This window comes from Hydra vulgaris, chromosome 03 (assembly GCF_038396675.1).
Source record: "Hydra vulgaris chromosome 03, alternate assembly HydraT2T_AEP".
Lineage (NCBI taxonomy): Eukaryota > Metazoa > Cnidaria > Hydrozoa > Anthoathecata > Hydridae > Hydra > Hydra vulgaris.
Window position 1 is genome coordinate 9014594 of NC_088922.1, and position 144179 is coordinate 9158772.

Here is a 144179-nt window from a genome sequence, read left to right on the forward strand (position 1 = left end):
GTTGGCGCATGTTGGTATGTACCAATTATCTGTTAAAGTCTTATGGCTTGCATGAAGTAAGCAAAAAGTGTTTTTTTTTTCCTGGAACGATTGTAATTAACAATTCATCTCCAAAACGAGTTTAGTTTTTAAATTTCTCAGTGTACGGGGCAATTCCAGAGGGAAGGAACTCACAGAACTTGTCATTTAATTCGAAAATTGAATGCTGGTATTTTTTGTTATCACATAGATAACCATATAACTTATTAAAAGCCAAATTTTGTTCTAATTTAAGTGGATGCCCAGGTTTTCTTTTATTAAATTTCTTTACTTTCGAAAACTGCAACTGACAGGTGGTTTAAGCACGGGTTGGTGGTGTAATAGATTTGGTTGCAACAGTAAGGCGATATCCTAGAACCTCACCCCATTCGTCATTTCGCATTTGAGCAAATTCCAGCATCAAATTTTTTATAGATGATACAATGGAAATTGTTTCTTTTTATGCGTTTTCTTGCTTTCGTCTTTTAAATTCGCAGATTTTCCTCAGAATAGACTATTTAATTTGAAATCAAACCTTTCTAACGTTGAGCAAAGTCTTGAAATATTTTCTAATGAAGCACTCTAAAATAGAAATGGTTATTTGTTGAATGCTCTTAGCATTTGTATAGTCTTTGCGGCAATGAATGTGAATACAGATTGACTTACATTCTTGTACTTTCTCTAACTTGCCATCATTTTGTAGTTTACTGTAGCTTATCAGGTTTCCCAAACCAACAAATAATAAATTCAAGGACAGTCGTTTTTTGTTTGTATATTTGTTTGTATATTTGTAAACTGCATACGAAAGCAAAATTAAAGTGACAAACTGAAAATCTAATATCACAATTATGTTTGTGAAAAAGTTTATGACTTACGCACCTCTTTGAAAATGTACTACTTCAGCATAAAAAAGAGATTTACCGCACAATAAGCATAACTCGTCTATTACGTCCATCAAGATAAAATTAATTATAAGCGTGCTGTGAACCGCGCATTCTAAGCCGCAAGGGAATTGACGTTAGTGTTTCTTTAGTGTCACAGGGAAACAAGTATAAATTCTTCACAATTGTAATTAATATGATTATTTATAAATTAACTCATTTCAGTTTTCAATCATCATTTTTCAATTCATCAGATAACAAACTCATTCATTAAACAGTTAATAATCGCTACAGTAAATTGATACATTAACTTTAATAAATATAACAAATATGACATAATAAAATAACAAATAATTTCTAATCTCGAATGGATTTGAGCTGGCACTCACAACATTGTAAGTGTATTAAAAAGCGCATGAATAAAGTGCATTAATTTTAATATCTTTTTGGCCGCCATCTTCTAGCTGTTTAGTTCAAAAATTAATATGTTGGAAATGAATATCTTGACCTCAAAAACATAATACTAGATGCAAAAATCATATTTCTAAATCATCTAAAAGCTGAGATATTACAAATATCATTTTGGATGCCATCTTGGACGTCATCTTGGATTCCAGGCAAAGCTCTAATGTCGTATATACGACCTATTCTAGTCATATATACAGCATTGGTAAAGAAACATTAGCAACTGTCAACTAAGCAGTAGGCAAAAAAAAAAAAAAGGTCGACAAAAGAAAAAACTTTTTTTTCTTTTGTCGACTGCTTAGTCGACATTTCGATCGACATTTTTATCTTAATCGACATTTGCCAATGTTTCTTTGCCAATGTCGTATATAGGAGCAGAATAGGTCGTATATATTTTGAATTTCTCTTTTGGTTCTAAAGCTAGTACTCTTGCAAACCAGCTTCAAAATACTTTGTACTCGCACCACGACTGCAATAAAAATTGCACCCTGTATATTTTATTATAAAAAAGGTTTAAATCAAGATAACATAAGAGTTTTAGCGGTAGACGGCAAAAAAGTGTGTAATTATAGAGGAAGTTTGTCAACCTAGGGCTAGATCTTTTATACCTAATACCTAAATTCAAGAACCCCAGACTTGTCTAAAAATAATGAAACTGATTTGATAGCATCTCCACACTAATTACTTTGTATTAATATAGGTGTAATTACTTAGATTATAAAATTCAGTCGTGTAGAAGGGTTTACAATTAGTTAAGTTAATTAAAAAAGTTACGTTAAGAACGGCTGGGGTGTTAAACTACCCCACCTAAAACTATAGGTTTTTAAACAAAATATGTTTAACTTTTTAAATTAAAATGCATGCTTTTAACAAAAAATATCAATTTTCTCAATTTTTTTTAATAAAAGTGATATTTGATACAACTTATTCAAATAAAAACAAAATATATCTTCTAAATAAGGCAGCTATTGGAAACAATTTTGCTACAAGCCTTGCAAACAGAATGGCAACATGATGCATATTGCAGACAGGTTTTTCTGTCATGAACACGAGAACACATATTGCATCTTTTTATGTGTTGCTCTTGAATTGAATGATTGACCTTGATTTAATAGGTAATTTTTTGTAAATACTTGGCTAAGATTATTATTTGAAACTATTTGTGGAACATTGTCATTTGCATCAAATTTTTTAATAAGACTTTTTAAAAATTCTTTTAAAAATTCTCTTCTTCTATGAGAAACCCCATTTTTATAATTCGGGTGAATTGACAAGAATAAAATCAAACTTTTGTATGCTGCAATATCCAAAGTATTACAAAACATTGTAAATGGCCATCGGTTACTCTTTCGGCGACTCGAGTAGCACCTGACAACCTGGTCTAACGTGTCAACTCCACCTTTATATTTGTTTTAATCTAGAATAATACGCGGTTTTTTATTATGGGTAATAACAATGTCACTACTGTGATGGAAGGTTGATAAACATTTTACTGCTTTGTTTTTCGTAGGTGCATAAGAAACTATTGTAAAGTCATTTTGAAAACCAAAGAAGCTAGAGCAAACTGGTCGATGTAAGGCTGGCAATAAGTTTTTTGGTATTTCTCCTTTATTTTTTTTAATGGTGCCAGTGTATGTCATTTTACGTCCTAGCAATGTACATGCAAAATGAATGTTTATAAAAAATTTATCAGCTGTTTGTAAAAAAATTATCAGTTGTTACGTGTCTACCACATCCATTTAAGTGATCAGTTAGTTCAAGAACAACTCGTATACGTTATCTAACATCACGTACTCCATTTACTCTACCAATATACGGTTACAAGTTTATGCAGTAAGAGGTTTCAGCATCACATAATATCCATATTTTCATATGGTGGTGCTATAAAGAGTTTAAAGGCAGTATCCACACTTTGGCCGCAAGTCTGAGCTGCAAACCTTGTTGGGCCAGTTGGTTATTAAATAATATTGTGTGCACGTGGCTGAGCAGCATTTACACATGGAAGTTTACTTCAAATTTCCTCACCATTCTTTGAAATCATGATTTTATCTAAAATGTAATTTTCCTGAACAACTTCTTCATCACTTTCATCAGAGATGATAGCCTCTGATTCATCGTCAGTTGTAATAATACCTTCTTCATCATCTGTAAGGTTTTTGTCAGCTGAGTCATCACTTGAAGATAATTCATTTAAAGCAAAAATAATATTATTAGCCTCGACTGCAGCATTTCTTCTAGGGCGACTCATTATATTAATATATCTATTGTAAAAAATAGTTTCAGTTTTTATCAATTAAAAATGTGAAAAATTTATAACAAATATTTCAGGCATTATTTTGTATCAATAATATAAATATTTTTGACATAAAAATATAATGTATGTGACATAAGCACACTACTGTTGTTAGAGTGATTGTATATAATAATGCATGTATGGTATAATTTACTCATAAAAAAGATAAGTTATACCCCATACCTATTAAAAAGTAAATAAAACACAAGCAAGTGTTAAACTAAACATGATTTAAATAAATATTTATTGATTCACTAACTAAAAAATGAGAAAACTTTCATGGGGTATAAAAATACCCCAACCGTGTTTAACGTAACTAAATTTTCAACTTACAATATTATGGTCAATTGATTAGTAAAACAAAAACATTTTACACTAACAACTTCCTTAAATGATAATAAAAGAAGTTCTGAAGTGGCAGTTCAAATAGACAAAATTTGTTGATGTGGCAGTTAAAAATAAACTCTCCTGGGGTAGTAAAATACCCCGCCGTCCTTTAAGGGTTAATGAGTGGTTTATAGTAAATAAAATTTCACTAAATACTGACAAAACGAAATATATTTTGTTTGCTAAACCATCTAAATCTGAGAACCTTTAGCTTAAACTACCAGAACTCAGAGGCGATTCCACGAATAAATTGAGGGGGGTGAATCCTTAGAAAGGAACGATTGGTTCCTTGAAAAAAAAAAAAAAGTCTTTAAAACTAAAATTTACGCGGCGGAATTGTGTTAAATACCTGATTAGCCGACTAAGTCCGTAAAAAAACCGACTATAACTTAAAAATCGCCTTCTTTGAGAGTGTGGAACACCCCCTACCCATCCCCCTTTAAAATCGCCTCTGTCAGAACTAACAATTAACAATATTAAAACAAAAATAGTTTTTTCATGAAAATACTTGGAATAATGTTCGATAAAAACTTAAATTGGAAAAGCCAAATAAAGTTAGTCGAGAATAAAGTTTCAACAACTCTGGGGATGATATACAAGACAAAACATCTATTGAATAAAAAATGTTTAAAAAATTTATACATAATCATATTAACTATTGTAATATTGCCTAGGCAAACAATCGTTCATCTATTCTGAAAAAAAATACATAAAAAACAAAACCAAGCAAGTTAATTAGTTTTGTGTGCAATTAGGTACAAAAGTGCCAAGCCATTAAGGAAATAAATGATCTAAACGTATACAAATTAAATATCCACCATAACTTGTTAGTTATGTTTAAACTTTCTTTTGTTTATTCGATGCTTGTGATTTTCATAAATACTTTTGTACTGGGCCGCTCCAAACATTGTAAATATGATTGTAATGACTTTTTGATATAGGAGAGACCAGGGCTAGTTGGCAGCAGGGCTAAGTTGACGAACTGCGTTTGTCTTCAGAGCTCTCATCAGAAAGTGACAAAAATTACTCAGAACCTTCTTAATTGATTATTTCATCATTCACTGTGGTATTTTTAGGGTTCGCGAATGCGCATGGGAAGTATTAAGATTTATATATTTTTTTTGGAAAAAAAACGTAACTTTTGGAACTTCGCTTCCTTTTTTTTTTACAAAGAAAATAGTAAGTCGTATGAAAAAAAAAATATTGTAAAGTTTCCAGTAACAATTGGTTTACTATTTCCAGTCAGGCTTTTTTTCAAAGTTGCCATTTTTCAGTATCTTTTGCTTTTAAAAAAAGGCTTTTCGGTTAAGTTTGCTAAATTTTCACGGGGTAAGTTGGCTCAAAGCATTTACTATGGAAAAAAAAATATATTTTTATAAAATAAATTTTTTTTTTTTAATTTTTAACAATTTTAAAAGAATTTATTCTTACAAAAAAATTAAAAAAAAATTTTTTTAGGGTTTTTTCACAGATAAAAAGTGGGCTACTGTTTTAGCTGTTATACGTACTAATATTTGGTACCAGCTAAAAGTAATATTTTATTTGAGGGCCAGGGAAGACCTCAAAAATTTTTTTTTGTAAATGAAAGTAACTTTTATAAGTTACCCAAATTCATACTCTTTGAGACTACACTTTAATATTTTCAAAAAAATGTGCTGTTAGGGCTACAGAGCCCTTAAAGTAAAAACCAAGCCAACTAGCCCCGGCCTCCCCTATAGCAAGTATTTAAGGCGGTTTTCTAAAATATTGGGGTCTAGAAACAGGTTGTAACGTTGTCGGAGCGACCCTTATTTTATCCATTATTATTTAAATGATAATTTAGTTCCAACTACATATTTCTTTGGTAAACATTTTTTTTTTTGATTTTTTATTTAACTTTTTGTTCTGGCTGCATAAAAGTTATACTATCAGAATTAAAATTAAATTTCCAACAAGATAGTGCTAAGATTATTTTTATATCAGTTTTGGTTTAAGCACTATTTTATCACAACGATAAAAAATGTATAAAAATATTATAAAATTATAAAAATATATATATATATATAGTTTTGACTCTCCGTTAAAGTTGTATTAGAAAAGAAAAAAATGGAGTTGAATCGGCATACAATTTTATCTATTCGAATAGAGGAGATAGTTCTGTATTTGAATCTATTTTATTTTTTTCACAGTCACATCCATTTCGTTTTTATTTGATCAGTGTGCGGAATGATATGATGTGCGGTTTGACCCGGTTTTACTCTTTCATTTTTTTTAAAAAAGAATTTTAATTTATATTTTTTTCTTGTTGTTTTTGTTTGTCTGTTTCAATTTTGTATAAAAAATATGAATAGATGAATTCAAATTTTCAAAATGTTTTGAATCTTCTTAAATTTTAAATCTCTTTTAAATATTTAAAAATATATAAATATATATTACGAAATTGTATTGAATATGTATATGTATATATATCGATTTGTAAATTTTTACATTTACGTTATTAATACATTATTTAAAATTCTGCACCAATCAAATATCTGCACCAATCAAATATCTGCACCAATCAAAATTCATCAATCTACCTCGTTATCAAACAACTTCTTTACGAACATAAAGCCCTAGGTGCAAGAAAACTATATACCCCTAAGTACAAGCTAAGTATATACCCTTAAGCCTCTTGAAAAGTGTCATCTACATTATTATACGCTTAAATACCAAATACTATAGTATTTAGTAGTTAAGTAAAAAGCAATATAATATACAAGAACGTATAGTAATGCATTTTCTTTAGGATTGTTAAACAATTTGAGATAATTAAGTAATTAGTAATAAAACTTTATAAAAATATAAAGTTTATTACTAATTACCGGAATGAGAAGCATAACTTAGAACTTTACAGTTTGAAGTGGCCTAGATTTAAGGAGGCTCTAAGTACACAAACTTCTCCATACTTGCAAATATTGAACTGTAGCTACCTAGTAAATACAGTAACGTCTAGAATAATAAAATGTTTAGCGATCGATTATTGAAAAAAATCGACGGTTGATTTTAATCATATTTAATATATGTTGATTAAACGTTTAGAGTCTAACATAACTCATTTTACTAAACTTTTAATAAACGTTTACAATATAAATTTATCAACTTATACGTTTATTAAACGTCTATTAAAAGATTACTATATTTTGTTCTAGGAAAAACTTCCCCCGGCAAAAATCCCCCGCAAAAATTTTTTTTTCAATTTTCACAGTAGGAACTTAGATGAGTTGAAGCCGAACAGGAATATCAACAATATTGCAATAGTTTTTTACAGCAAATAACTAATTTTTTTGGATTTAAAATTCACACGCCTCCGCAAGCCTTAAGTTGTTACAGAAAAGAGATCATATTTAAGATTGGCTGCTTGTTAACAAACTTAGAACATGTTCTAAGCGATTAAAAAGTGATGACTTTTTGTGAAGACATGAATATAAAGTTGAGTTGTCAGCAAATAGAGCTACTTTAGATTGTCTGACAAGTTTGAACCACTCTCCTAGCGTCATATGGTTGCATGTTATTCTTGTATGTCTTACTAAAATATTATCATGGTCAAATAAGCAATCATCTTTTGTTTAAATAAACAAAACTTATTTTTGCTTGGGTTATCATTCAGCTAAGTCGCGTCCTTTTACTATATCTTTCCTTCATGCTATAAAAATTTTTATTTATCTAGTTTTTTTCCTCCCACATTATTAAAACCTCAAAACTCTCATCCATTTTCATGTTTTCCTGACTCATACAACCTACAACTACTTAAGTCTTTAGGTAACCGTTTCCTTGCTTTTTACCCCTATCCTATGTTTCCTAGTAACTCATAACTAATCACTAAGATTGGTTGTTGGAAGTGAAACAATTTATATTTTACAACAACGTTTTAATGATACTTAAAGTTTCATATCATTTTCGGCACTCATTAGCCATATATTTAAATCAAAAAGAAAAAACTATTTAAAAATACAACTAATATTATTATTACTATTATCAAATGATAATAGTAATAATAATAAAAATAGTAATAATAATAACAATAATTATAACAATAACAATATTAATAATAATAACAAACAAATCTAACTAACAATGTATTTTTTTTTTTGTATTTACTAAAGTAAGCATGTTCCAAAGTATTTTCATCTATCTATATTCGCTTTGTTATTTATTTTTTTGATAATAAAAACAATTTGTTAATTTTAGATTCAGAGTGGAGTCGGAACTAAATTTGGAGATACATAAGTCTAATTTTGAGTTGCCCAACATCATAAGTAAGTTTTGAGCTGGATAACTGTTTAAGCAAAAAAACCATAAGTTTGTAATCAGCAAACAAGTAACTTTGTAAAAAACTGGTGCATTACCATTTTAGAACATTACCAAGCACAAGGTATTGTTGTCACAATGTCAAGTTTATTTAAAAAAAAAACTCAACAAATTCTTCATACTTCAAAATGCTATTTTTTAAGTTCATTTATTTGAAACAAATGTAATTGAAAATGCAAATCAAGATATTATTTTTGATGTTTCAAGGTGTTTTTTTATTGTTTTTGTTGTATATGTATTTTATCAAAACCAGACATAAAAATGTGGTTATTTCTATTAAGGATATAGCTGAGCTTCCTGTAAACAAACTAACTAACCCACCACATTCAGAAAGAAATTGTTCAAAAGAATACAATTGTGCTTCTTCAAATACGTGATAGTATGGGCCTAAAGGATAGTTAACATAAATCTCTCGTGCGTTATTTTGGAGCCAACTACACTTGGTTGTATAAGACATTATTATTTTGAAGATACTTTCTTCACAAGCCAATGCACACTCATTGTCGTAACTTTTTTCATACTCTGATTTTAAACATTTGGTCAATATATCTAAATCAAGCGCAGAAAAGTTTTTTGCGTACTTAACTCTAAAATTATTGTTTAAAAATTGCTCACAAAAATCATAGGTACCCCCACAAGCTTTAAGCGAGTTCATGCATTTCAATGATTCGACACATTTTAGCTTAGTGTAGCCGCCCGGAAATATCATATCTTTTAAAATCTGACTACAATTTGATGAAAAAGGATACTTTAGCCTTTTGTACTGAATGACTTCTATGTTTATTTCATCGCTTTCCAAAGCTTCAATATAATTTGGTTTAGTTTGAAAAAAAGGGTATTGCTCTTTTTCGTCATGAACATATACTTCAATATTAGATTTTGGATAAACTGTGTAAACGTGTATGCCATTTGAAGATGAAGATGACGTATCAAAAAAACTCAGATTCATTCTAATGCACTGGTAATATGTACTTTTTATATAATCTCTGAGCTGAATTCCTGTTTTAACTGATTTTCTTGATTCGTTTATAACAATAACTGACATTTTATCGTTCCACCATGCGTAAGAACTATTTTCTGTATAAAGCGTACTAATGTCAGTAGAGTTGTTTATACAATCATTGGTTAAGTTGCATATTCTTCGTTTATCAATTTTATTTGGACAAATTGTAAAAATTGGCATATTCAATTTCGAATACTCCTTAGAGAAAAATTTAATGTAAACTTCATTATTTCTATACTTTACGGCTAATTTCCAGGCTAGGACTGCTATAGCCGTTAAGCTTGATAACACTATAAATCCCCAAAAAATATTTTCATAAAAATTACCAGTTAGAGCTCTTGACAAGCCATGTACTGTAAACGATCCACGGTATTCATTGCTCTTATCGTAACGATCGTTGACTTTATCAGCTATTGACAAAGCATCTTTCTTATCTTTATTATCAACAAAATCAAGAATTTTTGCTCCCTTTTTTGCCTCCATTCTAGTTTCTAAAATTATAAAAAAAAGTTTCAATAATTTTAAATATAACCGTAACTGAATTTTGGAACAAAATGATGTCAGGTTTAATATCGATTAAATTGAAACAAATAAGTAGTAACTTTTAAATGTAAGAGGTGACTTTATTAAGTTTTACTTTTTAAGAGGTGACCTTATTCAGTTTTACCTCTTAGGATTTTCAATAAAGAATTTCAAAGTTACTACTTTGAAAATTCTAAGAGTTAACTCACTGAAATTTGAAAGGGAATTTGCAAAAACAAGTCTGTGACATTTTTTTTCGACCAATAAGTATACCTCATTAAAACGAATGACCAGAGAGAATGGTAAACACTACAGAAGTATTTCAAGCCAAAAATATTTTATTTTTTGAAAGTTCTTAACATTTTACTTTAACAGAAATATTTTATTTTTAAAAAGTTCTTAAAATTTCACTTTTTTTTATATTTGTAAATAAATACTGTGTTTAAACTTAGATTAATTTTTAAAGTTTTTCAGTATTTTTTTAAATAGTTTTTCAATCGTCAAATAGTTTATTAATTTATAAATTTAGTTAATAATTGTAATTGCATTTATGATGTCATAAATTTTGTTTAATGATTGCTAGGTGTCAGTTTTCAATTTATTTCATAAATAAAATATTTATTACTATTAACCGATTTAATTTATCCTCAAATTAAAATTTAAAAAGAGGTTTCTACTTTTACCATCTAATTATAATGAACTTAACAGCAGCTGTGACGCAGTGATTAGAGTTCTGGCTCAGAACCCAGAGATCCGAGGTCCGAGGCTGACGCATGTTGGGCTAGAGCCTAACAAGCAATATTGGTACAAAAGAAAGCGTGAAACTCTAGTTAAATGCTATGTCGCGGTACTTAACGATAAGAATGTAAGGACTTCTGGGTGCACTTAAAAAACTACAAAAAAAATTTAAAACCTTTGATTTGTAGAATAATTTGTAATAAAAATTAAAATGTAAATTTTAAAGTTTTTATCTGATTAGGTGGTTGGGGTAAGATAATTTAATTTGCAATTTTTGCTTTCAACTTTATTGAATTTTGAGAAACATCTACTTTACTTAAAATACTTAAAGCAAAACAACTACTTTACTTAAAGTATCGTGTCGTATCGTAACATATTAAAACACTAACCCTGAATCAAGTCTTTGAAACCAACTGAGAAGTTAGGATAAGTTCGTATCAGCAATTCAATATCAACACAATGGCGTTGTTAAAGCTCAGGAACAGCTTAGTGAACAATCTGATCATGCATCAATTTTATTAAAGTCAAAGTCACTTCAGATGGAAGATTTCTCATTTTAAGTCTAATAGTTTGGCGTGATCTTTTGTTTGAAATAAACTTAGTTTAGTGAACAATATTGTTCATAGAAAGCTCTCAAACATTTGTTTAGCTTCTGAGCAGCTAAAAAATAGTATTAAATTTGTTAAGACCTTTCGAAAAAAAGGATTAATTCATTCTATCTCTAAAGCAAAGAAAACAGCTGAGGAAGTTGGCATCGAACCACTGTTTAAGAAAAAGTGCCAATGAATAAAGGAAAGACTATTTCTTTATGAAAAAGAAGACGAATAAAACCCAAAAGAATCTTTCAAAAGTAATGTTTTTTTGCAATTGACACAATTAAATCATCTTTAAAAACAGAACTCCGAACTGGAGTCAAAGTGAGTATTTCTATTTAACCTGAAAAAACTACCCCCAAAGGAAAAAATTAAAGAGGGTTGTTAAATGTTACAAAAACACCTGACTGTGAAAAACATTTCAGATATAAATAGGGAAGAACTGTACAATAAACTTTTACACATCAGCGACGACCCTGTGCAGCATTTCATCTATTGGCAACAACCTTCAAGGAAATATTTTCTAATCGTAAAAAAAAATACGCGCGTTTACAAAATTTAAAAAAATCAATAGGTATTTTAATATAAAAACAATATACAAAATAATGTTTTATAAAGTTTTGTTTCCACGCATTTTTTAGTTTTTTTTGTTTAGAATTTGTATGGTAATGTATTTTTAATATCTTTACTAGCAGTTAAACTGCCGCTGTAGGCAGGTGAATTAAAAAAAATTAGTTGCACTTTAAAAAAACCTGTTTTATTCAACAGTTTGGGTAACAGATCAATCCGTCGTTATAGCATCAACGGAATTTCCTTAAAATAATTTCCGTTAAATTTACGAATTAAAATTCTAATGGATTGAACTCCATTGATATTACTCTATTAAATCTAAGCATTTATTACGTTAGTGCAACGAATAATGTTAAAATAATAACAATAAAATTAAGGAGAAATTAGGCAAGACAAAATTGTGATGCAACAATAATTCTTGTATTTGTATTCACAAAGGAATTACGAATTAAAGGAATTACGAATTACGAAAAGGAATTACGAATTAATTTGTATTCACAAAGGAATTCACAATAGGAATTATTTTATTATGACATTTTACATTAATACATATTGGCGCTTACCATTATAAAAGTAACAATAATTGACACCTTGTATATATATTACACAGCAAGCTGTTGTCAATTTCTTAAAGATTTGGAACCTAAATGACATACGGAATGCAAAACTAAAACAAAAACCTAATTTTACTGGTAATCCTAAAAAGAAAATTTTTATACTTAATTTTTATTATCAAAGTTCAATAGAACTTTTGTTATTTTATCAATTTCTGATATAATTTTCTGAGAATAGAACTTTAATAGATCAAGGAAATAAGTTTTACAACACTTTAATATTGTTTTGATGTTATTTTTCACACTCTTAATACTATTTATCGACACTGTTAATATTATTTAAGCTAGTTTATGATGCAAAAAAATTTTTTTTGAATAATATGTTTAATGCTTTATATAAAAATGTAAAAAAATTTAAATAATTTTAGAAAATAAAAAAAGAAGAACATAATTAAAAATTACATATTGTTACTGAATCTGATTGGATAAATTAATTTTTTATCCAAAAAATTTTTAAGATTATTCGAAAGTTTAAAAAATGCACTTTTTGCACCCACTGTTGAAGTGCACCCACTGTTGAAAAATAAAGTTAGCTCGTAACCGAGATCTCTCAAATGAAACATTCCTTCCATAAACAAAATCAATTAAATCTTACAACATTTTGTAAAATAAAAGAAAATGTACAGAAATAATTTTTTCAAACGTTTTACTTTATAAAAATTTCTAGCATAAGGAGACTTGAAGGAGACTTCTGATAGAACGAAATCTTTATTTCCGCCTAAAAAAAATAATTATATATTTTGAAACTATATTTTTAAGAAATAATGTTGCTATTGACTGCAAATTAAAAATTTTTTATATAGTGAATCGCGATACATTTTGGTTTTTTAAAATATGTTCGTATGTAGTGGAACCTTAAGACGATCTGCCGAATTAAAATTCAAATATGTTGAAAGTATAATATACACTCTTGGGCAGCATTGGTAATTTAATCAAACACTTTATTGCGAATTAGCTCACCTTTAAAAATTATTATTGTTAATACCTGTAGCCTATGGTTGGTGTTTTTACTTTTTTCACACTCAGTTGCCGACGCAGAATTAATTAATGTTTTAGTAATAACACTTTTTGGCATTGTAAAACTTTAAGTCTATGGGTATAGACTCATATCAAATGAAAATGTTTTGAAAAAAATTGAGGTAATTAGAGGCTGAAAACAAAAATATCCCAAAATAGTTTACTATTTTATAGTAAGACAAGAACGTATATTTAATATCTTTAACCATTGTGATTTGTATTACAATGTCTTTATATTACAATGATTATATTTATATGATTGTATTAAATTTAAATTTATCAACTGGTTTTAAATTTTATCTGATAATCTGTTTTTAAATTTAGTGTTTTAAATTTTATCTGATAATCTGTTTTTAAATTTAGTGTAAAAGATATGAATTTGTTTAGAACCCTTTCATTTTGGCTACCCAGCGGGCACAACAACGTTGATACAACGTTAAATGACGTTGCTTTTTTGGTCGGATTAACGTTGGATTAACGTTGGAAATGGAAAGGATGGACGACATCAGTTTTGCTAACGTTAGCTAACGTTGTAATTTGGACGAAGACCGATATGTTATAATGTTCCTCAATGTTTTTCCAACATTATTTAATGTTGTATTAACATCGAGCAACGTTGGTATAACAACATTCTAACATGGCTTTTTAGGTTGGTTTGGCATTGGGTTAATGTTGGAAATGGAAAGGATGGACGACGTCAGTTTTGCTAACGTTAGCTAACGTTGTCATTTAGAAGCTAAAACGAAATGTTATAATTTTTATCTTAACGTTTTTGGTCAAGATAATAATTATAACATTTTATCTTGACGTTTTGACATCGAACGACATAAGATTAACACCATTCAAAAGTTGCTTAACGTTATTCTAACGCTTGTTAAACGTTTGAATAGATCTACTTAGCTGAAGGTTAACATTCAATAAACAACAAGTTGACAACAAAATGAGAAGAAACTGTTAAAAAACGTCGATTTACAAAAACATTACAACGTGGTAGAGTAATTTCGTTCATTAAGAAATATTCCGAGGAAATTTTAACATAATAAATTTAAAAATAAAAAGTTAGTTATTCTCTTGTTGCTGCAGTTTTTTGGGACGACATTGGTTGTGCTTTAATTTTGTTTTCGCCCGCCATCTTCTACGTTCACCTTGTTTGGTGCGTATCTCAGAACTTTCTGTATTTCAAAATTAATCTCATTCAACGTGTTTTCTTTCCAAGACATTACCAAGGCTAAAAATGCATAGTTTGGTTAATATAAAATTTAATTATCTATAATATCTTTCATTATATTTATTATTAATTAAAATTAATACTTGTAATATTAATAACAAATAATTATATTAAAATTTATAATTTTAAACTTTGGCCATGTTGCAAGATAACAATAAAAATAGGATTTGTGCTTTGTGTCAAACACACAAAAACTTGAAGAAATACAAATAAATTAGAACTCTGTTAGAAAATAAAATTTATATACAGTGATTTATAAATTTTATTTTCTAAAATTTATTACAATGAAAGTATTTAAAATAGTATTTTAAATACTTGGCATTTAAAATACTCCCAGCACTGTATGTATATATATATACGTATGTATATATATATATATATATATATATATATATATATATATATATATATATATATATATATATATATATATGTAAAAAACACATACTCGTGTCTATACATATATATATATATATATACATATATATATATATATATACATATATATATATATATATATAAATATATAAATATAAATTATGTTAGTGTATTTTACAAATAGAGTGCTCAATGTTCTTAAAGAACAGAGCAATAATAAATTAGTAAAAAATACTTACCTAACTTTTTTCTTCAACTTGAAGTTTCACCATTGCTGAATCATCAGGAAGAGCTACTAAATCTCAAAAAAAATTCGATTTATAGAAAAAAATATTTTACAGGAAATTATAAATTATTATAAAAAAAATTTTAATTACTATATTTTTTCGGTTAACGGGAAGTTACAGAAAGTAATTATTAAATAAATTTCTTTGGAATGGGGATAGTTTGATTTGGTCATTTGTTTTTATAGGTATTTATTTTTGTGCCTACATTTAGAAATTAATTCAGATTTTTTATTTAATAAATTTTCCTGATTTAAATGAGTAATTATTTCAAATTTTTCTTGCAAACATAGCATACATTTTTTGGTAAAAAAAAGTAATATAATTTCTTTTTAAAATGTAAACATTTATTCGCGTGTTTTCGTATAATGTAATTAGTTTTACCAAAATGAATTAAAATTATATATGGATTTCCTGATTTGTCGCAAAATGCGATTCATGAGGAAACGCATGATGACAAAAAATATTTTAATTAACCAAATGTAACTGCGACGAAAAAAAGTCCGCTTCATCCAACGTTAACAAAACGTTATAATTCCGATTTTAAAAAAAATGTTAGTATAACCGAAGTTGTTATAACGTTGTAACTCGATGAAAAGAAACGTTAGTGTAACTAACGTTACCATAATGTTACGATTCCGATAAAAAATAACGTTAGTGAAAATAACGTTATTACAACGTTAAATATAGTTGGTCGATGTCGCCCAACATAATCTATCCTAAATCCAACGTTGGTTCGACGTTGGGTGCCCACTGGGTAAGGTGTAAAGTTCACAGTCATAACTTTCGAAAACTAATGACTATGAAATTAAAAACTTGTCGATGAATTTAATTTGTGGTCGCAAACTATTTGGTGTATTTTTAATCCCATGCTCTAATTAATGCAGTTATTTACATTAATAGGAGAAGTAAATGAGATAAAATGGTCTTAAATTAAAATAATTTCTTATTAGTCAACGATGAAATAGATGGAGTTATGAATAGTTAATAATTTATTTATTTATTCAAAATTATATTTTTTTAAGGTGAAATTTTTTAAGGTATTATAATTTTGTTTTAAGTATATCTAAATAAATAACTCATACTATGACTGGTAATACTTCGGGGGTAATATAATTTACAATGCCATAAATAAGTTTTATTTGTGACGCATCTGACCAAAACCAGTCGGATGTCGCGTTATGTTATATTGAGAAAACCATCAAAACATCTCAAAAATTCAATTTTTATCATTATTTATTTTTTTACATAATTGTTTACATTGTAAACAATTATGCAAAAAAATTTATCATTATCATTATTTATTTTTTTGCATAATTGTTTACATTGTAAAAAATTATGCAAAAAAATAAATAATGATAAAAATTGAATTTTTGAGATGTTTTGATGGTTTTCTCAATATAACATAACGCGACATCCGACTGGTTTTGGTTAGATGCGTCACATTTAAGCTATTTATAACATGGCTTTTTTAAATTAATTTCATAGATAAAATATATATAATAATCAACTTTTTAAATTTATTTTCAATGTTTGACAAACAAATTAGATTAAGTTAGAAATCAGGTTTTTCTGGTTTTACTACCTAATTATAACGATAATGAATTATGAATGATAATGAAAGGTTATTAATAATTTACTAGAACAATAAATAAATATTTTAAAAATGCTTGAAATGAATTGAATTTATTATGCCGTTTAGAACTAAGCTGATTAGTAAAAAAAAAAAAGCAAGTGCAGTAAATCAAAATACCAACAGAAAAGTATTGAGTTGGAGCCCGTCGTTATCTAATGAGATGGTCATGTCTCGTTGTTTTTACCTAAATTTTTACTTCTCAACCAAAGTAGTCCATTTAAGTAAAAATATCATAAATTCACATTAATTTCTTAAAAACTAAAACAAATACGCTAAAATAATCTGCACCGTATTTTTCAGTTCTTGGAAAATTTTTTGCATTTGTTAGTTAGAGGACGTCCAAATGTACATACGAAGTAAAAACACTAATTTCGGACCCTACCTTCCCTATCATACGTACATGTTTCTTTGAATGTTCTCCCTCCTTGTTTGCACGTACGTATGATTTATTACAAAGTTAACCCCACCACCGTTATTCATAATCGCATTAACTTTTTAAAACATTAAAAACAAAAAAATCTTTAGTCAATTCAACATTTTTCTGGTAAATAACGTAAGATTGATTTTTTAGCTCGTAAAATTAAATGCTTTAGTTTAAAATATAAGAAATCAAATTTTAGGAGGGATAGAGAACGAAAGAATTAAAACACCTACGTACTTGCTGCCAGGAGCTCCCCCCCTTCCCTCGATCGTGTACACATTCGTATGTTTTAAAGAAAATTCTTATATTTTTAACCACTTCCCTCATACCTGGGTACATAAGGCTTAGTTTTGTATACCGTAATTTTGCATTTTTTCAGTAAAATTTATGATTGACGGTGTCAAACGTCTTTGATAAGTCAATAAGATTCCCAATTTTTTTATTATTGTTTGATTTGTTGATCCTGTTAGCAAAATCAAAGATTGCATACTCTGTTGAGTGTCGCTTTAGGCTTTTATTTATAATTTTGTTAGAATTTAAGTAGTTTTATACTCTATTATAGACTAATCTTTCAAGAAGTTTTTAAAATACAGGAAGGAATAAGATTGACCTATAGTTGTTTAAAGAGCATGTATCTCCTGATTTGTGAATGGTACTCTTCCCTACCTAATTATTGGAGGGAAGGAGGATGGGTGGGGGAGGAGGTAAAATAATTTTTAATTGATATCAATAGTGATAGTTGTCCAATACCAGAAAATATACTTGAAGAAATATCTCAATTTTGAATTACTAGATCTCCAAGAAGATCAAAATCTTCAAATGCTGCACAAAACACTGGCTTTATTAGATTTTTGAAAAATGGTTCCTGAAGTTAAGTATCCTCGACTAAAAAGAATTTGTATAAAACTTATTTCAATTTTTGGTTCAACACATACATGTGAATCTTTATTTTCGACTATGAAATTTGTTAAAACAAAGTATCGTGCCAATCTATCTAATTAACATTTGTTACAGTTGCTTAGAATATCAACTACAAGCTTGAAACCAGATTTTTAAAAACTTACCATTAGTGTTGAAAATCTTAGTGCCTCATAAATTTATAGTAAATTATGCAAGTTATTATACAAGAAAAATTTTCTAATGGTCTTTAACAAAAAATAATTGATTTTATAAAAAGATTTCTCTTTGTTATGTCTGATTTTTTGCTGAATGATGAAAAGATATTTTTAAATTGAAAAAATAAAAGTAATTTGAACTTAATTGAAGTTCATTTAAATTTTTTTTTATTGAGTCGTCGTTTATTTATTTGATATTTTGCAGCTTTTAGTAACTTATGCTATTAAGTGGTTATAAGCAAGTTCAATTTGAATAAAAGCAAGTTTAATTCAAATACATTAAAATAATTTTTTTCTCAAAGAAACCTTTTTATCTTTAGATTTTTATATCGTGCTTACAATTATTTTTATAAGGAAATTTATGGTTGTTGTAATTGTGTTAATTCAAAAAAAAATTATGATTTAAAGATGCTTTCTCAATTTTTTCTACAAATCGTTTTCTAGTGTGAATAAAAAGGAATCAGATTTTATGTAGCCAAGTTTACATTTAAAGAATAGCTTTTTCTTTCTTTATTGTAAAAAAACTAAATACTAAATATAAATTGTGTACATACTAAGTTTATTTATAAAAGTACAATTTCCATTTAAAAAATCAAAATATTGATTTATAAAAAATCTAAATTTACATTCGCCAATTATTTTTTTTAAAGATGAAGTTGGCATAGCAACATATTTATTGCGGCTCTTCGATCACGTCATTATTTATATACGGCTCTCGCGTCTAAAGTTCTGGCCAGCGCTGTTCTACTTTTTTAATTTGTGGTTTTGTGGTTTAATTACTTCCTGCAATTAAATTAGTGCGTTTTGACATAATTTTGTCAGCTTTAAAACCACAAACAAGCGAAGAGCCATTTTTTTTTTTACCACAAACACGTTTTCTTAGCCCTAAAGTATAGGAATATACATATATATATATATATATATATATTTATGTATATATATATATATATATATATATATTATATATATATATATATATATATATATATATATATATATATATATATATATATATATATATATATATATATATATATATATATATATATATATATATATATATATATATATATATAGCTAAACCACTTCAACAGATTTTATAATACTTTTTAGATCTGTAATTTGAAATATGTTTTAATCTCGAGTATACTTTTAATTTTGTGTTTTATTTGTTTTAATTAGTAAGGCACACTGGTTGCCGTTTCTGTTATGTTTTTTGATGTGCAATTTGTGTCTCAAAAACCCTACAAATTTTGTGATTGTTAAAATACCCTCATTGCCTAACAATTGTCTTTCAAACGTTAAAATGACGCCCAGAACGTCTTTTGAACTATTTTCTAAATCAATTTTGTCTAACTGCACTCTGCACTTAAACGGAAAGTCTTACTTGAGTCTTTTCACGACGTCTTTAGAACGTCCTAAAATGATGTCATTGAGCGTATAATGTAGAATCAGTTTAGAACTCGTCCGAGACGTTCCGTCTTAACGTTCATTGTACGTTTTTTGTACGCCCCCATGTTTGCTTGGAAACTTTGAATTTTCAGTTTTTGAACCAACTTAAGGCAAAGAAAAAAAATTAAGGAAAAAAATCTGAAATCTCTTTATAAACAACTTACACGTTCAACTCAATCGATGAATTATACTTAGGCACAAACTTATACCGTAAAATATACCTATAGTTGACAACTTCCTTAAGTTTACAAAGTTAGCGTTAACTTATCGTTTGCAAATTTTTAAGGACTACTTAATTTAAACTTTATTTACTTAATTTTACTTTATTAACAATAATGCTTTTGTGTTGCATATTGTTAATATTGCATTTAGTTTTATATTGACTTAAAGTTAAACCATAATCAGTTAAACCATAACATAACTATAGTTATGTAAAACAAATGAATGTCGCTTTTTGTAAGTGACATCACTATAGTGATGTAACTATAGTTACGTCATTTACAAAAAGTGACATTAATTTGTTCTTCAAGGTAGAATTTTATTATTTTGTTTTTCTCAGTTTACCTTTGTTATTTGTTCTGATTGATTATTTTTCTGTTATTTCCTCTGTTAAATGTTCTCATCGGTTCTCCTCAATTATTTTGTTTTTCGCGGTTCCCCTCTGCATATTTATTTTTTTACAGCGAGCATATATGCTCGCTGTGGAAAAATAAATCTGCTAAGGGGAAATGAAGACGAAAGCACCGAACTTTTTAAATTTATTAGTTATAATGAAATTGCAATATCAAAGCGTAATTTATGAATTAACTGGTTCGGAAACTCAAAATTTCGTTAAACAAAAACATATTTAAGGTGAAACTGTAATCACGTAGCATTACCGTGTAGAACATAAAAATATTCAAATTGCTGCTGAAGGATTCTGATTATTTTTGTAGTCATGATTTTGTAATACTTTAAAAAAAGTTTGCCTTAAAAACTGTATTTAATAAGTTGTAAAAGATATGAGTACTTTTAAAAATAGAATCTATTTTTATTTTTAAGAGTTACTCGTTTACATAAAAGTGTTATGCTGGTTTATGTTAACAATATAAATCAAAAATAAGCGTCCTTTTCTTCAACTTTTCACTCTCTGATAGAGTAAAATTTGGTAATTTTGCTTATTTACTTGATTGTATAATTAGATTAACATAAACTAAATTTGTGAGCAGTTTACATTACCTTTTTGTTGATGTTGTGTTTAGTGAATCCTGGATCATTCCAATGTGATGTTTTTTTCTACACGTAAATGACAAATTTACAAATTGAAATACATTTCACTGACTCTTTGCTTGTTTTGCAATGCGCTAATGTTATTAGCTCTGTTTAGACTCGAAAGCCACATTTCTTATACTCTTTTTGAGTTTTACGCAGTGAGATTTAAATCATTCAGGCGGAAGGCCAAGGAAAATGGTTCAACCTGAAAAATGTTTTGATTTCAAATCAATGGTTTACAGCATTCCGGAAAAACAACAAATCCGCAGGGTTTTATTGTAAACTTTGTTTACAATTTTACTTTGAAAATTTAAAATGGTTATGGTGTCTTTGAATTTTAAAGCATTGACATTTGCTTATATTATATATTAAGTATAAATAGGCTTCAGTTATTGCAGGTAACATAAATTTAGACAGAATAAAGAATATTTTGTAATAGTCTAGTACTTTTAAGTAATTTTTAACCACTCAACCTTTATGAATTGTAACAGCAAGAAATTCAAAATCTTTCGTTTTTAGATTTAAGTAAACGAAAGTAAATGTTTTAGTTTTGAAATCCCCGCACTTTTATTATTAGTAGTTTCGTATAAACAGAAAAGTAATTAAGGGGGAGGGGAGCCAGGGGGCTTTCGCTCCAGGCGCCAAGTTTTGATATGGCATCAGCCGTCAGAATGGTTGAATCTTAGAATATCGTTAAATAGTTAATTTACACCATTATCACAAAAAATTTTATATTACTACCATGTCCAAATCATATATGGATTTATAGACCTACTAAATATCTCCAAGTTTTTTGCGGCAAAATTTGCAATTATTTGCTTTCTGCCACGGCCTACTTAATAACAGGCCTGAAAGACGCAAAAAAAAAAAAAAAAAAACTGTAGGCGGATGTTTGTAAAAACAAAAATGGAGAAAGTTTTTATGCTTTTTTTTAGTGTTTATATATATTTTTAGTGTTTATATATATATATATATATATATATATATATATATATATATATATATATATATATATATATATATATATATATATATATATATATATATATATATATATATATATATATATAAATGTATAAATATATATATATATATATATATATATATATATATATATATGTATATATATACATATATATATATATGTGTGTGAATGTGTATATATATATATGTATACATATATATATATATATATATATATATATATATATATATATATATATATATATATATATACATATATATATATATATGTATAAAAATATATATATATATATATATATATATATATGTATATATATATGTATATGTATATATATATATATGTATAAATATATATATATATATATATATATATATATATATATATATATATATATATATATATATATATATATATATATATATATATATATTAGCAGGCATGGGTATAAAGGCTCTTGATACACATGCAAGAGGAGCAAAGCACATATAGTGATTGCCTAAAGAGGGTTATGTTGTTTTGTTCAAAGAAAATTTGCAATCAGTACCACAGTAGCCTACTTCATCAAAGCAATGCATAATTTCAGATATGCTTCAGAAAGAATCATATTTGAAATTATACATTGCAAGTTTTGAAAGCAGAATTAGTTTGGTGTTTAAATATTGTTCAAAGCAAATACTCTTTTCGATTAAGTGAGAATAAGTTTAAACAATTTGCTTTGATGTTTCCAGATAGCAAAATTGCCAGCGACTTTTCATTTGATCGAGCAAAATCTGGCTATATTGTAACTCATGGTCTTGCCCCTTACTTTAAAAAAATTCTGATAAAAGATCTTAACCTGCTGGATAACTTTGTAAGTCTTTTCGATGAGTCTTACAAAGTTGTAAAGAAAGGTCAAATGGACTTACATGTGCATTATTGGAATGAAGAGAGGAATACTGTTTGTAGATATTATACTTCAAAGTTCATGGTAAAAGCTGCAGCCCCAGCAACTCAAGTAAGAGAAAGATTAAAATTGACAAGTTCAAAAAGGAAATATGTGATTTTCTTGTCTCAATGTGTACTCATATTATTACGAAAAGCCCTTCGTCTTCACTGGTTGCTCGCAGTCTGATGTGTATTTCCCCATCTTTTATGGTTGATTATCACAGAAAGTGTGATTTTTTTTTTGACAAACTGTTGATGAAGTTTGTTACTTTCAAAAAAATTAGAGCTTCTGTTGGTGATTTAGCTAAGAAAGAATATTCCAGGTTCTATAAAAGTGTGGTCGTTGATAACAAAGAAGTATTTTTTACTTTTGTTAAAGTAAAAAATACTTCTTGTTTGGACTACTTTTTGTGGAAATACACTGATTTAAAGATGTATGCAAATCTACAGCACATTTTCAAAATTGTCCTCATTTTATCGCACGGACAAGCTCAAGTTGAACGTGGTTTTAGCAGCAACAAAAGTCTGATCGATGACAATATGTCCCCAGACACTATAATCTCCTTATTTTCAATCCAAAATTACCTCATATTTCATGGGTTCATGGCTCATGAAGTTGAAATAACAAACAATTAATTAGATTACTGCAAACAAGCAAGAAAGAAGTATTTTGATGATCAATGTTCAAAAGCCCTGTCTGTAGAAAAAACAGTGAAAATGGAAGCAAAAAGAAAAGTTATGGAAGATATTGAAATTGTCAATACTTAAATTTGACAGACATTATCTGTAATTGAGAATTTAAAGAAGTCATCTGATAAAATTGGATTCCGAAAAAAGAATAGCCTTAGGTTTATGCCTTGAATATAAATGTTTTTTTAATTTATATCACTAAATGTAATGTCATTATTTAATGATTCCTTTTCTATTTAGATGACATTAAAGCTGGCATATCATAATCTAATGCATTAAAAAGAGCTGCTTGCAAAAAATAAGAGTTACTAGAGAAGCTATATGTTAAAAAAAAAAAAACTTGTTGAAAAAAAAATGAACTTATATGTTGACGACAATGATATATATATATATATATATATATATATATATATATATATATATATATATATATATATATATAAATATATATAAATATATATATATATATTTATATGTATATATATATGTACAGGGTGGATGCTCGAATTTTTCAGACTTTTTTGACAAAAAATAAAAATTACAATAAAAGTATTAGTTTCAAAGCTATATTTCTGAAATTTTAAACAGTAATGTACACATATAAGAGCTTTCATTTCACTCAATCCAGCTGTCTTTAGCTTCAATGATTTGGTCGATGCGCTTCCTGAACCTGAAGCAGGCGTGCTCCACCTCATCGGCCAACATGTTGGCAGTTGCAGTAGTAATTGCTCGCTTTAGAGATTCAACAGTGTTGTGACTTGATTTATTGGTCTCACGTTCCAAAGTGCCCCAGACATAATAGTCCAATGGATTGAGATCTGGTGGGCAAAAGTGCTTCGACCAGAACATAGGGAGATTCTCTTCAAGCCAACCCTGTACCATTGAAACACTTGTCCATCCAAGGTTTCACCACCTTAATCAGAAGGTCCAAGTAGACTTCTTTGTTGAAATTTTGGCCCTTCAGGAAGAAGTGTGGTGGCATGACATGGCCTTTGCTGAAAAAGACATAAAGACATGGACAGAGGCTGAAAATTTTGTCTGACCAATCACTGGAACATCTTCTGGGTCTTGAGCCAACCATCTGTCATTTCTTCTGTTCACTTTGGCATCCACAGTAAAAAATTTCTCATCGCTGAAAAAACGAAGTTTATGGCAGCGATGAGAAATTTTTTACTGTGGATGACAGCTTCATGTTTTGTTGATGCTAAAAGAACGGAACACTTAGCCACTCTCTTCTCCTCTATTGAAGCAGACAGCATCTGCCTGACTTTTAGGACATAGGACTTGTACCTAAGGTCATCACAGATCACTCTTCTCATTGTTTAATGAGACACATTCATATCTTTGCTCAGTTTTCTGATGGAGGTGTTGGGGTTTTTGTTGATCGACTTCTGTACTCTGCTGATGAAGGCTTTATTCGTGATTGGTTAGTGAGCAATCTTTTCTTTTCGTTCTGCAGATTCTGCACCATCATTAAACCTCTTTGCAATATCAAGAACTGTGCTTTTTGGGAAGCAAAACCATTTTATAATCTCTGGGACAGAGTGCCCGGCGCGGAGGGACTCAGCAACTGCAACTCTACGGTCATATTCCTTTGACACGATGTGCTAAATTTGCAATTTTTATTTTTTTTCCCGAGAGTACAATGTTTGTTTTGATTAATGTATGAATTTCGCAACATAGAATTTAAAAACAAAAAAAAGCCGGCAAATTTAAAATTGTTCGGATTTCGAGCATTCACCCTGTATATATATATATATATATATATATATATATATATATATATATATATATATATATATATATATATATATATATATACATATATCTCCTTAAATATTAGGAAAATATCTCCTTAAATCTCCTTAAATCCTTAATTTTAGCCCCATTTTTAATAGTGGGAACCCTGAAAGAACATAAAGTTAAACTTTTTCGATTACCAAACAAAAACCGTAATCCTCAAGAAAGAGAAAGATGGATTAGATCTATTCCAAGAGAAAACATTCCAAATAGTCCAAATACATTCATTTGTGAAAATCATTGGCCAGTTAATTATGAAACATGTCACATTCATGGTAAAATTCGTCCCTTAAATCCATCAACTATTTTCATCTGTGTATTTCAAAGTCAAGTTCCTACACCTCCACCAACAAAATGAACAACGACAAATCACTACCATCTACGCGTAAAATGAAACCTGATGAAATTTCAGCTCACTTGGATTTGTATGAAATTAGTTGTTTTGATGACCTTTGCCTAAAAGTAAGCAAAGAAGTTATTCCATTTCCAGTAACATTTTTTACAGTGGATGATGGTTTAATAGTCCAAAGTAAGGATTATATTGATGCCGCTGCTATTCCAAAGTTTCTTTTAAAAGTTAAAATGGATATGCGATTTGAAGGTTTTCATTTTGGATCTAGATGCTCTATTATACCACTGTGCAGTAATCGAATACATAAAATTACATCTTACTTACAAATTTTAGAAGCTTTAGATATTTACATTCTGTTGAAATGGATCATAAAAAAACATTATCCTACAACAAGTTGTAGGGCTTTTGAATATTTTTCAATTTTAATATCTCATTACATTCGTATTAGAGATGACTATGAAATGCCAAGTATTGTAACACTTGGTAAACTTATATCTAAGGTTTGTAAGCAATAGGATATTGATTTCCTCAACAAATATTTTATGCTATTAGAAGATCCTCGTCAAAAAAATGTAATTATTATAATCGATGAAGTTTATGTAAAACCACAACTAACGTATCAAGGGGGTAACTTATTTGGAAAAGCAGTAAATACTCCAGAACATTTTGCAACCACTTTTTTGAGTTTTATAATTTGCTCATTGTTTGGAGGAAATAAGTTTTTGTACAAAGCATTGCCAGTGTATTGTTTAAGTGCTGATATTCAATATGAACAAGTTGTTGATATATTAAATTTGATTCGTTCATGTAATGGCATTACTGTTGCAATTTTATGTGATAATAATAGAGTAAATCAATCATTCTTTAAAAAATTCAATTTGATTTCTCCATGGCGCACAACTGAAAACGTTTTTTTCCTCTATGATTATGTACATTTAATCAAATCTCTTAGAAACAATTGGTTAACTGAAAAAATGCAAGAGTTAAAGTATTCTGACTGCGGCCTTGAAAAAACTGCAAAGTGGGTTGACTTGAAGAAGCTGGTTGAGTTAAAAAATAATTCTATTGTGAAACTGTCAAGGCCTAATGAAGTTTCTATCCGACCAAAACCTATAGAACAACAGAATGTTGCTTTATGTCTTAAGATTTTTGTGTTGAAACATTAACTGCACTAAAAATTCATCCAGAAATGCAGGATTCAGGTGGAACTGTTGATTTTATAGAAAAAGTTGTAGACTTTTTCAAAATCCTAAATGTAAAAAGTCAGTTCGAAGATGTTAAAACTAAAGACTTAAAAAGGGCTGTCTTTGATAACCCTAACGATCAACGATTAGAATTTTTACTTGGTATAGCAAGTATGTTTGAAAAAAGGTTTCCTAAAAAACAAGGACAAAGAGTAAAACAACTTACCAAGGATACTGCTCTTGCTCTTGCATACACAAGTAGAGGACTGGTCGAGTTAACTAAGCATCTCCTCAGCACTTCACACGAATATGTATGTCTAGGAAATTTTTCGAGTGATCCCATTGAAAAAATGTTTAGTAAGCTACGTCAAGGTTCTGGTGGAACATATTTTATTAATGTTCAACAATTTTTACAAAAAGTAAACATTAAGAACACAAAACTTCTCCTTGATTTAAACACAGATTTAGATGGAATTCAAACAAGTTGTGAACATGCTTGTTTGAAATGTGGATTTTTGCTAAATGATGACAATGCCTTAAATGTGTTTCATAATCTTTCAAATATGAAGTTAGCCTTGTCTAAGTCTGTAAAAATGGCCTTAGTTTATATTGCAGGATACATCAGTAGAAATGATGTAGATGAATATGATACACAGTTCTATTACGAAGAATTTGGGGAATTTACTGTATTTTTTCATCACATCATGTTATCAGTTTGTAGGACAAGTTTTATAAACATAACAATGATGATAGCAGAATTTTATGGATTTGAAAACATAGATAAGCTTCATGGAAAAATACTATCTAAGATATTATTTAACAACTATAGCAAGCTTTACTTACTTCGATCGACAAAAGAACCAGCTTTAAAAGTACTTAAATTGTCACAAAAATGATCACAGCGGAGCAGAAATATAAATGTATCTAAAATATGTTTTGTGAAGTTGTTGGGTTTGTGAAATTTGAAAAGAAATCACTTATATTATTAAAGCAAAGTGTTTTTTTTTAATTAATCGATTAAGAAATGTTATCTTATTGTAAAAGGATTTTAAAATAAACAGCTCCCATTATTTGAAAACAAGCAACTTAGCAGCTAGTATAGCAAATTTTAAATTTTAACTCAACTTATTTGTTTACAAAATTGTTTAAATCGACATATTTGTTTACAAATTATCCGCCTACAGTTTTTGTTTTTTTTGCGCGTCTTTCAGGCCTGTTATTAAGTAGGACGTGCTTTCTGCTTACAAGTATGTGGGCGCATTTTTTTTTAAACGAGAATATCACAATTGGGAATTCATCTTTATAAAAGTTATAAATGTGTATTGCAAAAGAAAGTATCATTTAAAAGGCAATCAAAGTCCTATTGAAAATTATACATATAACTTTGCGCGAATTATTTATGAGAAAACGTTGATTTGGTAAAAAAAAAGTGATGTTGCTCAGTTTGGTCTTTTTTTAGAGGATACTATCTTTTTTAAAGGATCGTACCAGTTTTAAAATATATATGAGCAGCTCATAGGTATAACGGCAGATAATTTTATACAACAATTGGTTGTATAAATTTTTTTGCCATTACAATACAAAAAAACTAAATACTTTTCCATCGGTATTAATTCTACTTCTAATATTAGCCATGTAGATTAACTGTGTTCATTTTTCAGTATATTCAAAAGAATGGCTGTCAGGTAGAAAAATTTTAAAGGTTTTTACCCAACTCTGGCCATAAATCTGAAAAATAAGTTTAGAATTGCATTTATTAGATATAAACAATATTTGTGGTTACAACAATGCGTCTAACATGTTAAGTAGGTATACAGGACTTCAAGCTTGCATTAAAGAAGTTAATCCCTTAGCTACATTTATACGATGTTTGGTACACTCTTTAAATCTTTTTTGTGAATGCGCCGTAGGCTGTTGTGGAAATGCTTCCGAATTTTTTAGTTTGCTTTTAAAATATCTATAAATATTTCAGTGTTTCTACATTTAGATAGAAAATACCTGAGAACAATTTAATTAAAACAGGAAATGTATCACTTAAAAAACTATCAGATACCGGTGGTCTGCAAGATTTGATGAAAGTATTAGTTAAAACAAAAATTGGAATGAAATAATTAATGCACTTAATTTTTTTAAAGATGAAAAAACACAAAAGTCAATCACAAGATCAGAAGTTAATGGATCTTAAAACGGTTATAACGGCCACGTTATCGGGTGATATACTAGAAAGATTCAGAAAAACTAGTAAACAGTTGCAGTCAGTTAAGGTTGATTTAGAAACAGTTGTAAGTTTATACAAATCGTGAATTCGATATATATTAGATCCAAGTAGTATGTTTGATATATATGATAAGAGAGAGCAATCAATAAATCGGGACTCAAAACATATCGAAAAATACGCAAAAGAAAAAGAAAATTGACTGCAGATAAAAAAAAAGAAGGAGAAAAAAATTTTGAAATTCGAGAATCTTTAAGGATTAATACATATTATGCTATTATTGATAAACTAGATTCTGAACTAGAAAGAAAAAAATTGTGCTATGATAAAGCCAATAAAAAATTTAACTTTTTGATTCAAATAATAAAGCTATCACCATCAGAAGTTTACAAAAAAGCAGAAAAACTTCAAAAAATAATTAAAAAATAATCTTTCAACTTAATTTACTAACGAGTGTATACAATTCAGAAGTTATTAAATGAGTTTAACTGAAAACACAAGACCTAAAACTATTATAGATGTTTTTAAAATGATCAGAACTGATAAACTTCAAGAACTGTATAACAATCCTTAAGGCTATATATACTATAAGTAAATATAGCATTAAGGATATAACTGCGCAACGTCAAATTGTTCAGCCAAGAAATCATTTTCAGCATTAAAGAGGGCTAAGTCTTATTTGAGGTTAAAAATGACTTGTGATCGTCTTAATAGGTGAGTTTAACTTAGTATATATGTTTGTATTGTAAATATTTTTGTTTTTTTAATAATCACCCCATATCAAAGTATACAGTTATTTGTAAAAGAGGGCACTTAAAGGATTAGTGCCCCAGGGCGCCAAAAGTATAAATACGTCTCTGCGTATAGACTTATTTAATCAAAATATAATATCATTGTTATTTTGTAAATTTGTTTTCCCTTTTCTGTTATAGCAGAACAATACCCCAAATGTTGTTAGATATTTGGATTATGGATGATTAGAGGCTTGTAGTATAATTGGATTATGGATGGTTAAAGGTTTTCAGATGTAATGTTTCTGAAAATCAATGAATAACAAAGACTTTAAAAAAGTTTAGTAAAAACAAAATTCTTACATTCAAAAACAAAATGTTACAAAAATATTCATGGCTTAGCTACAGTTCTTTTGCTCGTAGTGGTTACTGTCGTACGTGTCTTTTGTTTTCCTGACGAAGTGACCCATGTTTTAAAAAAGCTAAGACGTTGATTGCACAACTATTCCAACAAATACATCATGCTAAAGGGGAAGATGGCCTCCTCAATTCACATAAATAGGCTTAATACCACATCAAAGCAATTGAAAAACAAGCCCATTTTAAGGCAGCAATAAAAAATCCAAATAGGAGTTTTTCTTGAAGAACATGCAAAAGAAAATGAAAAAGCATGCAAGCTTATTCTAACTTCATTGATAAAATGTCTGATCCTCTGCGGGAAAAAATAAATTACCTCTACGTGGTTATAGAGAACACGTTCTTTGCAGTTCAACGTTTTACGTTGTTCTTTGCAGGACAACGATTCTGGTGTTTTTAGGAAAATTGTAAAATTCATAAGTGAAACTGATGAAACTTTCAGAAATCACTTTCGTCTAGGAAAAAGTAATGCTTCCTACGAATCTTGTGGCATTCAAAATGAACTAACTGATTATACATTGGTAAACAGATAAAGCAGGAGGTTGCAAACAATTTAAGAGTTTAATATGCTAAAATGAAAATAAAAATATGGTTGTTCTAGAAAATTTTATCCAGCTTTAAGAAACTAACAACTCAAAAGTTACGTATCAATTTGCGTTGACCTACCAATTCTTATTACTAAAAAATTATCTTTCTTTTTCTTTAGGCTTGGCTCAAGAGCAATAGTTGATCTCTCTTCCTGTAGTTTTGCTTTCAAAGAAATTTTGATAACTATTCACACTATAATAAACTATAATATTAAATGTACCTTTCATTTATAGATATATATAAAGTATATATCTATAAATGAAAGCTACATTTAATATTCATTCCTTTCTTGAAGTAACTCAAGCAGCCAGTATTGTTGAGCCGACAGCATTTTGTGTAAGTTGGTCGAACTGAATTGGATTTGCAGTTGTGCCAACAGCAATTAGTTTCAGTTGGCCAAATTGTACTAGATTTGCAGTTGGGCTAACAGCATTTTGATTCAGTTGGCCGAACTGCATTATATTTGCTACTGGGCCAACTGCATACTGCGTTAGTTGGTACAACTGCGTGGTATTTTCAGTATGATTAACTACATTTTGCATCAGTTGGCGCAACTGTATTGGATTTACAATTAGGCCTACTACACTATGCATTAGTTGGCGAAACTGCGGTGAAAATTGAAGTTGGGCCAACTTTTTATTTTGCATTGGATTTGCAGTTGGTCGAACAGCATTTTGCGTTAGTTGGCGTAACTGTATTGAATTTCCATTTGGCTCACAGCTTTTGGTATTATTAGGTTTAACTGTGTTGTTTTGGCATATATATATATATATATATATATATATATATATATATATATATATATATATATATATGTATATATATATATATATATATATATATATATATATATATATATATATATATATATATTTAGAGAGAGAGAGAGAGTGAGAGAGAGAGAGAGAGAGAGAGAGAGAGAGAGAGAGAGAGAGAGTAATTACAATGAATTAAGTAATACTTGTCCAGAATGCATATATGTCTTAATCATCTTAAATTACTTTTGTATCTTAAACATATATAGTGTTTATGATATAAGATGATTAATGTCGAAAAACCCAAAGTTTCAAAACTACTAACGTAATGATTTTGATTTTTATTTTTATAATTACGGATTAATTATTTACTTTTTTTCATAACTTTCATTAGGTTAGTAGTTGTTAAACTGTCTAACTAGACATAAACACTAAATAATCTTTTAAAATTTATAATATTATTTACAAATTTATCCAACTTTAAAAAGTTTAGATTAATTTTTTCATGTGTTCTTTTATAAAGCTAAAGATTAACTATTGAATGACTTTTAATTCCAGAATAAAGAGAAATTGAGGGTAGATTAGGGTATTATGAGCACCTTAAACCAAAATATTAATATTTTCAAAAACTATAATGCTGGATCCAAAATTTTTGTGAATAAATATTTTTTAGGGTTTCACTACTTATGATCCAATTAGATATTTAGGCACCGAAATTTTTCTTAAAAACACGTTTAAAAAAAGTAGCCAAAGTGCTAGACCAGTTTCGCTACTTTACCTATTACCTAGACCACTAGGTAATTTGAGCAGATTAAATTAGCTCAAACAAATAACTTTAAGTAAAAAAGTACCAACCTAACAATGAGAACTAATTTGTGGAATATAAAGATTCGTTATTAACAAAATTTATCCTTAAAAGGTCAAACTTTCCACCACTTTTTATTGAAAAAATACTACTATGTTTTACGCATATATGCATGTATATATATATATATATATATATATATATATATATATATATATATATATATATATATATATATATATATATATATATATATATAAAATTAGTTCTTTATTTTTTCAATTTCCTTTTCACCTATTGGAAATTGAAACAGAGTTTACAGCAATAGCCCATTTTTAATATTTATCATGGGTTTTCAAAATATTCTTCGAAAAATATGACTAACGTAACATCTTTAATAGGTGACAACTGTGAAACAAATAAGGCCCTTGTAAATCTGTGCAATGTTCTATTAATAGGATGTGCCTCTTACAGGTTCAACTTGGCTATGGAAATGTTTTTACTCAAATATAAACATATCATCGATAAGACAACGCTTATGGGTAAATTCAAAAATTTAAAGCTAGCCGGAAAACTCCGTTTGTTGACTTCTCTTTGTGCTATTCAAAGAAACACAACACGATGGTCAAGTACTTCATAAATGATAAAACGATATTTTCGTCTTAAACCATTTTTCACCCAAGGGAACTTTGATAAAATGCCCAAGCTAATAGATTACATGTTGTCTGCCAGGGAAGAAAATGATCTTCAGTTGCTAAATAAGACTCTGCAAAAGTTTAACTCAGTAACCAATGCACTTCAAAAAGAATCTATTAAAATTTTAGAAGTAAGAGTTTTATTTAATGAAATAATTAGACACGGTGTTAATATGGGTACCAATTTATCGTCAAATTCTATTATTATTCATTCTAAAACATTTGAAAGTGCGCTAGTTAAAATATTGGACAACAGAAAGCACGAACTATTTTTAAATGAATAGGAAAGTGTAAATAATCTTCTAAAGCAATCTGAGATCACGCCAGTTAGTATTGATCATAATTTAGACTTTGCTTCTAAGCTGCTAAAGAAAAGAAAATTAGAAAAAATGTCTTCGGATTTAACATATGTGAATTGCAAGTTTCTGGTGCTAACGTCAAATACTGCGAAAAGGTTTTTTAGTGCGGCGATTACGCAATTGGCCAATTGAGGCATAATATACTTCCATCCAATCTTGAAATGCAAATGTTTTTGTGTGTTAACAAAGGATTTTGGGACAGAAAAATGCTCTCAGATATTATGATGAATAATGAAAATAACTCATTGTTTTAGTGACTTACTCTTCAAATAAATTTTGGTTTTCAATTTATTTTTTATGAGTTCTTATTAAAGACGTACTTTAAACTGGAATTATACATTACAATGTAATTTATAATTCCAGTTTAAAGTACGTTATTACTTTAAATATATATATATGTAATGATTACATATATATATTTAAAGTAATAACCCAACAATATTAATCTTTTAAGTATGATATTTAATAAAAAATGATAATTTTATGTTCTGTTTTCAACATTTTTAAACATTTTTAAAAACCAATAAGTTAATTGCAATTAATTGCAAAAATTGATTGAATTGTTTAAAAATTGTAGTTAATTGATTGCACTGAATGATAATAGCAACTAATTAATTGGTAGCATATTTTTAAACAATTAAATTGCAATTAAATATTCCCTGTCCTTGTATATATATATAATTTTTTATATATTATATAGAAAGCTTTTTAAATAATGTAAAGTGCTAAAATCTGCTAAAATGAAATTTTTTGGTATTGTAATATATAAGTCATGCAAATGCCACATAACAGTTAGATTGTGTTTAGTTTTTAACTGTTAGATCTGTTAATCTGTAGAGAAATCTGTTAAAGGCCTTCAATCTTAAGTTGACACAAAAAAAGATAAAAGTAAATTTTTTATTCTAATTTTAGTTTATTTTATTATTTAAGTTAATGGTTAACGAGATGTTATGCTATGTAATTGAGTTCATTCCATCTTTTATCAAAATAAAATTTTGTATGGAATAAAAAGAGTTGATAATCATTTAGATTGTTACCAATTTCATAAAATGAATCACTTGCTTCAGATTCAGATTATGCTAAATCTGAAAGTAAAAACAAAAGTTGTCTGTTTCCTTTTTAAACTCAAACCAGCAGTTTCCTACTCCTCTTCATCCTCAGTTGCAGTCCGGATAGATTTTTGAACATTTGAAATTTTTGTATTAATAACACAGGTCAATAAAAAAAATTTTTTTCTGGTGCCGAGCAAACAATTTCTTTTTTTGTAAAGCATTTCATTGATTTCAAATTTGTAAAGATTTTCGTCTTATTTTGATTTTAAATATGCAAATCATTTTTCACGATCACGTCAAATTGTAAAGATATTTGTGTTCAAATCTTTAGCATTTGGGGTAAAATCCCAAATATTGTCAACAAAAAAAAAAAAATTCAAAAGTAAGTCAACCTGGGTCTTAAAAGAAGCGTATTTTCATAAAGATTTTAGAAAACATAAATAATTTTCTCTAAAATTTATTAACAAAAATAATAGAGACTCTTAAAAAAATTTTAACACAATTTTCTCATAAATAAAGCAAAAAGTACGTATTTTTATCGCAAAAGAATATTATTTTAAAAATCTCTATGAAAATACGCTTCTTTTGAGACCCAGGTTGACATACTTTTGAATCATTTTTTTTTTTTTGACAATATTAGGGATTTTACCCCAAAGTGCTAAAGATTTGAACACAAATATCTTTACAACTTGACCTGATGGTAAAAAATGAGTTGCATATATGAAATCAAAAAGAGAAATGCTATACAAAAAACAAATTGTTTGCTCAGCAACAGAAAAAAATATTTTTTTGTTGACCTGTGTAATTATATTCTATTTCGTTTTGAATAATATTTGATATTATTAATATATTTATAATGCATTATATATATAAAGATTTATTATATTTTGCTTTGCACAAATTATAGAAAAATTCTATAATTTGTGCATAGAAATTTAAAATGGGTCTCAATCTATTAAATCTACTATCTGCTCTCCTTCATCATCATCTGTAGTTTAAGTAATTATTTAAAAGTTTATAATGTGTGTGCTTGTGTAAATGTGTAATTGTAAAAATTTACTGAATCAAATTATGCTATAGGGCATTGCAAGTGAACCAATTATCTCCTGATTTGGTTAATTGCGGTGTTGGAAGTGCGTTTAATTTATTTATGCATTAACAGATTATGTTTGTTGTAACTTAATATGACTTAAGATATAAAGGATATCTTTTGTTTCTATAAACTATTATTTCTATTAAAGTATTATTTTATGTATTTTGTTAAAAATTATGCATGTTTTATTTTCCTTTACATTCAGTGAATGATCGTCGTCAACTGATGTTATTAGAGAAGATCAAACAGGGTTGATCAAGCATTAGTTTATTTTCGCCTTACCAATGTTTGATTCAATTTAGATGTCGTTCGACGTAATCTGCCAACATGTGGTAGTGCAGATGCTGATTTTCGAGTGCTTTGCAAAAGATCGTCATAGAGGGAGGAGGAGAATAGAAGCAGCGTTGCAAAATGTTTATATATTATAATTCAAATAATAAATATCTTTTTATAGAAACCCAAAAATTTATTAGACCTTTATTAATTTAAAACGTAGCATTAAACCTATTATGATAACAACGTTGGCTTGATGAGTATCAAATCATCCCAGCCTTACACACTGTATTACGCCAACGTTGAAAAAACATCGGATGTATTACGCCAACGTTGTTCCAACATCGACCTTTATAGCGTTCTTGCTGAGACATGCCAACTCAATATTTTTTTTACAAACTAGTTAAAATGCACAATTGCATCGTTTACTAGATGAGGAGGCAGTTTAGCGCCTATATCCTTTTACCAACGTTTCGCCAATGTAAGACCAACTAAGTAAAATATCATTAAAACGCGTTGCTAACTGTACCCAACAAGCCGACTTCGTTATAAAAATGTCGGCCCAACGTTGAAACAACGTTTGAAGCGTTGGGCCAACATGTTTTCAACAAAGTGTTCTAGCTTGAAGCCAATTGGGTTGGCTAACGTTGCGCCTACAAAATAACTGTTAGAATGGGCCAACGTATTGCCAAAAACGTTAAGTAAAGCAATGTCAACATAATTTCTATGGACAACCGATTATATGCCAACACAACACTATCATAAACATTTTGGTAGGCTAACATCGCCCCTACAAACTTACACCAACGGTGCGCCAATGTAAGGTCAACGTAGTATAAAATGCATTATGCCTATATGTCGCCAACTGTAGCAATTTGTTTGGGCCCACGTTGCGCCAACAATTTAAAACCAAGAGTAGGCCGACGTTTTGCCGACAACGCTGAAAATATACGCCGCCAACGAAGGAACGATGGGGAGCCGACCTACGGCCAACCAAAGCACTTCGGTGGGCCAACATTCACAAATACGTTGGGCTAATGTTGGGCCTACTAAATTGTGCTGCTTCGGAAGTCTCTGCCAGTCCTGACGCATGTTTTTTAAATGGTGGTCATTTTTCCGTAAAACCATTTTGTCATGAGTTAAAAATAATTCTTTCTGTTATAAGAAATCTTTAAAAGATATCTTATAGACGCTGAGTGTAGATGAAAAAAATGTGTGCATGAGTCTGTTTTATGCATCTAATATGCATCTAAAATAGATGCATCACGCATTCTATGATCTAATGTTCTTGGTCAGTGATAGTACATAAACATTAGAACTAAGTACTTTTTATTATTTCTTTTGATATGTGTGATTTCGCCTGTTTTATAAAGAAAATAAAAATAAAAAAACCTGAAAAAAAAAACAACCTGATTTTAGATGCAATGGAGTTTATTGGTGTATTCCACAATGCATTTTATGATTCTCAAAAAAACAAGTCAGGCATTGGATTATTTAAAGTTCCTAAGAACACTGCTCGTCGAAATTTTTAAGTGGTCTAAAATTAATTCTCAGTTTAGAACAAAATGGGGTAATGAAATTTTATTATAAAGGATACAATTTCAGCATGTGAGTTTCATTTTTAAAATGAATATATTCAATTATCAACAAATATTGGCAGAAAAAATTAAAAATGGAAACATTCCTACCTATTTTTTTATTTAAAAGCAAATTGCAAAGTGTTAAAGTCCTACTAGAAAGGGAAAACATTTGAAAAAAATTTGAAAACGTTTTTAAAAACGAAGATATAAGTAATAATAAAATACAATTAATTGACTTAGAGGTTGACAGCAGTCTAAAAAGTAGTTGTTGTGTTGACCTACAACATATAATTGGTTTATTGTAAAAAGAAAAACAAGATTTAAAAACTAAAATGTGCTTTTTAGAATCTCAAAATAAGATAATAAAAAATCAATTAAATCAGTATAAAAGAAAATATATCATTAGTTTCGTATTAATTTAAAAGTATGACATTTAATTTATTATATATATAATTTGCGTATTACGATTTATGTAATTACCCAGTGGGCACGGGACATAAAAAAGACGTCTTTTGAATGTCTTTTTAACGTATCGAACGTCTTTTGAACGTTTTGGACGTCTTTTGAACGTTCCAAAAACGTATTTTTTTGGTCCGGTGCCCACCGGGTAGTCTTATGGGAGAAGAGAACAAAATTTAAGAGAACAAAATACTATTTAGATGACTGTCAAGTCATGACGCCTTAAGTCATGACGCGTCAAGTTATGACGCGTCAAGTCATGACGCGTCAAGTCATGACGCGTCAAGTCATGACGCGTCAAGTCATGACGCGTCAAGTCATGACGCGTCAAGTCATGACGCGTCAAGTCATGACGCGTCAAGTCATGACGCGTCAAGTCATGACGCGTCAAGTCATGACGCGCCAAGTCATGACGCGTCAAGTCATGACGCGTCAAGTCATAACGCGTCAAGTCATGACGCGTCAAGTCATTTCGCGTCATCTTATGACGCTATGAGTAAAATAAAACATTAGTTTAAAAAAGAAATAAAACTACCACAACGAAAAAAGTAAGAAATTTATTTGTACAAATGAAAAAAAGAGTTTAAGTTAATAAAACATGAAAGTTATTCAAAAATATTGGAACTCCTAAATCAGAAACAGCAACTGAATCAAAAAGCCTCGACGAAAAAGCTCTCCAGCTCTACACTTTCAACTAATGTAAATTTATACTTTCTGAATTTATAACTTCAAACTTCTCGTACTGCCAGCTTATATGGATGTTTCACAATAAGAAACTAAATAAGCGCATAAATCGAATCCACAAAACGCTTCAAGAATTATTTACAGATATTATGGTCTCCATTTCTTCATTTGAAACTCTCTTACGAAACAGCAGCACTTAAACTATACACCAAAAAAACCTGGATTGTTTAGTCACTGAGATTTTCAAAGTAAAATTACAAACTGTGCCTATATCTATGAATGAAGTTTTTAAGTTTCTCAAATCAAATCTGAGATATGAAAAGCTAAATTCCACCAATATTCGTACAACAAAATATGAATTGGAATCTCTATCTTACCTAGGACCTGAAATTTGGAAACTATTCTCAAATAATTTTAAAACATCTTCATTTTTGAAGGAATTTAAACTTAAAATAAAAAACTGATTTCTCAAGTAATGCCATGCAAATTATCCATGGTTTTTATTACAGATGTCGGATAAATTAATAAACTAAAGTAAAATGAAATTTTTATATTTTTGTTCAGCGCAACAGTTTACAAGATGCTCTTTAATTTTGTTTGTCTAGAAAACCGATTCCGTAGAAGCTTCTAGCTCAAATTAAATCAATTTCTGTTAAACCTATCTACTCTTAAGTATACAGACAAAAATTCTTCTCAATGAAACAATTACCAATTTTATCGCAAGAATCAAATCATTAGCATGCTCTGTGATTTTAATACAAAATGTGATTGTTCAACCTATAGATGTTTATTCAATTATTCAGAGAATATAATTAAATCATAATTAATAGCAGGAATCAACAACTTCACTCATCAAAGTGGAGTTCTGTTGGAAATTAACTCATTAACTACATTGCAACAGCTGACCGAACGCCTACTAATAATGGAATCCACCAAAAAGACATTGCTATATTTTCAACACACAAGCAAAAAAACAAAAAAAGCAGAACAGCTCAGCTAAAGTCAAACTATCAAAACACATCACACTATCGTTCTATTCTAAAGCCACACCAAAACAAAATATATTGCAGAGGTCACACCCAGATGGAAAAAGGTAATGGCCAGCCTACGATAAAATTTGTAGAAATTGAAAAAAGAAAATCATTTTCATTATGTAAGCGAAAGCATCAAGAAATCCCGCATAAAATAAGATGAACACAAAGAAATATTACTTATATCGTCGGTAGTAACTGACCAAGTATAATTAACCAAACAAATCATACCACAAGGAATATGACATACAAACAATTTTAATGTAAATAACCCTAAACCTTTGCCAATTTTATCAGTAAAACTTGAAATAGACATAATGGCTCATAAAAAACTAAAAACTTAAACCGCTAAATACCTAAAACAAATAAAATTGTCATATATTACAACATCAACTATTATGCGCTGTTGGCTTAGATATACTTGAGAAATTATAATTACATGGGCGATTTTCAATAAATCAAGACATAGAATTTGGTCACCGATGACAACCTTAATTTTCCTAATTCTATTAGAAATACAAAAACCATTCTTTTGAGAACTACTAGCTCTATAATAGAAAATTGCTTAGCAATTAAAAACTGGATAAAAAACTTTTATGCCAGTCGCGCATTTATTATATGCAGACATTAGCAACGACAATCAATAACGGGAAAGCCATTAAACATAACATTCAAAGATGTGGTTGCCCGAAGTGCAGTACACAAGCAAATACCAATACCACACCATTGGCGAAACGAAGTCAAAAAGAAACTCAATGACGACGTAGCATTCGGTTATACTGAACCAGTACTACAAGGAACCTCAACAGAATGGTGTTCCAGAATGGTGATTATACCAAAGAAAGACGGTTCACCTCGGAGAACTGTTGACTTACAATGTTTAAACAACACGACATTAAGAGAAACACGTAACACTAATTCTCCAAATAATATTGTTAGTCAAGTCCGAAAAAGTAAAAAGAAAACTATTATTGACACTTGAAATGGAATTCACAGTGTAACTCTCTCACAAACTGCCAAAAAGGGTACAACTTTTATTACAGAAGTTGAGTTTATCGATATTTAAGATCACCACAAGGATTCCATGCGTCAAACGACAGATACTTCAAACATTTTGACAGTATAACCCGAAATTTTCCACGATTTGTCAGATGCAATGACGATTATTTACTTTGAGATAATGATATTGAATCTTTATTTTGGCATACTATTTCTTACATTAAGCTATGCTCGGACAACGGAATAACCATGACAGGATTCAGACCTTCCAAAAAGTTGACGCTATACAAAGTTTTCCATCATTAAAAAAAAATTACCGGGTTTTGCTCATGGTTTGGCTTAATTACATAAGCCTCATACGCTTTTTCTCAGGCACAAATAATGCCTCCATTTCGCGTCTTGTTAAATAAAAAAGACAAACTTTATTGGTGACTAACTCTTGAAAATCTTTTTCAAGTACTCAAGCTTAGAGCAATCGAGTTAATAAAAAAAGGTGTTCAAGCATTCGATATTAATCGTCTAACTTGCTTATTTACTGTTGGAGCGAATCAAGTATCGGTTTTACACTGACACAAAAGCATTGATAATGCTTTGACATTATTAACCCACTATGTGGCCCATCTCATGGAAAAATTGTTTATGCTGGCAACCGGTTTACAAACAATTATGAAAGTTGATACGCTCCCGTTGAAGGGAAATCCTTAGCATTACTATATGGTTTAGAAAGTTGCAAAATATTTGTCATAGGATGTCCAAACCTAACTGTTGTAGTTGATCACAAATCATAAGTAAAAGTATTAAACGACCAAAACCTAGAGGTAAAATACCCTCGAATCCTTAAAATCCGCAACAACAAAAAAAAACACTAATGTATAATGTCAAAGTTATTTCGAATCCCGTAAAAAATAAATCTCGCATCTTATACAATGTCACGAACCAATAAAAATAATAGTTGCACCTTAGATAAAGCATGTGATATCAAAGGTGGCTTGTTTGAAACTATCTATTCTCTGTTTAATAATTTCAATAGCCCTATTAAAATGGACAGAATTATCAATTAACTCTACTTATCAAGATCTATTACAAATCATACGAACAGGATTTCCAGAAATAAACAAAGTATACCGATACATCTTTGAGAATTTTGTCGAAACGCTTTGACTTATACGCTATAAATAGTTTTGAATTTTTAAATGATTAAGTCTTAAAAAACAAGTTGAGATCGATTTTACTCAATTAATTACATAAAGGACATCAAGGTGTAGCTGCAATGAGAGAAAACGCGAAAGGAAGATTTTTTTGCCCAGGAATGAATACTCAAATACAAAACTACAGAGCTTAATGTTGTAGACGTAACAAGATTGCACCCTCAAACCATAAAGAGCTGCTTGCAGAACCATGAATTTTCAAAAATCAGTATTAAATCAATTCTCAGGTTGGACTGAAGTAGCTTCAACAAAAACAAACTCAAGAACATTTGTTATTTGTAACGCACTTAGAAATTAGATGTTTTAATGCTACTGCTTTCAATTATATTTTCTTTTGTATTTATTGCAAAAAAACACGTTGTTTAATGAAAATGTTGATGTTTGATGGTGCTTGATGGCCTCTATTTAATGGCCGTTGTTTGATGGTTTTTTTTTTTTTTTTTTTGTTATTTAGGTCCCCTAAGAAGACCTTACGGTCTTGTCACAGAGCACCGCGTAAGTGCATTTAACTGGGAAGTTCACACCTCCTTCCTTACTGTAACGTAATATTTTTGTTTGATGGTCGTTGTTTGATGGTTTTTGTTAGATGGTAGTGGTGATATTTGTTTGATTATCCTTGGGATTATAATAATTTTCAGGCTTTCAATTGGAGAGTAAAGTATCATTTTGTCTAAAGATCCTAAATATTTAGCACAGTTTGATCTGTCAAATCCACCTCCACTATAATCATACCTGATAAAAACTTAACACTTTAGATTGATTTTTAGATTTCAACATTAAAAAGATTGACAACAATCTTTTTAATGTTAGAAATAAATGTCTTTTGGAGCAGTTCTTTGTAGCCGTAATCAAGAAGTTTAAAAAAGTTACTTCAATGTTAAATAATATTGAATCAAGATTCTTCCCAGCAAACATAAGAGTCTTAAGACCGTCTTATTCAGGTCTTTAAATAGTCTTGTCTTCGAATGACGTTTTTAAGACGCCTTAAAGACGTTTTTTAAAAAACTTTTCGTTGTGAAAAATTGCACGCCTTTTTAAGACGTCCTGAAGACGTCTTTATTTTTCGAATAATTTCAACTAACAAAAAGACGGCTAAAAGATGTCTTAAAGACATTTTTAAAAAGACTTTTGGCGTGAATAAATTTCGTGTCTTTTAAAGATTTTTCACGCGAAGTTTTATCTCGACTAATATGAATTCTCTAAATCATTCTGGCAATATTCTAGCAAAAGGTTATATATAGCTATTATTATGGAAACTAAAAATTGAATGAAGCGTCGTCGCTTGAATAAGAACTTTTATTTTGTTAAATTTTACTATGGCATTTGAAGATGAAGATATTAATGTTAGTACATCGAATTTGAATCCTGAATTTAATGCTTCTCAGGCTGAGCCTGAAATCCTTGTAAAGCTTTCTTCAAAAATGTTTTTTGAAGAAAGTGGAGAAATGTAATAAAATATAACATCCGCCTAAAATATCACATCCCCCATAGAAAAACCGAAATCGAGAATGCGTTTTCAAGTTATTGCCCTTAGAAGTGTATCTAGTACGTCCGAAATATTTATGTACAAAAACAATAAAATTAAAAACGCAACGATCAAGATTCATAAAGCGGTTTGTAAATAATATACTATAAATCATTATTTTAAATGTTACATAGGGAGATGTAATACTTTAGAAGTCTGAATAAGGGAGATGTGATATTTTACGTAGGAATTTCAGCTTCTTATTGTGATATATATACAGATTACACCTGGGGGATGTGATATTTTAGATACCAAATACTAATACTTTGCAGTATTTAAAATAATACATAGGGAGATGTAATATTTTAGAAGCCTGAATAAGGGAGATGTGATATTTTACGTAGGAGTTTCAGCTTCTTATTGTGATATATATACAGATTACACATGGGGGATGTGATATTTTAGATACCAAATACTAATACATTGCAGTATTTTAAATGTTACATAGGGGGATGTAATATTTTAGAAGCCTGGATAAGGGGATGTGATATTTTAAAGTCAATTACTATATTTTACTTATTTTGACTTTTGGTAATTTGTGAAATTAAACTTAAACCAAAGTTTGTTTATATGTTTAATAATATATTTCAAAATTTTCATGTGCTACAAATTTTTGCATATTGATTTATATATATATATATATATATATATATATATATATATATATATATATATATATATATATATATATATATATATATATATATATATATACATATATATATATATATATATATATATATATATATATATATATATATATATATATATATATATATATATATATATATATATATATATATATATATATATATATATATATATATATTTATAGATTTCTTCTTTTTTTTTTAAACTTCTAGCAGTGTTTCGCGGAAAACCTAAATAAATTGTATAAATTTATTTATTATGTTATAAAATGTATTTAATAAAGTTATAAATATCAACCATTCTATTTGTTACTTTTTTACAAGATTTATTATGTTATAAATATTATATTATTTATTATTAATTTTACTTTTTAGTAATAAACTTGTTCACAACAAAATGAAGTTTTATTTTTAAAACAATGCATCCTATATGGTACCATCGATTTAGGATGCAAAAGTCACTTTTTATGTAAAAATAAATATTTAAGGTTAAATCTTTTTTCTATTTGAAAATAATGTTTAAAAGTAATTGAAATATTTCTTAATACCCATTTATCTTTTTTTTGATTTTTTCTAGTTTTTGGACCAGTTTCACTTCCGCAAATACGACACAAACTATCCTGCCAACATTGATTTAGCTTTATCAATTTTTTTTTGTTTCTTTTTAAATGTTATTTTATATGAAAGTAATATAAATATTTTTAACATTATAAACAATCTTACTAACCTCCTTCATCTAATAGTAGTTACACCACTTTCTTCCTATATGCATTCACTTCTTCAATTGGAAAGGTGGTCACCAATTCTTCTTCATTTATATAATTTTCAGCAAACTAAAATAGGTCTGCATATATATATATATATATATATATATATATATATATATATATATATATATATATATATATATATATATATATATATATATATATCACAAGTGAGAAAATTTACACACATTTTGAAACTCAACTGTTGATGTTGTAAATGCCAAAGTTACTTGTACACATAATGATAATAATAATATAAGAATAAAAACAATATTATATAAAATATATCATTTTTTCATTTAGTTAAATAATGTTACCTTAAGGCAAAATACTCCAAATATTATACTGTCAGCTTGTTTAGCATGTGGCGATGTTAATATTCTAAACTTTTCAATAATACCATATCTCTGTTGTAAGTAACGACTGAAGTATAACAGTAGAAAAATTATAAAAGATGTAAAAACAAAATTTTGAGATACCAATCACTAGATTAAAAAGTCATCATACTTCCATTTGGATTCTTCTTTTTTTATGGAATTAATCGGCTCTCCCATAGGGTTTATATAATGAATAGTTTTATCATCTGGTTTAATTATCTAACTAATTTAATTAATAACTATCATTAATTATTTGCATTATACTTTAGCTAAGAGTTTGTGAATACCTCATGCCGTCTTTGTATTAAATCAGTATTAATTGGCAACTCGTCCAGTGAGAGCAACCCAGCTGGTGACAATACTTCGATTCGATTCTTCACAGCATTAATAAATGGAATGACATTCAATTTATTGTTTTATATTTAAATTAAACTTTTTTTAATTTAAATAAGGACAAATTATTAATACTGTTTGTTTTGTACAAAAATTCAATTTTGAAGTATATTCATTAATCATACTTTTTTTTTACTGTTTACTAGTAGTTTTAGATAAATATAAACAACTTCGTCACTGAGACATTCGTTTAAAGTGTCTTTAATGAATAATCATATATCTTGCAGCCACCTAAATCTGGATATATACCCATAATGGCTTTAACAGGGTTTACAATACGGAGATATTCTATCATTGACCTATTAATAAAATGTAATAATAATTAATTATTCAAGCATACATTCATCAAATAAAATAACGTCAGTATTACATTTACAGAAGATAACATAATGTTATAAATATTTAGACCTTCTATTTTTTCACCGGGTAGGGATAATGTTTAAAATTAATTTTTAGGTAAGTTTACATAGAAATCTTCACTTTACTAGTGCGCCACTGAAAAATATATACCTTTCACTATCTTCAACTATGCAGCTTTTTTTGTATATAATATCTCTAGAAAATTGCACATAAATTAAAATAAAAAGCCAACATGAAGATATTTGAAGAAAATTTTTTAATACATACCTTCACTATCTTCAATTACAGAGCTTTTTATTGTCTCCTCTGCCTTATTTGTCTCGTCTATAAAATTGAACATAAATATAAAATGATAGGCTAACAAATATAAATGAAACTGTAATTATTTAATACATACCTTCACTGTCTTTAAATACGAAGCTTTTTATTGAATCTGCCTCCTCTACAAAACAAACCATACATTAAATAAAATGTTAACACTTATAAATTGTTAAAACCATACATTAAATAAAATGTTAACACTTATAAATTGTTAAAACCATACATTAAATAAAATGTTAACACTTATAAAAATAAACACTTATTAATAGATTCTATCTGTTGACCAGCTTCGCACCTCTTCTTCATCTATTAGGCTGGCGCAGATGTATTTTTAATACATTGTTTCCAGTTTAGGATGTTGAATGGTGGATCTTCTTGACTCAATGCATGAGTTTTGCTTATGTCTCTGTTTTTATGACTAGGCAACTCATTCTATTATCTCCTAATGAGGGTACAGCTCTAAAACTCAGTTTTATGGTTCTGAGGCCGGCTGGTAGTCAGGTTTCTCGAACTCTGTGGTAGCTCTCAGAGAGGCTGATTCAATCAACAGGTGAAAAATATCAAAGTAGTAACAGTGCCATGTTGCGCATGGATGGTGTCCCTGATTTTACTTTTGGTGTGCATTGCGAAAGCCACATTTGGAGCCCTTTGTTACGGCTTAGGGCTTAAAAATCACCCATTTGTCGTGAAACTAGGTTTAAATCCACAGACTATTCTTTCATGTGCTTTCGTTTAGCACCACTTCACTCTATTTCCTATCTCTATGTTCTATATTGCTCTCCTTCATCTCAAGACTGCACTCTTTTTGATGTTATTTCTGATCATATTGACCAAGTCCTCTCTCTTTATCCATCAGCTAATATAGTTGTTGTCGATGACTTTAATGCTCGCCACTCTGAATGGCTTGGCTCTAGTGTCAGTGACTCTGCAGGCATTAAAGCCCACAACTTTTTCCTTTCTCAATCCGTAACTCAAATAATCAACTTTCCAACTCGCTTTCCTGACAACCCGAATCATCTACCTTCTCTACTCGACTTATGTCTTGTTTCTGATCCTAGTCAGTGCTCAGTTTCTCCACATTCACCCTTAGGTTCTTCTGATCACAGTTTGATCTCTCTAAAACTAATATCTCATTCTTCTTCATCACCTGAATCCCCCTATTATCGAACCTTTTACAACTACAGTAAAGCTGACTGGGATTCTTTCCGTGATTTTCTTCGTGATGGCCCTTGGGTAGAAATCTTTCGTCTTCCTGTCGACAAATGTGCTTCTTACATAACTTCGTGGATTCAGGCTGGCATGGAATCTTTTATTCCCTCTCGACGATTTCAGGTCAAGCCTCACTCTCCTCCATGGTTTTCCTTACGCTGTGCTGCTGCGATTGCCAATCGAAACCGTTACTTCCATATTTATTAGCAAAACAATTCTCCAGAAAACAGACGTCTGTTTATTACTGCTAGAAACAATTGTAAAAAGGTTTTGTCTAACGCCAAAACCCGCTATTCTCAAGTCAAGAAATCTCGTATCTCATCTCAAAAATTACGCTCTCGCGACTTCTGGAGAATCTTTAATAATATCAATAATAAGGGCAAATCTGTAATTCCACCTCTCTTGTATGGTTAAGACTTTGTCACCTCACCTAAAGACAAAGCCGAATTGTTTGCTAAAAACCTTTCATCAATATCATCTCTTGATTCCATTAGTTGCATTTTACCTGATATTGCCAACAAACAGGTTGATCCATTGCTTGACATTCATATCACTCCAGCATCTGTATCTAAAGTGATTTCCTGCCCAGACTCTTCTACAGCTTGTAGCCCAGACAACATACCTGTTATTGTCTTGCAGAAGTGTTCTCCGGAGCTGTCATCGATACTCTCAAAACTATTCAACAAGTGCTTATCAGAGTCTTGTTTTCCAGCCTGCTGGAGAGCGGCATCTGTTATCCCTATTTTCAAAAATTCTGGAGAGCAATATGATTCATCTAACTACCGTCCCATAAGTCTTCTTCCTATCATAAGCAAGGTTTTTGAATTTTTAATCAACAAACACTTAATTTCTCATCTTGAATCTAATAACTTCCTTTCTTTCCATTAATATGGATTTCGATCTTCTCGTTCTACAGCTGATTTGCTAACAATATTAACTGACAGGTTTTATCGTGCATTAGATGAAGGTGGAGAGGTTAAGGCCATTGCTCTTGACATTTTAAAAGCTTTTGATAAAGTTTGGCATGCTGGTTTTCTCCATAAGCTTTCTTCTTATAGTGTATTCGGCAACATCTTTAAGATCATTGAATCCTTCCTTTCCAATCGTAGCATTAAAGTTGTCCTCGATGGACAACACTCTTCTTCTTATTCTGTAACTTCAGGGGTTCCTCAAGGTTCTATCCTTGGCCCTATATTCTTTTTAATTTACATTAACAATCTTCCAGATATTCTGACATCTAAGGTGGCATTGTTTGCTGATGATACTATTATTTATTCTTGTTGTGATAAGAAACCAGCACCCTCTGATTGCTTGGAGGGGGCATTTGAGCTTGAAAAGGATCTCACTTCTGCTACAGCATGGGGCTCACAGTGACTGGTGAACTTTAATTTAGATAAAACTCAATTTTTTTCAGTTAATCGTTATCGAAATAATTTAGATCTACTTATATTTATGAATGGTGATGCACTCGATGAGTCACCTACTCTTCATCTTCTAGGATTAACTCTTACTTCCAATCTTTCTTGGAAACCATACATCAAATCAGTTGCAAAATTAGCATCTGCTAAGGTTGCATCTCTTTATCGAGCTCGTCACTATCTTACTTCGGATTCTATTCTCTATCTCTATAAATCTCAAATCCGGCCTTGTATGGAATACTGTTGCCATATCTGGGGCGGATCTTCTAATGATGCCCTTTCTTTTTTAGACAAGGTGCAAAAACGCATTGTAAACATAGTTGGACCTGCTCTTGCAGCCAACCTCCAACCATTATCACATCGTCGTAATGTTGCTTCTCTTTCTCTTTTCTACAAATACTATAATAGGCACTGCTCTAAAGAGCTAGCGTCTCTTGTGCCATCTACTAAAATTCATTCTCGTGTTACTCGTCATTCAAATAAGTGTCATCCTTTTTCTGTGACTGTTCCTAAGTGTTCCAAAAACGCTTATTTGTCTAGTTTTTTTCCTCGAGCATCAGTTCTTTGGAATTCGCTTCCTTCATCTTGCTTTCCTGATTCATATAATTTGCAATCTTTTAAGTCGTCCGTCAATCGTTATCGTGCTCTACAATCTTTATCTTTTCTCTTTCAGTAACCTCTAACTTTAATTAGTGGCTGCTTGCAGCCTTGTTGGAAGCGAAGATGTTTGAAAAAAAAAATAATAAAAAGGTAGTTTTTTATTACATACCTTCACTATCTTTAACTAGAAAGCTTTTTATTGTCTTCTCTGCCTTATTTGCCTCTAAAAAATTGGATAGAAATTAAAATAAAAAGGTAACAAATATAAATGCAAATGTAATTTTTTAAGACATACCCTCACTATCTTTAACTACAAAGCTTTTAATTATCTGCTCTGCCTTATTTTCTAGAAAATTGAACAAAAAATATGGAAAAAAAATGCTAAGCAGACCAAAAGTTGAAACATACAAAGGAAATCTGTTGTTACTATTTACCCTTTATGCTTTCCACCGATGAATGTTTTTTTTTCTATTTCATTTTTTGTTGTAATTGTTTCTAAAGTAGAGGCGACAAAAGTCTTTCAAATTAGAAAAAATTGGTAGTCTAGCAATAATATTCATGAAACTCTTTAGCTTTCTTTTTAAAAGTTAAAAAAGGTAGTTATTGGAAAACATGTATATAAGTTGTGCGCATACCTTTATCACAAATGCCTTCGAGAAATTTCTTAACTTGGGCTCTTTTGTGGGTTCCTTTTATAATAACTTTATTACTACTCAGTTTGTAATTTCCACATTTTGTAATATCGCTTACTTCATAAGGTCCTTTAAACCGTGGCTTAAAAGCTGCGCTTTTACTTCTCCTCCCTCTAATATCAAGAAACAAAACTTTGTCCCCAATTTCAATGCATTCTTCCTTAGATTTGATATTTTTGTGAAACTCTTTTATCGTAATATTTTTTTTGATTCTTTTGAGCTTCTGTAATGTTCTAAAATTTATAACTATTGTAATTAGAAAAAAAAAAAAAAAAAAGATAGTATCTTAAAAATTAAATTAAAGTTAAGTGGTATAAGTGATTACTTTAGTGACCAAATTGGTTAAGTTTTCAATATGAATTTTATTTTTTTCGATTTCAGCTTTAACTTCATCTTCATTTGCGGGGAAAATACCGACCTCCTAATTAACAATGCATACTGGTATTGGTATACTAAATTATGAGTGTAAAGTAAATATAATTGCTTAAAATGATATCCAAATATACTTACTTCTTTGAACTCACTTCTGCAAACAGGTGAACGACGACCAAACATCAACTCAAAAGGTGACACTTTTGTAGACGTTTGTTTTTCAATTCGTAATGGATATAAAACTATATCTAGAAACTGATCCCAGTTTGACTGGTTTTTGTCGACGAGTTTTCTGATTTTTCTAATTAACGTAATTTCAAAATAATGATGTTATTATCATTACTTTATTTTGAACTTAAACAATCATAAAATAATGCACACCTTTTTATATTTTTATTTGTATTTTCATCTTCCATTTGTTTGAGGGTGATAAACAGCAGTTCTTCGTCGTTCGATACCCAAGATCTTATATACCTCATCGTTTAACTAATAAAATAACGGGAAAAAAATGAATTATTTTTATTACTTGCTATTGTAAATGCTGTATTATACAAAATCAAAAGGTTTAGTTCTAATTCATCCTTAAAGGATTCGACCTAATGTTATTCTTACGGATCTGCATTATATAAAAAAATTAAAAAATACCTCATTGCAGAACATTTTTTTTTTTTTTTTTTGTTATGTATTTTTTGTTCCATAGTATACATTTTCGTGATTACATAATAAAGATTCGTTAAGATTGAATATACATATAAATATAAAAAGAAAAACAAAATCACAAAACATAAATAATAAACAAACTTCTGTAATACGAACTGTAAGAAGAACGCGGGAAACTTGCAGAAGACCAAAAGGTCTTATCATCAAGAACCGCTTTACATTGTCATACATATATATATATATATATATATATATATATATATATATATATATATATATATATATATATATATATATATATATATATATATATATATATATATATATATATATATATATATATATATATATATATGTATATATATATATATATATATATATATATATATATATATATATATATATATATATATATATATATATATATACGTATAGAAAAATTAAAATATTTACAAAATTTTTACGTTAAATTGTTACATTATAATTGTATTAAAGTGTAAGATAACAATTATACAAACATGTATCGTTACTTTTTCTTAATATTACCACGTTTACTGCTAACGCAATATTTGAAATATATATTAAAGTATATTAAAAAATAAGAGTTTATATAAGAAGCTAGCAGTGAACAAATTTAGAAAAAATCAGTAAGTAAATTTTTATACTTTAAAATACTCTTTTTAATATTTTTTTTAAAGCCATTTAAGTTTTCAAGGTTAATAATATTTTGATTAAGTAATAAAAACTTATTTCAGATATGAGGTGCACGATAAGTAATTTTAAATTGCACAAGCTTAGTTTTGCATGAAGGCTCAAAAAGGGTACTATTTGTGCGCAACAGGTATTTATACTCTGGCTTTTGTTTATAAAGACTATAGAAAATTGAAGGAGTTTTTTGCATTTTACTATTATACATAAGACTTAGAACATTATATATATTTAGTTCAAACAATGTTAGTAAAGACATCTGTTCAAAAAGAGGCTTTGTGTGTTCGTTTTTATTTTTAAAATTAATTACTCGTACAGCATGCTTCTGTTTACGATAGAGAGGTTCTAGTTTGCTTTTATAGCTACTACCCCATGCTGTATTGCCGTAATTTAAATAACTTTGAACAAAACTATAGTAGATTTGTTTGAGTAGCGGCTTTTTCAATAAATGGCGTGATCGGTATATTATTCCGATACTTTTAGATATTTTACTACTTAAATAGGCGAAATGTTTATTCCAATTTAGATTTTCGTCAATAAAAACACCTAAAAATTTAGTAACATTATCTCTACTTATTTCTCTATTTTCAATAAACAATTTTGGACGAGAAGATTCAACTTCTTTTTTTTATAAGAAGGATGAAATAAAGAAAACTTCGTTTTACTTAAGTTAATAGAAAGTTTATTTGCCCTAAACCATCCAGATTTTTTTTCTAATTCTTGATTCATTTCTACGCACAGTTCGTTTATAATTTTTCCGGAGATAAAAAAGTTGCTATCATCAGCAAACATTAGAGTTGAAATTCTTTTTGATGCCCGATAGAGATCGTTAACGTAGATTAAAAAAAGTAAAGGCCCAAGTATTGAACCCTGAGGAACACCACGCTTTAATATGGAAGGATTAGAGAGTTTATTATCTCCATAGTATATAGATTGCACACGTTTATCTAGCTAGGTTTCTATCCATTTGTTCGTTCTACCCCTTATGCCATACATGTTAATTGATAATGATATTTTGTGGTCGACTGTATCAAAAGCCTTAGAGAGATCTATGAATACACCTAATGTAACTTCTCCGTTTGTAAAAGAGTTTTTTATTTCATCAACTAGGTGAAGGATTGCGTGTTCAGCTGATGTATTTTTTTGAAAGCCGAATTGCTTGGAGTAAATAAAATTATTTTCTTTAAAAAAAGTATATACTCTATTGTGCATAATTCTCTCAAGTATCTTTGAGAATGTAGAAAGTATTGATATTGGTCTGTAATTGCCTATTTCACTTGTATCTCCTGATTTAAAAATAGGTTTTACTTTCTCAGTTTTCAGTTTTTCAGGAAAGATACCTTCCTCTAAGGAGTGTTTAAATATTTTAAATAAAGGAACTTTAAGCTCGTTTTGGCAATTAATTATAATGTTGCTATTGATGTCGTCGATTCCGGTTGCTTTGTTTCTTTTTAGGCTTTTAAAAGCATTGTTAAATTCTAACATGTTTAGTTTTTCGTTATTCAATTCATTTTTATTACGATCTAAATATTTATCAAAAGATTTATTTGCACTAGGAACTTGGGAAGCAAGTTTAGATCCTATATTAACAAAGAAGTTGTTAAACTCATTTGCAATGACGTTTTCATCATGAATTGTTTTGTGGTAGATTTTTATAGTTTTAGGAAAGCACGGTTTGTTAATTTTTGGTTTACCAATAATTTCATTTAATAATTCCCATGTTTTCCTAGAATCTGTTTGACACTTATCAAGTAGTTTATTATAATAATTAGCTATAGCGGTTTTTTTAATTTTCTCAAAGAGACTTGCATAACTCTTGTATTCCGATTTTGTTTTATCGTATTTTTTTTAAGGTACTTTATATATAATCGTTGTTTCCGCTTAGATGATTTTTTAAGACCTTTACTCAACCAAGGTGAATTTATGTCTTTAAATTTAATTGTTTTTACTACTTTGGGAAAGTGTTTATCATAAAGAAATACAAAAATATATATAAAGGTATTATACATTAAATTGGTATCATTTGAGAATTCTAAATTTGACCAATCAATATTGGCTAACTCACTTTTAAAGTTAACCTGGCTATCCAAAGAAAAATGTCGCCTTGTGCTTGTTTTTTTTTCATTTATTTTAATTTTATTTGAGGTACTTATTGAAATAAATATCGGAAAGTGATCCGATATAGATGTTTTAATTACTCCTTTCTTTAAGGAGATTTCAAATAAAGAATTTGTTTGTATATTATCTATTAGTGTTGCCGAATTTTTTGTAATTCGGGTTGGTTTATTTATAAGAAGAATTACACCAAATTGAAATAAATTATGCTAAAAACTTTGTGTTTCTATATTATTTTCATAATTTAGAGCATTAAGATTAAAATCTTCTAGGATAAATAATTTTTTTTTTTTTTAATTTATTTCATCTGGAAACATGTAAGGTGTTTCCATATTCATTAATGAAAAGTTATCAATAAAATTTTTGTCAAGGTCATATTTATCAAAAGTATTTTGATCATTTATTTTAAAAACCTTATCTGAAATGTTTTCAAACATTTCAGATAAGGTTTTCAAAAAGACTTTCGTATTCAAACGTTTTCGGATTCATTTTAAAGGGCTTCGTTATTGATATATTATCAATAAAAATATCCAAAAAAAATAAATAAGAATTAAATAAACCGTAAATAAAATAAGTAAAAAATTAATTTTTATTTGTCTTCCACTCGCGTACAATAAGCTTGTCGTATGATATGTAAGCAAATTTTCCCAACTTTCTTTCAATTTTCATTTTTTCACGCAATTCCTTTCTTATTTTATTCGTTTCCATGCAGTAATCTTCGTTTATATATATATTTTTTTCTTTTAACTTTGAGGCATTTCTTAAAATTTCCTCCTTATCTTTAAAGTCCAATAATTTCAGAACAATTGTTCTGTTCTCTTTTAGACCTTTTTTACCAGCTCTATGTGCTCTTTCAATTTTTACATTTTCTACACCCAAGTACTCATTAAATATTTCTTTTACTTTTTGTTCGCTTTCCAGCCAGATTTCATTATCATCTTCTTTAATTCCGTCAACTCTTAGATTGTTCCTCCTTGTTCTATCTTCAATTTCTCTTAGCTTACTGTTAATTTTTTTGAGGTCAGTGTTGTTATTTTGTATTTCATTATGGTTAAATTTATTTTTTATGAAAATATCTAACGAATTTTTTATTTTTTTTTCAATAAGTTCCTCATGAAAATTTAGACTAAACTTTATTTCTTCAACTTCTGCTGTCAGTGTTGATATTTTTTTAGCGTTCTCTAAAATATTTTTTTCTACTTTGTCTAATCTTTCGTTTAAGATTTTGGTATTTGAACTAACGATACTTATAAAGTTGCTTTCTTGTTGCTTTACCGCTGCTTCCGTCTCCACTTTGTAGTTTGTAAACAAGTCTTTAAATTAGTCCTAATCATTTTTTTAATTTCAACAAGTGTAACTGCCATAGTATCAATAATATTTATTACTACTATTAATTTAAAAGTTTTTTGTTAATATATATAAAACAATTTTTTGTCCTAAGTTATTATTACTTTTTTTTTTTTTTTTCTTCTTTGTAAATTTTCAACTTGCAAAAACACGTCCGCTCGTTACAGTAACCACGAACGTTTTTTTCAAACTCAGTTCCATTGTCAGTAAGTATGACGGATGGAAAACCAAAGGTTGTAACTAAACTTATAATCGCTCTTGCTACCGTTATTGCTTCCTTATTTCGTAATGCGTAAGCAATAGGCCATTTAGAAAATAAATCGGTGCAACTCATAAAGTATCTGTTACCCATTGATGTTTTAGTAAATGGTCCAGCGAAGTCTAAACTAATAATTTCCCATACTCTTGTGGTCTAAACACAAAATTTCAACATAATGCAACATAACAAAGTAAACATAATACATTATACATTCGTACTATGTACTAAATTAAAGATTCCGAATTCTAGAAAGATATTTAAAAACACTTTATTAAGTTACCTTAATGGAATGTAAAGGTATCACATCTCCCTTATTCAGGCTTCTAAAATATTACATCTCCCTATGTAACATTTAAAATAATGAAAAGTATTAGTATTTGGTATCTAAAATATCACATCCCCCATGTGTAATCTATATAATTATTGTCACGCAATATATTAAGATCAAAATTTCATAAGTATGAATTTAAAATATATTACCATTTAATGCTAACTTCATTTATAGTATATTATTTACAAACCGCTTTATGAATCTTGATCGTTGCGTTTTTAATTTTATTGTTTTTGTACATAAATATTTCGGACGTACTAGATACACTTCTAAGTGCAATAACTTGAAAACGCATTCTCGATTTCGGTTTTTCTATGGGGGATGTGATATTTTAGGCGGATATGATATTTTATTACAGAAAACAATAAGTCTTCGAGTTGTAATTATGAGAATTTTAAATGTTGTAATGCAGCACCACTACTGACAACAGAAACATTATTAGAAGATTTGGCAATGGGGTAACCCAGCACATTAAGAACCATTTTTTAAATTCAAAAAATAATTTATGCCATAAGCAATAGTAAAATACGCATAAGTTCTACCACACTTCCTATCTACTGTAACAACTTTAGAGGGTTTTAAAAAGGTTCTTGCGTCTTTTGGTAACTCTGAATGACCATGTTTTTAAAAATATTCAAAAGATCGTTTAATTTGTTTTGAGAAATTTTGCTTTTCGAAGATCTATTACTACTAATGTTGATGGGCTACCTCTTTTCAAATCTTCTAATCTTCAATTATGGCCAAATGATTTTCTCAATGAATCTTTATTGTTAACACATTATAAGCGGGTAGCGAAATAGACTAAACAGGTGTGCGTAGCGGGCAAAAATTCGCATAAAACTACGCGTTTGAAATCTAATATGCGGTTCATAAAATAGATGAACTGATGTATACAAAAACATATTTTAATAAAAATTAATAAAACTGCAACAATTTTTTATAATAATATAGTATAATATACTGTTTAAAAATATTTACAATTTATATAAAGTAATTAATTTCTAAAAATTGATTTTAAAACTAATTAACTTATTTAAAACTAATATTTTTGTACTGTGTGGTACTTAAAAAAACATTCTCCTTAATGAAGAGGCACTTTGCAAAACTCGCACATAAAGCACGTTAAACTTTTTTTTTTGTGTAGCACAGACCCGGCATTGTTTTTGAGGGTGCTTTTTTAGGCCACCAATTGTAACTATTTTCACAATTTTATGTTTTTCGGCATCCAATAGTCTATGTGGTAAATCACTACTTGTAGGTGTAGATGCAGACGTACTTGGTACTGGATTATCCGAATTATCAATAGCTTTACCACTTATCCAATCTTTGGCAACATCGAGTAGAAAGTTTTTATAACTTTTTTTTGAGTTGTTATTTAAAGTTTTGAATACTCTGAATGCATTAAATAGAGCGCCATTTAGCATGAACATGACTGTCCTCTTTGTCCATTTTTTTGTGCGCCTTACGATTGAGTAATATGACAAGTATTGGTCAGCGTGGTCAACACCTTTCATATACTTATTGTAATCAACAACACATATCGGCTTCCAAATTTTCTGCTTGGTATTCCAGTCAACATTTGCGCTTTCGACAATACTTGCGGAATGAATTGTTGTTATCATTCTTACGGATCTTTTTGATTGCCAGCTATGCAATAGAATGTCTTTTTGGCGACGGGACATGGATTCGCTTTTTTTTAAATTTGCATTTTTTAGGCATTCAGGAAGGCCTCTATTCTTGCGTATTGTACCGCAGCTTCGAAATTTGTGTTGCAACAAGACATCGCTTGTTTCGATACTATTATAGTATTTTTCCATGTAGACATGGTGCCACATATGTTTTCATATGGCTGCAAAAGTTGCAGAACTGTCTCTTGAAGACGACTGCCATCACCAGCATATATTTTGAAATTGCAAATATATCCACTCTTTGCTTCACAGACCATTCGTATGAGCAGCCCATATTTGTGGATTTTAGATGCGTTGTACACTTTGAATGATAATCGACCTCGCCACGGCATAATACTTTCGTCTAATGATAATTCTTGTTGCGGCTTATAAACATTCTCAAATTTGGGTAAAAAATATTCTATAATTAAACGAATTTTTTTAAGCCGGTCTCTTTCATTTTGATCGTTTGAATTTTTCGAAAAATGCCAAGAATACCATATTTGGCGAAAACGATTACGACGCATTACTTCCGCTTTCTGTTGACAAATATTCATCCCTGGTATATTTGCGAACTTTGCCCATAAGAAGAAGTAATCCCAACATTTTTTTTTATTCTACCGAAGACGGTAGAATAAGACGGTAAACGTCTTTCCATTTTATACTTTTTGCTCTGTCCTTAAACCTGTCAATATTTTGTTGATGGTAACGATTAGTTTTCTTCGGCCATGTAATCGAATAAATCATCTCCTATAAAAAGTTGAACAACTTCAGCTACACTTTTTGAATCACTTGGTATCACAACAACGCCACTTTGTCCTAAATATTGTTCTATAATTGGAGGATTGTCATATTCTGACCACTCCACTTCTTCATTCTCACTTTCTTCAGAATCGCTTGGCGGTATGGGTAAAGTCCTACGTCTTCTAGGATGAAAAAAGTCCTCATCACTTTCACACTCGCTTTCAACTTCTGCAATATCGGCATCACTTGCAATTTGCGATAAATTGTCTGCGTAAACTTCACTGTCACTACCACTATCAGAATTCATTTTTTGCGACAAAAATTTTTGTAATAAAAAAATATTTAAAAAAAGATGTTCGATCGTCAAAAGCTCAATAAAAACTGTCTGAAATATTTTTAAAATATCCGTTTAACATTCCTTAATTAATGAATGTTTATATAAAAGAGAAAACGATTAAAGATTGCTTAGTCTATGCATATAAATTATGAGCAATCGGAGTGTAAACAATAACATACCAAAATTGATGATTTTTTCGTTATCTTTATTATATAAAAAAATGTTAAAGAAATTACGTTGAAGAGTCTGAAGAGTCTGAAGAGTCTAAACAAAAAAGTATGAGCTAGTCTTATCAGTTTCATATGTAAACCAATCGAGTAAAATTCCTTTGTGCCGCTTTTAAAGTAAATTCATTCAAACGAGTAATAATACCCGACCCGCTAATAGACAGCAGTCCGCAAAGCAGGTATTTTTACCCGCCCCGCTTGTACGTGTTAAGTAGTGAAGGTTTATATTATAATGATAAAAAAATCGATGCTACACTTAAAGCATTCATATGCAATGCACCTTCTCGCTCTTTTCTTAAATGTATACAAGGTCATACAGGATATTACTCCTGTGAACGATCCCAAGTTAAAGGATTTTATAAGGAACATAGAGTAGTTTTTATTGATAAAAACCCATCGACTCTAAGATTAACTGAGGAGTTTAATTCCTTTTTGTACACTGATCATCAGAAATCTCTTACCCCTTTGTTAAACTTCTTGTATTTATGATTTTATTATGGATTATATGCACATGATTTGTCTTGGTGTAGTAAGATGCATGCTTACTTTTTTAAAGTCTGGTCCAAAACATTGTAAAATGCCCAAATAAAAAAATATCTGATAATCTATTAAGCTTACATGGTATGATGCCATCTGAATTTGCTAGACAACCACATTCCCTTTTAGAGTTAGATCAGTGAAAAGCAGCAGAGTTTAGACATTTTATCTTATACACTGGTCCCTTAGTTTTAAAGGTTGTTGTTAGCAAAGATATTTATAATCATTTTCTTACATTGCATGTTGCAATGGTGATTTCTTAAATGAAGACAGTAAATTTAGGAAACATCTTGCTTTTGCTAGAGAACCAATTAATTATTTTTTATCAATTCAAACCATTTGTAAACAAATTCATTCTTTGTTTATAATGTTCACTGTTTACTTCGTATTTCACTAAATGAAACTTCTTGTTTTCCCTTTGAAAATTATATGCAGACATTAAAAAAAAGCAGTAAAAAACTCAAAGAGTCCTGTTGTTCAAATAGCCAAGCAATATCAAAGTATCTTTATTAAATACAATCAATAAAATAAATCTTTATTTAATACAAAATCTCGGAAACTAAAAGTTTCAGTGAAGCTGAATAATTCATGTTTTTACATTAAAGAAAATCAAATTTGTTTTGTTGATAAGAAATTATCATGTAGAATATTTTAAATGTAGAATATTTAGACTTGATTTACAAAATAGTTTATATACACAACCTATTCAGTCTAAAACCTTTCAAACTTTCTTTATACCAAGTATTGATGAAATTAGAGTAAAAGTGGAAGTCTTTGCCAAAAGGTTATGTCCTGCCTTGAAAAGTGTGCCTTGTGTGCTTTCCTTTATTGCATGAAATAGAACATTAATTGAAAGGTTTTTAAATTCAAATTTCTTTTGATTTAAAATTTTATATTTATTATGTTTTATTAATTTGCATCATGTAACCAAAGTTTGATATATATATATATATATATATATATATATATATATATATATATATATATATATATATATATATATATATATATATATATATATATATATATATATATTTACATATAAAAAAATTAAGTACATTTTTAAATAAAGCAAGGATAATTGAGATTATCTTTGCTTTATTTAAAAATGTATTTAAATGCAATTATTTAACATTTTTTGAATTTGAAAATAATCACTTTTTAATTGAAAACAAGTAAATAAAAAAATTAAATTAAAGAGGTATTAAAGTAATAAAATTAAAGAGCTAAAAAAGTAAAATTAAAATAATAATTATCTAAGAGACTTAACTTTTTGTAACATTGTTTCATTTCTTTATTATTTAGAAAATTTATCAAAACTAACTTTTTAATAGTTAGTGATGAAGTAAAATATCTTAAATATTTAAAATATTAAACAGGTTTATTTAAACTGCCCACACAGTTATTTTAATGCTACATTTAATACCTTTTTTCGTTTTATTTGTCGATTTTTTTAGACAATTTAGTGCTCTTCCTTGTCATTATCACCATAATTATTAATATAATGGTTTTTTTTTTGTTCTATTTTATTCCTTTATAAGTTTTTTAAATTAAAAGACAGTTGTCTTTTGCTATTGCTACTTATTTCTGCTACTCCAGCTTATTATAAGGCTTTTGTTGATATTTTTAAATTTTTTTTTCATGATTTAGATTTACACCATGATTTGGGAAAGAGCTGTTTGGATAGAGAACTATGAGGAAATAGAAGAAATTGGGCCTAGAGGGTGGATAGATACAATTAAAAAAATACTATTCTGGCCTGCAGGTGTATCTTATCACAGATGGATGTGGATGAAACATGGGACAAATATAAACTTGTTAAAATCAAATTTGAGAGTGGCATGAAATTTTTACACAAACCTATGTGTGCGTGTATATATATATATATATATATATATATATATATATATATATATATATATATATATATATATATATATATATATATATATATATATATATATATATATATATATAAACTATATCAGTGTATTCTAGAAATAGAGTGCTCAATGTTCTTAAAGAACAGAGCAATAATAAGGTTAGTAAAAACATTTATCTACCTTTCATCTCCAACATAATGTTTCACCATCGTAGGTTCATCAGGAAGAATGTCTAAACATAAAAAAATTCAAGTTATAGAAAAATTATTTCACAGGAAGTTGGGAATTGTTATAATTAATTATTTAATAGCTGTAGTGTTTTGCAACCAGAAAGTTGCATCAACTACATCAAATAATTAAAAAATCATGAAAATAATTTTTTAGAATTAGGATAACTTTAGACTGATCATTTGTTTTTATAATTTTTTAAAAGGAACTTATTTTCATGTCTGCATTTAGAAATTAATTCAGATTTTTTATTCAATAAATTTTCTTGATCCAAATGAGTAATAATTTCAAATTTTTCTTGTAAACATAGTATACATTTTTTGGAAATGTTATTATAGGCAGGCGCAGTTTTTAGGATAGACCAGTTTAATTTAAAATTGATATTTTTTTCTTTTAGTTGCCAAATATATTTAAACAACATAGTCTCTTTTCAGTGTTTTTTATGTTTAAAAGATTGTTTGTGGTTTTTTCTATTTGCCCTCGGTTAAGCCAATATATTGTTTATCAGATTTGTTTTGTGAGAAAACAATGGATTTGTAAATAATATTCTTAGATAAGCATTTGCCATTCATAGGGCAGTCAAGTTTTTGCCTGCAGTTACAGTTTTCAGTATTTTTTTCTTTGAGAAATTCATTTTTATTAATCAATGCAAAATTATGGCCTTTAATAATTCTTTCAATATTGTTTGTATAGCTACAGCTTACCTTAATAGTGTTTCTGTTAAAAATTGTGTGCATTTTATTAGGAGGGAAATGTTTGTCAACTAATTTTAAAAACGCTTTTCCAATGTTTGTTGAAACATTTTTGCTGTACGGAGGGTTAAACCAAATAATATTTCTATTTCTGTTTCGCTTTTTTGCAATTTTTGTTTCAAATTTTAGCTCGAAATTTTTAAATCCGCTTTTTTTAAGAGCATCTTCATACACGCGTTTGGAAGAGTTAAAAGAGACTAAATCAAAACTCTTCTAATGAAAATATTTTTAGCTCTTCCAAACCCGTGTATGAAGATGCTCTTTAAAAAAGCGGATTTAAAAATTTCGAGCTAAATTTTGAGTTGAGGTGGTATTAGAAAATTCATCATTTCAAAAATGACGCTAATGATTACCCTTATATGATTCCATGGTATGACATTAAACTCACTGAGCTCCCAATGACAAAGCATATTTCCAATGATTCCCTAAATCAATTCATTAGGGAATTATCAGAATCAACTATTGTGGATTACCCATTAATTGACATCCTCGATTTCCGCGTCACACAATAGCAGTGGAATAAGCGATAAAACTAGTTACTGAGTTGTCTTTGTCTGTCTGTGGACCATTTTTTAAGAGAAGATTTTATTAAATCAACAATTCTATCTAAATCTAAGAATATGCCAAAATTTGATTTAAAAAAATATTTCAAGTTTTTTTGCCCATTTTTGTTCCACCCTAGTGGACAAGTAGTTTTTGTAGCTAATGACTTGAAACTAAAAAAAAAGCTGCTGTCATATAAATTAAATAAGATCTTAATTTTAAACATTACAGTGCTTACAATAAAAAAGTAACTAGGCGACGTCAAACAAATCAAAAAATTCTTGCAATTCTATTGGCTAAAAATGCGCACCAGGGATATGTATAGTTCAATAGCTATTTATAGAATTCAGCGTTAGGACTTCAGGAAAAACAGGTAAGAGTAATGTTTCAACATACTATCCACTTCTATGTCCTAAGTTAAAAAATATTTGTTTTTAAATATAGTAATCATTGCTCGAAAGATATTTTGTTGTATACTTTAGGAACTTCCAAAGAGCAAGAGAAAAATTAAAGTTTTCATAAAAATCATCTGATTTAAATATTATTGAAAATATAAACACTCACACAAACGCAACAGGTATGCTAAAAAGAAAGAGGTAATATCTTTAAAAAAAATATCTTCAGTAATTAATTTTGAACTCGTGTACAAATATATAAAATGCTGAAGTAACTTATTTACCTACGTTGAAGAATGAATTAAAAAATTATAAGTCACTGATATGTTTGAGATATGTATGCACAAAATACTTCTGGATAACTGAAACAAAAAACATGTCATTAACTGGATAACTAAAACAAAATTCATGTCTTTCAGAAAACCTGTGGGGTCTGTGAAAACCCCTGCATTAACTGAAAATGGAAGCTAAAAAGCTAGATATATATCCATTTAGAGACAGTCTTTTTTAACGAATATACTTCTACAGAGTTTTTAATACATTATATCGTATAATACATTATTTGTAATACACGTGACATTACTCTATGATATTTTTAGCGTACATATATATATATATATATATATATATATATATATATATATATATTATATATATATATATATATATATATATATACATGTATATATACATGTATATATACATATATATATATATATATATATATATATATATATATATATATATATATATATATATATATATATATATATATATATATATATATATATATATATATATATATATATATATATATATATATATATATAATTTTGTTTAAAGCCGTAGAAACTGTTCATTTAGCACAGCTCTCTATTTGAAAGGATCATCCCAGCGGAGAGAAAGTGATTATTTTTAGTAATTTTGTATACATGAAACTATAGTAAATTTTAGTTTGGTTATAAATATGTAAATAAGTTTTAAATATAAAGGTTAATATAACTTTTATTTTTTCGAAATGTTTTTATAATTGTTTTAGTTATCTTCTAATCTAAGCTTTTTTTTTTCAGAATGGTTACCACCTACTTTATCTACTGACTGCAATATAGGTATGTTCATTTTTACTTAGAATTTGGTATAGATACATAAAAATTAACTTCTCCCAATCACAAAGCTTTACGCAAAGTCTTTCCGTCCTTGCCTAATTTAATTTTACTGTGAATTATCATTGTTTCTGTATTAAAAGCACTTTATTCATTCAAAATGCTGCAAAATACGATTCTAAAATGTCCGTACTCAAAGAAATTGTTTAGGTCATCAAGAGATAAATATAACACAGGAAAGTAATAGTGCAATTCTAAATAGTCTCTTAAGAAACAGTAGAGTTAACTGTCAGGCTTCTTAGTTTCTCTAACTCATAACTTTGTCGCAACCAATAAAAAGTTAAAGAGCAGTGGAAGAGTTTAAAGCTGAGAGATTTTGACAAAACCCTGGCATGTTGATAGTTATTTGGCATCATTATATAATATATTATATTTTAAAATATGTTGTATAATAGATCCTCACTAATATTTAACATACTTGTGTTTTATAGTTTATTCTGTGTTCTAGGAAGTGAAGATGAGGGAACACTGATACCTTTAAAACACAAGTATGTTAAATATTAGTGAGCATTTATTATATAACATATTTTATAATTTAATATATTATAATGTATTATACGATAATAATGTATTATACGATAATAATGTATTATACGGTATAATGTATATCTACTTAGTACTTCAGAAACCATTCCAACTTTTAAATTTTTTTTTTATATATTAAAATTATTGCTTTTAACAGGTTGGATACTAACTAAATTAAGGAGGTTGTACTCTTGTGGAGGTTACTGGCCGTAATAGTGCTGTAATGACAATAAATACAGATACAATAGACAATAGAATGACAATAAATACAGATACATATGAACCGAAGTAAATATAACTATAAGTTTTTTGAAGTTTTATCAAAATTTCTTATAATTACTTTCTTATATGGGTTGTTATTTAAATCTAATATATTTTGTTTGTAGAAACTGTAACGAGGAATGTACATTATGGGTATGACTAAAAATTTTTTTTAAAATTTTAGTTCCCCATGTCACCATAAGTGGAGAAATTATATTTATAAACATAAGATTTAAGTTTTTAATGTTAGCTTTTCAAAAAGATCAACCCCCAAGCTGAAAATAGTTTCTGTTTTTTTAGTGTTATTCTAATGAGTTTTAAATAACGTAATAGAGATACAAAAATGGCTAAAAATGGTCTTGCTTCAGACAAGAATAAGAAAGTTAGGGAATAAAATTTAGTGAGATTTGAAAAAGTTTAGACTTTAAGAAGATGTGCTGTTGTTAAAAGTATTAGTAAAATGAATAAAATGCCAACAGAACATATTATTCATATTATTGATCGATTTAAAAGTTTGTCGTCAAATGTGAAAAGCGGAAAGGAGAGAGGTGCAATTTTGGCTAAAGAAACTGAACTACTATGGTGAAAGCTGAATATTCCAATTCTACAAGGGAAATTAGCATCAGAAAGAAAAATAGAAAATGTATTAAAAAAACTTGACAAAGATAGTTGAAAAACCAGAATTCAAAATTTTATCCAATTGTTTAACATAACTGATAAGAAAGGTGAATGGTTGTGTCAGGAAGATAAAGAATTTTATGGTCTACAAATGTCAACAAATAGAAGAATTGGATATTGTATCACAATTGAAGGTACTGAAGGTATTCATCCAAGAAAACTAGTGTTGATAAAGAAACAAACGTTCATCAGCCAATACCAAGGTTTTGATGAATCAGCTAGTGAAGGAGGTTATTCAGAAACTTATGAGCAGTGTTCCAGCAGTGATACTGAAGCTGAAGATTTCGAAAGTTTATCATCATCATCTAAAAGACAATCTATGTCGAAAGTTTATCATCATCATTTAAAAGACAAAAAAAAATTTGGCTATAAATTTGGTGATTTCTACGAAGACTAGTACCAAAAAAGCACATAAAGTCTGCAAGGCTTTATCAAAGATGGAATTTCTATTCCTACTCCATCTCAAAGTGGTATCTACAAAGGTGTCAGAAGGAGAAAAGTTGAAGGCAAATTGTATGGAGAACTTAAAAAATAAAAAGTGGCTTTTACACTTTGATGGAAAACACATAAAGAAAATGAAATTTCAAGTAGTTGTTTTGAAAAATGAAAAGATTGAGGTTAGACTTGCTGTTCTCAAGGAGATGAATAGAAAAGGTGAAATAATATTTAATGGGATAAAGCATGTGCTAGATGAATATGACCAGTGGCCAGCCATAAAAATGATTGTATCTGACACAACATCTGCAAATACCGGAATAAGAATTGGTGTAGTAACACTGTTACAGAAATATTTCAAAACTATTAGACTAGAAAAGCCTACTTTTATAGGATGCCAACACCATATTTTAGATTCTTTATTAAAACATTTCATAAATGATCTTTTTGAAAGATCAACAACATCACCAAATCTTTTATACCCTTTTGTGACAAGATTACTGCAAGAGTACGAGAACCTGAAGTTATTATTTCAGAATACTGGAGATCCTTTGACGAAAGTGAATTGGACACTCTGCTGAGATGACATGGACACTCTGCATTACTTAATAGGTTGTTATAGAAAGTTTAAAAGCACAGGTACCTTTCCAAAAGTGAACTTCAAATCACTTCCTGCTATAAGCAATGCAAAATGGAACTCGAGGACAATTTTTGTTCTACCTGCTTACATTCTAATACCAGACTGTAAAGAATTGAAATCAAGCAGTTTAAATATTAGTAAAAATGTTTGATATTTTCTTGATTTGTGCATAAAAACTCCACTAAATTGAGTATGGGGATACAGAGTTGAAAAATTGTCATACACCTAATGAACATCAAAGTCGAATATGAGGCGCTTGGCATACTGCGTCACAAAACAAAAAAGAGATGGCTATTGGTGCAAACAAAAGAGATGGCTATTGGTGCAAACGTGTTAAAACACAAGGCTTCGCCAAGAAATATCTTCGGACATAGAAAGATGAATAATTTGAAATATATAATATATTATAAATTTTGTTTTTTTACTACATTTTTTATTTCGTATACTGTTTACTGAACAGTGTACGGAATATAAAAATAGTATCTGAACTTAATATATCTGAAATCTGAAAATACACTGAACAGTCCATTCAGATCGTCCAGCAAATTATTTATTAAGAAACAACAAAAAAAAAATTGTTTATACATAAGCAATTTAGCTAAAAAATTTATTTTAACTTTAGGTAAAACACATTGTTTACTTTTTTTTTTTTTTTTTTTAGTTTACTGTTATTAATCGTAATATAACAACATGACAATATATAAACTTGGTATCTGAAAGAAGATCCAAAAGATCTTGCCACCAGAACCATATAAAATATATCAAACGTGTTCCTCAAGGCTCGATTTCAGGACCGCTATTATTTTCACTTTGTGAAAATAATAGCGGTCCTAAAATAGCGGACACACATAGGGATATTAAAACACTTTTTACAGTGGTTAATGAAGAGTTAAACAAAGTAAAAGAATGGTTTACATGTAATAAACTATCGCTTAACGTAACAAAAACTAAGTATATACTATTCCATAAACAAAATAAAACAGATAATCTTCCCTTAAAACTACCTGATCTGAAAATAAATAAAATAAATCTTACTAGACAAACAATTGTAAATTTCTTAGATGTTATTTCAGATAAAAATTTATCTTGGAAGACTCATATAAGCTCTCTGGAAAGAAAACTTTCAAGAAATATTGCAATAATGTATAAAGCAAAACCATTCTTAAACATTAGGTCATTAAAAAATTTATATTTTTCTTTAATACATAGTTATTTAACTTACGGAAATATTGTATGGGCAAGTACTAATTACACAAAGTTGAAAAAAATTTATTCAAAACAAAAACATGCTTGCCGAATTGTATTTGGAGCAACAAGAAATGTGCCTTGCGAGCCATTTCTAAGTAAGCTTGGATCATTAAACGTGTACACAATTAATATATATTTAGTCTTACAATTCATGTATAAAATAAAACACGAACTATCTCCAACAATATTTAATCAATATTTTAGTAAAATAAGCCATAAATACCCCACAAGATTTTCCGGAAACAATTTTGTAACTCCAAAATTTAATCTAAAGTTATTTTCTTATTCTATTCGGTATCGGGGACCTTTTTTATGGAAAAGTTTTAAACCGTTTGTTCATAATAAAAAACAAACACTTCCGCAATTCAAAGCTTATTTAAAATATCATTTAGTAAATATGGATTTTAATATTCTAAATATTGCCAGTCTTTTTTAGAAGTTATCAAAATAAATTTATAATGATAAATTAACTAAAACGACTTTAACATGTTAACTACCAAAAAACTAAAAATAATAAGATCAACTATTATTATTAAGAATATAAATGTCTTTATCACACTTCTTAAAAAATGTTTACTTTTGAATATTTAGTCTTGAAGTTTAAAAAGTTTTATTTCTTGTTTCATTTAATCTAAACATGCAGTATCTTTTTGTAAATTATCTTATATTTATTTTACTTTTGACAATTTTATATATTTTATGTTGTTGTGGATGGAATTTTATTCATTTTATTATAAAAACGACAATACGAGGCAACGTGTATATATATGTATGAGTCATGTGCGTATGTGTGTATGTTTGTATGTATATACACGTATAGATTTATAGATTTTATATCTTTCTTAACTAGGTTTACTTTGATTTTTTAGGACTTTTTTGTTTCTTAACTTCTTATACTTGACGTTTGTAAAGACTTTTTAATATTTTACGGACTTGTAAAATACGATTGATATGGGGCTCGGTAATAAAGCTAATTGATGCCTTCTTCTTGCTCCAGCCATTTCCTTTTGTTATATTTATTCGTTGTATATATTATTAACGGCGAAATAAATGAAAAAAAAAATGAAAAAAAATGAAAAAAATGAAAACGTGTATATATAATAAAATAAAAATACAACTGACTTAATAACTATTGACAATATAGAATAAAAAAGACTGAAAATAATTATAAAAATTATCCAGAGTAAAAATAATTTTACATTTAAAAAATATTTATATATATTGCCAGTAGAAAGAATATATTTTTTAAATTTAGTTTTCAAAACGGAAAACAAAATTGACAAATTAAAATTAGGAACAACAATTTTGTTCCATAAATACGGTGCTCGATAGTTTATGAAAAATTGAGCTATTTAGCTAAGAAGTGGTACATTAGTGTGGTTTTAACCCATTAAATAGCAAATAATATTTATAAAATATACTATAAGATGGCATATTTTTTAAGCTATATTGGGCCTATGTAGCGCCTGCGGCCAACTCTTAGGTTGGCTCCATATGGGCAGCCCATGTGGGATCCATCAAATAGCCCATACTAGGTCCGTCTACAGCCCAAATGAACATGTTGACTGGGAGGTTAAGCCTAAAAAATGGTCATAACGTGCCACAAACCTAAGCTACTAAACTCCACTATATATACTAACTATATACTGATTGTTAATTTGACCATTAAGTTGAATGCGTAAGGTGTCATCTAAAAATTACGTCAAGCAGTATTTGACCGTTTTAGACCCCTCTCCCTCTCGTCACATCATTGTAACTTTTTAGTAACAAGCTCCGTATGAGTCGTCACAAAACCACCAACCCCTATACCCCCCCTCCTTCCCTAAAGCGTGACGTAGTTTATGGACAACCCCAAAGTAATTGTTGCGTGCTATGTCAAGTTTAAGTTAACATAAACCGAAAACAATGTGGGAACTTCCAGTCATTTGTCAAAGAGCCCACAATGCATTAGACACCTATGCATAGGAGTTTCTTACATAGGAGCTACTATGTCAGAAATCACCAGGGAATGTCCTGGATTAAGGTCAATCATTAATGGTTTTGTATGTTTATATTTATTTTTCCAGTTTGTATGTCTCCGTGCTTTTGTAGAGAAAACTTTTTTTATGTTTTGTTGGTTAAATACTAGCCCATGTAATATTGCAATAATAAGTGAATCAGTGTATTAAGCCAAAATATGTTAAGATCAGACTTACATCTGAAGTTGCATTGTTGATTAAAATCGGTACATCAAACGAATGGTTTTACTAACTTTTGTTTAATTTTAGTTTATGTGGGAAAGCCTAAATAGATTTTCATTAATAAAAGTTCTTAAAAATGTGTGTATCATTTAAAATTAGATCAAGTGATTTTAAAAAAAGTGTTTCTACTTGTGATTTTATATGAAACAAAGTATGCTTTATTTTATCTACATATAGTGAGATTTATTAGCTTTAAACCTTTTTTGACATTTCTTAATTCAAAATTTGAATCTAAGTAAGTTGCTTGATGTCATCGTTTGAAAAGAACTGGATTGTTTATTTGTTTATTTATCATGCAGGTGTTTTTTTTTTTTTTTTATTAGACCACGTAATAAAATATTTTCTCGTTTTTTCTGAATTAATCATTTTCTACGCTGTTGCCATAAAATTGAAATTGTTAAACGTAGAAACATTTTCATAGATATTATACATAAGTTGTTGAATTATAACAAGTAAAAACAATGAGCAAAAAATTAAGTCAAAAATATCCACCCACTGAAGCCCTGTTGCATTGACAACTAAAAATAAGTATTTAGTTTAAAGCGTCGTGCATCAATTTACCATCAAATGTTTGCAATTTTAAATCAAAGTTTTTGGCTGAAAGCATTATCTTTAATAAGCTGAGTAGTTTTAAATTTTATTTCTTAAATTAAACAAATATTTTCTTATAAATAACTGATTTTTATTTTAGAGAATTTTTATGGCTTTATTTGTAAAATTTTAAGGTGCTATTTTCATTATATATGTATATATATATATATATATATATATATATATATATATATATATATATATATATATATATATATATATATATATATATATATATATATCACCAGGGGCAATTTTAAGGGAGAGTGTGATGCTGTTTCCCCTAATTAATTTTTAAGGTTATGGTTAGTATTTTGACGAATTTAGGCGGGTAGTCAGGTATTTGACACAATTCAGTCGCGTGAATTTTAGTTTTAGGGATTTTTTTTTTTTAAGAATATAGTCGGTACTTTCACCCTCCCCCCCCCCCTCCCCCTCATTTTATTCGAAGAGCTGCCTCTGTATATAAATTGTTAAAAATTTCTTGATATACTTTTGTATAAGTTCTCATTGATATTTTACAATAAAGTGTTGGTATGTAAGTCTAACGAGAAAGTTTTAAACCGCACAAGTCACTTTAAGTTTGATATTTCATACATGTGTTCAATTGCCTTTTCTTTTTTTTTTTGTAATATTTCATAATATTTTTTTAAATATTAGTTGTTGTTTTTCCAACCATTTTCGTAAAACAACTAAACATATGAAAACAATAACTTCGACCAAAGAGATGGCAGAACTCCCTGTAAACAAGCTAAACAACCCACTGCATTTGCTCAAAAGTTGTTCAAATGCGTACAACTCCTATTCTTCGTACATGTAATAGTAAGGATTTAAAGGGTAATCAATGACTATGTTATAAGACTGTGTTGTTGTTTGATAATAAGTAGTTAAAAATAGAGTTTGATACAGTGGAGATAAAAACTCTTTCATCGCAAGGTAACATTTACTATCATAGTTTTGATCAAAACTTGAATTTAAACAAGTAGTTACGTTATCACGGTTTCTTCAATTGTTTCAGCGTGTGTTACTTTTGCCTTTTCAGGTAGGAACCCTAAACACTTGTTAAAGCTTGCATCACAAGTTTTAAATGCGTTAAGACATCATAATGATTCGTGGCATTTTAGTTTTGAACATTTACCAGGGTAAATCAATGAATCAAAAAACTTTGAACTCATTTTGACGGAAATGGATGTGGTAGTCGTTTATACTGTTTCATTTCAATACTTATTTCACAAGTGTTGTTTCTAAAAACTATAATTGATTTTCTTTGCAAAAAAGGATAGAGTTCGTCAGCATCGTGAACATAAACTTGAATGGCATCATTCGGATAAGGTGTTTTAAAAGAAATAAATGCTTTTGATAACGTATCTAAAAAACTTAAATCCATTCTTATGCAATTAAAGTATGAAGGTTTTATAAAATCGCCAACAAAATATCCTTTTTTCATTAAATAATATACATATAAATACATATTTTCATTGCTCCACTCGCAATAATAATCTGACACTTTTGGAAAATTGTTGATGAAACAACTTGTATTGAAATTTTGTGTTAAGTTACATTTTTCTATCTTATCGGATGGACAAATTGTCAAAATGGTCATATCTGAAGCTAAATACTCTTTGGTATGAACTTTTGTATAAACATCTTTTTTGTTGTACTTCATAGACAAATTCAAAACAATGTATACAACTGTGCATAAGCTAAACTAGATTGTAAAACCCCAGAATAATTTTTCAAACCAAATACCATTAAAAACTTTTGTTAACTGGTGAACTGTAAACAAACTGCGGTATTCCTTACATTTATAGCGTAAAGTGTTGACCCTTCTTTTTGTCGGAAAAGCCGTTTTTTTTCTATCGTAAAATCTGTTTCATTCTTGAAAACTTTAATAACGAAATAAAAAATAAAAACGTCTTTTTGAAATCAATATTTCATTTTGAAAAAGTTGAAGACTTTAAATCGTATACAAGCTAAAATTTTCAAAAAAAAAAGTGTTAAAGCCTTCATCTTTTTTCCAAAAGTTAATAAACAACTGCTTTAGTGATTTTAACTCGAAAGCAATGTAAAATTGGTAGCGAATTTGTTGTTCATTTTTAATGTGTTTCCTACTGCTTATTATTGAATTTATAGTTAGTCATTATTGAACTTGTTTTTAATACTTATTTTTATCATTTTTGTTGTTATGAATCATTAATTTTTCGTTATTGTATTTTTAGTCAAAATACTTTAGGAAGGGATGGATTGAGGCAACTAATTTTAGAAGCTATTTTATTATTTTTTAATAAAATTCAAAAACAAGTCATCAAATTTAAATTTTTAATACTTCATTTCATTAGATAAACTTGAATCATAACATAATTATTTACTATTTAGTGCTAAATAAATTTGGAACATAAAATAAAACTCCTTAAGTAGCATGAAGCTAACTTTTAGTCTCATTTAGCCCATTATTTATTTATATCCATATAAATATGCGTATGTATATATATATATATATATATATATATATATATATATATATATATATATATATATATATATATATATATATATATATATATGTTTGTATATATATATATATATATGTATATGTATATATATATTAGTAGTAGAAAATCACTTAACAAAATTTTTTTTTTTTTTGTTATAGTCGAATACTTTTGCGGTCCAAGATGGTCCAGTAATTTGAGACTTGAAATACATTGCTCAATAATGTATATTATCAATATAAATTTTGTTTATAACCCGCGGATGTTTATATAGTCAATAATAATAATTTTTACAAGTTAAAGGATGTATCCAATTTTATGTGGCAACAACAATATATGTATTTTATTCGAAATAATTATGTAATAATTGGGTCTCAGTGAGACTAGATTAGTGTTACAAACTTTTTTAACATCATCTTAAAATATCTATTTATAAGATTTTGTAAATGTATTTCATATTTTTATGTAGTTAAAACATGAAAATATTGATATTCATTCATAAATAATACACAAAAATTTAAAGTTAGCTAGTTATAATATTTTGGATGCAGTTGTAAATGGCATGAACTTAACTGTCAATAAATTCTTGTCTAATTTTATTAGGTATTTTTGACAAAGGTGTCAGATTTGCAAAAGCTCCAAAATTTGTTTCGAAGAGAAAAACAAACAATGGCTACAAAATGAACCGATATCGGTTCAATTTATAATTGATTACAAGAATATTGTACTGACTGTTTCCATTGGTAAAGATAACTCTGAATTTTAATACTTCAATTAGTAAAACAAACAAAAAAAGATTGTCGCCATTAGTTGCATCATTTTCATCTTCAGAACTATTTTTTTACATTAAGATGTGTTTTGCGCCAAGATGGTAAAGAAAATAAAGCTAAATCTGTTTTATAATTATCTGAATATACGTGTTTTGGTTTGAAAAATAATTTTAGATCAAAACTTTTATATTATTTTATAAGCAAAAAGGTTTAGGTTATTTTTTATATGAATCCATATTAAGCTAAGCTATTAAGCTAAGCTATTAAGGTTAAGCTTTAGGTTATTTTTTATATGAATCCATATAATAATCCGGATTATGTAGCATTTTCATGAAATATAAAATGGAGCCCGGGAGGTGTATGAAAATACCTAAAATTAGTTTTTGAGTACGTGTTTAATTTCTTATATGCATAAAATAATTTTCAATTAAAATTCCACATTAATATTTGTCTAGTTTATAACTTTGATATTTTAAGATTTAGACATAATCAAGTAACAATGCAAAATGAACCGTTTCAAGGCATTTCAGACAGTAACGGATATAAAGTTTAAACCCTCTCAAATTGAGGGATTTTAAACTTTATATGGACATAATTTTTAAACGTTGAAAGATAATACTATGAAACTTTAAATTTATTGATGAATATAAGTTTAGTTTAGAATCGTACAAAAAATATTTTATCAACTTGTTGACCCTCACGTGTGGAGTGGGGTGGGGGATGGATGAAGTTCATGGGCTTTTTTTTCCTCAGCCTCCAATCATTGCAATTTTTTGCAAAGTATCATTATTTGACATTAGTATGAACATTCAAATGTTTAGAGTTTGCTCCATGTCTGGAAGTTATCTATCTCAAGCAACAAAAAATCCTGGATCCGTTACTGGTTTCAGGTGTCACTATCAACCGAATTAAAAATCCATAGTACCACTACATTTGCAGTATAAAAATACTCAATGTCGTAATTATTGGAGTAATCCGATAAAGTTAATACTTTAGTCCAGTTTATATTATTATGGTTAATAAAATATGTGGTTGCTAATCAATTTAGTTACCATAGTAAACCAAAATTAAAACAAATGTCATCATTAAAACCCGTAATCCTCAAATTTGTAAAATAAATAATTTTATGTAGTTGATCTAAAAAATACATACATTTTTAATCTTTAACTTTTATAAATTTTTGCTGATTATTTGTTTAGTTATCAGTTAATTTTGCCTATTTTATTCATAAGATAAATTTTGCCGAAAATGTATAATCGGCAATTTACTTGAAGTTGTCCCGATTATTCAGCATTAAAAAAAAAATTGGGATAGACAAAGCAAATTTAAAAAAAAATAAATAAACATTAACACATTTTAAATAAAGGCACTGATAATTTTTTTTAAAATTCGCAAAATAGTTTGAAATTGTGGCATACCTTATTCTTTGTTTATTAATATTATTTTAATATGTTTTACTGATAAAGATTTTTTTTGTTAAAAACGCAAAATATATGCTAAATGCACGATTTCTATGTAACTATATCTATTTTGTTTGATTTAATTAAAGTAAAGTAAAATTTATATTATTCTTCTTTCTATACGAGGCATAAATTAATTTTTTCATATCCATAAATGTTCATAGATATTGTATCTATTTATTTATTTTTTTTCATTCTTTTTTTTTTAATTTTTTTTATGTCTTTTAATTTAACTAGCTAATCCTTACTTTTTGTTATACATTTTTATGTTTTTTATGACATTCCACTCCTTTAGTGAGTACCAATTGTAGTTCGATATTAATGCTATATATAAAATACTGTCAGTATTTTATTTAAAAGTCTACCTAAAATATTTTTTCAGTGAAATCTAAAATTAGTTAAACTTTTTAGTTTAAAATTTTTCCGTCTCCTTTCAAAGAAAATGATGTGCATGTGTGAAGAAGACAGCCACGACTTATAAGGTGAGTTTTAAACTTTGTTATTGTTGCAAATTTCATGCTATCAGCACAAGGAAAAAGAAAAAATAAGCTTGGCAATTTATTTCCAACTTTAGATTAAATTTGGTCAGAACAAGGGTTGCATGAAGTTTTTAACACAAAGATTTCACCATAACTAGCGATTCCAGAGCGCAACAAAAAATGTTTGGCGTTTGATAAAAAACACATAATTTTCATGAACTTTACTCTCTTATATCTTTTTTTGTAATTAAGCTAGAACCTTGAGATTTTTTGCATCAATTAATTTGACTTAACCTCTTTCCAACCATATGTAGAATGTATAAGTTTAATCTGGCTTCACTTATATATTACTCTTGTCTTGAGACCATTATTTATAAAAAAAATATATTCTGCAGACACATTTTTTCAAAATTAGTTTTTAAAAGTATGATTTTCTAAGCACTAAAACACATCTAATTTGTATGAAACTTTCATTATATATCAAAAAAGGGACATGGAATCTAATAAGATGTGGACTCTTTAACATTCATACATAATTATTTAGTTCTCAGCGTTTAAAAACTTCAAAGTTAATATATATATATAAAAAAACTGTTTTTTGAAAGAGTCTATGTGGAAAAGGCAATTATAACCTTTCCTTTTTGATACAAGTATTTAAGTTTCCTAAAAGATTTGGTTCTTAGGATTTACATATAGAAATTATGATATAATGCTTTTTTCCCTTAATGTATTGTTTGTTTTGATTTTCGTGCTAGATTTTTTATGTTTTTTAATTTTTATTTCAGTGCTATTTCACAGCTTCCATACCTAAGGACAAGGCATTTTGTCAAAAAAATCATCAGTTTTTTCCAGCAAAAAATGCAATAACTTTGGATCTTCGGAACTTTGGAATAAAGTTAAAAGACCCCTAATTTTTTAAGTTTTTTTTTTAGCTCTATACAATCGTATTATTCATATATAAAAATGAATGTCTACCATAACAACATAGAAACAAAGTCGGCATAAAATTGCCAACCTCAGACATTTTTAGGCCAGCATTTAGCCATGTCAACTTTAATTTTAAGGGCTGTATTATATTTTGCTATACATAGTTTTTATATCCAAAGATATTGTCGGCTTAGCAAAGAAACAGCCACAAATAGTCATAAAGATTTACCCAAAAAGTATTGTATATTATTGGCTAACATTTTGAGTCTCAAAGGACTAGTCTGAGTTTAAGGTGGCTTGGTTTATATATAAATTGCACAACAGCCTAGGTTTTTACATTTTGTTTGATGCTCATTTTTAACTAACTGTGCTATTCTGTCATTTTTGATCTTGGTTTTTGGTTTAGATAAAAAAGTTTTTTAAATAACTTTCTACTCTTAATTTTTTTTCAGTTAAAAGTTAAAATTACTGCACAATTATAGTATACACAATTAAAAAAATATTTGTTGGCATTAAAGTTATTTTAGTTTAAGTATTATATATTTTGTTTAGTTAAGTTTTTATATACTTATTTTATTTATTACTGGGTTATTCCATATGAAATTACCTAGTTTTTTGAAAGTGCCCCAAAGTACCATCTCAGATTTGCTTCAAATTTGACTACCCACAGATGTTGACTACCCACACAAAAAAACAACCCTGAAAATTTCAGTTTGATTCACTGAATGGTTTATAAGTTATTATTGATTCGATATTGTTATATAATATTGATAATATTATATTTTGATAACAAAATTATAAAAGTTTGAGTATGTGGAGCTGACAGTAGATTTTTTTTATTTTTGAAAGACCATAACTTTGTAAATAAAAAACGCAATTTTATAAAAATTTGTATAGTAATAGTTTTTCATTCAAATAATTCATTTTTGTATTGCATTTGCATTGTTTTGAACTGACTTTAAACAATTTGAGTAATTGTTCTTCAAAGTTGCTAAATAACACAATTTTGTATCCTTGCAGTTCAATACCTACTAATAGTCGGTACCAATTTATTTTTAGTTTTGTGTACTTAGAGTAACCACTTGTGGTAAAAATTAAAATTATGTGTTAAAAGTTAGTTAAACACTTGCTGCAGGCTGTTAAATTTTAAATATTGTTAAATTTTAAATATTACTTTTTAAAAACATATGCTCTATCTTATTGGGGTTATCTTTTTCTGGACATTTCCGGAATTCCGGATAATTTTTTCAACTTTAAGTTTTTTCGGATACCCAAAACATTTTCCATACATGCAAGTTTAGGTATAAAGACTTAAGAGGTAAATAGATTCTACCTGTTGACCAGGCTTGCACCCCTTCTTCATCTGTTAGGCTGGCGTAGATGTTTTTTTAATACATTGATTTTAGGATTTTATTGATTCAGTTTAGGATATTGAATGCTGGATCTTCTTGACTCAATGCATGGGTTTTGCTTGTGTTTCTGTTTTTATAACTAGCCAACTCATTATATTATCCCCTAATGAGGGTACAGCTCTAAAACTCACTTTAATGGTTCTGAGGCTGGCTGGTAGTCAGATTTCCTAAATTCTGTGGTAGCTCTCAGACAGGCTGATTTCACCCATTTGTTGGGAAACTAGGTTTGAATCCACAGACTATTCTTTCCTGTGCTTTTTTTTTAGCACCACTTCATCCAGCTACTGTGTTGTAGAAGGCCTCCTAGGCAAAGACTTAAGAGGTAAATAGATTCTACCTGTTGACCAGGCTTGCACCTCTTCTTCATCTGTTAGGCTGGCGTAGATGTATTTTTAATACATTGATTCCAGTTTAGGATATTGAATGCTGGATCTTCTTGACTTAATGCATGGGTTTTGCTTGTGTCTCTGTTTTTATGACTAGGCAACTCATTCTATTATCTCCTAATGAGGGCACAGCTCTAAAACTCAGTTTTATGGTTCTGAGACTTGCTGATAGTCAGATTTCCTGAACTCTGTGGTAGCTCTATGACAGGCTGATTTCACCCATTTGTTGGGAAACTAGGTTTGAATCCACAGACTATTCTTTCCTGTGCTTTTTTTTAGCACCACTTCACTCTATCGCCTTTCTCTTTGTTCTATATTGCTCTCCTTCATCTCAAGACTGCACTCTTTTTGATGTTATTTCTGATCATATTGACCAAGCCCTTTCTCTTTATCTATCAGCCTATATTGTTATTGTCAATGACTTTAATGCTCATCACACTGGTTGGCTTGACTCTAGTGTCAGTGATTCTGCAGGTATTAAAGCCCACAACTTTTATCTTTCTCAATCCCTAACTCAAGTAAGTCAAAGCCCGCTATTCTCAGGCCATGAAATCTCGTAATTCATCACAAAAATTCGGCTCTCGTGACTTCTGGAGAATCTTATATGGAATACTGATGCCGTATCTGGGGTGGATCTTCTAATGATGCCCTTTCTCTTTTAGACAAGGTGCTAAAACGCATTGCAGGCCTTGTTTCGGGATTTTGCTGCGTAGCGAGAATGCGTAACGCATTTCTAAGTAATTCAACTCAGCAAATATATTTTGCATCGTGAAGATGTTTAGATAAAAAAAGTTAAAAATACATTTTTCTAATAAGAAACTTGTTTATAAGAATCTAGCACCTATCTAGCACCTATCTAGCACAATCTAGCACTTGTTTATAAGAATCTAGCAACCAAAATCTTAAGAATCAATTAGTATTAAGTTACTTTTCAGTTAGAAACTTATTATATATTAAGAGCTTGAGGAATTTTTTCTAATTTTTCACAAACATATAATAACAACAAAACACATAATAAAAAATTAACTACGAAGCATTAACTACGATTGAGAACAAAACTTTAAATGAGTATTTAATTTATTAATCAAAATTTCACTTTGGAAAATGTTTCAATCCAAAAATCAATAGAATGGAAACTGTAAAATTAAAATTAATTTGGTAACTATTTAATTTAAAAAATATATACCTAATGATTCTGCTTTTTTATTGTTTCAAACTGTTATTTTTTATTTATTTTTTAAACAGTTTTGGTAACATTTTTAAACTCACTTATCATTTAATTTACATTTATATACAACATTTAATTGCTTCAAATTTTGAAAAGGTATTATGTAAATGGTGCACAAAAAAGAGCAAAACAGACTTGGGAAGTGGCAGAATTAAATAGCCTTGCTAGACCATAAGATAAATTTTTGAAACAAGATGAAAGTTTGCCAGTTTTGAACACTTCTTTAATTGAAATATACAATTTAAATAGTAAATCTCAACTTGAAAACGATTATGTTGAAGAAAATATGAATGAGCCACAACTTTAAAATATCGATAGCACTATTCAACACAATTTCTGCAACTTATAAGATGTTTAATGATTTTATATATACTAATGCTGCTGGTTTCTAATATCGAGTCAATATAATTTTAGCATGTCAAGATTTTAAGTTATGTAACATTACAACTTTTGAAATGCATTATATTTATGCCATGCTATCTCACAGCACATTTTGGTTGATAATAATATCAGAATCTGCTTACATCATTGGATAATGATGTAGGGCCATGTATAGTAGCTGATATCAGAAGCAGTTGGCTGCATAGGAAGGCAATTTGGCGTTTAATAAGCTTTCATTAAGTGTTTTGTCAGTGAAGTGGAAGCTTTATAAGTTAATAATTAAAAACTGACTCTAAATAAGTTAATAATTAAAAACTGTTTAGCTAAAGTAATAAGTATAATTTGTTAGTTAAGATGGATGATAAACAGTTTTTGTTATGTTTGCACATTATTCACTACGAAGTCTTTTACTTTACTACAAAGTCTGTTTACTTTAGTATGAAACTTAGAGAACAAAACAAGAAATATGCACCACACATCGTTTTGGTGTCATGCTACTCGATTTGGCGCAGTGGCTAAAGAGCAAAAGAAGTTTATTATTTGCAATTCCTATGGTTTGGAGAGAACCAAAAGGCCATAGCACAAATTGCTATTTTTGCATGACAAAAACAGCAGGATTTTTTGGTAAGAACAAAGAGGAGATTGAATATTCTAATGTACTTTCTGCTATTAGGCTTGTGCTTCACAACTACCTTGCTGATTTCTGTGCCTCCTAGTGATATTGATATTGTCAAAAGGGATGAGCTGGTATCTATTCCTTCCTATTATAAAAGTGATGACAGCTTTAATGCACCTGAAAGTAGTAAGCCTTATCTCATAAAACAAACTAAACTCAATGATTTAGTACAAGATCTGATTTTACTGAAGAATAAAAAATCTCTTGTCAAAGAGCACGAAGGTAAACTAATAAACCTATCATTCACTAATATTCTACATAACCTATCATTAATATTCTACATAACCTATCATTAATATTCTACATAACCTATCACTAATATTCTACAAAACCTATCATTCACTAATATTCTACATACACTAAACCTATCATTCACTAATATTCGTGGTCTTCGAAGTAACTTTTCTTCTGTTGAGTCTTATCTCTTGCAAAGTTCACCAGACCTACTTGCTCTTTGTGAGACTAATTTGAGTTCAGCTGTCTCATCTTGTGATCTTAGTGTTGATGGTTATCTTCCTCTGATTCGTAAAGACTCCAATAGCCACATGCTTGGCCTGGGCATTTACATTCGTAAGAATTCACCTGTTTGTCGTGAAACTAGGTTTGAATCCACAGACTATTCTTTCATGTGCTTTCGTTTAGCACCACTTCACGCTATTGCCTTTCTCTTTGTTCTATATCGATCTCCTTCATCTCAAGACTGTACACTTTTTGATGTTATTTCTGATCATATTGACCAAGCCCTCTCTCTTTATCCATCAGCTAATATAGTTGTTGTTGGTGACTTTAATGCTCACCACTCTGAATGGCTTGGCTCTAGTGTCAGTGACTCTGCAGGCATTAAAGCCCACAACTTTTGCCTTTCTCAATCCCTAACTCAAATAGTCAACTTTCCAACTCGCTTTCCTGACAACCCTAATCATTTACCTTCTCTACTCGACTTATGTCTTGTTTCTGATCCTAGTCAGTGCTCAGTTTCTCCACATTCACCCTTAGGTGCTTCTGATCACAGTTTGATCTCTCTAAAACTAATATCTCATTCTTCTTCATCACCTGAATACCCCTACTATCGAACCTCTTACAACTACAGTAAAGCTGACTGGGATTCTTTCCGTGATTTTCTTCATGATGGCCCTTGGGTAGAAATCTTTCAACTTCCTGTCGACAAATGTGCTTCTTATATAACTTCGTGGATTCAGGCTGGCATGGAATCTTTTATTCCCTCTCGACGATTCCAGGTCAAGCCTCACTCTCCTCCATGGTTTTCCTCACACTGTGCTGCTGCGATTGCCAATCGAAACCGTTACTTCCATATTTATCAGCAAAACAATTCTCCAGAAAACAGACGTCTTTTCATTACTGCTAGAAACAACTGTAAAAAGGTTTTGTCTAACGCCAAAACCCGCTATTCTCAGGTCATGAAATCTCGTATCTTATCTCAAAAATTAGGGTCTCGTGACTTCTGGAGAATCTTTAATAATATCAATAATAAGGGCAAATCTATAATTCCACCTCTCTTGTATGGTTCAGACTTTGTCACCTCACCTAAAGACAAAGCCGAACTGTTTGCTAAAAACTTTTCATCAATATCATCTCTTGATTCCACAAATTGCGTTCTACCTGATATTGCCAACAAACAGGTTGATTCATTGCTTGACATTCATATCACTTCAGCATCTGTATCTAAAGTGATTTCCTGTCTAGACTCTTCTACAGCTTGTGGCCCAGACAACATACCTGTTATTGTCTTGCAGAAGTGTTCTCCAGAGCTGTCGTCTATACTCTCAAAACTATTCAACAAGTGCTTATCAGAGTCTTGTTTTCCAGCCTGCTGGAAAGCCGCATCTGTTATCCCTATCTTCAAAAATTCTGGGGAGCGATCTGATTCGTCTAACTACCGTCCCATAAGTCTTCTTCCTATCATAAGCAAGGTTTTTGAATCTTTAATTAACAAACACTTAACTTCTCATCTTGAATCTAATAACTTACTTTCTGACCATCAATATGGATTTCGATCTTCTCGTTCTACAGCTGATTTGCTAACAATATTAACTGACAGGTTTTATCGTGCATTAGATGAAGGTGGAGAGGTTAAGGCCATTGCTCTTGACATTTTAAAAGCTTTTGATAAAGTTTGGCATGCTGGTTTTCTCCATAAGCTTTCTTCTTATAGTGTATTCGGCAACATCTTTAAGATCATTGAATCCTTCCTTTCCAATCGTAGCATTAAAGTTGTCCTCGATGGACAACACTCTTCTTCTTATTCTGTAACTTCAGGGGTTCCTCAAGGTTCTATCCTTGGCCCTATACTCTTTTTAATTTACATTAACGATCTTCCAGATATTCTCACATCTAAGGTGGCATTGTTTGCTGATGATACTACCATTTATTCTTGTCGTGATAAGAAACCAACACCCTCTGATTGCCTGGAGGGGGCATTTGAGCTTGAAAAGGATCTCACTTCTGCTACAGCATGGGGCTCACAGTGGCTGGTGAACTTTAATTCAGATAAAACTCAATTTTTTTCAGCCAACCGTTATCGCAATAATTTAGATCTTCCTATATTTATGAACGGTGATGTACTCGATGAGTCACCTACTCTTCATCTTCTAGGATTAACTCTTACTTCCAATCTTTCTTGGAAACCATATATCAAATCGGTTGCAAAATTAGCATCTGCTAAGGTTGCATCTCTTTATCGAGCTCGCCACTTTCTTACTCTGGATTCTATTCTCTACCTCTATAAATCTCAAATCCGGCCTTGTATGGAATACTGTTGCCATATCTGGGGCGGATCTTCTAATGATGCCCTTTCTCTTTTAGACAAGGTGCAAAAACGCATTGTAAATATAGTTGGACCTGCTCTTGCAGCCAACCTTCAACCATTATCACATCGTCGTAACGTTGCTTCTCTTTCTCTTTTCTACAAATACTATAATGGGCACTGCTCGAAAGAGCTAGCGTCTCTTGTGCCATCTACTAAAATTCATTCTCGTGTTACTCGTCATTCAATTAAGTGTCATCCTTTTTCTGTGACTGTTCCTAAGTGCTCCAAAAACGCTTATTCGTCTAGTTTTTTTCCTCGAACATCAGCTCTTTGGAATTCGCTTCCTTCATCTTGCTTTCCTGATTCATATAATTTGCAATCTTTTAAATCGTCCGTCAATCGTTATCTTGCTCTACAATCTTCATCTTTTCTCTTACAGTAACTTCCAACTTTAATTAGTGGCTGCTTGCAGCCTTGTTGGAAGCAAAGATGTTTAAAAAAAAAAAAAAAAAAAAAAAAAAAAAAAAAAAAAAAAAAAAAAGAGCACGAAGGTAACTGTTTACAGAAAACTAAATGCAAATCTTTTGCATTTTTTTGGTAGGAGTCTTTGTAGGACCTTAAATTAGGTATGTTATAATGAATGACTCCATGTTTATATCAAAGCTGAATGATTTAAAACAGAATTTTTTTTTTTCAGTTTTGTTGTATAGTGATAGAATGTAGATGGTGAATGAGGAATTAGAAATATCAGGAATCAAAATTGCTGATTATTGAGATCAGTGGTATGACAACACAAGCAATATGAAAGGAGAATATAAGGTAGTGAAAAGTTGAATTTTGGAAGTCAACAACAAAGCCTGGTATATGTTGTGTAGTGGACACAACATCAATTAAGTTATAAATGATAGAATAAATGATGAATAAATAATAAATATATGATGGTGTTAAAAACATTATTAAAAGTCAGAATTATTTTACTAGATTAAATAATTTATATAAGATCTTTGCTGCATCAACAAAGTGATGGGCTATTCAAGTAATACTCTTTGGGTATATTGCTTTAAAAGTATAAAAGTTGTGAAATACCAGATGAAAGAAATTATTCTTTTGCAAGATAAGCTTAAAAACGTCATCCTGATTGTAAAACTCATGCTGTATTTTTTATAAAACAAATAAACTCAAAAATTTGTTGTGCTCACAATAATTTAGTATCATTTGTTATCAAAGCTTCACATTTTCAGCTATCTGCTTCAGCTAAAAGATTTGGCTATAATATTGCATTGAAACATACAAAGGCTATGCTATTATTGCTTGATGATTTATTTTGTGATACATTCAAAAACAATTTTGAAAGTATTATAAAATAAGCCAAGAGGCATTGGTAGAAATAAATTTTGCAGCACAGTTCACTGAATGGTATTCTTGTAATATTAACAAGTATTATCAAATATTAACAAGTAGAATCAAAGATTGTCTTGATAAATCACCAGAACCTAGTTCACCATTGCCAAAATAGAGAGTACATAATCTCAAGAGGTTGACAGACTATTGTTGTTATACAGACCATAAAAATATTAAACAGACCATAAATATATTATACAGACCATAAAAATAAAGCAAATGAGAAGTATGATGATATTGGTGATAAATCAAATGAAGATATTGAACCAATAGACGAAGAAATTGATCTAATTGAATGCTGTGATGGTATTGATATACATAATCTCATTTCTGAAATTAACGATGAGTGTAACCATCTAACTCCAGTGGCCGACGATAAATTAAAACAATATTATTTTAATATATTAATCAACATAGTACAAGATTTATTACAAGAACGATTTGAATCATATAACTCTTAAAAACAAGTTTTCGGCTTTGTTTTTGATAATAAAAAGCTAAAAACTAAGAATCCAAATGAATTCAGTACTAATTGTACAAATCTGGCCAAACACTTCGAAAATAATGTTGAAGAGGTGGAGTTTAAAAATGAACTTTCTATTTCAAGGTATATTTTAGAAGCTAGTTAGACTGTTGCAGAAAATTTGGTATTCATTTTAGAAAGTAATTTATCATATATAGAATGATTTTAACAATACCCATTACCGTTGCTTCTTGTGTTTTAAAATGTTACAGGACAGACTTTCAGAATTGGCAATACTGTCAATAGAAAGTGCAACTGCCAAAACAATTGATTACAGTTATATAATTGATAAATTTGCAAGCAAAAAGGCTAGGAAAATTAATTTATAATTTCTTTGTATAAACTTTTTTTAAATAACACTCAATAAAAATGAGTTCAATTGAGTAAAAAAAAAATTTTTAAAGGGTCCAAAAAAGTTACAGCATAGCTCTGATGGATGGAGCAATTATTTGATATATTACTTTGTCAAATGGACAAAAACTGACTTCATTGTGCATCATTAGTCCATTTCAAATTTAGTTTGGTTTTATTCATGAACTTTCCCTACTTACCATATATCCCTATATACCATTCATCATTGTAAAAGCATCCAATGCATTTACTGGGTTTAAAATTTGAAGGAAATTTTTGTACCAAGTTAACATTATTCAGCGAATAGGTATCATAGCCAGTATCACTAGAGATGCTCTTTTTAAAAAATTTCTGTCTACCTTGTATAAACTGTTCTGTTGAATACTGTTCTTAACTCTTCATATCATTTATCTTCATATCATTTATTATGCGGTAGTGGTGCAGTGTTAGAGCGCTTGCTTTATAAGCAAGAGGTTCCGAGTTCGATCCCCACCACGTCCCTGGTAGTACTGCGCTCAACTTGTTTCTCCGCACAGCGGCCTTGTTCGTCAAGGTTCGTGTTTCAGAGTTATAGAGTTGAGAGAGGGTTATAACCACTATTAAGTAGCCTCCTCATTTGTAGCGACCTTCTCGGCCTTGAGGAGGTGAATAATAAAAAAAACAAAAAAACTTGCCCTTTTGATGGTGCATCAGGTACAACAAAGTCACAAACTCAATTTTAGTAAACAAAAAATATAATAAAACTAAAATGAGTTGGATTAATTTTAAAATCATTGAAAAAAAAAATTAATTTTGTAAAAGCTTCTTGAACAAATGAAATAATAATTAAAAAAATGTTATGAGCTCATACAAATTTTTAGACAATTTAAAAGCTCAATTTATTTACATACCTGAAACTCTACCCAAAATTAATAAAATTTGAAATCAATGATCACACGTTTGCTAGCGTAAATTATTCATTATATGCAAACCACAGCAACATCTCATGCTATATTGAGGTTTAGCAATATTTATACATATCACCCTAAAGTTATCCTTATTAAACCTTGACATGTTTCCATCTGAATCACTTAGTTGTGAAATTATAGCAAATGAATCACTTAGTTGTGAAATTATAACAAAAACTTCTAAGTTGTTACTAAGCTTATACTACATATCACCAAATAGTGATATAGTGTATTTAACTGCATAAATCAGCACATCGCCAAATTTTCTGAAAAATATCCAAACATTCTTATAGTAGTAGATTTTAACTACCCAGATGTAAGTTGGTGTAATCAAAAACAACCTATTTCAAATAACTCAATTAAATTCACTTCATACCTATTTCAAATAACTCAATCAAATTCACTTCAATTAAATTAACTTCAAATAAATCAACTAAATTTATTGAAACTGTTCGTGATTCTTTTTTAAACCAATATATTTCAAAAGCACCACATATCAGACCAAACCAAAATTTATCTACAATTCAGCTCTTATTTATATTTGATGAAAACACAATTTCCTTTTTAAAATACTTAGCACACATAGGCACAAGTTTTCATCAGCTATTTTACTTTGCTCTATTGATTGAATCTACTGAAAATCTACAGCCTACATTTAATAATGAAAACAATGAAAATCTACAGCCTAAATCTACAATTATACAATACTTTTATACACAAAAGGGAGTTATGATAAAATTATCAATTTAAGACCTTGCAACTATTAAACTCTGTCCAACATCTAACTCTGAACAACTGTCTTTTACAATAAGCTTAAAACTAGTATAAACAACAATATACCAAAATCTATTATCAAAAACGTAGAATGTGCAAAATGGATTGACTATCGAATACTAAATAAATAAAAAAATGAACAGGCAGAATTTTGCCATTATATATCAAAAAGAAGTGAAAAAACATATAATGAGAAAATCTGCTTTCAAACAATATTGATCTAAGTCCATAAAATATCAAAACAAACCTCCTTAATCTAAACACATCTAAATGATTAGGCCCTGGTGAATTACATTTGATAGTATTTAAAAAAACTAGCTTTCAAATTTCAAAACATTTATCTATTTTTAACCAAGTCCTTGATAGCAGTTCAATACCACAAATATGGTATTGAACCGCTTTCAATGAAAAAGATGCAACAGTTTCACAAATATTTTAAAAAGGAGACAGATCGAAAGCTTTTAATTATAGACCTATCAGTCTAACTTGTATCTCAATGAAAAATTAAAAAAAAAAGTTAAAAGTTGAGTTCCCCACGGCTCAGTCCTTTCTGCATTACTTTTCATTATTTATGTCACCGATATCCCTGAAGTAATCAAGTCATAAGAAGCACTATTTGCTGATCAAAATCTTTCGTTCTCTTGAAAATCTCTGCAAGAATTACAAAACGATATTGGCGCTCTTGTCATATGGTCTCAAATTGGGAATGAAATTTAACAATGATAGATGCTCTGTACCAGGTTTGGCCAGAAAGGCGTGCAATTTTAAGTCTTTATATGACCATGAAAATAATATTTTGTTTTGATGATTTAACCATGGTTTTTAATAAATACGCTGAAAAAATCATTTTTTAATTCGGTTGAAAATAAATAACTTCAACACATAAGTCTTTACTAACGTTTTTATATTAGCAAAATGCTTTTAAATAAAGTAGCTAATGATTTTAATTTAAGTATAATTAAAAGTTGTATAGTTTTTTATTTATATTATTTAATTATATAAGATTTTTTTTATGATTAAAAATAAAATAAGTAAAAGTATGGTCTTTTAAAATTAAAAAAAAAAGTTTAATTTTAGAAATGATGACTTTAAACAGCGAAGATCCTTTTTTTTGTTTTTTGTTTGTTTTGTTAATTAACCTCAAGGCCGAGAAGGTCACTACAGACGAGGAGGCTACTTATTTGTGGTATAACCCTGTCTCAACTCTATAACTTTGAAACACAAACCTTTGCGAACAAGGCTGCTGTGCTGAGAAGCAAGTTGAGCGCGGTACTACCAGGGATGTGGTGGGGATCAAACTTGGAACCTATCGCTTATGAAGCGAGCACTCTACCATTACACCACTAGCGCACTTTAATAAGCTTTACATAAGAATTATTAGAGTTTAAGTTAAGGAGAAAAAAAAGACAAACTTTTTTGGAAGCTGTTTGAATCAAATAACTTTAATCTTTACTTACGTTTTTATATTATTGAAACGCATTTAAATAAAGTAACAAATCACTGCTAACAATATTGTATAAAAACATTAATGAATAATATATATTTTTTTATATTTATATAAGTTTTTTATTTTTATTATAAATGTTTTTAAATAAAAAAAAGTTATATCAATTTTTTAAGTAAATGATTTATTTATTTTTGCAAAGAATTGCTAAGAAACTTTTTTTAAACTTATAAATGTGCTCATTTATTAAACAATTGTCAGTTGTAAGTTGTTATTCTTTATTTAAAAATGATTTTGCATGATATTATTTTATAAAAACGTTAGTAAAGATAAATGGTTCAAAGTTATTTACTCCAAACATAATTTAGATAATCTTAACATTAAAGTTTGTTATTTACTTTGATTAAGTTTTAATTTTATTTTTGCTATTTTAGTTTTAATTAAGTTGTTTTTATTATATTTTTTGTTATTTTTGTTACGAAGATTTATTTGCTTCTTTAACAATAAGTTTTTTTAAAAGTTTCTATATAGTTAAAATAATTTATTTAGTGCATTTTTAAAACGCATACAATTTTTTAAAACATCTTAACAGCCGTGGTCAAGTTATGTAAAATCAAAGAGTATTTGCGTGGTCATATTATGACGTGAAATCACACGCCTTCCTGGCCAAGTCTACTCTGTACTACACTTAGGACAGAACAACAAATACATATGTACACTATTTATTATTCAAATCAAAATAAAAGAATCAGCATTAAGCCCACAGTTTATGAATGGGATTTAGGTGTTCACGTAGACTCCATTTGTTATTTTCAAAACACTTAACTATTCAAATCAACAAAACAAAAACACAAAGAAAAAAATGGGGGTGGATTAGAGCAGAGAATAGTTTTTTAAATGTGTATAGATTTGGATAAGATGGAAAAGATTTATAAAAGGTATAAAATAAATGGTATAAAATCCACCAGACAATTTAAAAAAATCAAGATCATTCCTGTTAAGACATAAGTTTCGTGCATTCTTTGACAACCAATGGTCTTTCAAACTTAAGATTGTTTTTGAAAATATAAAATATAGAATATTTTCAATGACAGTTTTATAAATTTATGATTTTATAAAACTATTATAAAATTTTATAAAACTATATTTAATAACTTTATATGATTTTAGAGTCTCTTTTAAGAACTGTATTTCGAATCTGTACTTTATGGGAATGAATGGGTACTGCAAACTAAATGATATCTTAAAAGATTTATGTTATAAATTTCCAAACAATTTTCTGATGTGACCAAGCTCACTCCAAACAAGGCTGCAACCACTTAAGTTAAAAGGTTTTAAGGTTTTAAATTAAATCCATAAAAAAACTTAAAGAGCAAAAAAGACGTTGATAGAAAACTATAAAAACTGTAAATTATATAAGTTATATAAAATGACGACAGGAGAAAATTCCAAATCTTTGATGTGCAAGGGTAAAATTTGTTGAGCATAAAAAAAGTACATTAAAAGAATGCAAGATGCAAGATAAAGACTATAGACAGGACTATATAGTTTTGTTCTCAGCAAAAAGAGCCATCTTAGAGGTTAGTATATCAAGAAGATTATTAAAATAAAGAAAAAAAATAACGCATGATAAAAAATGGAATCTTGTATTACTCCACAAAGTTCTATCCATGGTCCTGTGTTGGATCAAAGGACAACTTAAGTTGTTTTTCTATCAAGGACAACTTTAATTCTGCATTTAAAAGGGAATTATTCATTAATTTTAAAAAGTTTCCCAAATATATCTTTTGAAAAGAGCTTATAGAAAAGATTATGCCAGACTTTATTGAAATCCTTTTGATATGTTAAGAGTCTATTTAAGTTTAACAGTTGCTAGACTTAAAATGAGGTCATTGAAGGTTTTTAATTAAAGATTCCAAGATCTTGCAAATAATTGTAAGTAGAATGATTTAATTTTTAGGCGGCAGTGGTATTATGTTATGGTCGTCTGGCAATGTGATATAAATTAGAGAACAACTGAAATTACAAAATATATTGCTGTCTTTTACCGAGCAGCAGGGCAACTTAATAGTTTGTTAAGAGAATGAAAAATACGATGACCTAAATAATTTGTTGAGAGAATAAAAAATACAGTCATAAATACTAATATTACTTGGACTGCAGATTACAGATTAGCAATCTTTAGTTGCCCTAAAGCAGCTAGTCATAAACCTAACTTGCAAACTTGGAACCAAAGAAAAGGAAAATGCAATTTTCCTGTTATTTTGTGATGACAGGAAGAGTGTGGTCATTAGATTCAAGAAATGAGACAGAAAAACCTTTTACAAGTGTTCTGCCTTATCTTTGGCAGTGGCAAAAATATTTGATCTGTGTATAAAAGGTGGAATATTAGACATTCCTTTATTAATGACATTCTTAAAGATTTTCCAAAAGTTCTTGAAAATTAATTTTTGAAATAAAATATAAGATTTAGTAATGAGAGAGTTTTTGCATTGGTTGTCACTCTCTTTAATCAAAAATCTAAAAAGATTCCATAAATAGTCTTTTATTTTATTATTTAAAAATAAGTTGTTTCAACACTGCTTATTAGTTTTACATCCTTTTCATCACACATACAAACCCTTTTAATTAAATTAACATTTTCTTTCATGTTATTTATTTTATATAAACAAAAAAACTTATGATATGTATTATGATAATTAAAAATAAAGTCTTGCTTTTTATATCAATGCTTCATATCTTCATATCAATGCTTCATATCTTTTCATATCAATGCTTTTCTTTTTCCTCTTTTTTTTTTTTTATGTTTCAATAAAAAAAGTAATGAGTACATGTTTAAAAAAATTATATAAGTTTAGTTTATGTAAGGGTGGCATGATTTAAAGAAATGTACATTTATGCAATAATGACAGTCTTAAGAAATGTGAAATCTTAATTTCATATTGAATTATTTATTATTTTATTTAGGATGACAACTTATATTTGCTGCAAGAAGGTTCAAGTAGCAGTTCACCAAAACAGTTGCCAAATCAGAGGGACGTTGTTACGAACTAATTGGAAGAAAACATTTCATCAAAACCCATTTGCTTTTTTATACTCTTTACTTGTTATATTTCTTTTATATGTTTTGTATATAACAAATCAAAAGCATGACTTTTACAAGCATGAAAACCATATTTATAATGAAGAAAATATCCATGACAGCCACAACTCAAAGTTTCATTATGCTGTTGTCATAGATTGTGGTAGTAGTGGATCACGTGTTTATATTTATTATTGGCCTCCACATACAGGTGATAAACAAGAATTACTAAACATAAAACAAATGTTGGATTTTGATGGAAATCCTGTTAGAATGAAAATCAAACCTGGTATTTGAAATTTTTACTTTGCTTTTTTCAGCTTATATAGTTCTTATAATACGTAATTTGGTTTATTTGTATATGTTTTATTTTTATCATAAGTTAAAATTATTAATTAGCAGCTGTGGCTCAGTAGTTAGAGTGTTTGCTTTAGAAGCAAGAAGTCCAGGCTTTAATGCAAGCTCTGTGCATATTTTGTGTCATTGGTAAAGAAGAAGGCATGAACTTTCTAGTTAAATGCTCTTCCATGGTGCTCTCTGACAAGAGTGTTAGTTTTTTTGAGGCACCTTAAACAAAATAATTTTAAAAATTAGTAAGAAATTATAGTTTATAATAAAATGCAACAGTAATACATAATCTACTTAATAAAAATAAAAAATTATGAATTATAAAAGGAGATAGTAAAATCTTATTTTATTCATCATATTTTTCCAATTGTATTGCTAAAGTTGTCTTTAACAAATAACATTTTCCTTCATTTCCAGTAACTTTTGGAGAACCACAAGGTTCAATCCTACCTTGTTCTGCATTGTCTCTTGATAATCTTACCTCTAAAGTTGCTCTTTTGCAGATATAGACACAGCTATATATTCTAGTCTTGGCAAAAAACTCATCACTTTTTGATATCTTAAGATCTTGAAACTGAAAATTTCTATATTAGCTTGGGGCTGTCACAGATGCATTATCCTAATCAAAGCTCAGTTGTTTAGGGTATTAGCCAGCTAAATGGCAAATAGAAATCATATATGCAAATTGCTAGAATTGCAATCATTATTCTAACCTTAATTAGAATAATGACTTTAGAAAAGTTTGCATTTTTTAAGGTTTTTACTCCTGTTTCCATTCCATACTTCTATAAATCTCTTATTTGTCTTAGCATAAAATGCCGTCATATTTAAGCTAGTTCCTCTAATGGATCCTTTCTCTTTTAGATAAGGTCCTAAATAGAATTTGTAAATATGTATATATATATATATATATATATATATATATATATATATATATATATATATATATATATATATATATATATATATATATATATACATATATATACATATATATATATATACATATATATATATATATATGTATATATATATATATATATATATATATATATATATATATATATATATATATATATACACATATACATATATATATACATATAAAAAAAATAAATATGTAAAATATATATATATATATGTATATATATATATATATATATATATATACACATATTTACAAATATATATATATATATATATATTTTACATATTTATTTTTTTTATATTTATTATACATATATATTTACAAATATATATATATATATTACATATATATATATATATATATATATATATTTATATATATATACATATATATACATATATATACATATATATATATATACATATATATATATGTATATATATATATATATATATATATATATATATATATATATATATATATATATATATATATATATATACACATATTTACAAATTCTATTTAGGACCTTATCTAAAAGAGAAAGGATCCATTAGAAGAACTAGCTTAAATATGACGGCATTTTATGCTAAGACAAATAAGAGATTTATAGAAGTATGGAATGGAAACAGGAGTAAAAACCTTAAAAAATGCAAACTTTGTTAAAGTCATTATTCTAATTAAGGTTAGAATAATGATTGCAATTCTAGCAATTTGGATATATGATGAGATTTACAAAAGTATAAAAAACTCTTTATATTGAACTTCCTATAAAAAGTTTAAAAAGGAAGTAATTAAGGTTTATATAAAAAACTATAATTAGCAAAAATATAGCATAACTTGATACTTGTTGGTAAGGAAATTTTAAATTCTCATTTGAGAGTTTTAACATTGGAAATAAATTTAAAAAAGGTTCATTTTTATGGCAATTGAAAACATGCTGATCAAATTTATCTGAATCAATACCTGTTCTGCATGTGTAGATGTGTAGATTAATTCTTAACCTTCGGTTATTAGTTTTACCAATGTATGTTGTTTTTCCATCACATTCATTACATGATAGAAAATAAATAATATTTTTTGAATTACATGATATTGAAGTTTTAATGTACCATACTTTACCAGATGATGTGGTAAAATGGTTAACAAACTGAAGATACATAGTACATAACTTACAACGTTTTGATACACATTTTAAAACCTTACATTCATCGTTAATAAAAACTGGTTTCTTATTAAAACTTGATGTACTTATGTGTCTTAAAATGTTTTTTGGTTGGCGTTGTGATAGTGCAATAGAAGTGTTTTTAAAAACTGATTTTAATTTATTGTCTAAAACAGATAGTTTCAAAATACCATGAAGAGTAGTTAACAAATTTTCAAAATTATTATTTGCAAAGTTTGTAGTTACAAAAGGTATAATTTTGTTCATTTCTCTTTTTTGAGGTGCTGGTCCCAGTAGTCGAGCTTTAAAAATTCCATTATTAATGATTTTTACTGGGTAATTGCATCAAACTAAAAATTGTTTTAGTTGTCAAAGTCCGATTTCCATTTTTGTTGGATTAGATACAAAACAAATTATCCGTTTAGCTTATGTAAAAGATATATTTTCCTTTGTGTGTTTAGGGTGATGACTATTGTAATTTAGTCATGGGAATTTGTAGGTTTATAAAAAATATCTGTTACAATAATGTTGTTATCATGTAGAATAACTGTTATGTCTAAAAAGTTTAAAAATTGGTACTGTGTGGTTTTCGTATATGAAATTTTAGATTGTTCTTCTGTATATTTGATATCGGGGTGTAAATAATTGAGACACTTTAACAGAAAACAAATTAACATTGATTGATTTTAATAAAGCAACAAAACCATCATCCATGTATCTTTTGAAATTGTTTTGAATATTTTCGCATTCAATTTTATTGAAGAAATTTGGTAAAACTTTAGGAAATAATTTCACTTCTTCAAGATATCCTACTACTAAACAAGCATATGGTAGAGCCATTTTTGTTCCCATAGCTGTTCTGATTAATTGATTGAAAAACTCATTATTGAAAGTAAAATTATCGTTCTTTTAATATAAAAGCTTCCGAAAATCTGATAGGTATATCATCACATAATTTACTTATACAAAATTTAATTGCTTCTAAACCTAGTTCATGAGAAATACTAGTGTTAAGATTAGAAATATCGACACTGTATAATGTAGTACTTTGTAGTATTTATTTATATTCAAAAATGATTGGCAAAGATATTTTTTGTAGTATTTATTTATATTTAAAGATGATTGGCATTTCATGAGAGTACTCCATATTATTAGGTAGTACTCTCATGAAATGCCAATCATCTTTGATATATGTTGTTAATTTTGGTACAAGAGGTGATAAGTTTTTTTCAACGAGTTTTCTAAGACGCTGGGTAGGCGAAAAAGAACCTCCATCTATTGGTCTTCTATTTAGATCATCGGGGCATAAACATTCAATATATTCTTTATTAGATTATAAAATTTTCGATTGCATTAGATTTGTGAATTTTTGGTAACACATAAAAATTGTTTGTTTTCCATTCATAGTTTTTAAGATAAGTAATTTCTTTTTTTGTTAAACATTCTTTTAATTCATCCATGTGATTTTTAAGTTTCTTAAAACTTATTTCATCTGTGTTACTATCAGCTTTTTATATGTTTCAGTTAATAAATGGTCTTGGTACACAAGTTTATCTCTATAGTAATCTGCATCCATCAAAACTAAACAGCCTCTTTTATCAGCAGATTTAATGATTATTTTGTTGTTACTCTTTAGATCCTCTAAAGCATCATGTTCCTTTTTTGTAATGTCATATTTTACCTTCATTTCACCAGGAACTAAGTTATTTATTTGTTGTACAATGCTTGATAAAAGAGGATTCGATGTGAACATTTCCCAATTAGATTTATCTTTTACTAAAGGTTCATCGCTGTATTCTTTATAATAAAACTATTTATGAATGATCAATTTCTTTGAAAAATTCTTTTAAATCAGATGTCGCTGAAAATAATTTACCTTTGGTTGTGGGAGTAAACTTAGGACCTTTGAGTAATAAAGATATTTGTAACATTGATAACTTTATTTTGGATAAAATTATAATTTTAGGAGTTATTTTTTCATTTTTACTGCTTGTTGGGGTCGTTGGTGGGTTTTTGATGGTAAATTATTATCAAATAGAGATAAATTATTAATTAGAAAAGTGCTTGTTTGTTGTATTTGTTGCACAGTTTCAAAATCCTGACTGTTTGTTGCGTGTTGAATGCTATCTGTTCTTTTATCATTTCTTTCAATTAATGATTTTATTCTTAGTTTGTCTCTTTCATATGCTTTTCTCATTCCTTCAATTTTATGGTCCCATTTTTTGTTGGTAAAATCAACATCTTTGTTCATATAAAGTATGAAAGTAGAGTGTAAATCTTCTTGTATTAGGTTTTCTGTGGTATAATTGTATATTGTTTCTTTTATTTCATCGTCATGTATAATGGTATATTGTTTCTTTTATTTCATCGTCAATCATTTGAAGTTCAGATCCAAGTTTGTCACGGCGAATTCAAAGAACTTCACATTCAGACAGAAAATGTTAAAGATCTAGTTTGCAGTGTATGGATGTTTCTTCTTTGTATTTTATGTGAATATTATCATTTCGAAATTTGCGTGGTATGTATAAATCTTCTTCTTCCATACATTCAGTATAAATACCAAATAATCTTTTTGAGTGGTGATGTTGATTGAACTTGAACTTTTTGACGTTTGTCTAAAAAGTTTTCAATCTAAAATATATATATATATATATATATATATATATATATATATATATATATATATATATATATATATATATATATATATATATTAGAGAATAGACATCTTTTTGATCTTCTTGTTGTTTTTTAAGTAGTTTTTGATTATACTATCTCTTTTAATTAGTAAAATAAAATAATATTTTTTTTAAACTTGGTTAGAGTTTTTTAAATTAATTATAAATTATATTTAATAAAAAATAATAATAAAATAAAAAATTTATAGCAATAATCTATGTTGTTGATGGGTTAGTCCACTTGTGATTTATACAGTTTTTACCTTTTTAAAGTTTTTTGTTGATTGTTTTATTTGACTGGTTTCTTATTTTCCCAATAGCTTCTTTATTAGAAAGATTACTTGCCTGCTGTTTGGTTGGAATTGGTTTTATTCAAAAGTATTGTTTAAAAACTAGAATCTTAGTAATTTATGTCATCTTAGTTATAAGATGAAACCTTATGTCAAAACATCTTAGTTGTAGGGTGAAACCTTATGTCAAAACATCTTAGTTGTAGGGTGAAACTTTTTGAAATGTTTTAGAGAAAAATAATTTAAAAACACAAAAAAACACAAAAAAAAAGCTTAAAAACACAAAAAAAAAGCTTAAAAACACAAAAAAAAAGAAAGTATAATAAACCTATTTTATCATATAACCTAGGGGTGCAAAGTCATTAATTAGGTAATTTTTTATTTGGGTTCAGGGCTCTAATTGGTCTCTAGAACTGGGTAATGTCATTGACATAATGATGATATCAATTCTTTTCACAAATGTGATAAGTCAACAGTACCACTTTAGCATGGTTTTATTAATAAACTAAAGTCCAGTGTATTTGGTGTTACCATTACATTTTTATAGAATAAAAATAGTTGATTTCAAAATGGCAAAATTGTTAATTTAAATATTGTTTTCCTATCTTAAGTGTAAAAATAGAAAATTGGAAATTAATTTATACTAAATAATCTGATATTTGAACTGATTAAAGGTATATTTTATTTTTACATATAATTTTTTTAACTTTAGGTATATCTTCATATGCAGATAACCCATCTTATGCATCTCATTCACTGAAGCCACTTCTGCTGTTTGCCATGGATCATATCCCTCATAATAAGTATTTAGAAACTCCTCTCTATATATTAGCCACTGCAGGTATGCGTTTACTTCCTGAATCAAAACGTGAGGCAATACTAGAAAATCTTCGCGAGAATATACCTACTATGTCACATTTTCATTTTGTTGAATCGCAATTAGAAGTGATATCAGGAAAACAAGAAGGTGTTTATTTAATAAATTAACTGATGTTACATATGCAAGTCTTCTCAGGAGATGGGTGTTGTTGCATGCCTTATATGATCATGCATATAATATTTTGTTTAAACAATGTGGCCACCGTTCCTTGCATGTTTTAAGTAAGCGTGTTTAAAAAATGTGCTGAATAAATAAATGTAAACTAAAATTAAAAATAAACTAACTATAAACTAGAAAGAGAAATAAGAATTAAAAAAAAATAAAAATCTTAGCAAATGATAAAATGTATAAAAACAAGAAAAAATAAAAGCACAAAGTTAGTATAAAGTTGATTCATGTTTACTCGAACCTCCTAGGGACCGAGGAAAACTGTTCGACTAAACGAGTGCTAGACTTAAGCAAGGAAAAACAATTGTTCTTGCTTTCTAGAGACTATAGATAAGAGTTTAATGTAACAAAAGTTTGAATTAACAAAAGTTCAAGTTAACCAATGTTTGATTTACCAGGAATTAACTGTATGCTTTTATTTCAATTTAAAAGTGTTTGAAAAAAGAATTTAGAAAAAATCAAGATTTCAAAGTTATCAGTTTAAGTTAGCAATTTCATCCAAGCTCAATTACTTCAAAAAAGGAAAACTTAAATATTTAAAAATTTGAAACTTTGATTTTTACTAATGTCTACAAAGCAGATGAAACTTTTTCAGAAAAAAATTACCTGTTGGTAGGATTTGAATCCTCATCCAATGTTCATTAAATGACACAATGTCTCTCTAAAATGAATCATTTTAAAGAGGCAACTAATCAACCTAAGCACTACATCAACATGGAAAATATAGGAAAAGTTATTAGCTATGAACTATTAGTTAAAACACTTTTAAATTAAATCATTAAGTTTGAACTCTAACTAAACTAGTTAAAATAAAATCAAAAAATATATCATTTTAGCTAGTTTATCCTCTATTTATTTTATCATTTGTTAAGTTCGTTTCTCTTTTCAGTTTATGTTTTTTATTTTAAATTTTGTCTTTAAATTAGTTTGGTTTTTTCAGCACATTTTCTAAAACAGGCAATTTATTATGTGCAAAAAATCGTGGCTAAGTTGTTAAAAAAAAAAAAAACTGTATGCCTGATCATATATAGCGTGCAACTACAGACGTCTTCTGAGAAGGCTTGTAAATGATCATAGTTTATTACTTAAAATAGTTATGATTACTTGTATAGTTACATGGTTCAAATTTTTCTATGCAACATTTAATGTGTAATTTAATGGTTCAATTTTTCCATGGAACATAAAAAAATGTGAAAGTTAAAAAGAAACATTCCATTGTTTAGGAATTTATCTCTGGATTGCAACTAATTATATTCTTGGGCGTTTTGATCATTCCCATGATGTTTCAACCACACCCTCTAGTACAGTTTCACATCTAATTAGAAAGCAAACAATGGGAACTATTGAAATTGGGGGTGCATCATTACAAATAGCTTATGAAATATCACAGAATGTAATTTTTTTTTTCAGTTTGATTTTTAACAGTTGTTTTTATATACAATTATTAATTTTTTTGTTTTTTTTTGTTTTAAGTACACTTGCACTTTTTTATGTACCTTTTGCTTTGTTTTGTTTTAGGCATCGATTCCTCCAGAACTAGGGTCCACAATAAATTTAGGGTGTGACATTCATGATACAGTTCACAGATACCAAATTTATGTCACCACATTCTTAGGTTATGGCACAGATTCTGCATGGAAAACTTATGTTCAAAAACTTTTTGAAGATAATGTAAACACAATAAGGTCCTTTTTAATTTTTATGATTTTTTAAATTTTATATGATTTTTGTTTTTTGAATGTTATTTTGATTTTTAACAATAATGTTTGATTTTTATTTTGTTTGTGATGTTGGAACTTTTTAAAAACTTTGTGATAAGTTATGATTTTAAAATTAGACAACATTTGGAAGATTAGCTTTTATCTTTAAAATTTTTTACATTTCCTGTGCTTTGGTTATAATATCTTGTGAAATAAGTAATTTGGGTTGTTTTTAGGCTGAACATGACCCTAAAAATAATACGATTTTTTTGTAGGATGGATCATCTAAGACCTATTGACTTGCATAAAAACATGTTGATTTATTCGCAGAGGGTTATAGGATGAAATAAATAAAATTAGTTTTTTTTGTAACAATTAGTTTTTTTTGTAATTAATTAAAATTAGTTTTGTAGTTAAATTAAATTAATTAAAATTATTTCAATTAAAAAGTAAAATTAGTTAAAATAAAATAAATAATTTGTAATCATTTTTTACTCTTTTTACAACAAATTTAAAAGCAACAGACAAATTTAGTGTATTCAATGATTGAGTAAAAAAGATGACTTGTCTTAAATTTATAATCAGTATTATGAGATCTAAAAAGTGCTCACCCTTAAACTTAGTGCTCATACTTATACTTATTAAGAAGGAAATTATAGATTGCATCTAGTGCTAAGGCTACAACTTAGGCTAAAAATGTTGTATTCAGTTTGTATTAAACAGACTTTGTCTGAGAATCTTGAATTAAGACAACCCTTAATAAATATGGCATAATTCATATCACCCATTTATACTAAATTGTGTATTGCATAATAATTTTTTTAATAAATCTTGAAAAATCAGTTAATTATAATCTTTTTGTAATTTTTTAAACAGTATCAATATATTACCAAATGTGACAAAAAAAATTATTTTAATTTTAAAATTTTCTATTATTTTTTGTAACACAAACAATTATGTTTTTCAAAATTTTTCTTAACTGATTTTCATACTTATTAAAAATTTTCATGAAAATAGCATTGATTTGCTTTATTTTGGTCAATAATAAAAATTAATTATAATTAAACAAAAATATAAGAAAAAATCACATGTTTATTATCAGATGCAGCATTTTAGCTATTCTATTTTGTTTTACCTTTTATTTTTTATTATGTTTGATTGCTTTTTTTTTATTTTTATGATTTATTCTAAAACCTTGTGAAAAAATTTACGCCTAATAGTGACACAAAGTACGACTATAACATGAAAAAGTAAATATACTTTTTTTTAATACAGAGCTCACGAGACTGTTTTGGATCCTTGTCTTCCAAAAGAATTAGTGGATGAACAAGTTGTCAATAACACAAAGTTTAAAATAACAGGCACTGGCGAGTTTTCTCGGTGCAAAAACTTATTAGCTTCTAATATTGAGCAATCAAGTGCTGTCTGCAAGAAATCACCTTGCTCATTAGATGGAGTTTATCAAACTCCCATTGATTACCAGCATGTTGAGTTTTATGGCTTTGCAGAATTTTGGTATTCATCAAATGATGTTCTTAATGTTGGAGGAAAATATTCTTATGATTCATTACAGAATGCAGCACAGGTACACACAAAAAATTTGGTTTATTTTAATACAATAAATTAAAGATTTATATAACAATGAATAAAATAAAAATGAAAAATTGATGAGGAAGTAAAAGCTTTTGCTAAATACTAATGTCATTGCTAAATTTTAAAATAGTTTTATGAACTTTAAAAAAAAGTTTGTTTCTTTTTTTTGCTTTAAACAAAAATAAGTACATGTAGTTTAAAACATCTGAACTTAAAAAAATTTTTTTTACTAAAGTTTTATTTTTGAACAAAAAGATATTGTTTTAAAAGCAAATTTTGTTGTATTTTTTAAAGCCAAGTAGTTTAAAAAATCTACCTACACAACCGGTTTCTTTTGTTAAATATTTGAATATTTCAACAAGTATTTTTACACATTTGTTTAAAGCTAATCAAGCTTGTTTTATTTTGTTCATCAAGGTTCGTGTTTCGGAGTTATAGAGTGAAGAAAGGGTTATAACTAGAGATGGGAAATGAACTGAACCCAAACCGAACGAACCGAACTAGAACCTTATCTATGACAGAACCGAACCCAAACCGAACGAACCAAACTAGAACCTTATCTATGACAGAACGGAACCCAAACTTTAGTTGTTACCAAACCGAACCCGAACTTTAAAACTGTTGGGAACGAACCTAATCAAACCAACTTTTCTTACCCTAACCAAGCCAAATAGAGGCTTGAAAAAGTGAAAATTTTGCATTTTGCTCATCACTACAATACATAACATGATACATAACATAATACATAACCTTATGCATAACATACCACGAGTTTAGAGTTATTTTGTTCTATCTCTAATTTTAAGTGTTGGAAGAAAATGAGTTACTAATTTTAGTAAGTAATAATTACTTTTTAAATATATTTTATTTTTAAATTTTTTTCTAAACAATTTGTTTAAATAAAAATTATTCAAAGAATATGCTATTATTTCTTTAAAAGCTAAAATTTTAAGTAATTTTTACTTTTAGAAAAAAATCAAAAATTTTCTCCCAATGTTTAAAATGGGAAATAGAACATAAATAAAATAATTCTAACCTTGCAATAAGTCTACAATTCATAACATTACTAACCAAAACAGAAATGTTGTTTCTAAACATTTGAAATATTGAGGTGTTGTTAATGATCGGAGTTTTTATTCATATCTTAGTTATTAATGATTGCAATAATTACATAATATTTTAGTAATAATGAGTAACAGTAAATTAACTCGTAAATGGACTAAAAAAGTGTTGGAGAAATTGATAACAGACGAAGCGGCTCGCTTAGTACCTGCATCATGGACAAAGAGTGAATGCTGGACACGCTTCTGTTGCATTGAAGTTGGGGATGAGGTTTGTCGCTTGACTTACTGCAGATATAGTTATTTAGTTTTATAAATATTTCAATAAATCAATAATCACCTGCATCTCTCAGGCATTGCATATTGCACACAATGACAAACTGAGCAGCATTCAGGTTTGATAATTAAATATCAAATGCTAAATAGAGTCAATTAACCTTAGTTACAACACATTTTATTTGATTTTTGTATAACTGTGAGTAATCATGTTATGATCAACAGGTTTTCAAGGAGTTTGCCGTTTGTAAGCAGTGTGAATTATGGCTGTCAGTGCCAATCGGTCATACTGCAACTTTACAAAGACATAATACATCACACATCAATAAGATCAATTCAGAACCTGGACAATTAAAAATGAAAATTAGTAAATATAGTTAGCTGATCTTGCTTTTTTTTATTTACCGTTTTAACTTTTCACTTGTTACTTGCTACCAATAATAGCAAAATATATTTGTTACAAGTTGTTAGCAATATTTTAGAAATACAATGTTTTTTGTAGTACAAAAAAAAGACCATTATGTATTACTATGTATTTAATGTCTATTGTTTATTGCTTTATACTTTACAGGTTCCTAAACACATATGTGAAAATGCTTAACGTGCAGCCCTGTACATGATTGCAAAAGACATTCAGCCATTCTTGTGTGTTCAGAATGATGGGTTTCATCACTTTGCTCAAACAATGATTGATATTGGATCGGAGTATGGAACAGTGCGACTTAAGAATATTATGTGTGATCGAACAACGCTGTCTAAGACACTACTACCAAAGTTATACAATGAATGTGTTTGAAAGCTGATAGACGAATTTGCTGGGGTTACACATATCGCAGTAACAACTGATCACTGAACCGATGACATTCTAAAATACTCTTATCAGACTTTTACAGCACATTACATTAAGAGCAGTTATTGCTTTATAAGTAAGTGTAATGGATTGTTTGAGTTTAGTGAGTCTAAGACTGGCATTGCCGTAAAAGCAAAGACAACAGAAATACTTTAAAAACTTTTCCCTCAGACTATAAAAAGTGACAATTTGGTATTTGTAACTGATAATGGGAGTAATATGAAGTTTAGCTGTTGAAAAGGCTTTGAAATCCCCTGGTGCTAATTTAGTTCATGAAATGATCAAGACTTAAAAGGAAATGGTGGGCTACTTTAAACATAGTAGGAAAAAGCAGGAACTAAATCACACTCTCAAACAGGATGTTGCGACTCATTGGAACAGTCAATTTTTTCTTTTGCAATCATTGTCATGCCAGTTAGATCATGTCAAGTCAATTCTTGCTGATTCAAAGCAGTTTGACAAACTTGAACAACTGAACAACATTAATGAAAAATTGTTGCATGACGTTGTAGAATTTTTGCATCCCTTTCACAAGGCTACTGTACAATTGTCACATGACAATGTGCCGATGTCCCCTGATGTATGGCCAATGCTATTTTGTCTTCTGTCAGTCTGTAAGATCAATGGTTCAGACAGCGACAGTATGCATGATTTGAAGGCAGCTTGAATGAAAAGTATATTATTCATCCTTTGCTCAACCTATCAACACTTATTGTTCCTTCTTACAAATACTTGTCTTTTGTCAACACAGAAGATCGCAATTTTGTTTATTCAGAGATGCATAGTATGGTGGGCAAAACTATTTCTTCTTCACCAAATCAGGTGATACGAAAGGACTCAGGCAATACAGGTATAGACAGCTTTAGTGAATGTAGTCATTCAGATCAGCTGCCTCCTTCAAAGAAAAATAAAGCTGACCCTGAATTGTATAATTTGCTGGCAGACTTTAAAACGGCTGCCACTCCATTGTCTAACGCCAACAGTAATGACACAAGACATGAACTTGGCAAATACTTGGTACTGCCCTAGACAGCGTGTGATGCATTGCAATTCTGGAAAGACAATGACCGTGAACATAAGCTTCTGACAATGGCATTGGTTGGTCGAAAGTTGTTGGCTATTCCTGCTACAAGTAATGCAAAAGTGAAAGAGTATTTTCAGTGTGTGGGGTGACGATGAGTGAGCACAGGGCTCGCCTAAACCCAGAAACGTTGGAAATGCTGGTATTTCTCAAATACAACATGCAGCCCTGATTACTAGACTGACAGTAGGCTACTTAAGCTACCGCTATCTGTGTTCAGAAAGTTACTGCTTTAATATTTTGTGCACTTTAACTGCAGCTATTAGCAACTGCTTTGTTTTTTGAACTTTTGAAGTTGCAGTATTAAAGCATTGCAAATTATTTCAAGTTATTTGCAATGCTTTAACTACTTAATATTACTTTAATTTATTTGTGTTTTATCATTGTGGATGTAAAGCTTTGTAACTAATAAAAAAACAGTTGTGTTGATACCGAACCAAACGCGAACTGTGCTTAAGACCAAACTGAACCAAACTCGAACATTAGATATAATCGAACCGGACCCGAACTTTAAAAAAAGGGTTTGATTCCCATCTCTAGTTATAACCACAAGTAGCCTCCTCATCTGTAGTGGCCTTCTCGGCCTTGGGTAGGTGAACTACAAAAAAAAAAATTTTCTTCTGGGAATATTTATAGATTTATATTCATTTTTAAAACTACAAAACTCTGACTTTTTGAAAATTTTAATTAAATTGCTTAAACTGATATTAAATAATTAATATTAAAAACAATATTTAAAAAGTAAAATAATAGTTTTTTTTTTTTTTACTATTTTTACCCAAGAAAAACACAATTGTTTTCTTCTTGGGTTTGCTTTTTTAATAATCATAAATTCTTTAGGTTTTCATTAAATTTAAATGTCATTCATGGAAGGTGTATAATATATCATTTATAAAGATTTTTCATGAAAGTTATAAGATATTTTTATATATTATTAATATATTTTTTTGATACTTTTATCTGAGAACATATGTATCCCATATTGGCCCTATAATTTATTTTTATATTGCAGGTTGATTTTCTTATTTTGAATAAATCTTTATAAATACATTAAGGAACAATAATGTCTCAGTACTGTAAACTTAAATAAATGGCTAAACTGCAATTTGGTTAATTAAGTCGACTTTCAATGTACACTTTTTTTTTTGTCATTCATACAAGTGTAAATTAACAATTTCTTAAACAAATTAATGTGAAATATTAGTTAAAAATTTCGTAAACAGTTTTGATTGAGTAATTATATTTGCTTATAAAAAGAAGAAATCCTTGAAGTAGAGTTGTACTTTTTCACAGAACAATCTTGATTTTTCGGTCACAAAAAGGTGTTCATTTATAATTATTTGTTTAGGCCAATCATAATATGCAAAATTTCAAAGCACTATTTAAAACAGTTGTTTTAAAAAAGACTTCATAAAAGATGTTTTTACTAACCCAATTAGTGGGGTTAATTAATGTATCATTTTTGAAAATTAAAGTTAAAAGTGAGCTTTAAATATACTATTGTAAAAATTTTGTGTAGCAATCTTTAAGATCTTTAGAAAAATTATTTTAACAAGTGTGTGCACTGTCTATTCTAATTAATAACTTGCTCTAATAAATCAAATTATGTAACAAAGGTACTCTACATTAATTAATTAAACATTAAGAATTCAAACAACATTCAAACAAAAAAACAATTAAATGGGGTTTTTTTGTTATGCTTTAACAAATATTTTTAAATCACACCCTGAAGTGAGTGCCAGCACTTATTACACTCATCAAGTGAATAGTGAATTAATGATAACTTGTGAAAATAAATTGTAACTAAATTTCGTGAACTGTTAACACTACATTGTCTAAAGCTAAGTTGTGAATTTGTAACTTTTTATTCATGAATTTCTACCTGTCTAATGTGTCAATTGTGACATTTTGATTGGAAGTTGTGGATTTGTCTATTAACTTGTTTATTGTAATCAGTATTATATCATTAGTTAAATAAAGAAATTTATTAAAAAGCTGTAGTGAAAAATGTCTTTTAAAAAGATTTCTGAACTTTATGATCTTTCAAAACTAGGAATCAGTCAAATCATCAAAAGATTTTGTCAGTTCAAAACTATTAAAGTTAAGCTTGGCACTGGAAGACCTAAAGTTATGACTGATAGACAGATAGATTATTGGTAAGGTATTCCAAGAATACCTCACCAATAATCCAATACATTAATTCATTTATTTACCAATACATTGAAGAAAATACTGTTATTGCATTAATACAGTATTGCATCCTTGCATATTTATGGCACAAACTCTTGCGTTGATTTAACTAAATGTGGATTATGTCAAATTAATTTGTATGGCTCCCATTCATTCAAGAAACCATTAATATCTGCAAGAAATTTGAAAGCTAGAATTTGTAAAAGATCATCTTAGCTGGATAGTTAATGACTGGTCAAAAGTCATTTTCTTTAACGAATCAAAGTTTATGCTGTTCAGTAGTTACATAATTATGTATGTCAGATATCCAGTAGGAAACAGACACAATCCAAATTTTAAGTTAACTCCTGTTAAACATGGCCGAGGAAATTAAATAGTTGGGAGATGTTTAGTCGTAACAAAGTGGGTTCCATTCATCACATAGAAGCTATTATGAACCAGAGAGTTTGTTTAGACATGCTGAAAAATGTTATTTTGCCACATTCAAAAAGTAAAATGACTTAAATGGATCTTATGGCATGATAATGATGATATAAGATAATCCTCAGCAGATCCAGCAAAATGCTTTGGATTGTTCCTAATCTGTTGATTATTATTTTGAATCACAAATAGTTAAAGTTCTTTAATGGTCTTCACAGAGCAAACTTTTTCTTAAATGTCTATAAACTTAATATACACAAAGTTTTACAAAACATTTTTAAAAGAAAGCATGGACTGTCTTCTAAAATATTTTAGTAAACGTTAGGTTATATTTTATTTCTTAAATACCCAACCCGGTTTTTCATTAATGACATTTTTGTTCCAAGAACTAATTTAAAACTTAAAAAATTCAAAATCATGATTTTTCTTGAGAAAAATTTAATAGTTTTTCTAAAAATAAAACTTTTCAATAGAATTGAATTATTTACAATGTTAATCTATATATGGGACATAATTCAACAAAAATCAAATAGTTTTTTATCCTGCTCCGAGTAATATGTATAAATTAACCCTAAATTAAATTCTTCTTCCATTAAAAGTAGCTACATAATCACTTAATGTTAAGTACAATGGATCCATTTGGAACTCCGTCTTGTCGGATTTTTCTTGATTTTTCGGAGTTGCAGAGTTCAAAAGAAATTGAGAAACTTCGACTAAGTTTTTAAAAACTATCAATTTTTTACTAGTAAAATAATTAAATTCTTATTTTATTTCTACGCTGCTTTTACAATAGTACTTGTTTTGAAAATGTTCTCTTTATCAATAACAACACTAATTTACATTGCAAAGCAACCGGTAATGCACTGTGGGCCAGGTGGTGGTGGTGGAAAAAACCTCAAAAAAAGCTTATTCTATTCAAAACCATATAATAAAACATACTTGTACTTTTCCATTGTACTATGTCAAAAACTCTTTTGAGTATAACAGTATCTTTTTAATAATAGCATTTTTTTAAATCCACAAAAATCAATTGCGGTATAATAAATTGTAATGTATAATAAAATACCTTTTTTTTTTTTTGTCAAAAAAGCAAGAATTTTTTAATTTTTAGGCAAAGTAAACAGTAACTTTTAAAATATTATGTGTATACAATATTAGTTAATATATTTTAACTATTCAACAGTTTACCTTTACAAAAAAAAATATTTAGTCAAGATTATTATTTACAATATATACAAAAACTGGTCTTAAAATAACAAGGTAAGTTTAAACAAATAATACTTTTATTTTGTACAAGTAGTGTTGTATGTCGTATGGTCAGAATAATTTTGTCCACCATAAGTCTTAAATCCATCCTAATGTGCTTTGTGGCAAAATTGTGTAATGAAATGTTATCAGTGATATCAAGTGATAATAATTAATGTTTTATCATACTTACCTATTAGATTAAATAACTTAATAACTTAAAATGTGATAACTTATCACAATTAAAATAAAATTAAAAACAAATATCTGAAGCCATAAACAAATTGATAATTTTTCTTTCATATAGAAAAATGGTTTCGAAAGCATGGAATAACTTTGATAAAGTTGTGGTAAATGATAAGTAATACAGAGATGCAAAAAATGTCATAAAAGAATCGCTTGCGCAGAAAGCAGCACAAACAGCCTAATTGGACGTATCAAAAGTTGCGAGAAAAATAGATTTATAACCATCCAGTTCCAGACAGGTTTTAATTAAGATGTTGTTAAACTATCTTCTTGCCAAGTTGACAGCTCTTGATGGATGTTTGATTAGGTCCATAACTCAATCTAAAACACTAAGAATACTTTTCGAAAATTATTGGCATAGTTTGCCCAAGTCAGCATCCACAATTTCCACAATTAAGATGTTTCCACAGTTAAGATGTTTCCTGCTTAAAGCCAAATATTTAATGATCGCTGAAATGGCTGCATTGAAAGCGAAAAGAGAAAAATTTGGAATAACAGGTGACGAATGGAGTAGCAATAGAGGTAGAAGATACTACAATTCAAATGTTCATCACGACAGAACGTATTGTTTAGAAATGATGAGATTGCCATCTCCTAGTTCTGCCGAAACTATATTAAATTGTTTTAATTTTTCCGTTATCAAAATTAAATATTTTGATAACGGAAAAATTAAAAGAATTTAATATAGATAGTGAAGATATTGCGAATAAAACTATGGATGGCTGTAGATGGATGATGAAATTGGGTACCATATTTAAGTTTCCACATCAAATCTGTCAGAATCATTCAATTCATTTGGGTGTTTGTGATTTGATATACATTAAAAAAGATTGTCATGAAATTGTGAACAAAAAAAATGAATCGGATATTGAAACAGAAATGGAATCTGATGGAGAGACTGAAGGAGAGTTTCTTATTGACTATTCGGAGGATGAGATTAAATATGAAGAAAATATTGAAAAAAAGTCTACAGAAACTTCGAATACTAATTAGGTTTTTGAAATATTCATTATTTCGATATGAAGTTCTTAAAAGAAAAATACACGAAATTCACAGATCTTCGTATGACAAAGGACTGTTGCTCGACAACTGCACTAGGTGGAACAGTGTTTTTCAGATGATCAAAAGGTTTTTGGATTGCTTAGAAGCTGTAAAAAAAATACTCAAAAAACTAAACTGCCTAAACATGTTAGATGAAATTAGCTTGTATTTCTTACAATCTGCTGATGCTGTAGTTCACTTGGAAAAACCAAATACAACAACTTTTTAGTGTGACAGTTATGGAAACGTTAGTTAGCAAATTGAAGGTTGTAGAAACTGACATCAGTTCTAATTTTGCTGAGGCGTAAGCCTTTATATACGAAAAATGTAAAAACATGTTGGTATCATTGAGTCGTTATTAGCATAATCCCTATTTTTTTTAAATAAAAACCACAGATTTTTCTATGCTTCCAAAAAAGATATGCAAGTTTATGCTGCAAAATTATTTGATCAACTAATTACTAAAAGCAAACAAGGAGAACCATCACAATCAACATCTTTTTTTGCTGAAATTCAAGAAGTTCTCAATCAAAATCAATCAGCAGCTAAAAAGCTAAAAAAAAGTCAAGACCTTCACCAATCAGTTAAGTAACTGGTGTGAAACCAGAAGAAATTTTGAAATTTGAACTAGCCATCCACAGAATTCAAGCAACTTCTTTGGAAGCAGAAAGAGTTTTCTCCTCGTCTTCCAGATTTGTCACAAAGTTTCCTAGATTGCTTTCTGATGAAATAATAAATGTTTTGGTCTTTTTAAAATAATATTTAAAAAGATCTTCAGAATAAATACTTTTTTTTTAATTTTTACTGTAAGTACCTCAAGAAGTCTTTATTACAGAGCACCACAGAAGGGCGTTTTACTGAAAGTTCACACCTTTTTCCTGACCAATGCCGGTTAGAAAGCCATTTATTAGATAAAACTTGTTCGTTAAAGAATTATGATAAAAAAAAATATTTAGGTACTAAGAAATAAAAAGGTATAAATTTTTAAAAATTTATAATGAATTATAAATCGAAATATATGGAATTAAAAAAAAAATACAAGAACATTGTTTAATTATCAACTAGATTTATTACTAGTTTGATTTTTTAATTCATAACAAAATATTATCGAAACTCCGATTTTTCTAGATTCCGTTTATTCTTGATTTTTGATCCTTTGGTTGAGTATATTCTTTTAAATGTTTAAATCTTTTACATGTAGGTTTAAATTTAGAATGAAGACTCCGCACTGTTTAGCAAACTGTCTTGGGAAAAGAAGAGTCTTTTAATCTTTACACCTCAGTTTTCTTAACTTAAACCTATAGTTCAGTGTATAAAAGACTTTTAGATAAATAAAAAATCTTGTTTAAATCAAACTCTTGCGGCTGAGTATAAGTTAGCAGTTGCTAAACTATAAAACTTCTTTCTATCTACCAAAGATTCTTATCATCCAAGTTTTCTAAAGAGTTTACAGTCAGTCCACTGAACAGAGTGTAGGTATCATTCTAAATTTAAAGCTTTATGGAATTAACATATAGAAAAGTATACTTAACATCGAGATTGACTTCGTAGCTACTTTTAATGGAAGCAAAGTTTAATTTAGCATTCACTTTTACATGCTGCTCTAGAGCAGGATAAAAATTTATTCGATTTTTGTTGTATCATATATACATTGTTGTAAATATTTTAAAATATTTTTGTTATTTTAAACTTTGCTTAAATTATTTGAAATTAAAATTATATTCTTTTTTTGTTATAGGCATATGTTTACATTGGCTTAGGCACCCTCAATTTTACCCTTTACCCCAATCGTGACCCTTATCATTTTTTTCTAATTTTAAAAACAATCTTTTCTATTTTTATAGAAAAATTAAATAAAAAAAAGAATTTTGTAACGTGCATCTAAAATGCTCAAACGGGCTAAGACCCTTTAATTCTACCCTTTTTTACACAAATTATGACTTTTATCACTTTGTTCGGATTTAAAAAAACTCTTTTCTATAGTTAAAAAACAAATACTCTTAAATAAAAAAAGTTTCATTTGAGTGTCACAACATAAAACCTGGCGGTTTCTCTGGCTATAAGTTCCTACTGCTTATTTAGTTTCTTATTTAGTTTGCTGGAGGAATACTTCTGTAATAAACAATAAAAATTAGAAGTAATTCTGTTTGTATAATTCTCTTGATTGTAAAGTTGCACAAAATATATAAAATAATTTTTTAACTGTTTTTGCAGCGATTTTGTGACACACGTTGGTCTTTACACAAGCGGCATTATGCAATGGGATTATACCCTAAAGCAGATGATTCAAGATTTAGGTAACTATTTAAAAGCTAAGTTTTACATTGTTTAAATTATGCACCGTTAGTTAATCAGTAATTTTTTCTTATTTCTTTTTTGTTATTAAAGGTATCAGTGTTTTAAATCTGCATGGGTTCTTTCAATTCTTCATCATGGTCTAAAGTTTCCGCATGATTTTAATGGTCTTACAACAGCGCAAATGATCGACGGAAAAGAAGTTCAATGGACATTAGGTGCTATACTTTATAGAACAAGGTTTATGCCGTTGAGGTAATCTTTTTTAATGCACAATTACTTTTTTACTTATTTTTTAGTTGTTATTTATTTCATCTTTCTCCTTTTTGACTGTTTTAGGGATATGCAAAATGTGGAAAGTATTCATTCAACTAAAGCTCTTCATTCTGGGATTTGGATAGTCTTTTACTCTGGGTTTTATCCTATATTATTTATTTGCGCTTCAATTGCTATAATATTTATTATAATATATTGCCGCCGCATACGTAAATTTAGCAGACTCCCTGACATGTATTCTATGCAGCATCCTATATTATCTAATTACACAACGTTATCTAACAAAGAAAAAGCTGTTTATGATATTCGAGTCGAGTTATAATCTAATATAAATTACATAACCGATTGGTGTTTCCGTACTTTTTAGTGCTAATTAAGTTGAATGGTATTTATGCGTCAATCTGTATAAGTTATCTAATTAAAAAAGCTATTTATAATATTGAGTAGAGATCTGTTATAAATAATATTATTTTACGTGTAAATGATGAAAAAATAAATTTTATAAATTATTTAATTTTTTAACATTCGGTAATTTTGATTTATTGTGATAAGAGGAATTTTTTGTTACTTTAATTTTTTAGCATTTGTTTAGTTTTTCGTTTTTTTCTTTACGAGTTTTATTTCTCGGGATTGGGAAATCACGGTAACGCAAAATTTTTCTTTTTCGCCTGTTACCAAACTTATTTTTTTTTTTTTTTTTTTTGCATTTTGCATTTTGATGGCTTTTTATTTTACTGTTAATTTTTTTTTTTTTTCACTTGGTATGTCTTTCGTACAAATAGCATGGCTGGACAAAGTGGGTTTTTTTGGTTTTTTTAAAAAAACCCAATGAAATAGAATTTTTGTGTTTTTTGTTTTTACAATTTAAAGTTTTGAAAACTATTATTATGTCATTTTTTGCTAAAATTTTAATATCTTTTCAATTTTTTCAAAACAATTTCGTTATGATATTCATTGAATTTTCTGGAAATCTCAATATTATGATTGTCATGCATTTATCTAGCATTTAAAAATAAAACCCAAAAACACTTACTGAAATAATAAAAAGTGAGTTTTTTCCAGCTCTGATAAATAGCTTGAAGGGTGCATTTTTTATATTTATTCATGCATAATATATTGCATAAATTTACGCATTTAGTTGATATCGTTTGTAAAAAAAAATTTTATTTAAATGTTTGCCTAATTTATTTAGTTTTTTTTATATATATATTTATTTAATGATTAACATTTAAACTAATTTAATTGCTTTTAAAGTTTTTGTTTTAAGCGAAATATTGTGGATAAAAAAGTTGTTTTGTAGTCAATACTTTTTGTTACAACCTAAATAAATTTACAAATAAAATTAATGGCCGGAGAAAGAAGACTATTTTTGTCTTATCACCGAGAAAATTTTTTCCGAAAGTATAAAGTTAAAGCTAAGAAATAAGATTTATTGTTTACTAAAATATTTACATTACAAAAAGATCGTCTTAATAGGTAATACCATAATTCTCTAAAGTTAAATTTTTCTCACTAACTAACAAAAAAAAATTTTGTTCATAAAAATATGCTAATTTTAAAGTTTAACTTAAATAATAAATTGAAAGTTTTAAAATGCTTAACATTTGGTTAATTTAATATAATTTAGGATTTGCATAGTTTTTATCAACAAAGCAGATATTCAAAATGCCAAAGGTAAGAAAAATGTTAGCGCCATGATTTCTGGGAAATTAGATCCAAACGTCATAGTGGTAATTGTTGTCTACCTCTGGAATTACAGTGCCTCCAATGTTTGTATTCTTTTGCAAAAATTACAATAAATTTATTAATAATGGTCTACCCAATTGTATTAATATAAGTAATGAAAGTGGATGTGTTACAGAATAAAAAACATTTACGCATTAAAGCATTAATTATGCAAAGCCTTTAAATTAATATAAAATTCTGTCGATCTTGGATAATTAACTTTCTCATTAACATTTTGAAACACCAAACTTAGCAAATTAAAAGGATGTTTTGTTTTTCCCACCACGCGGTAGTTATAAACCACTTAACGTAATAGTATTTGGGCTTTTCAAAATATATTCTGAAGGTTCCCAAAATGCATGGCTGAGAAAAAAAATCCTAGAATGACTATAATAGCTCTATACCAAATTTTGTTAAAGATTAATTGCTAGCTATGAATACTAATATTATAATAGTTTTCGAATAACTGATATCCGTAAAAAAGATATATCTTTGCTAATAACGATATCTGTCGGTTCTTTGTCACAGGCTTTATAGAGCAAAGCAAGCATGTATCACACGAAGCTCATTTTGAAACATTTTTAACATCTGTCATAAAAAGTAGGGTGCAGTGAATCCTAATTTTTTTTAAAAGTCATTTAGCCTGGGTGTGCAAAAGTCTATTCATATCAAAAGTATTCTGTAAAAATATTAATGCGCTAGAAAATTATCTTGAGGTGCCCCAAGACCTTTAAAAAATTTAACGGGTCACTAATAAAGTAATGTATACGAATTAATGTATATTACGAAGCAAGGAAAAAAACTTTAACTAACATATGCTTTTAAAATAATGTGATATTAATTAATTATTAAGTTTTAGTAAATATTTTGTTGAATAACTGTTTTAAAATATAATAAGTCACCCTAATAGTTAACAAAAAAGTAAAAATCTATTTTTATATATCTTTATACTTTATTTTAATAAAATAAACAACGAAAGTATTAATTGTCCCTCTAGATAATGTATAAAAATAAATATTTCTAACCAATTGAGTTAAAATATTCATATCTTTTGCGGGTTTTTGTAAATTCTCATAAATACCTTGATATTGTATTTATTTATAAAGGAAAAAATGATAATAATAATAATAATGAATAAATATTCTGTAAAAATATTAATGCGCTAGAAAATTGTCTTGAAAATTTAACGGGTCACTAACATTATTAAAAAAGCAAATTTCAAAAGTATTTCAGATTGGGTCTTAAATGAAGCGAAATAGTATTAAAAATAGTTGTTAAAAAAATAAAATATTTTACTTTTGATTTTACTACAATAAATATGAGATCTTTTAACTAAAAATGAAAGATGTTAAAACTTTTCTTTGAACATTATATTATGTCGTTGAAAAAATGTTACAACCTAAATAAAAGTAATGGCCGGAGAAAGAAGAAGACATAATTTTTGTCTAATCACCGAGCACCGTGCTACAATATATATTTTTTGCAAAATTTTTTCCAAGAGTATATAGTATAAACTAAGATAGATGTTTACTAAAATATTAACACAGAATAAGATAGATGTTTACTAAAATATTAACTTTAAAATAAGATCTAATTTATTTTATACCATAAATAAATTAGATAAAACATTTTATTTTAAACTTCCCACTGTTTTAAACTAATTTTAAACTTCTCACTGATGGACTGAGGAGGCTACTTATTTTATTTTTAGACAGTGTGTTAGAAAGTCTATGCATAAAAGTAAACTTAAGTTGAAACTTTTATCACGTGAGCAAATCCAGGTTTCGCGTTTATTTTAAAATCCTGACACAAATATAATAACTGCTTGAATATCGAATTCGTTTATAATAGTGTATAAGTTATAACAAATTTTGCTATAATATATTAAAAATAAATATTTATTATATTAGATCTATTAAATTATTTATCTATCGCAAATTATTGTAATAAAATAAGTATAAACGGTTTAAATAAATTTAAATAATTTGGGTCGTGATTTTACATAATCGCGAAACATGGATTTGCTCACTGGAAAAAAGTATCTACCGTAATCTTACAAGACAAAATTAAAGTCTATACATCTGATATAATTTTATAATTTATAAAATCTTAAATTGAATTATGCCTCAGAATTTAAATTGTTTTGTTAGTGGCAAAATTCGAGAGTGGTGTTGAAGTTATCAGATAATACCAGGTAAAGACAATAACTTGCAACAATACCAGGTAAAGACAATAACTTGCAACAATAACTGCAACGTATAACTGTTGAGATCGGATTAGCTGAAAACCAAGATCAAAGCAAACATAAATTAAAAAGCGATAAAAACACGCAAAACCAGGTGAGCGAATTTTTACAAGCAAAAAAACTTGACAAGCAAAAGGCAACAGTAAACAAGCTAACTGCCAAAGTAAGTTTATTCAGAAGGACGATTCTTAATATTTTACATTCGCAAATTGTTTCTTAATTTATATAAAATCCAAATACCTCAGGAATTATATAAGAAGACTTTAATCGTGCTGCCGTTTTTGGAGAGCAATTTTTTAGAAAACTTGATTTTTTTTCTGATGAAGCAACTTTTCGCGTATCCAGTAAAATTAATAAGCAGAACTGTCGAATACGGAGTCACAAAATACCAAATACTGTGAAGAATACAATCACCACTGTTTGAAAAATAATGTTTGGTGTTTTGTCTTTAAACTGTGTCATAGGATCATATTTTTTTGACGAACTAACTATCAACAGCCTAAATTACCTAGAGATAGTTTAAATAACTTTGTTGTCTAGTATTAATTTAAAGGCGCATTATCAGACGAATCTATTTCTCACAAAACAGAGATCTTGCACACTTCACTACTGATGTTAGAGCTTGGTTAAATGAGATGTTTTTAGAAAAAGATGGATTGGCCAACAAGGTCCAATCGAATGTAATTTTTTTATGTTATAAGATATGTTAAACAAAAAGTTTTTAACAAAAAATAACCAATACTGACAATTTGAAGCATTCAATAGCAAATGTAATCAATTCAATCTCTCATTTTTTCTGAAATTCAAAAAAGGAGAATTGTGACTTAAAAATAAAATGGAGCCCATATTGAACAGTGTTATAATTTATTTAATTGAATAATAAATGATGACATGTTATAAATCTTAGGCAGTTAACAGTTACAAATCTATTTATTATATGTATCTTTATATTTTGCTGAGAAATATAAGCTTAGTTCTACGCATGTAGACTTAGAGAATAATTATGTTATTTTATTATTATGTAAATGATATTATATTTAGGGAATTAAAGGCAAAATAAAGTTAATTGTGAAAGTTAAATTATAACATGCCCAGTTTTAAAAAGTATCAAAGTGAAAGCAATAAACGAAAGCGGATGAGAGAGTCTAAAGAAAAAAAAGTTACCTAAAATCAAGCATTTTAAAAATGATGAATTTATTGATGGAAATGTGGGTGAAAATTTCTCCTACAGTAAAGAATAGAACGTAACTAAAAGAAGCAAATCTTAAAATTTTATGCGAACATTGCGTGGAGTAGCAATACTAAATATAATCTTGAACCTCTTACCTTTTCGCAATTTGTATATCAAATGAGAAAAACCTAAAAACAATTTAAGGTTAAGGGTTTAATAGGTTAAGGGGAAAACTAAAAAAGTCCTCTATATTTAGAAATTGCTATTAAAACCTTTTATATTTAACTTTTTATTTTATATATTAACGGATTTCTTTTTTAATTATTGTTGATGTTTTTAATTCGAAATGATCTTTTATCTACTAGTTTATTCAAGGAGATATAGTAGGTACAATAGTAGGTACAATAGTAGGTACAATAGTAGGTACAATATATATTATACCTCTTGCTTTAATAGCTTGAAAGCGTTTGTTTTTTTCTTATTTTTCATTGTAAATTTCTTCATTTATTTTGTGAATATTTTATAATACGTATTTTAACACTTTTTAGCGGTTTTCGACGTCATGACTTTTTACGGACTTCTACGAGTCCCCGCATTCTTTTATCAGCTAATAACTGATCATGTAAGTTTCTATTATATTTTTGAGTTTTATATTTTATAACAAAATGATAATAATAATATACCAGCTGTAGGACTCCATACAAAAAACCAAAAAAAAAACTGGAAAAATAATGCAGAAGAGTTAAAAAGACATTAGAGCAAGAGTCCATGATCATAAAGATTTTTGGTACCAAGTACTCTCTAGACTCCGTGATGGTACTTTGCCAAGTACAATCGTGGCCAAAATACTTTGGCCAGCCAGATTGTTAGCCATTTTTGCAATTTTTTAACTATTTATATTGACCTAGGTTATTAACAATGTGAAAATAATTTTTAGCAGGTATCGAATAGCTGTAGCTATGAGGCGAAATGAGCAATAATAAAATAAAATTTATTGATATTTCTTTGGTGCAATATCTTGTAATTTTTTATGTTATGAGTTTTATTATGTTTATTACTTTATTATAATGTAAAATGGGCAAAACAACACTTCTTTTAACTAATCAACGTGCAGTAATAGTGCAGTATTACAAGGGTGGTTTTTCTAGCAGAAAAATTGAAACAAAATGAAAATTTCGAAGTCAACTGTTAACAATACCAAACATTACAAAGGAACTAGTTATCTTAGTCCTAAAAAATAATCTGCAAGGTCATGAATTACTGCAAAACGTGATGATTTGAGTATGAAACGACTTGTAATAAAAAATTCTTCAATAACATCAGCAGAAATTAAGAAACAGTTACCATCTTATGTGAGTGAAAGAACAATAAAACGTAGACTTTTTTCTAAGTTTAAATTGCCTTGCGGAGTAGAAGCCAAGAAACCGTTATTAAATGACAAGTAGCTTCCAAAAAGAATAGCATTTTACGAAAAGTACAAGAACTAGACTTCTAGACAGTGGTGTTCAGCGATAAAACTATGATTATGTAATTTAGTACCTGGCGTCATTATGTTCGTTGTCCTATCTAAAAGCGATACAATCCTCGTTACACGATTCCTACTGTGAAGCACTGCCAAAAGTTGATAGTTTGGGGGTGTCTGCTTTTGGACGTGGTGCACTGTGCTTTGTACATCAAGACACAACTTTGAATGCAGCCGCTGGAAATATTGGAAAGCAAGGTTTGCAATACAATGCAAATACATCGATATACCACATTCCGACAAGATGGTGCACCATGCCATACAGCAAAGACAGTTCAATGCTGGTTTGTCAAAAAAAAAAATCATGGTTCTGGAATGGCTTGAGAATTCACCAGACTTAAATCCAATAGAAAATATGTGGATGGTTTTTAAAGCGGCGATAGAAACAACATGTGCCACACACAATGCAAGATTTAGTATACTGAATTATGCGAGTTTGGTGTAATAAGATTACCAAAAAACTTAAAAGATTGTCAAAAACTAGTCAATTCTATGCCAAAACGTATCAAATTGGTGCTTAAAAACAATGGATATTCAACTAAATATTAGTTTATAGGTTTTTGTATTTTTTTAAACTGTGTATGAATAAAAAAAATTTTGTTGTTGATATTTTTGGTATGTTTTTTAAGCCAGCCAAAGTATTTTTGCCACAACTATAATTTAGCATTTCGTGGCCACAGAGAAAGTAAACTAAAGGGTCAGGAGAAATACTTAAGTTCAAACGTACAAAATGAGTTCATATCTGTTCTGATTCCAAAAAAAAAGCACTCATAAATGAAATAAGTGCCTCCCAGTTTTATTGTAACATACTTGATACGACTCAAGATATTTCAAAAAGAGATCTAAGGTTTAATTTAACCGCTATTGTGAATCGAGAATGACGAAAATGAAATTCCAAAGGCGCTTGTAATTAAACACTCATTTTTAGGATTTGATGAAGTTAAGAACCAAACTGCCTTAATAATGACAAACAAAATTATTAAATCCATAAGTTACAAAAACAAATCTCTAAATAAGTGTCGAAGACAAGAATATAATGGTGCTTACAATGGCATTTATGGCGGAGTTCAAAAGAATATGATGGTGCTTACAATAAGTTTATGACGGAGTTCAAAAGAATATGATGGTGCTTTCAATGAATTTATGGCGGAGTTCAAAAGAATATTTTTTTTTTTTTTTTTTTTTTTTTTTCTTTTTTTCTTTTTTACATTTCTTCAATATTTATAAAATTACAAGTTAAGATATATTAATATAAACAATTACAAGTAAGGATTTTTACTATAAATAATAAAAAAAAAGAATGCGGAGACTCGTAGAAGACCTTAAGGTCTTGTCGTCGAGAACCGCTGCAAATTCGTTACAAATTTACGTGTTACATATTTTAAAATAAATAAAAAAAAACTGTTTAACAATATTAGAAGAAAAACATAATTTAAATAAAAAATAGAAATTTTCAAATAAATTTCCTATTAAAAGTATAAAAGTATATTATCAATAGACAAAATGATTTTTTTAAGTTTCCTTTTATAAGAGGTTTTATAAGAGGTTCCTTTTATATGATGGTGCTTACAATGAATTTATGGCGGAGTTCAAAAGATTATGATGGTGCTTACAATGAATTTATGGCGGAGTTCAAAAGAATATGATGGTGCTTACAATGAATTTATGGCGGAGTTCAAAAACTCATAAAAGTTATCGCACCAAATGCAGTTTATGTTTACTGTGCTGTTCATAACTTAAAATTAGTACTTAATCTGCGGTGAGAAAAGGTCATTGATATACAAAGTTTTTTGAAACAGTTTAACAATTTTTTAAAATTTTTTTGGGTAATAAAGTTGAAATATCTTATAAAGTTTTATATCTGATAAAGGAAAGGTATTTTTTTAATTTTGATAACATTAAAAACATCGAACTTTACTAGATGGACAAAACATCCTGTAAAAAAAAAATATTACAATCTTAGTAAAGTAATATTAAATACTTTTAAATAAAAAGTGTTACATTTATTTATTTTTTCTGAATACAATACAACTTGAAATTAAAAAAGTTAAAATTTAAAGATAAGTACTGAGGTAAAGAATAATTTCACTTTTTAACAAAAGGAAATGTTGAAAAATTAAAGAAAATATTTTTAAAATGAAATAGAATTTGAGATATGTCATAATCAAGTTACTGCTTTTTTAAATTACTCTTAAAAAGTTTGAATTGAAATTGTAGTTTTACTATTATTTGGAAAAATTATAAATGCAACCTCTAAAGCACTTCAAAGCCAGCGATCTTTCAAATGTCTTAATACGTTCCAAAATTTGTATGGAAGAAATAAAACGGTATCAAAAAATATAAAAGAATCGTGAAACCTAAATTTTCTAAACTCATTAGAAAAATTTGCTAATTTGACGAATTTTGCAAAGATGAGTGTCTTCAAGATCCGAAAAAATTGTTTAAAGTAGACGTTTTATAGAGTAATCAGACATTTTTTGGACATTATTAATCAGCTGAAATTGCGTTTCCATCCAATGAACAAAACTGTTTACCATTTTAGTGTTTTGCAGTCTGCATGCGCATGGGAGATTTGTGCGCTTTTTGGAACAAAAACGTAACTTTTGGAAGATCGCTTCCTTTTTACTTTAAAAATAAAATAAAATAAGTCGTATGAAAACAAAAATTGTTGTAAAAGTTCCGGTTACAATCGATTTACTATATCCAGTCAGACTTTTTTTCAAAGTTGTTGTTTTTTAGGATCTATAGACTGTTTATTGAAAAAAAGGCTTTCGGGGTAAGTTGACAAAACTTTTTCGGAGTAAGTTGGCTCATAGCATTTGCAATGGAAAAAAATATATATTTTTATCAAATTAATTTTTTTTTTTAAATTTTTAACAATATTGAAAAAATTTATTCGTACAAAAAAACTAAAAAAAAATTTTTTTTAGGTTTTTTTTTCACAGATAAAATGCGGGCTACTGTTTTGGCTGTTATACGGACAAATATTTGGTACCATCTAAAAGTAATATTAAATTTTGGAATAATATTGTTGCCAAAATTAATAGTAAAAAATTTCTATTAATTTTGCTCTTAATAATACATTAATAATCATTTTTATAGTTTGCGCCAACTTACCTCGTGGTGGGGTAAGTTGGCGCAATTTTTTTTTTTTGTGAGGGCCCGGAAAGGCCTCAAAAATTTTTTTTGTAAGTGAATGCAAATTTAATAAGTTACCCAAATTCATACTCTTTAAGACTACACTTTAATATTTTCAAAAAAATATACTATTAGGGCTACAGAGCTCATAGAGTAAAAACCGAGCCAACTAGCCCCGCTCTCCTCTACTGCATTAATGTTTTTTGCGCAGTCTTTAAACTTTTAAGACGTTATGGATACTTTTGAGTAACAGAAAGGAGAAAAAAGTTCTCCTAGCGAATATTTTGAAAAGATCAAGTTGTTATTTCATTATAAATATGTAATGCCTATGCTTTTGAAATTAAAATTTGTTTGATATTTAACAGAAATGAACAAAATATTATCCATACTGTTGGGAACTTTTTTAGTATATATTAAATTCACTGACGTGACAACTTTTTCTCTTCTAACGAGACTCTTTCAATAAATTTACCACAGGCTTATACTTTCAATAAATTTACCACAGGCTAATAGTTCTACGGTTGGTACGACGAGTACTTTAATCCCCCCTAAATCCGCAGTTGTCAACATTTCCTTTGCTTTTGTATTTGTTAACTAATTGACATTTGAAATTTTATACTTTTTAAGCAAATCACTTAGTTTAGTGATAACTAACGTAACGTAATTAAAAACATTGTTGTGAATTACGTTGGCATAACATAAGGAGCATTAAACCAAACGGCTTTTGTTCCCATCAACGACATTGAAAAATGATCCTGACTTCACAGCTATTCAAGTTTTTATTAAAATCCTGGCAACTCTTGATGGTGTGGCAGAGAGAGCTGTAAAGTCAGTTCAAAAAGCATTATTAATGACATTTAACAAATAGAAGCTGCAAAATATACTCCTAGTAAAAAGCAAAATTGATAAAACATTTTCTTGAACTAAAGCAACATACAAGAAGGCTGCTGAACAAGAAGCCTGAAGCAACAAGAAGGCTGAACAGCTAACAGCTTAGTCTCATTTATGAGTTTTTGAGCCGATGGAGTTTTTTTCTCTAACATAAATAAAAGTTTTCAAACAAACTTTTATATATTAAAGCACAAAAACAAATACACACGTCAATTTTCCCTCCATACAAATAAAAATAATAAGATGGTTGCTCCCACACTAGGCGTGGCTCTTTTACTTTTTTTATTTTTACTTTATTTTTACTTACACGAGTAAATTTTTATCAAAAAGTAAATTACATAAGTAATTTTAAACGTTTAATGTGAATTTACATTTCCGTATGAGTAATTAAATTTTTTAAAACGGCTTTTACTTTATAATGTAAGTTTTTTTACTTTCAAAAGTAAGTTATGTAAAAGGAGATTATATGAAAAAGTGAGTCATAAGGAAAAGCTGTTTACCTTTACATTTAAAATTTAATTACTTTTAAAAATTACATTACATAATATAAAAGTTCCTCAAGCTGTAATTTACATTTACCTATAAAACTAACTAATTAGAAAAAAACTGTATTAAAAAAAACTTGCACATGAAAATAAATCACATAAAAGTAATATGCTACTAAATGTAAACTAAATTTACAAATAAAATAATATTTTTTAAATATGAAATTTTTAGTTATTTCTTTATTTTTAAAATTTTAGTTATTTACCTCGATGCAAGTAGCTTGTGAACGTTTTTTCAAATTAAAAATTATAAAAAGTACACTCAAATCTTCCTTGTCACAAGATAGTTAACAGTTTTTGATGCTTATGGCGATAGAGAAGGATATTTTGGTTAATTTATATAATGATGCAATAGTAGATAAAATAAGAGAAAATGCTCCAGGTATTAGTAAATATTTAAATTTTCCAGTCCGCTACTGCTAAAAATTTACGCAGTTTTGTTTCTAAAGAATCAATAAACAAAAAAGTAAAAAATAGTCGGATTGCAATTTCTAAAGTTTGCTAACAAAAAAAAGTTTGTGCGCTTTTTCGACAAAAACGTAACTTTTGGAAGATCGCTTCCTTTTTACTTTAAAAAGAAAATAAAATAAGTCGTATGAAAAAAAAATTGTTGTAAAAGTTCCAGTTACAATTGATTTACTATATCCAGTCAGACTTTTTTTCAAAGTTACCGTTTTTTAGGATATATAGACTGTTTATTGAAAAAAAGGCTTTCGGGGTAAGTTGACAAAACTTTTTCGGGGTAAGTTCGCCGTCAATACATATTTATAAATTTCGTATTTAAAATTCAACAATGGCTGGGGCAAGAAGAAGACAAATTCCATAAATAATATATTCACATCATATACACACATACGGTTATACAAATATATGTCATTAAATATTATACACAAAAATTAAAAAATAAATAAAAATAAATAAAAAAATAATAAATAAGCAATTCCGATATTAATATCGATATAAAATCGATATTAATATCGATATTAATATCGATATAAAAGATCACAAAAAAGTAAAAAGTAAAATAAAAAAATGTTTCAAATAAATTTCAAAAACAAATAAAAATAGAATATTGTATTAAGAAATATATTATTAAGAATTTAATAAAACATATGTACATTTTTGTATTGCAATAAAAATGAAAAGTAGAATAAATAACAGTTCATAAACTTAAATCTTTCCATATAACATGAAAATATACAACATAATCTATTTTGATGACCCATTTATAAATATAGCTCTAGAAGAAGTCTTCTATGTTTACATTAAATAAAATTAACTCTTTTAGTTTTAATTTGAAATTGTTTAGTTTTTCAAGCGTTTTAATCTCGTTATTAATTAGTATATTCCATACTTGAGGCCCCCTAGTGGTAATAGAAAACTTGGTGACTTCATAATAATTTTTATCATGAATATAATTATTGATTGAATATTTAGTAGGGTATTTGTGTTGTATTTTTTTAAATAAGGTTTTGAATATATTTGGGATCGTTTCATTATTGACTTTGTACATAAAAATTAAAATGTGAAAGATATTCATTTGGTAAACATTCAGTATTTTGAGATTTTTAAACAAAGGTTGTGAAGGCGAGAGACGATGTGCATTGGATATTATTCTAATTACATGTTTTTGTTTGTTGAGAAGTTTTTTTAATTTTTGTTTTATTGGTGCTGCACCAAGCAATATTTGCATAATTCAGAAAACAATGAATATTTTAGGTTTTACCTTACCTGAACCAAATATGCTTATAAAGTATACAAATATTTTTAGAAATTTTATTTTCGATTAAGTTAATATGATTTTTCCACGTGACATATTCATCACGGAGAACGCCTAGAAACTTCATTGTTTTTTCTCTTTTAATATTGTGTTTCCCAATGCTAACATTTGGAAGTTGTAAGGGAATTTTGTCACTTTGATGAAGGCGATGAAAAAAGGTATACTTAGTTTTGCTTAAGTTTACTGATAGTTTATTAGTATTAAACCATTTAGTTATTTCAAAAGTTCTTTGTAGACTGTTTCAAATAGCGTTTTTATATTTCTATGGGAATAAAATAAATTAGTGTCGTCAGCAAATAAAATCGAGTCTAAAACATTAGAAGCTTTATTCAGGTCGTTGATGTTAATTAAAAACAAAAGCGGTCCTAATATGGATCCTTGTGGAACTCCACAAGTGATTATCTCAATGTCGGTTTTTCCACCATCATATGAAACGTACTGTTTTCTATTAGTCAGATAGTTTTGAAACCAAGCTATATTAGTAGTTCCTATAATTTTCAATATAATAGTATGATCGACAGTGTCAAAGGCTTTGCTAAGATCTATAAAAATACCTAATGTAAACTTATTTTTATCAAACGCCTAAAAATTTCATGAGCGAGTTTAAGAATAGCATGATCAGTAGAATGAGCTTTTTGAACCCAAATTGTTTCTTGTAAAGAATATTATTTGTTTCTAAAAAAGTGAATAACCTATTGTATATTATTCGTTCTAGTATCTTAAAGAAGTAAGGAAGAATGGAGATAGGTCAATAATTAGACACATTAGAAGTCTCTTTTAAATCTCCCGATTTAAAAACTGGAATAACTCTTGCAATTTTAAAATTTTCTGGATATACTCCTTGCTTTAACGAATGATTAAAAATATGCAATAATGGTATTGTTATATAAGGTGTAGACTTGATTACAACGTTACTACTTATTTAATCTACCCTAAGTGCCTTATTGGGTTTTAAAAAATGAACTGCATTTAATAACTTATCTTCAGTTATTTTATTGTTTTTCATTGTTGTTTTGTTATTTAACTGGTCAGTTAAATATGCTTCGACGCTAAATTTACCAGGTTTTATATTTGAGGCTAAATTAAATCCTGTGCTTACAAGTACCTGTGTAAAAAAAAGTGTCACAAACAATTGTAACAAAAAGAAAAAAAAGACTCCTAGACTGTAGCGGTTCTTTACTGGAGTTTTGGGGTAAAAGAGGGAGGGGGGATGGACAAAAGATAACTCAACTGTGCGACAAGCAACAATTTTCTACCAACAATTTTAAAGAAATTTATACTATAAAGATTTATAACCAGATACAAGTTGTTTTAATGCTGTGTAAACAAATAGTTGTTTTTTCCTTTTAAATTTAATCAAATTGTTAAACAAGCAAGTACAAATATAAAAGGGGCTAGAAAAAATATAATTTGTCTTATAGGCAAATTTTTTCTATACCGTATATGTATAAAAATAAAGAAATCGTAACTCTATTTAATATGAAAAATTTTTTAATATTATTCTTACCTATTTTAACTTCCTCAAAATATTTTTTTTTGCTTTTAGTTTTGACAAAAAAAAATTTACTTACAAAAATAACATATTTAGTTTAACAAAATCTATATTGGGCGGCTAAGTATGCATCACCCTGAAGCTTTCCTTTTAAACCAACATATACTTTGAAGTATCTGGAGTATATGGCAAAATTTTATATCATAACATTCACAATAAAAAAAAAATCAAAGGAAGAAATAACAAATGACACAGTGGAATAAAAAATAACATCTCTAAAGTTTGCCGAGTTAAAAATGGCAATCTTCTAAAAGAAGAATTGCAGAAAAAAATTTCTTCAAATAAAACGATTTATTTTGCAACTCTATCAAAACGAAGGGCAGGTTTATCAGTAGCAACCCATAAAGTATCAGAAAAATAAAGTATTACATCTCTCATTAAGCGACAGTCCTAAACTCCTTAAGCGTTTCAATTATTTTAAGTACATTATTATTATATTCTACACTTTCTGTGGCCACAAAAAAAATTTTGATTGAATGTAGGGGAGTCCGTTAATCGGAACAAGGGGTTAATTGAAACAATGTACTTTTACGCCGACTAACGTGCAGTTTATTATCACAAATAAGTTACGAAGATATATTATGATAATAATGATAATAATAACAATAATCATAATTGAAACTGTGTTCTTGAGAGTCTCAAGAAAGAATCTAACAACTGTTGATGTTAGATTTTAACAGCCGTGTTTAAAGAACTAAGATTAGTACTATTTTATTGTTGGATCAAATAAATTACGTTTTTTCTTAAGATTTTAAAAAATCATACTTATAAAAGTAACTTTTTTTGATTATTGTATTTTAACTGTAATCCTGCATTATCCACACCTGTAATATTTTAATACTAAACTTAATGCTGCCGCTGTTACTCATTTGTGCGTGTTTGACATGGAATTCACGTCAGCCATTAAAGCCAAGTTAATAACGAGAAAGTGCTGCAGCCCTTTTTTTATAAGAAAATGTGAACGAAAGTATATACAAATATCTAACTTATGGAATCCTCAAATTATGTAATGCTAAAAAATATATTAAGTTTTGCAGTTTTGCTTTTACATGAAAATTGCATTGCGGCAATATAACCTTAATTTTGATTTATACCATTTATTAGCCGTTTTATAAAGTCTTTTTTTTTTAATAAATAGTGTTAAAACATTCATCAAACAATACGCCAAAGTAGCCGAAGTGGTTAAACTCGCAGCGTTTCTGAAGTGGATCGCCTTGGTTCAAAACCTTACGCTTGGATATATTTTTTCAATCTTTTTTGCTTTTTTAAAATAAGAAATAACATATTTTTGAAGTTATATAGATATTATATATATAACATATATAAAGATATTATATACTATAACAAACGAATGAGAGACAATATTCAAAAAAGCTTAAAATTTCTAAAAAAAATCAAACTATCGGTACAAATTTGATGCACATATGTCATGATAGAGATTTTAGCACTAAATACCTAGCACATTAATGACTTTTGTCATTATTTTACAGGTTCAAACGGCTGGGATAAAATATATATTAGAAAAAGTATAAAAAAGGTCCGTGTGCAGTCGACTTACAAAGATTTATACGGGTCTGATCAGCTAGTATCAATATGATAGTATTAACTGTATTTTAAAACTATAGAAAACAATAAAATAAATCGATAAAATCTGAATAGTATTTTTTGTAGTCTTTCTTTAAAGAGATTTTATAGAGATTTGTGAATGGTGTACCTTGACTAAATTGTTTAAGAGTGCACTGATTAAGTAGGCTTTTTAAAGCATCACTTATATTCTTTCCATATTGCTCATAGAATTTACTATTTACTTTATAATTATCCATAATTTATAGTTATCAATAATTATCCAAGCTAAATTAGAGTTTAAATCAAGGATCTAATCATTTAGTATATATTTTCATTTATACTTTTTGTTTCTCATGCGGTTTGTTCTTTATTAACTTTGACCACAAACTGTTGGTTGTGGTCTTTTAATATTTATTAAATTAGTAAAAAAAATGGTTCTCAATTCTTTCCAGAAACAAAGTAGCAAAAGAAAAGAAGTAAAACTGTAACAAAGTTGTTAGAAAAATATAAACAAATTACATCTTAGTATGCTTTAAAATTCTAAGTTGTTAAAATGATGGCGGGGTATGTTGAAACACTATTTTGCAGCTCTCTAAAAAAGGATAAACCATTCAACTAAATTTAATCATTATTAGTGAATATTTTATGCTTAAGAGCCATTAACTGAGAAATCTAGGCAAAATAAGCAAATTATGGAAGTGATGTCTTCAAATTGTCCTTATTTTCAGATATTTTGTAAAAAACAATGAAAGTAAGCCGCTGGTATATATATTTTTTTTAATTTTAATATATTTTGGAGATATTGGGTCCCAAAATATGGCCTATTTCGTTAAATATTTGCGCTAGGAGTGCAATTGCTACTTTGATGGGGCAATTTTAGCAACACGAATATTACAGACACATTTCTTTTTAATTTTTCTGCTAATCTGGGTAGTTTTTTACAGTAAAAGTAAAAATCCAACATGATTACATTTTATTTTGTCTAGAAACTATGGTCCGAGGCATACATTGATCATTTGAAACAAAAATAATATGCATGCAAGGACTTGGGAAGGAGTAACCTGCCAAAAATCACTTTTTGCGTTCAACACGCCTTGATAAATTACCCTTAACAACCGTGGCCTTAGGTGCCATAAACAGTATTAATTATTTAATTTCCTTAAACATGCGTCTTCCAATATCTGAAAAAAATCCATGTGCTCCGATGATAAAAAGCCTACAGAAGTCTTAGAATGAGCCTTATTTCGCCAAACTTTTACCAAAAAATACCCTAGCAACGATATAGATATGCTTAGCAATGGCTACTTTACAGCTTTAATAATTGGTACTGTAATTAAAAGTTTTGATATAATACATTTTTATAACGGAACTGTACATGAGCATTTAACAAAAACTAGTTTTTTAACTTTGTCAATGAAATAAAGAACCATTAAATTTAAAGATCAACGTTTTCCCATTTAATATTGATGGGAAATATAGTTTTATACAAATTATAAATAAACAAAAAATTTTAAGAAGCTTATTAATGGCCAATCTGGATTTCCAAGTCTTCAATATTGTCTTTTGAGAGAAAATGATCTCCTCTTTGATTAGTTGTTGTTGGTGCATCAGTCCTACAAACAACGTCAAGAGATGAATATTGAACAATATTTCTGTAGTCGGCCACTTGAAGTAGTTCTTTCCAGGTGCAGCAGAATATTCCATACAAGAAACATATTTACTATCATTATTTTGTATTTCAATGCAATAGATCTTAATACACAAAAAATAAAATATTATAGTGTTACAACTTCTTACATTTTCAATTATTGCAGGGTACCATAGCATAAAGCATGGATCCAATCACAAGTTTGAAAATCAGCTACTAACTCTTCTGCAATCAACTGAATATCGTCGTTTAAATCATCTACTTCATTTTCAGGTGCATCTCTTACATCTTCAGTTTCTTCAATCACATCATCAGTTACGTTAACCTCTTCAAAAAAAGTGGTTACCAACCTTCTTTTTCCTTTTTTTTTAATCCATCTAAAAAGTTACACTTGAAGGTTAAAGGAAATTGCAGAATATCTATCTCAAGTTCTTAGAAAAGAATAGTCCCATTTTTTATTATACATACTTTGGGTATTTGTAAATATACAAGTTAATTTACTTGTCTGGAGAATAATGATCGAATTTGTTGAGTTGTCACATTCACTTGGCTTTAACATTGTCCTCATTTGTTGTTGAATTAGCTCCAGACTTATTTTCTTCCCACGTTCTTCTCCAGCCATTAACATCTGCATTAACAATATTTTTTGCTTTGAAGAATATCTAAATACTTTTCTTTTTGGAAATGGCCATCCAGTGATATTTGTAAAGTTTTCAATCCCTTGTTTAATGATAGAATGGGATATTAGCAGTTGATCAGAAGAATTAAGGCTCGAATTTAGGTTCATTTTATTGATATAGGAAAGTCTGGCCCTGTTTACTATAGATTTTTCCACAGGTCGAAAAGTGTGGTTTTTTGAAAGCATGTTTTACTTTTACCAATTCGGAAGTATCTCCACATTATCATGTGATCAGAGAAAAACTGAAAAGAATGGTAACTGTTTATGTTAGAAATCAGGTTTGGTTTTGATAAAGTAGAAGCTTTGGAGTCTATTGTAACTTCAGCGACATGAGCATTTTTAATTCTCTTGCTATTATGAAGAGCCTCATAAATATCTTCTGCAGTCAACAAATAGTTTCCAGCATCAAAAAAACTCCTTATGACACATTTCGCCCCTGCTGACTCTCTGTTACATATATCTTTTCCACGTGGCGGCTTATTGTAATCATACCTTTTAAGAAAGAATTGTTTTGCTTTGCAAACTTTGTAAAGGGCTCCTAAATGGAAGTTGCCATAATAAGATGATGCGTTATCTGACTTAGCATAAGGGTTTTTTAAACAAGGAAAATCATTTCTAACTTTGGACAAAACAACATCAGCAATATAGAGTACATCAACAAGGCTTTGCTGACATCTATAGACAGAGCAGTGGAATAGACTTTTTTTCTTAATTGACCATTTACCTGGACTGTGCTAACCTCATTTCAGCATTCAACCACAAACCTTGTTGATTGCTTAAATGAAGTTAGTACAGTTAATGCATTGCTCATCGTCAGCAGTTATAGTGGGTTGATTTAATCTGTATCTGAAAAATCAAACAAAGTAGAGTGGTTATGCAAGGTGAAGTTTTTACTATATTTGGAAGGATAATGATTTTTACCCTTTTCGCCTTTTACCCTTTTCAAGGAACTTAGTAATATTTTTATACTTCCATTTTTCAGAAATAGCAATCAAAGTTTGAAACACATCAATGCCAGCTGCCGTGAGATCATCAAGGCCAGCCAAAGCTTTCCTTTAAGAAGGTTTTATTCCACGAAGAATTTTCCGTAAAGAAGTATCTGACATAGGGAGATAATTAGTTTCTTGGCAAATTTCTTTATAAAATGCGATTGTATGGCTAAACTTCATCATTAAAATGGCATTAGCCACTTTTTGTTCCTTTCCATTGTCAAACTTTATTTTATTTACACCGTAAGCTACATCTTGCAGCAAACCTCAACAAAACATAAGTTCCAAAAGATGTTTTATTTTTTCCTGAGTCATTCGGCATATGTTTACCTTTTCCTTTTTTGGTATGGAAAATCCTCTGCTTTCTTTTTGCAACTTGCATCCTTTTTCTATTTGATATTTTTTGAAATCAAAGATTTTCATTAATGCTTCTTTAGTTAACTTGTTATGATTAATAACTGAAAGTAAAAGAAGTTGTCCTAAAGAATCTCTTTTTTGAAACATCTCAACTGGTTCAACAAGGTCTTCTGGAACCAGTTGAGTTGTGTAACACTTGGGAAATCAGTGCCTCTTATTGATCAGGTGCATTGCTTCAGCAAATACCTTCTTAAGCTGCATTTTAAAATTTTAAAATTTCTTCTTAACTTTCTATAACGAATCAAAGAAAACAAATCTATTAATATAAATCTCATAAATTAATGTTTATTTCAAATTAATAGTAACTTAAAATGTTATCAATTGCAAGAATAAAATCTTTTAATCTATTTTTAAAAACAGAAAAACGAATAAAAGGAATAAGATTAGGCAAAACTATTTAATTCCAAAGGTAAGGTGCGTGATAAGTAATACAAAATTTATTAAACTTTGTTTTACGAAATGGTTGATTTAGCAAATCATAATTTCTCAGTGAGTATTTATTATAAAATTTTAATGTAAAATTTAGCTGCCGAATTCTGAATGTTTAAAAAAATGAATGTTATAAAAGTAGAACTCGAATTAAAATTTTACATAATAAGACATCAATCATGACATTTAAGAGTTTTTACTGCGTTACATAAAGGGTCGTCCATAAAGTACGTGCGCTTTTTTCGTCCACCCTTCCAAGCTCCCTGCATTTTGCAATACGCTTTTTTGAGTACCCTCCACCTCCCTATAAGTACCTGCGCTTTTAACCTATTTATCTAACATTTTATGATATTTTTTTTAACTTCGTGTCTCCTTTCTTTTATAATTACCACACTGCCCTCCCATCTCATATACGCTATTTACAGACCCCCTCTTCCCCTCCGAGCGTACGTATTTTATGGACAATCCCTAAGAAGAAATATTAAGGAATGCAAATTAACATTTAACAAGTCTGTTTTCTTAACAAAAGGTTCAAGTGATGCCATTGCAAAAAAAGCTTACAATGTAATTTGTGTGCTCATGTACAGTTCCGTTATAAAAATGTATTATATCAAAACTTTTAATTACAGTACCAATTATTAAAGCTGTAAAGTAGCCATTGCTAAGCATATCTATACCGTTGTTAGGGTATTTTTTTGGTAAAAGTTTGGCGAAATAAGGCTACTTCTAAGACTTCTGTAGGCTTTTTATCATCGGAGCACATGGATTTTTTTCAGATATTGGAAGACGCATGTTTAAGGAAATTAAATAATTTATACTGTTTATGGCACCTTAGGCCACGGTTGTTAAGGGTAATTTATCAAGGCGTGTTGAACGCAAAAAGTGATTTTTGGCAGGTTACTCCTTCCCAGGTCCTTGCATGCACATTATTTTTGTTTCAAATGATCAATGTATGCCTTAGTGCCTTTCAAAAACGCCTAAGAAAACTACGTGCAAGTAATGGCCTTAAGAGATAATTTGTTTATTAAAGAGTTTTTTCATTTTACTATTTTTTCTATTGCATTAAGCAAAGTATAGGTAATTAAGATTATAATGAATAAAATTGTTAAAGTTTTTATAAGAAAATTTAAAAAAAGTTTCACTCTACAAAATGCTCTTTTGTATTGAGCTTTTATTTTCGAGATATCAACGTATAAATAATGGCAGCTACACGAAACGCAAGAGTCTATGATCAAGAAAGATTTTTGGTACTCTCTAGACTCCTTGATGTTACTTTGACATTTTCAAGAAGTGACTTAGCTCTTCGTGGCTACAGAGAAAATGCAGATAGCAATGAATTCCAGAGGTAACTTATTTAGCATTCTTAAGTTGTTTACAAAATCCAATCCTATTTTAAGATTGTTAAATAAACTAAAGAGCCACGTAAAATACTCAAGTTTATAAATAGAAAATGAGTGCAATTTTGTTCTGGTTCTAAAAACAAAAAATGCACTCATAAATGAAATAAATGCCACCCCGTTTTATTCCATCACACTCGATACGACTCAAAATATATCAAAAACAGATCAAATATTTAATTTCACCACACTTTTTTAGGATTTTAGATTTCATGATGTTAAGGATTAAACTGCCTTAGTAATGTCATAAAACCAAATTAATAAATCTATAAGCGACAAAAACAAACCTTTAAATAAGTGTCGAGGACAAGAATATGATCAAAAAACTCATAAAAGGTATGGTGCCAAATGCGGTATATGTTTATTGTGCTACTCATAACTTAAAATTAGTATTTAATGATACATTAGGAAAGGTTGTTGATATACAAAATTTTTTAGAACAGTTAAACAAATGTTAAATAATTTTTAAACAGCAGTTGAACAGTAAAATAACTTTTTTGAGCAAAGTATTAAAAGTTAATATCTTATCAAGTTTTATATCTGAGTAAGATAATGTGTCTTCAACTTTGATAACATTAAAAACAATGAACCCTTTGAGAAGGACAGAACTTTTTTTTTTTTGCTTTAAAGGTTTGGTTTGTTGAAGTCCAAAAAGCGCTAACAAAACAATTGTATTAAATTGTAAATTGGATAAAAGAAATGAAGCTTTGTCACTGAAGAAAAGGATTCAAAACTACAATTTTGCTAAATTGTAGATTTTCGTAATAATTGTTTGATATTGTAATAAATGCTTTGTAGAGATTAAACTGTTATTTAATTATAAATTGGTAACATCTATGCTTTTAAAACTAAAATTTGTTTGATATGTATGATATGTTTAATACTGTAGGCTAACTTCTTAAATAGTTTATTAAAATTCAATTACAACGTGACAGCTTTTTCTAATGAGACTCTTTCAATAAATTTACCACAGGCTTCAGATGATATAGTTACAGCACTCTATATTAAACTTCTTACAGTTATGCAAAATGTAAAAAATATAATAACTAAATAAACAAATAACAAAATATATTAAAAAAAGTTATTCTTCTTTTTTGCTTTTTATGTTAACTATTTTTCTTAACACAATTAGACTAAAAAATACTATAACTTCTATGAAAGAGATAAGTGAACTTCCTGTAAGAAAACCAAGCAACCCGCCACATTCAGATATAAATTGAATAAAAGGGTACAACGGTGCTTCTTTAAATACGTGGTAGTAAGGATTTGTTGGATAATCGATCCAGATCTCTCTAGCATTATCTTTGAGCCAAGCGCAATTACTAGTAAAAGATGATATAACGGTATAAACGTTTTCATCACAAGGCAAAGCACATTCATGATTGTATTTTTTTTCATATTCTAGTTTCAGACATTCAGTCAAATTGTTTATACCATATACTGATGAACTGTTGTTATCAAATATATTTTTTGGTAAAAATTCTTTACAAAAACCATAGCTGTTGCCGCAGACTTTAAACGAATTAATGCATTTCAAAGATTCTATACATTTTAGTTTCGAGTATTTTCCCGGAAAGATCATCGAATCTAAATTCTGACTGCAGTTAGAAGCAAATGGTTCTTTTAATCGTTTATACTTCTTCAGTTCAATATTTATGTCATCACTTTCATAAGATCCGATAAAAATTGGTTTACTTTGAAAAAAAGGATATTCTTCGTCCGCGTCATGAACAAATATTTCTAAATAATTTTCTGGATAAATTGTGTACACGCGTATTCCATTTGACGTAGATGACAATGTATCAAAAAAATTAATACTTAATCGGACACAATTGTGAAAAGTTTTTTTTATGTAATCACTAATTTGAACGCCAGCTTTGACTGAACTTTTTGAATAATCATCAACAACAATACTTATTATATCATTATGCCAACTGTAAGAACTGTTTTTTGGAATAAACAATGGACTAAGAGTAATATTTCCAAGACAATTATTTGTTAAATTGCATATTCCTCGTTTGTCAACCTCATATGGACATATTGTAAAAATCGGTGCGTCTGCTTCAGAATATTCTGTAGCATAAAATTGAATGTATACATCATTTCTTTTATACTTAATAACCAAAGTAGATGTTCCATATACAATTATACATAAGCTGAACAACATTACTAACCCCCAGAACAATTTCTCAAATAAATTACCCGTTAACGCTCTTGATAATCCATGCACTGTAAATGATCGGCAATATTCATTGCTTTTTTCATGAAAAGTATCAACTGATTCATTAATTAACTCAGCGTCTTTTTTGATGTTATCAGTAACACCAAGAAAAAGATTTACAGGTTGCGTGTCAACTCCAATTTTTACTATTAAAGAAAAGGCTAGTATTAAAGATATATATATATATATATATATATATATGTATATATATACATATATATATATATATATATATATATATATATATATATATATATATATATATATATATGTATATATATATATATATATATATACATATATATATATATATATAGCCCTCCTTAGCCAACAAATCAAGAAATCATATAACGGACAAAATAATATAATGAATAATATAAAGGATAAATATAATGGAAGAATACGAGTGATAAATATAACAGATAGAGTTTGTTATTTGAAAGGAATCGATCAAGCGTACAAAAAATATGACGCAAACAAGAAAATATAACGCCAATAATACGGATAGCCTAGAGTTATTTCAAAGTTATCGGTTATATTGGCATTAGTTTTTTTAGAGTGTAGATATAATTTCATATTTTACGCCTCAACAAGGCCATAGACAACTTTATTTGATGTTTGAGCTAAGCAACTTTAAAAATGAAGAAAACTCTATATTTAAGTATGTTCATATTTATGAGAAATGAGGATGCTATGCAAAAAATTGCGGTGATTGGAGACTGAGAACAATAAAAAACCCAAAACGTCCAGCCCCAAATAGAAGGCAATGAGTCAATTTTTTTGTTTATTTTTATTTATATTCATCGACAAATTTCAAATTTGATTCAATAATCTCTTTTTGATTGGCTATTATGACTTTATAAAGTTTACACACCCTAAATTTGAGAAGGGTGTAAACTTTATATGGTCATAAAAGCCGAACAACAAAAGATTATTAAATCAAGTTTGAAATTTGTCGAAGAATATAAATAAAGTTTAAAATCATAAAAAGAATAACAAATTTGACTCATTGCCCTCCTATTTGGGGCTAGGGGTGGGGGGTGGGGACTAACGTTTTGGGTTTTTTGTTGTTCCCAGTCTCCAATCACCGCAATTTTTTGCATAGCATCCTCATTCCTCATATATATGAACATACTTAAATATGGAGTTTTCTTTATGTTTCAAATTTGCTTAGTTCAAACATCAAAAACCGTTGTCTACGGCCTTGCTCAAATATAATAAAAGTAATCAACATGGGTTAGGCAAGGCGGAGTGAACAAAGGTTGACTAAAATTTTATTGTACCTTTATATAATTATATATATATATATATATATATATATATATATATATATATATATATATATATATATATATATATATATATATATATATATATATATATAATTTTTAAAAAAACCTTTTATATATATATGTATATATATAATTTATATAAAAACTTATATATATGTATATATACATGGCCTTCGAGAGGGAGGGGCAAAGGGGGCAAATTACCCCGGGCGTCAAGTTTTAAGAGACGCCAGGCAATCCTTTGGCTTTTTTTTTTTTTAGAGTAAATAGAAAACATTTTAATGACTGACAATGTGAAATTTACTTAGTTTTTGTATTTGAGATTGAAACTTTAGTGTTCGGAATAAAAATGCCCATGAAAAAAAAAATTTAGTTTTAAATTCTATTATTATAGTTCATTATAAACTAGTTCTTACGAAAAAAATAAGATTTATTGTAGTAAAATTAGATGGAAGCGTTGCACTCTTTAGACAGATAAGCGGTTTGGCCTCTACCAGCACCCGGTAAGTTATCAAGTATTTGAGTTTTTGCATCTTTGCAGCACTCAATGAGTGTAACTTACTGCACTCAATATGTGTGATTTGAAGGACTGTGGATCAGTAGGGGGCTCAAACAACTCTGCTGAGCTAAATGAATTTCAAAGTGAGAACGATAAACGTTATATCTAAAAGTGGAGAATGTGAAGTTCAACCTGACTTGGTAATAATTACTGCTAACCCCTCTTTGTGGCCAGTTGTTTTGAGTCAAAAAGATAAAGATGTAATTATTTAAAAAAAAAAACCCGGCACGAATGCAGTTTTCAAAAGTAGGTAATTGTTGTTGAAACAGAAGAGCTAGGGATCAATCAATGAAACTCATAAGTCGTGTGAAGCAGGATCAATCCGACCCATTGCTCTAAAAGTTCTACGTGGATTGGAAAGAGTCATATATTTGTCTTACCAGCTCCACTAGTTTATATTTAGAGTTCCAGAAGTAAATAAACTCCGAGACAGCTATTTGGCGGACTTCGTTGAATTTTGGATGTGACTGTTTTCCTTGCTTCTAGGAGTTTAGCTTTTCTAGATAAATCATTATAAAGTTTTCTCAATATCTACTTTAATTATTTATACAATTGTTGTAATAATTTAACTAAAATTATTATATATAACTTTGTTTTCAGGTGAAAAAACACATGTGAATGGTCAAGGAAGTGGAAACATTCTTCCTGGAATGGAGCTTATTGGTTGCCACAACCCTTTTATTGCATAACACTTGGAAAATGTATAGCACTATCCACCATTATTTCTAAAAATGAGCTCATCAAAGAATGTGGTGGTGTCATCCAAAGTGCAGCTGTTGAAGAAATCCAGAATAGTATCTACTTCACAATTATAGTCGATGGTACCCCCAATATATCTCATACGGAGCAGATAATCTTTGTTATTCATTGAAAGAAAAATTAATTGCTGAAAAATCAAAGAACGATACTTGTGTGTTGAAACTTTTGAGATGAAGAAAGAAGTTGATATAGCTAAGCTAATCACTAATGTGATTTTAAGACTTGGAATGGATGTTCTAAAATATCGTGGTCAGGAACACAATAATGGGTCTAATATGTTAGGTGCTTACAAGGGAGCTCAAGCTCTAATAAGGCAAAATTATTCGCAAATTTATTAAGCTCTGTACGTTCCCGGTAGCGCTCACAGTCTGAATTTGGCTGGTGTGTACGCAGTTGAATCAGTCATGGAGATCAAAGTATCCTTTAAAAATTTTGAACCTTGGTACTTATTTTTTAGAGCAAGTCTTGTTCAATGGAAGATTCTTACTGAACAAATGGAAGATTCTTACTGGGATTTCACTTCATAGACTTTCTATGACAAGATGGAACTCTCTTATTTCTCTCTATCTCGATCAAATCACTTGCCAAGAGAAATGTTGGCAGCTCTTAAACACATTGTAAAAAATCTATGTTTGACCAGTGAGTAGCTCAGCCAAACAAGAGACTTATAAATTGATTATCATCATTTGAACTTGTATTGCCAATTACAATTCGGTACAAAAACCTTTACTACTGTTAACGACGTTAGTCATTTTCTATAATCTGCAGCCATTACCATTGATGACGAGCTACGATTAATTGGACAGCTGTTTGAAAATCTTAAACGGATTAGGGACTCTTGGTTGTGAATTTTCTAAGAGGCTGTAGTTGTAGGTAAACCGCAAGGATTCGAAGTTGAACTCGCTACTAAAGGAAAGCGTAAACTAAAGTACTTTCATGATGAGGCATCAAACGCAGCCCATTTCCACTTCAAAACCAAACAAAAGAACTGAAGTTGAACGTTTTTAATGTTGATTTAGATAGTCTGATCCAGCAGATTGATTCAAGATTTGAGACAAGAAGGATTGTTTGCAATATGTTTTCATTTGTCTGGTTGGATAATGATAATCTTTCTGTTTAAAATAAGGTATAACAACTTGCACGGTTTTATCCGAGAGATGTGAATAAAAAGATTCTCATTAAAGTAGTTTGCCGTTTTACCAATGCCCGGAAAACAATTTTCAAGAAAGTGAATCCAATGCAGCTACTCGATCTAATCTTTTAAAAGAAGAAGCTTGAAACTCTTTTTACATACATTTATATCATTCTATGGATTTTCAACACTATTCCGAAATCAGTTGCTGAGGGTAAGCGATCGTTTAGTAAACTAAAAATTGTAAAAAAAACTCCCTCCGTTTGACCATGGGCCAGGATCGTGTTACTGATATTTGATTATTTTGATTAAAGAAGATTTTGGCTAAAAAGGTGAGCTACGACAATGTCATCAATAAGTTTATTTATATGCGCCTTATTGATTTTTTTAATAGTTTTATAATTAATGTTTTGGTTCATCTCAGTTTTGATTATTGAACTGTTTCTCAATCCAGAGAATTAATAGTAACGCAAAAATACAATGTGCTGTATCAGAAACAAATAACTGCTTCGTTCACAAAACTTTTAAAATTTTGAACTTTTTAAATTTTAATTTCCTTAATTGGTTTGAATTAAGGGCGTGGCTCTTCATTTTTGATCCGGGCGCCAAAGGCGCTCTCGAAGGCCCTGTATATATATATATATATATATATATATATATATATATATATATATATATATATATATATATATATATATATATATATATATATATATATATATACATATATATATATATATATATATATATATATATATATATATATATATATATATATATATATACATATATATATATATATATATATATATATACATATATATATATATATATATATATATATATGTATATATATATATATATATGTATATATATGCATATATATATGTATGTATATATATATATATATATATGTATATATGCATATGTATATGTATATATATATATATATATATATATATATATGTATATATATGCATATATATATGTATGTATATATATATATATATATGTATATATGCATATGTATATGTATATATATATATATATATATATATATATATATATATATATATTTATGTATGTATATATATATGTATATATATATTTATATATATATATATATATATATATATATATATATATATATATATATATATATATGACGAAAGATGTATGTATATATATATATTTATGTATATATATATATATATTAGAGATGGGAATCAAACCCCTTTTTTTAAAATTCGGGTCCGGTTCGGTTCGGTTATATCTAATGTTCGAGTTCGGTTCAGTTCGGTCTTAAGCACAGTTCGGGTTCGGTTCGGTTCGGTATCAACACAACTGTTTTTTTATTAGTTACAAAGCTTTACATCCACAATGATAAAACACAAATAAATTAAAGTAATATTAAGTAGCTAAAGCATTGCTAAAAACTTGAATAATAATAATTTGCAATGCTTTTATACCGCAACTTCAAAAGTTCAAAAAACAATGCAGTTGCTAATAGCTGCAGTTAAAGTGCACAAAACATTAAAGCAGTAACTTTCTGAACACAGATAACGGTAGCTTAAGTAGCCTACTGTCAGTCTAGTAATCAGGGCTGCGTGTTGTACTTGAGAAATATCAGCATTTCCAATGTTTCTGGGTTTAGGCGAGCCCTGTGCTCACTCATCGTCACCCAACACACTGAAAATACTCTTTCACTGGCAGTACTTGTAGCAGGAATAGCCAACAACTTTCTACCAATCAATGCCATCGTCGGAAGCTTATGTTCACGGTCATTGTCTTTCCAGAATTGCAATGCATCACACGCTGTCACGGGCAGTGCCAAGTATTTGTCAAGTTCATGTCTTGTCAGGGTCAGCTTTATTCTTCTTTGAAGGAGGCAGCTGATCTGAATGACTACATTCACTAAAGCTGTCTATATCTGTATTGCCTGAGTCCTTTCGTATCACCTAATTTGGTGAAGAAGAAATAATTTTGCCCACCATACAATGCATCTCTGAATAAACAAAATTGCGATCTTCTGTGTTGACAAAAGACAAGTATTTGTAAGAAGGAACAATAAGTGTTGATAGGTTGTGCAAAGGATGAATAATATACTTTTCATTCAAGCTGCCTTCAAATCATGCATACTGTCGCTGTCTGAACCATTGATCTTACAGACTGACCGAAGACAAAATAGCATTGGCCATTCATCAGGGTACATCGGCACATTGTCATGTGACAATTGTACAGTAGCCTTGTGAAAGGGATGCAAATATTCTACAACGTCATGCAACAATTTTTCATTAACGTTGTTCAGTTGTTCAAGTTTGTCAAACTGCTTTGAATCAGCAAGAGTTGACTTGACATGATCTAACTTGCATGACAATGATTGCAAAAGAAAAAATTGACTGTTCTAACAAGTCGCAACATCCTGTTTGAGAGTGTGATTTAGTTCCTGCTTTTTCCTACTATGTTTAAAGTAGCCCACCATTTCCTTTTAAGTCTTGATCATTTCATGAACTAAATTAGCACCAGGGAATTTCAAAGCCTTTTCAACAGCTAAATTCAGATTATGAGCTGCACAGCTAAGTCTAACATTGTTGCGATAAGCCGATTTCATATTATTCCCATTATCAGTCACAAATACCAAATTGTCACTTTTTATAGTCTGAGGGAAAAGTTTTTAAAGTATTTCTGTTGTCTTTGCTTTTACGGCAATGCCAGTCTAAGACTCACTAAACTCAAACAATCCATTACACTTACTTATAAGGCAATAACTGCTGTTAATGTAATGTGCTGTAAAAGTCTGAAAAGAGTATTTTAGAATGTCATCGGTCCAGTGATCAGTTGTTATATGTGTAACCCCAGCAAATTCGTCTATCAGCTTTCAAACACATTCATTGTATAACTTTGGTAGTAGTGTCTTAGACAGCGTTGTTCGATCACACATAATATTCTTAAGTCGCACTGTTCCATACTCCGATCCAATATCAATCATTGTTTGAGCAAAGTGATGAAACCCATCATC

At 28.5% G+C, this 144179-nt stretch overlaps 3 protein-coding genes and 3 long non-coding RNA genes across 7 annotated transcripts in view; 2 read left to right on the plus strand and 4 right to left on the minus strand.

The window, feature by feature from the left end:
- Positions 1 to 8144: 8144 nt before the first annotated feature.
- On the minus strand, positions 8145 to 10325 carry LOC105849803 (uncharacterized). Of its 2 annotated transcripts, none has more exons than XM_065792264.1 (2): positions 10108 to 10325; positions 8145 to 9867 (listed from the first exon to the last, which is right to left on the minus strand). In XM_065792264.1, exon 2 carries the CDS (start codon positions 9857 to 9859, stop codon positions 8576 to 8578), a length of 1284 nt encoding a protein of 427 aa, XP_065648336.1. In that variant the 5' UTR covers positions 9860 to 9867; positions 10108 to 10325; the 3' UTR covers positions 8145 to 8575. The 2 variants fall into 2 exon arrangements, with proteins under 2 accessions (XP_065648336.1, XP_065648337.1); XM_065792265.1 differs by having other exon boundaries at positions 10172 to 10304.
- Positions 10326 to 14359: 4034 nt separating this feature from the next.
- On the minus strand, positions 14360 to 15359 carry LOC136077651 (uncharacterized). The gene is made up of 2 exons (XR_010637152.1): positions 15276 to 15359; positions 14360 to 14658 (listed from the first exon to the last, which is right to left on the minus strand). It is a non-coding gene; the product is annotated as an uncharacterized LOC136077651 (long non-coding RNA).
- Positions 15360 to 43641: 28282 nt separating this feature from the next.
- LOC136077652 (uncharacterized) lies at positions 43642 to 45092 on the plus strand. The gene is made up of 3 exons (XR_010637153.1): positions 43642 to 43687; positions 44625 to 44737; positions 44827 to 45092. It is a non-coding gene; the product is annotated as an uncharacterized LOC136077652 (long non-coding RNA).
- A 5510-nt stretch (positions 45093 to 50602) lies between these two features.
- Positions 50603 to 50974, minus strand: LOC136077653 (uncharacterized). Its single transcript, XR_010637154.1, has 3 exons — positions 50897 to 50974; positions 50712 to 50807; positions 50603 to 50619 (listed from the first exon to the last, which is right to left on the minus strand). It is a non-coding gene; the product is annotated as an uncharacterized LOC136077653 (long non-coding RNA).
- Positions 50975 to 76367: 25393 nt separating this feature from the next.
- Positions 76368 to 114688, plus strand: LOC100204155 (ectonucleoside triphosphate diphosphohydrolase 7). The gene is made up of 9 exons (XM_065792268.1): positions 76368 to 76476; positions 92658 to 93061; positions 98894 to 99148; positions 100453 to 100622; positions 100748 to 100914; positions 102205 to 102514; positions 113147 to 113229; positions 113321 to 113482; positions 113567 to 114688. The coding sequence occupies exons 2-9, from the start codon at positions 92659 to 92661 to the stop codon at positions 113823 to 113825; spliced, it is 1809 nt and encodes a 602-aa protein (XP_065648340.1). The 5' UTR covers positions 76368 to 76476; position 92658; the 3' UTR covers positions 113826 to 114688.
- Positions 114689 to 136133: 21445 nt separating this feature from the next.
- The window catches only part of LOC124808938 (uncharacterized), a 20092-nt gene continuing 12046 nt past the window's right edge, over positions 136134 to 144179 (minus strand). Inside the window, exon 2 of the mRNA XM_065792267.1 lies at positions 136134 to 137564. Coding sequence (XP_065648339.1) covers positions 136279 to 137564 — 1286 coding nt within the window. The 3' untranslated portion in view covers positions 136134 to 136278. The remainder of the gene's footprint in view (positions 137565 to 144179) is intronic.

Coding starts and splice junctions, on each gene's coding strand:
- LOC105849803 (XM_065792264.1), bottom strand. CDS start 9,859: ATGGAGGCAAAAAAGGGAGCAAAAATTCTTGATTTTGTTGATAATAAA.
- LOC100204155 (XM_065792268.1), top strand. CDS start 92,659: ATGACAACTTATATTTGCTGCAAGAAGGTTCAAGTAGCAGTTCACCAA. Junction 99,149..100,452: donor GATATCAGGAAAACAAGAAG/GTGTTTATTTAA, acceptor TCCATTGTTTAG/GAATTTATCTCTGGATTGCA. Junction 100,623..100,747: donor CTTATGAAATATCACAGAAT/GTAATTTTTTTT, acceptor GTTTTGTTTTAG/GCATCGATTCCTCCAGAACT.